Genomic DNA, 140,049 nt, shown 5'->3' on the forward strand with positions numbered 1-140,049 from the left:
GCCGCAGCCCGGAGCCGCCCGTCGGGGCCGCACTCACCATGATGGAGAAGACGAGGGCCACCACGTTGATGGGCCAAACGGGGCAGAAGCAGGAGAAGATGGCGAGCACCAGGTAGTCCCGCGGGCGGCCCTGGTCGGGAGCCGCCGTGCTGGTGGCGGTGGAGGAGGCTCTGCCCAGGCTGAGCCGGGACGGCGACAGCGGGGCCGCCTCCAGGTGCCCGACCGACACCGACTTGTAGGAGAGCCCGTGCCCGTTGCGCTCAGCCTCGCCGGCCAACGCGGCCGTGAAGGACTTGGAGCCCCGGAGGCCCTCCCCGGAGGCCGCCAGCAGCTTCTCGGTCTCCTGGAGGCGGCTGGGCAGCACCGTGCCCGAGCCCGAGCCGGAGCCCGAGCCCGCGGGCGGGGCGTCGCCGCTCGCCATGGCCCGGCGGAGCGGGCTCGGAGCTCGCCCCGCCGCCGCCGTTCTGCGCTCGGGGCTCGGCGCCCCGCGGGAGGCCGTGCCGGAGGAGGGGCCAACGGGGCTCTGCCCGCGGGGCAGGAGCAGGGCAGCGCGCCGCCCCCGGGTTGGCCCGGTTCCTCCCGAGGAGGGGATGCTCGCCGGGATGCGGAGGGCTGAGACGGGAGGGGAATCCCCCGTGGGATCCTCCCACCCACCCCCACCCGCGCTGTTCCGTCCCGCCCCGCGGAGCTCCCCTCGCTCGGATCCCCGGACACAGCGACGGGTGCGAGGGGCGGGAGGGAGGATGGTGGCAGCCCACCCAGCCTCCTTCCAACGGCGGCTCTTCGTCACCGGCTCCGAATTCCTCTCCGTTTTGCCGGGGGATTCCCGGCTGCGGAGTGACACCTGCGGGCCCGCCCCGCCCCCGCTGTCACTGCGGGGACCCAAAGAGCCGCTGTCCCCCGGCCCCTCCCCAGCACCCCCCACTCCGCAGCCTCCCGACAGAAAAGGGATCTACATTTTGTAACCGTGAAGCTGAGAGCCTCGATGGTCTCAAGCCTTTCCCCGGCTCTCATCTCTCCGAGCATCTATTTCCATCCGTTTTGCTTTAACACCAAAATGTGGGGTAAAAACTGAAAATAGAATTGTGATGGAGAGGCTAGGGTGGGCGTGGGCTCGATTTGGTTTTCACATCTCTGGCTCCTGGTGTTTCTGAGCTCACATCCCGCTGTATGAGCGTTGGACACAGGCAGAGCCTCGCCCTGTAGCAGGGGATGCTGATGGAAGACATAGGATTTCTCCAGCAGCTATAGCTGCAGTCCTCCTGGAAAGGGGAACATCTGCTGGAGATGAAAGCCAAGATGTCTCACACCGGCAGCGCTTGGAGGAGGATCCTTTGCTAGGCAGAGAGCTCTCCCTCCTGGCTGCTGCGGGCTTTCCTCTACCAGGTTCATCTCCCAGGTCCCCCACCCCACGCTGGGACCAAGGGAGGAGGAGGACTGGCACGCGAGGAGCTGAGGGCTGAGTTCCCCCCACCCCATCCCCAGCCATGAGCTCGGTGCCAGACCATCCCAGAGAGCCACTTTACAGTCACCAGGAGGAAGCGCGGACTTTCCAAAGGCAGACATCTGTCTCTCTTTCCTCCTGGTCCAGGCTTACAAATCTGAATGGGCACCAATATGTTCACCAGTGGGCTTAGCATTAAAAGTACAACCGAGTTAACCTTTCCCAGCCCCTGCTCCCCTAATTCATCAGCTGGAACCAGAGCCAGGGGCTTTAGTGTGATCCACACACACCATCTGTCCACCTCGCACACATTAACAACCAGTGCCCCAATGCTGGGTTTTTAAGTCATGTTTTCTCACAAAGCAAGCAAAAGAGAATAAATAATTGTCACAATTTCCAGCAGAGAAACCTCACAAGAAAAGAAACTGCAGAGCTGGCCCTTCCTTGAACAGAAAGCAACCTCCTCCACGCTTCCCAGCTCTGAGTTTCCAGGCTTTACTTGGCTCCCATCCCATCCCACAGAGTCCCATCCCACTCCCCACTTTGTTACCTTCCCGGCACTGCCTCACCCTCCCTGCTCCGTGGCTCAGTGGATGGGGAAGCACTGGAAACCAGTGCCTTGCAACCCCCCCAGCTGCCAGGGAAGCGGTGCAAGCGGGAGGGCTTGCGGGTTGCTTGTGTGCTTCTGCTGGCTCCACGCGGGGTAGAACACAGAGCTGGCTGCTGGGCGATCCTCCTGCAGGCTCTCATAGCACTGGAGTTGGCTCTCGGGGGGATAGCAGCCATAACCCACAGCACTGGGGGGCACAAGGCGGCCATCCCGCACGCCCTGCCTGCGGCACTCGGAGTGTGTGCAGGGCCAGCAGTGCAAGGACAGGGACAGAGCGGCGATGCGGTGGATGGCTCTCCGCAGGGTGGCGATTTTGGAGAGCCTCTTGCCACCAAGGTCGTGCTTGAGTGCCAGCCGCAGGGCGTTGAAGGCTTGGTTGTAGTCCAGGATCCTCTTGCGTTCCCGCACATTGGCTGCCATCCTCCTGGCCTTGGAGCGCACCGGCCTGCTCCTCTTCCTCACCTTCATCTCCTCGGTGTCCCCCAGGCAGGCGGTTGCATTCCTCCCCTTAGGAATCCACATCTCCTGCCTGCAGCATGCTTGCGGTGCAGCCCCCTGCTCCAGCTCCTCATCTGAACCTTCGGGCTCTCCCAGCCGTGCTGCAGTTTCTTGGGACATGGATATAGTGGGCAGGACAGGACGAGGTGCTGTTGTGGTCCTGCCTCCCCCAGGGCTGCCACACACTGCTCTGGGGTCAGGCAGCCAGCCCTAAAAACCCCACTGCCGTCACGTGGCTCCATCCCAGCCCCCAGGTGCTGGCCCTGCCCAGGGGTTGCTCACAGTTAGAGACCTCTCAGATCCTCAAGTCCAGCCCCAGCCCACCCCCACCATGCCCACTAACCTCTTCCCTCAGTGCCACATCACTGGGCAGGTGGCAAAGGGGCTGAAGCGCTGTCTGCCTCCTGCTTTCCTGCTTGCTGGGCCAGCCCCACATTTGCTCTTGGTGGAGAAGATGATGCTCCTCATGCCCCAAATCTCCTTGTTCCCCACAGATTGTTTTCTAAATCTCCTTGTTCCCCATGGGTCTCCCAGCCATGGGATGTAGGGTCACCAGGAGGGCCGGGCAGCTTGTAGTTGCATTCCCTGCCCCTTTGCCCACCTTTTCATTAGAGAGCAGCTGCTAAATGCCCTCCTGCACACGGGGTAACGATGCTTTGAAAAATGGATCTGGAGAGTCATTGTGACAAATTGTTGGGACTACTGGTGCAGAAGCCGAGCCCTGGGAGAACATGGTCCCCTTTATCCATCCCTTCTTATCTGATCATCCCACAGTGGGGTTGATCAATGGCCACAATTAGCTGGGCTATTTGTCTATTGCCCTTCTCCTCTCTTGGCTCTTTGAAGTGGGAGCTAATTTAGGTGCCTCTGCTTCAGGAACCCCATAAATCAGGAGCCAGGGCCTCAGGGAGCAGGGAGGATGAAGCAGTGGGACTTCAAAGGGAAACGAAGCTTGCAAATAGCTCTGAGCACTCACCTGTGCTCACCGTGACCCTCTTGTTCTCTCAATGGCCTTCTGGTCTCCCAGTCCCTGCAAGCTGCAAGTCCAGCTCAGGAATCAAAAACTACTTAATTTTCTGGGGAGTGATTTGATGCCAGAGACTTAGGGAAATACCACTCTGTGATGCCATAGGGACGCTTTGTTGGTGCAGGTGGTTGTAGAGCTGACACAGGGCTGAGCACATAGATGCGCCCCTGGCCCCTGTCATACCCACATCCTACCCAGAGCCCCAGGAGTAGCCATGAAGCTTTGCTGGCCCCAGACCTGCAGGGACTCAGCCCCAGCTCTCAGAAGGACTGGACCATAAATCACAGCTCGTCGGATGCCACCTGCCGCCTGTAATTAGCACAGCCCGCCGGGTGTCCCCACCTCATCCTGAACATTTCCTATCTACGTGCCCATTACTGGGTGGGCAGGTGGGGAAGGACACCTGCCTGGGGCTGCTCTCTCAGTCCCCCCTGATTTATTGCTTTGCACTGGGTAGATTTATGGGTTGGGATGGGCAGCCAGAAATGTGGTGTAAAGCTCTGCTGGGCCGTCTGCATGGCAGGTGATGGAAGGGCTGTAATTATCTGTCGCCACATATAAATCATGTGGGTGCTCATGGCACCCCCTCCTCCTCCATCTGCTGTAAAGGGTCTCAGCACTGAGAGGCTGTCTGTCTAGAATAGGACAGGGCATTGCTGGGCACTGTCCTCACCTGGGCACCAGTGTCACTTCTGTCACTGGCCCCACAGCTAAGAGGGGTGTTTTGGGAGTCTCTGCCCCACAGTCCCCAAGGGGAGGCCGTGCCAGGAGGATCCCCAAAGCCCACTTGGGTGACATGGGAGCAGCCACCATGGGGACAGGAGCAGCCACTCCAGGGATGGAGGAGGCGGCTGTTGCGACACTTCCTGGGATCCTGCGTCAATGAATAGGGTGCTTCCTTTCTTCCTGCTGGGCTACAGCCAGGTGGCAACAAAGGACACTGGCTGTGAATCACCGTCCTGAGTCACCCACACCTCCCTCCCGTGGCAAAAGGGAAATGCCATTCCTGTGTGGGGCGTGGGGAGCAAAGCACTGTGCACCAAGCCAGGTGCCACTGTCAGCAATAACAAGCCAGGTGACACCATCAGAGTGTTATCATGCCAGGTGTTATCATCAGAGCATCACCAGCCTTGAGATGCTGATGGCCACAAGCCCAGCACATGGGCTGGAACAGAGCAGCTCCATGGCACGGGCACTACTCAGTGCCATTGAGGTTCGCTTCTTGCTGGCTGAGAAGCAGCTCTTTGCAGCGCGTGGGATGGTTTGTGCCACTTGGTTCGTTGCTCTGATGCTGCTGGCAGCAGGCATTGCCACATCTTAGCACTCTGCATGTCAGGAGCTCCAAGGTGGACCCTCATCAGGAGGGGCTCAGACCAGCTGTGGGTACACGACCCTCTCAGTATCCTCGTAAAACATGTCAGGAGCTCCTGTGGAGACCCCGGGTTGCACCCTGAGCAGGAAGGGCTGCTGGTACAGCAGTGGGCCTCCTTCAGCCCGGGGGCGCCTTCCTCCGATATTCCAGGAGCGGACGCCGAGCTCCGGCCGCAGAGAGCCGCGCTGGGCCGGGCCAGGAGATGCCGGAGGGCGGTGGCAGCGCTACTCCCGCCCCGTCGGGGCCGTGCCGAGGAGGAGCGGCCGGGGGCGGGCTGGAGGGGCCGGGCGGGAGCCGACGTCAGGGCCCGCGGCGGTGGTGGGGGGCGGAAGGAGGAGGAGGAGGAGGAAGGCGGCGGGGAAGCCCGGGGATGGCAGCGGGCGAGGAGGCGGCGGCCGTGGCTCGGGCGGACTTTGCCCGACACTGGCAGGAGGAATTCCCGGGGGAGCCGGCTCCCCGCATGGAGCTGGGCTCGGTGCGGGCCATGGAGCGGGAGCTGGAGCGATGCCGCCGGCACCTGCGGCGCCTGCAGCGAGCTTTGGCCGAGGAGCGCTTCAAGGTGCTGTACCTGGAGGCGGCCCTCGCCCGCGCCCCCCCGCGCCCCCCGGCCCTGCCGCGCCGCCGCCCGCCCCCCGCCGTCCCCCGCGGCAGTTCCCCGGAGGGAGGCAGCGACGGCAGCTCCGGAGCGGAGGACGCGTCCTCGGCAGGTGGGTGGCGAGAGGGGCCGGGCAGCGGGGTTGGCCCCCCCCCGGTACGGCAGAGGGGTCGTGCTGCCCCGCAGCCCCAGCGCCAGCTCCTCACCGGGCTGTCCCCGTTTGCACGGTCAGGGGTGTCCCGTGCCGTCCACCCGGGCAACCCTCATGTGCCACATCCGAGGACGTCACGCTCGTGTCCCCCCACCCTGTGCCGTTCCCTGTGCCATCCCTGCACGTGGTCGTTCGACCGGTGCCACGGCACAGCAGCGGATCCGACAGTCTATCCAGGATGTTCCCATCGCACCGCCAGGAGCACCGCGTGCCCTTGTGCCTCAGTTAACGTCACCCCCGGCCCCGTGCTGTCCTGCTCTCAAGGGCATCCTGTGCCAAAGCTCCGTCCTTGGGCTGACCCCACGTGGCCGCTTCTTGATGAGGTGCCACCAGCCCAGCAGCCACCTCTGGGGCTGGGATGCTGCACAAAAGCCACTTCCTCCAGGTGTGTCTTAGCTCATGGGTGTGAAGTCCTGCAGCCTCTAAGGCTGACATGTGAGGTGTCCAGGCATCCTGAGGACACGCTATTTTGCAAGCTTCTGCATGCTTCGTGGCACTGAGGGCACAAGCAGCCAGCACTGTCACATTGTCCTACTTCCAGTGGCCTGGAAGTTGTTATTGCATCATCCTGTGTGCTTTCATCCCGATTCAAACACGGCCCTGACAGCCAGAAGATGGCACTTATGTCGCTGACTCTGCGACTGACTTACATTAGTTTTTGCTCCTGCTCAGTTGGTTGGGGTTGGTTTGTTCCCTGCCCCAAACAAACTGAGCCCAAACAGTCAGCTCCCAGAGCTGGGGGCTGAGTGGGGTGATGGTGATGGTGACAGTGATGGGCTCTTCCCAGCATGTTCTGTGCCATTGCTTGGCATCAGCACTGCTTTGTTGTGCATTATAAGGGACTCAGTGTGTGCTGACATTTCACAGCAGAGTCTGAGCATACAATAAGCAGCGTGTGGCCGATGATTGGATCCCCCTTTCTAGTTACGTGTGGCTCATTTATTGCTCTTGCCTTTTCTTCTCACTTCTCTTTATTGTTCAGCTGTAACAACCAATTCCTGGTTGCAGTGATGCTTCCCAGCTGTGCTGTGCTGTGGTTGGTAATTTGGTGCATGCTGTCTGCTTTGGGGTCCCCTGGTATTTTGATGAAGTTTGGGACTCTCCTTTTGTAGGCGGCTGAGCTCACAGTAACGTAATGCAGCAGCGCTGGGTATTGTCTCTGTAGGAATTACCATGGGAAACACAGTGGTTTCCGTTAAGTAGCTTGTGATTAATCTGATTTAAAGCGAGGATATCTGCAAGATGCCTCCGTCTGCAGCTATTGCGTGAGAGGAGGGTGTGTGACAGCCAGATATGTTGATGCTGGCATTGGAGATAACGCCTGTGCCAGCTTGCTCAGGACTGGCCCAATCAGTGTCAGCAAACAGATGGCTGAGAGGAAGTGTGCAAAGGGCTGGCATTCCCTTCATCTGACCATCACCTGTCCCTGTGCTGGGGGCTGAGAAGGGGGCTGGGGGGATGCTCTGAGCTCAGTGTTTGGGCTGCAGTCAGAGGAAGAACACCTCCATGCTCGGTTTCATTGCTGGAAAGTTTAGGAAGAGGTCTGCTTTGCATGAAGCTGCTTTGCTGCATGAACTCCTCTTGAGGACACGCCGCAGCCCAGCAGGATGAGGGCAGAATGTTTGGTGTCAGGTGCAGCACAGCAGGATGCTGTGAGTAAAACCCACATTCCTCCATTACCTGTAATCACATCTCGTGGTCTCTTCCATGAGCGCAACCACCCCATGTTTGCTGTGACCTTGGGAAGTGTGACCCAGATCCTGGTGGCAGCAGTGGGGTCCCTATGGCACAGTGGTAGTGAGCACAGCCCCAATGGAGCTGAGGCTCATCTCCACTCCATGCACCTGTGTGCCCTGCTTCATCCCTGTCTTGTAAGGTCCCCAAAAGCCCCAACAAAAAGGAGAACAGGAAACAGCACGTGGTCCGAGGTTTGCCTCCATGCATCTCTTTCTGTCCGGAGCAGCTCGTGGTGTGCAGGAGGTGATGGAAAGTGAAATGTTTTGCCGTCACTTTGCAGCTTCTCTGTACTTCCATTTCCCTCCCTTTACAGCAAGGAGGGGCTTCAGGCAGGAGCTGAAGCTGTAGGTGTGTGGGTGGCCCCAAGCCTGGCCATGACATCTGCGTCCTCTTTATTTTTTAACTTTGTAGTGTTTTCCACTGTTGGAAGAGTGTTTGTTTGGCTTTGAGTGTGCTGCGAGTTCCTCTTCTGGTCTGGGAAGGACACGCAGAGCGGCAGTGTTTAATTTTAACTGCTCAGGAGGGAACAAAACCCCAGCGTGTGTGTGTGTGAGCCCTGCCTGGGACCTTTGAACCGTCCCCATCTGCTGTGGGGCCCAGCACTGTGCTGGGAGGTGCAGGACACAGTGCTTTTCCAAGCACCAAGCTGCCTGGAGATGGGGGGGGGCAGGGGCTGAGGAGGTGACATTGGGGCAGGTTGGCACCATTAATGAAAACTGTAAAGAAGTGCCCTGCAGGGCCTGAATACATTTGCATTGTAAATCCTACCATGGCTGTGAAATGTGTTTTGCTTTTCTTTTCTTTTTTTTTTTTTTTTCCTTTCTTTTTTTTTTTGGCTGGAAAGGCACTTCTGTGCAGTGCAGTGAGGTCTTTGATGGTGAGATTTCCCCCCCTGTCAGCTGCAGGAAAACTCTTTTTCCCGTTCTCTGCTGGTGGGGGAGGTGTTCCCTTGGGTCCAAACAGGGAGCCCAGGTTAGCCAAGGGCTAAAATGTGCATCTGTCCAGGAAAAATGGTACATTTACCCCCAGCATCTCCACGTTCCTCCTTCAGACCTTCTGACAGTGTCCACGGGAGCAGCAGCTGCTGGACATGGGTGCTGCTGTTGGGGTGCACTCAGATTTCCCCTTCTCGCCTCTAAAAAGCATCTTAAAATAGGCTTGGCTTTTCCATCCCTCCTGTCTTTATCGGTGTTTGCTAAGCAAGAGGATTTGCATATGTAGATGAGCAGCAGCGACGCCTCTCGGCTCCCTTGGATGTGTTTCAGGAGCAGAGCCTGGCCTGGGGCTGGGCGGGTCTGCCCTGCGCTGAGCCCCAGCCGGGAGCTTTGGGATGGTGCAGAGCTCTGGCAGATGGAGACCTTTGTGCTCGGGGCGGGCGCTTTCTTCCCGAGTTGCCAACCACCACCTCTTTCTTCTCCTCTGCATCCCCCCGCCTTGGTGCTGGAGCTCCCCCAGCCCCTCTCGCCCTGCTTTTGGTTGAATGTTCTCCACTGATTCCTCCTCCCCCTCTCTGTCCCCTCGCTGCTTGTCCCCAGGGCCGCGTGGCTGTGGTTGGAGCATCCTCTTGTGCAAGAGCCCAGAAATAGCAGTGCGTGGGCTGCCCGGCTGCGGCCAGCGGATGCCGGGCTGGTGGTGAGACACCCAACAGGGCGCAGGGCTGCAGCGTGGGGGCAGCAAGCCTGGGCTCTGTCATAAGAATGTGCCCAGTAACACAAGCTGTTGTGCCCAGAGCCACGGGCAGAGGCTGTTGGTGTGTGTTGGAGTGTGTGGTTCCCACTGTGGGAGCCACCAGCTGCTGGGTGTCCACGCTGTGGCACTGCTGCTGGGAGTTGGGTGTGCTCCATGTGCAGGAGTAGGGTTGTGTTTGTTTGTTTTGGTGTGGGTGTTTGTTTGTTTGCAAAGGCAAATAGAGTGGAGTAACCAAAATAAAGCACAGGTGTTTGGCGCAGCTGGTTGGCCCACAGGATATGTGTTGGCTACGTGTAGCCATTGATGGTGGCATGGGGATGGCACTGCTTTGGGCATCTTGGTGCATACTGAGCATTTCCTTCACCTCAAATTCATGGGCTGTTTCCACATGGCTCCAAATGGCTCCTAACTCCATGGAGCAGAGTTGGGCTGTGTCCTTTGCTCCCTCCCTGAGCATCTCTGGGCTGCAACGCTTGCTGCTGTCGCTGCTGGCTCTCTTTGTAGGGTCTTTGCACTTTGGGGAGATTCCCTTGGCTTCCCCCCAGTGCTGCTCAGGGGAGCTGATGCACAAGGGGAGTGATGTAGGCATACCATGCACAGATGCTCAGCTGCACAGGAGATGCTGAGAGCTGCCTGCCCTCATTCATTGTGGGGCTGTGCTGATGCTGCATCCCCAAAGTGGTGCTGCTGCTGCTCCTGCACGCAACATCTTCCGCTCTTGGGGAGGATGTGTGTGCTCAGCTCTGCACCTCGCCATTGTGGGGGCCTGGTTCAGCTGTGCCTATGCGTGCATGCCTGCTCCCTGCTGCAGCCCAAGCAGCTGCTGCCACCTCCTCCTCCTCCATCTCCTCCGTCCCTATCTGCAGCCCTGGCTTGTGCTGCGTGGGCTTGGACAGCGCTGACAAAGCGCAGGGGTTGGGAGGATGGAAGTGGTTTTGTATCAGGACTGGTAGTGTCTTGCAGTCGTTCAGGTGGGGGCTCTGGAGATAGGAGAGCAGTGGATGTACTCGCTGTGTGGGGTGGTGTGTCACCACACTGCTAGTCTCCCCCAGGCACCATATGTGGCTTGGGAAGGGGAGCTGTGGCACCAAGCAGTGTCAGGGTACAGAGTGAGGCACAGGGGTCCTCAGGTCACCCAGAAACATGAGGGCTGGGAAATGGCAGCACCTCCAACACTGACTCAGCCCGTGGGGGCTGGATGCGGCCCTCTGGGGATGTAGGGCTGCGCCTGGGCGGCACTGTGTGCTGTTGACTGCACCAAGCTGCGCTCCCCAAAATGCATCCACGTGTCCTGCACAGCAACATCCCTCCCGCACAGCTCCCAGCTGTCCCCATCACCTGGTCCGAGTCCATCCCCATGCAGGGCAGGATGTGGCTGAGGGCAGTGGCTTGGGATGCCACCCGCACCAGTGGGATGAGGGCAGTGGTGCGGGTGCGAGCGGGAGGAGGGCAGGCTGAACGCTTGGCTGGCGTGGTGACATATTGGGGTTGATGACTCTGGCACTTTGTATTTCCTTTGGCTACATGCAGATGGGGAGGGCAGTTTAACCCCTGCCTGCCCATGCCAAGCTGTGTCAACCCTTTGTGGGGGCAGTGGAGGGGTCCCTAGTTGCTGGCTCCTCCTGGAGAGAGGGACCAGGAGGGGTCTGGGAGCTGGGCATCCTTCAGCTTGTGAGGTTTGTCTGGGATTGGGGCATCCCTGGAGCGTGGGGGTGAGAGTGAGGTTGGGGCAGAGGTGGGTGCTCCCGTGTCCCCCCATTGACTCTGGGGTTGCCTGGTGCTCTGCATGGAGCCTCGCACCATCCCCACCTCCTGTCCCCAGGCACCGCGGGGGGCTGGCTTGGCTGCGTGCGGGGGACGCAGGGCTCGGCTCCCCCCGGCGAGGCAGAGGCGGGAGGCGGGACGCACTGCCATCGCCAGCCAGCACCTCCTTCCCTGGGCTCCCTTGGCAGAAGAAGAACCGCTGTGCGGCCGGGCAGGCAGCATTGCCCTGCTCCCAGCCAGCCCCCGCCTGGGCCTGCAGCCCCCCGCCTCCCGCCCTCGCTGCCTTTGTTGTGAGATGAGAGCCGGCTGGCGGGGCTGAACGCCGAGCATGGAGCCGCTGAGCCACCGTGGCCTGCCGCGACTGTCCTGGATCGACACCCTCTACAGCAGTACGTGCTTGGGGCGGGGGGCCGGGAGGGCTCGGGGGGGGCGGGTACCCCCACTATCTGTTGGGTGATGGATGGATGCTGTGCTTGTGATGCTGAGCTGAGGGTGGGCAGCGGGCAGGTGATGCTGGTGGGGGCAGAACTCCCCCATCCCTCGGCATCCCCTACACCATGGCAGCATTTGCTGGGGTTGGAAGTGGGGACCTGTGTCCATTGCAAGGGGTGGTAGTGGTACTGGTTTGGTGAGGCTCACTGGTGCCGGAGCAATGTGACAGCGCGCTCTGCCCATGGGGTGCCTGGGGACAGGGGTGTTGCTTCAGTCCCTGTCTCTCAGTGTCTCTGGGTCGTCTCCTCTCCCCCAGCAGTGATTTTAGCAGGAGGGTGCAGTGTAAATGCAGCCTCGTGGTAGTGGAACCTGAGGGTTGGCAGCAGGGAGTCCCCTACAGCAGCACTGGGGCTGTGAATCCTTCCTGGCCCCATGGATGGGCAGCCAGGACCTGGTGTGGGAGGAATAAGCTGGTACTGGGACACCTGGTGCAGACATCGGCATCCCAGGGAGTCTGGGATAGAGCTGGGAGATGGGGGGCTTGGGTCTCTGCCATATGTTCTGGGGAGCACTGAGCCTGCGCGCACTGCTGGGTGATTTTTGGGGTGTGAGTTATCTGTGGATGTTAGCTGGGAAGTGGCTGAGCATAGAGCTTGGTACTTGTGGGGCAGGTTTGGGTGGGGAAGCAGGATGGGGATCAAGTGGTAATTGCATATTTGAACTTGCAATTCATGTGCCCGTGAACTCAGAGCTGGGGTTGATCAGGGGGGCACAGTGTGTGGGGCTGAGTCCTCTGAAGTTCTCCATCCCGAATCCCTCAAGGCAGACCCTTGCAGTCAAAAGCATCCCTCTGTTCCAGCTTGTGCAGTCCTCCAGACCCAGCCTCCCTGCAGCTGCCTCCCTGCAGAGCCCACAGTGCCAGGGACTGTCAGGATGCCCAGGGATGGTGGCACTTGGGAGCGGTGAGCGCTCAGCACTTGGGCTTGTGAGCATCCTGGGATGCTGTGCTGGCAGGGAGGATGCAGCGTGGGTGCAGAGGAGATGCTGTTTGTGTCGAGGAGGCCTGTTGGAGGCAGGTCTGAGGCCAGCTCACGCATCCTGTTGTCATGGTGAATTTTCACCCAGTAAAAACGTGGCATTTTCCCAAACCTTGCAATCTGGGAATGGCGGAATTTGCTTCCCCCCCCACCATAAGGATGTTGAACTGTGGGAATGGGATAGGGCAGGTGAACGTTGAGCTGTGCAGAGCCTTGGATGCGGTATGTGCCCAACTGGGAAAGCAAAGGAAATGCCACACTGTGCTGCTGTGACAGTGCTGTCACCTGCCCGCTTTGGGAGGAGCCAGTAGCCACCCTTGGCCACGCTCACTCACTGGCATCATTTCACTGGCATCAGCTTGGGTGGCAGAGCTGAGATGTGATTTTCCACACGGGGACATATTCCTGACCCCACCAATGGGATGCCAATGGTGCAGGTGTCCCTCAGGCAGGGGGCTGCAGCACTGCTGAGGGAACCCAGACCATGACTGACTTGGGTGAGGGGCTCTGGAGTGGGCTCTGATTCCTCTGTCCCCACATCTTGGGTGGAGCAGGAGGGCTTCCACTGCTGCTGGAGCAAAAATAGCTCTGGGTTTGGCATGGGCACAAGAACAGGCTGCAGGGGCAATGCAGCTGCAGGAGGAGGAGGGAGCAGTGTGATTTGGACTTGCTGGGCTCTGCAGGCAGGGCTGTGCAGAGGACAGGCCCTCAGTATCCCCTATGCGTGGCAAGGTCCCCTTCCCATGATGGCATTAGGCACTGATCTGTGTGCCAAGTGATGGCACATCCCTTTGGATCCCTGCTTGCAGCGCATCCTGACTTGTGCCCATCTGTCCTCACAGTGAGTGTAGTGATGGAGCTCTCGTGCTCCATGGACATGGGGGGATTTGCCTTCAGAGAGCCCATGAAGGTTGGGATGCCAAGAGGCACCTCCTGCTGTCCCACAGTCCTGGTGCACGTGGAGACACAGCACTGGCAGTGTCCCCTGGGTGCCCAGGCACCCTCCCCTCAGTGTGTTCTGGGCTCCTGAGTGGGGTACAGGACTCTGCCAAGGTTCCCTCTCTTTCCATATTTCTTTGGCCACTGTCTGCAGCTTATCTCCAGGTCAGACCTGGGGCTGAAATCTGCTCAGGCTGGGGGCAAGCAGTGGGTGCTTGAGGTCTGGGGCCATTCTTGCATCTCCATGGACTGGTCCCTTCCCCTTCTGTGCCTCTGTGCCTTTGTCACTACCTCCACTGCCGGAGGCAGTTGGCAAGGTCCCCAGCTGCCTCATTAAAACGGTGTTCCTCGTTACCCGAGCTGCTCCCAAGGCTGGCAATGGGGTGGGGAGGTGGTGACTTGCAGTCTCAGTGCTGCTGCTCGGCTCAGTGTGGGCTCCTGCTGCTGCCAGCTGCTGCTGTTGCCCTGGCATAGATGTGGCTTTGTCAGGACTGGCATGGACTCAGTTGTCCCCATGTCACCATTTTTGGGTGCTGGGATGGGGTGGGCTGGGGTGTTGTGCTTCAGCCTGAAGCTGCAGAGCTTGGCCAACAGGAGTGTGGGGGTGACAGTTTTCAGGGAGGAACCTTCAGCTTTGTCCCATCCCTGCTCCCCTCGTTAGACCCTGGCCAGTGAAGGGCCCCTGTGTGAGGGGCTTTGGGCTTCCCCATGGTGGGTGGTGAGAGGTGGCAGCATCAGGCCTCTAGAGGTTGCTCATTAGCAGCTAATTGCTAATGAAGAGAGGTCTGAGAGCAGCTGTACTTCCCTGGCAGAATGGGGATGTTCTGTGCCATGTTGGGGATCCTATCCTGACCTGGGATGTAGGACAGTCCTGGTCCCTCCCTTCCAGCACTGCACGGCTCCTGGCCCTGCACTCTTTGATTTAAACACTTATCTGCTTTAAATATTGAGCTGAATGCAATATTAATGGGACAAGCGATGCTAGTGGGAGCCAGGGGACTCCCCAGCTGAAGCAGTGAGGTGGTGAAGCAACAACAGCGCAGGGTTTGGCTGGGGATGGATGTGTGCATCCCAGTGCCCTTCTGAGCGGGGATCTCAGCCATGGGGACACCTGAGGGGGTCAGGGTGAGGGGCCGACTGTCTTCATCCTCTTTGCAAGGTGCTGAGGGGTCCCTGTGTTGCAGCCGGGCTCCCTTCCCCCTCCCCTTTGTCAGCATCTCGGGGCTGCTGCAGCCGCCTCTTCCCGCCGAGCGCTGCTGTTGCCATGGGAACCGGTTCGGATGTACCCCGGGCCCCCGCTGCGCCCTGGGCCCTCCCTGCATCCTCCCAGGCCTCACACTGCTGCTCGGCCGCTCTCAGCTCCCACCGAGGGCTGAGGGTCCCCAGAACGACTCTGTGTGTGTGGGGACGGGGGGCATGGCTGCATACAAAGGGTGGTGGCATGGCCTGGTGGCAGCATGAGGGTGGGCTGAGCCCTTCTGCCGTGGCCCACACCGCCGTGTTGGCATCGCTCCTACATCCCCCATGTTGCCATTGTTCCCATTCTTCCAGGTGGGGTGGCCGTGTCCCCCTCAGTGGCATGCAGTGAGGATGAGGAGGGTTGGATGCCAGCCCGGTTCCATCGCTTGCTGGCGCTGAGGGCAGGGCTGCTGGCACAGGGCCGGGCTGTCTGGAGGAGCAGCTGCCCCCACACAGACTCGGCTTGCGGCTTCCCGGCAGCATGAATTATGTAAATGTAGGGAAAAAGAGCTGCTGGTCGGCAGGTGGGCAGCAGCAGCCCTGTGGAGTGAGTGTCCTTGTCCCTGTGTGGCCCCGGGGGTTGGGAACAGGATTATGAACCCCTAAGTTGCTATGGGGTGAAACAGAGACCAGGAATGCTTGTTTGTCCCTGTCCCCACATCACCCACCTCCTTCCTGGATGCTCACCGCCATCTTCTCTTCTTCTGGCAGATTTCAACTATGGTACAGAAGACTATGATGCCGAGGGCAATGAGGAGCCCAAAACACTGCCAGAAGGCTCGGAAGCCATGCCCTACATCGACGAGTCACCCACCATGTCCCCCCAGCTCAGTGCTCGGGGCCAGGAGAGCGGGGACGGCGTCTCACCCACACCCACGGATGGGCTCAGCACAGGGGTAGGTGCTCTGGGCAGTAGGACCTGTGCAAATTGGTGCTGGGATGTGCCTTCTTTCCTGGTGATGGTTTGATTCTGCTGTGACGTGTGTGATGTCTACTCGGCTTCCCAAACCCATAGCTGGGGATGGTGAGGTGTCCATGGGTCACGTTGGGAGCTGGAGTCTAACTGGGAGATGCTTGGGTGCACTGCTGTGTCCCCTGCCCCTCTGCAAGGGGACAAGAAGCAGCCGTGCTGCAGGCTCCATCTAGTGGCACTTGGGGACAGCCTGACAGCTGCATTGGGACACCGTGTCCACCCCTTTCTCTTTAAAAGGAAACTCAGATTTAACTCATTGAGCTCTTGACATCGTTGCAGAACTGCTGGGTTTTTATCCATTGCCTTTTCCAGGAGAGAAATTTGGAAAGCTTTGGAGTGGGGAACTGAAAATGGAGGGTGGTTTTATCCAGAATGAGGGTTTCTCTATAACTCAGGAGGTGCTGTGCTGCCCCAGAGACCTGGAAGCTGCTGTCCCCTGGGCAGGGCACTGGCTACCTCTGTACCCTGTGTATAGGGACTGCCTTGTGGGGGGTGGGAGGCAGGGATGTGGGAGGAGGCAGTGTGGAAAATGTGGAGGTTTTTGTCATGGAGGGAGTTCAGGCCCTAACCCGGATGTTGAGGCGGAGGAGCACAGAGGTGTGGCTTCCTCCCCAGGGTATGGGTGCTGCACAGCATCCTCTGTGTCCAGTCCCATGTGGATCCCACATGCCTCGTTGAGCTGCTGTGTCCCCAGGCATGGCCCTCTGGCTCCCCAACGTGGGACTGAGTCAGCCCCCACCCTGGTACCCCACTTGCAAGGGGGTCTCATCCCCTGGCAGGGTGGTCCTGGGGAAGCAGTGGGGCTCTGGGTAGCCCAGGGGATGTTGCCTTCTGCTCTCAGGCAGTGATGTCATCTCCAGTGGCCGTCTCAACTCAGTGCTGGCCCAGCACTAACAGGATTGGGGGCTTTAGAGCTCAGTGCCAGCTCTGCCTCTGATCCCTTTATCTGCAGCTGCTTGGGCTGGGGCTTAGGGGGAGTGCCTTTGGGTGCCAGCAGCTGTGGTCTTGGAGTGCCTCTGGGTGGGCACACGTGTAAGCTGCAGCCCTGTTGTGTGGGTGGCATAGGGTGCCTGGCTCAGCCTGACATCCCATATCCATCTAGTGTTGGAGGCGGCATCTCCAGCTTGGCAGGTTTCTGGCAGGGTCTTATCTTATGAGCTCCTGGGGTGACTGCAGCTGAGCCCGGGACTCCTCCAGCTGCATGTGGACCAGCCCATCCCACCTGCAGCCACCAGCATCCTGGCAGAGGCTGTGGCCACATCACAGGATGCTGCTGGTTTGGTATTGAAGATGGCTTTCCCCACCCTGGTGACCTGATGGCTGTGTCACGGGGTCCTCAGGAAGAGCCCTTTTACCAAATGTGCGGAGCCTGAGGTGCAGTGTGGATGCAGATAAGGGCTCCAGAAAGTCCTTCCTCCCTTTTTTTCATGCACCAGTGGTTTGTTTCAGGTTTTGACAGGAGTAGGGAGGCGAGAAGCTTGTGGGGGCTGAGCATCCGCAGCTACTGGTTCCCCTTTTTTTTTTCCTTGCGGAGGAGAGTGGGAAAACGGCTGAAACGGCTCTCTTGCATTAGATCCTGCAGATATCTGCGTCTCCAGTCCCTTCTTGCCCCACTCGGTGGGGCCAGTGAGGCCCCACAGAATTGCTAGATGTAGGCTGGGTGCTCCGGGAAGCACCATGCATCTGCACCATTTCCCTGCTGAGGTTTCTTCTGGAGTAGAAAGGGGCCCAGGAGCCTTTACCTGTGAGGGGGGGAGTCGGATACCCTAATGGGACATGATCCCTTCTGCTGCCCTCAGGGGTCACTGCAGAATCCCGTGGCCCAGCTCTCCCCCTGCTTGGGGATACCCATGGCTGATAGCCCCCATCCTGCCTGCTCTGTTGCTTCTCCGGCTGGCGAGGCTGGGGAGGGTACATGGGGGGGGGTGTAGATGGAGGGTTGGCGACCCCTCCCCGTGGAGTTCCCCCTAGCTGTCTGTCTTCCCCAGCGCTGTAACTCCGAAGAAGCATTTGGTGAGCTGCCTTGACCATAGTGCGAGCAGCCCCACCTCCACACCAGACGTGCATTTCCTGTAGCGAGAGCGCAGGGCGGAGCGGTAGCTCTGGCTGCAAGCGGAGCGGAGCGGCACGGCGGGCAGCGGCCCTGCGCTGCTGGCGGAGCACCTGGGGGAAGCCTTGGCCAAGGCAGAGCCCAGCAGCTCCTCCGTCCCCGCTCGGCTGACCTCGCCGTCCCCGCTGCCGTCACGCGCGGGTGGCTGTGCCGCTGCCTGGGGAGAGCCCCGCAGCGGGGCCGACGGCCTGAGCCGGGACAGGCGGGAGCACCGGGGATCCCATAATGGCTCCTTTCATCCAGAGGCTGTGGCCGGCATCCAGGGCTGAGTCAGGCCCGGCTGGCTTGGCTGCGTAAGTCCTCACGTCTGAAGCCTTGTGGGGTCCCCGCGGCCCCCCTGGTGCCCAGCAGGCCATGGAGGAGGAAGAGGAAGCCATAGGGTACCTGGATAAAGTCCTGGAGGATGAAGATGACTCTGAGCCAGGAACCCCCACCAGCCCCGGGTCTCCATTCTCGGCCAGTGAGAAGGTGGGCACCCATGGGGCACCCTGCTTCAGTGCTGGATGGGGTGGGGATGGAAATGGGCACCCTGCTGCTGCTAGCATGGGCCTAGGGGCTTGGATGTGAGATTTCCCAGGGCAGGGGTGGGGAGGGAAGCTAATGCCAAGAGTTCAGCCAGTGTCTGTGTGTGCCTGCTGGGGTGGGCTGCTGTGCTGGCAGAGCTGGGATGCTTGGGATGAGGCTGGACTGCTGTGTGCCACTGACTCACTGCACAGCCATGAGCAAACTCCCTAAATTGCTCCCAGCCCTGGTACTTTGGCCCGGGAGGTGTCCTGGTACCCCTAGCTACAGACCTTTGCCTTCTAGCCCACCTAGCATGGTTGCTTCATGGCAGAGGTGGAGGAGGTCTCCATCTCTGTTCTCCTTGGGGTCTCCTTCGCAGGGTGGCTGCTGGTCCCTGTGTAAAGGTGGGCTTTCTGCCCCTTGGGGCCATGAGGGTCCCACTGGAACCATCCCCAGGGGCATCACGGGCCTTGGGTGCAAATGTGCCCCCTTATCTTCTCAGCTCTCACGCACGGCCCAGCCTTAGGGGAAGCAGGAAGAGCCTGTGACTAATGGTGGCAGCAAGCCTGCCAGTACCAAGCAGGCTCCATGTGCTCCCCCCACACAGCTCCCTGTAGCCTGGCCTTAACGGTACTGCTGGGCAGGGAGCACTAGGCTCTGAGCTGGTGATGGGACAGGACCAAGTGGTGCTCGCATGGAGTGGGACAGGAGTATTGTGTGCTTCCTGGCTGTGCTTCCATCCGGGGGGGGGGGCTGCTCATGCTGCTTATGACACCCAAGTGAGGCTGCTGTTGTTGTACCCTTGGTGTGATGCCCATGGCTGGCAGAGAGAGAAGACTGTGGTTCTGCTTAACCATCCCAAATTGCTTGGAGCAAAAAGCTGGTAGTTGTGATCCTTGCTCTCCAGATTGGGTTGTAACAGCTGGGTTAAGGCAGTGTTGTGTCTCTGCCTGGTGCTGCTTTGGTTTGCAAAGCCTGGCTCCTGAGAGTGAGTTGTTGTGCTGGGATGGGAATTTTGGGCACGGTGTGTGTTTGAGGCAGTCCAAAGCCCAAGAAAGACATTCAGGGTCATGCCTGTGCCTGATGTCATGGGTGGGATGTGCATCACTTCTAAGCAGAGCAGAAGCTTCTGGTGTGCCTGGATGGGGGCTGTGCCCTCAGAACCGGACCTGCCCTGGTGCCGCCAAGCAGTTACACGAGGGCTGGCAGTGACTGCAGGGGTGGCACTTTCCCAGAGAAAACCCCAGCTGGGAAAAGGGTGGTGCTGGCTCACAAAGCCAGCCTTAGGACATGGTTTCTTTGGGCGCCTGTGGACTCTGCCCTTGGGAGGGTTTTACCTCACTGTGCCTCCCTGGAGCGCTGCCTGCAGTGCTGGGCTCGGGGCCAAGCAAAGTCGGTGCCGCCCCAACTTCCCAGCTGGCTCCAGCCTGGCCATGCTGTCCTGCAGGCACATACCCGGCCCTTGCTGCAGTGTGTCTATGCTGGAAGGGATATGTCCTTGTGGGGATGCCGGGGCCATGGGATGAGGGGCTCTGTGCCATGCTGACTGCTGGCTGAGCTGGGCTCCTTGCTGTGTTGCACAGGGCGAGCGAGATGCTGGCAAAGGGCTGGAGATGCGGAAGCTGGTGCTCTCCGGCTTCCTGGCCAGCGAGGAGATCTACATCAACCAGCTGGAGGCGCTCTTGTTGGTGAGCACAGCCGGGCCCCCTCCCCAGGGGGGTCACCAGAAGGGATGGGGGTTGGGGTCCCTCTTCCCTGGGCAGCCCCTACAAGCCTGCCCAGCACAGAAGTTTCTGTAGCCCTGTTTCCTCCCATAGTCACGTTGGCTTTTGTGGTGGAGATGCAGTTGCATAACATGAGGGTCACTGCTGCTGGGATGGGCAAGTCTGAGGGTGCGGGAGCAGGGAGCAGACCCTGCAGTGACTGCCCCTTGTGCTGGGGGCTGGGGCTGTCCCAGAGCTGTCTCCTTTGTTGGGCCGGAGGAGTCCTTGGGGCCCCGCTCTCAGACGCTCTCCCTTCTCCTTCGGCAGCCCATGAAGCCGCTGAAGGCCACAGCCACTACATCGCAGCCTGTCCTCACCCTGCAGCAGATTGAAACCATTTTCTACAAGATCCAGGACATCTATGAAATCCACAAGGAGTTCTATGACAGCCTGTGCCCCAAGGTGCAGCAGTGGGACAGCAACATCACCATGGGTCACCTCTTCCAGAAGCTGGTATGCACCTTTCTCAGCTGGGCCATCCACATCCCCTTCTGCTTGAGGGACAGACTGAGGTGGTTTATGTCTGTGCCTGGCCTTTGGGGGTGCAGGGGGCACCGTGGGCACCTGACTGATCCCACTCCCCCCTTGCCCACAGGCCAGCCAGCTCGGGGTGTACAAGGCCTTTGTGGATAACTACAAAATTGCTCTGGAAACAGCTGAGAAGTGCAGCCAGAGCAACTACCAGTTCCAGAAGATCTCTGAGGTGAGTGGGGCTGGGGTTGTGCCATGGGGTTAGAGCATGTGTCATGGAGTGGGGAAGGGGACTTTGTTCCCACATTTGAGTGGACCACATGCACCCTATAGAGGGGTTCCCCCTGCCCTGGAACTTTTGGGTACTATCTGTAGAACAGAACCACCTACAGCTGTGTGAGGTGGTGTTGCTCATTGGGTGTTGTGCTGAATCTCCTGCAGGTTTTGCCCCCCAATTTTGGGACCCCTCAGTGGCCCTATGATACTGCTTCAGGGAGACCTGGGGGAATGGCTGGATCCACCCCTAGCTAGTACCACCCCTGCTCATGGCGAGGTCCCACAGGGCTGGGGGAGAGTCTCGGAGCAGAGCCTCCCAACCTTGAGGAATGCCCTGCCCCAGCCCCACTTTGCTGCCCTTTCCCTCCCTAGGAGCTGAAGGTGAAAGGCCCCAAGGACTCGAAGGAGAGCCACACGTCCGTCACCATGGAGGGTACGGCATGCAAAGGGGCGGGCGTGGGGAGGGGGCTGCAGCCTTTTGTCTGCGGGTGCATTACCAAGCAGCTCCCGGCAGTGGAGCCCTTTTGCGTTCCCATGCGCGGCGCTGGCACTGAGTAGGGGGGGACGCCCCTCGTGAGGATGCTGGGGGCGTGCAGCAGCCCCCCACCCCCTGCCCACCCCTTCCTCCTGCACTGGGAGCTGTGCTGAGGGCCGATGCTGTGGCGCAGCAGCTGGGTTGAGCAGCCGAGGGGAGGCAGGGATGGCTGCGCGGAGAAGGGGCTGCCATGGAAATCCTCGTTATCATCCGGCTTTGCTGTAACTGCACTTACGGTGAGGGCTGGCGGGGGCTGTGGTGCGGGGGGAGCATTTCACCTGTTGTGGGGCCGACGTCTTTGCAGGACGGTGGTGGCTTTGTGCTCTGCAGCCTGAAGTTGTGCGCTTCTTTGTTCTGGGCTCTGTCGAACCGCCTGGCTCTGGCAGCGTGGCCATGCGCTCACCTGGCCCATGGGGCTCGTGTTGGTAGTGGAGATGGGGAGAGAGCTGCTCAGTGGGGCTCTGCGCGAAGGTTGCAATGGGGAAGGGTTCTCCTTTTGCTCGCTGGATGCTGTGAGCATCTCGAGGTTGTGACGCCCTTCTTGGCTCCGTGCCTCTCTGCCTGCCGTCATCCAGCCCCTGGGGACCGCGGTGATGGGGATGGTGCTGGAGGGGGGGTTGGTGATGTGCCGGATCAGCCCCTCCTGGGGACCCGTTGGGCTCCCAGGTGCTTTGTGTGTGCTTGTAGCGATGGCAGCAGGAGGCTGTGTCCTCCCCGTGCACAAGGCGGGGCGGCATCCCAAGCATCTCCTCCCTCCTGGCTCTCACCGAGCGCTGCAGGAGCTCCAGCTTTCCATGCTGCCACTGAGGTGTGGGGAAGTGGTTGCAGTCAGGGACAGTCCCATGTCCTCTCACAGACAGAGGGGTCCTTCCCTTGTCACCCGGGGCTGTCAGACAGCACCCTTCTCCAGGATCCTTGGGAGCTTCTCCATGACTCAGTGTGGTGTGGGGTCAGCACGTTTTCCTCTTCCTCTCCTGGTTGCAGTGCTTCCCCACTGGGGCTCTGCAATTTGAGGAAGTGATCCAAATGGCCGGGAAAATCCAGATGCCTCAGTCTGGGTATAAATAGCCTAGAGGGATGTGCAAGCAACCAGCTGTGGGGTGTTGGGACCTAGCACTGCAAGGGGATGATGGGGCTGAGGGGAGCCCCAGAGCTTCTCATTGGGTGGATGAGCAGGGCTGGGGTGGGAGTTGCATGGAACCCAGCATGAAACAGAAAGGGAAACTGAGAAAGATTCTGGCTGTGAGGGGCTGAGCTCCCACAGGCAGTGCCAACTGGCACCTTGTGTCTCCCACAGCGCTGCTGTACAAACCCATTGACCGTGTCACCCGGAGCACCCTTGTTCTGCACGTGAGTGTGATGCCAGTACTGGGGTGGGATGGGGTCACTGAGGTGTAATAGGGTGAGGTGACTTGTGGTGGTTGTGTCCCCTGGCTGGACTGGCCATGTCCTGCTGTTGGGGTCCCACAGCCTGGGGAGCACTGTGGGGGGCACCCCAGTGTGGGTGCTGCTGGATAGGTGGTACCCTTGGGTTGCTCACTCCATGCTCACTCACATCCAGGACCTCCTCAAGCACACCCCATCTGACCACCCCGACTACCCACTGCTGCAGGATGCCCTCCGCATCTCACAGAACTTCCTCTCCAGCATCAATGAGGACATCGATCCCCGGAGGACAGCAGTCACCACTCCCAAGGGGGAGGTGAGCCAGGCAGGGTGGCATAGGGGGATGGTCGAGCCCTGGTCTTTGCTGCTTGCTGGCACCCTCCTGACGTTCAGGGAGACAAAATGGTACCCAGGGGATGTGGACCTGTGGGATGAGACATGGGGAGGGACAGGGGTGTCTGTGTGTGCCACCCTGTGCTCTTTTCCCTCTCTGACACCCACCCTGCTCCCTGCAGACCCGGCAGCTCATCAAGGATGGCTTCTTGGTGGAGCTGTCAGAAGGCTCGCGGAAGTTGCGGCATGTCTTCCTATTCACTGATGTACTGCTCTGTGCCAAGCTGAAGAAGACAGCAGTGGGGTAAGAAGAGCACTGGGTTTGTGGGGGATGAGCAGAATGCCTCACCCCCCAGTGGGGTCCAGTAGGGCTGGGTAGCATCTCAGTGCTTGCACCTCGGCTGCAGGAAACACCAGCAGTACGACTGTAAGTGGTACGTGCCTCTGGCCGACCTGGTGTTCCCCTCGCCGGAGGAGTCGGAGCACTGCCCACAGGTGCACGTCATCCCTGACCATGAGCTGGAGGACATGAAAATGAAGATCTCAGCCATCAAGAGTGAGGTGCAGAAGGAGGTGAGAGGAGAGCATGGGATGCCTATGAAGGGCCAGGATATCCCCAACCTGGGATGGGACACCAATGTAATCTTGCCTGTCTGTCCTTGGCCAACTCAGCCTTTGTGTCCTCTCCCTGCCTGCAGAAAGCCAACAAAGGGCAGAGCCGTGCCATTGAACGCCTCAAGAAGAAAATGTTTGAGAATGAGTTCTGGCTGCTCCTCAACTCACCTGCCATTCCCTTCCGCATCCACAACCGCAACGGGAAGGTAAGTAGGGCTGCAGGTGAGAGGACAGGGCTGTGCTAGCCAAGGAGTGACAAGTCTCAGCCCTGCAGCATTGCTTTCTCTTTTCCAGAGCTATTTGTTCCTGCTGTCCTCTGACTATGAGAGGTCTGAGTGGAGGGAGGCCATTCAGAAACTGCAGAAAAAAGGTAATACTTGGCTTGTTGAGAAGACCCCGTGGATCTTCTTTTCCCCAGAGTGCTGGGATGGGTTGGTCCCGTGGGATTGCAACCACTGCCATCCAGTCCCTGGAGCCAGTGCTGGCCATGTCTCTCTGAAGCTCCTCTGCTGTCCTTTCACAGACCTCCAGGCCTTTGTGCTGAGCTCGGTGGAGCTGCAGGTGCTGACAGGGTCCTGCTTCAAGCTACGCACTGTCCACAACATCCCAGTCACCAGCAATAAGGATGGTGAGTGACAACCAGGCTGGTGGCCCCACTCTGCTCGGGGGTGTCCATGGGGAGGACATGCTGTGTCCCTGGCCTGGTCTGGCATCCCTGCTGCAGTGGCCCTGGCTGTGCATGGGGACATGTCCCCAGCAGGTGGCACTGCGGGAGCACAGCTGGGCTCCCAGGCGCAGTGCTCCCAGCTGTGACATGGGACTGGCTTTGGAGTGGGAGCATCCCCTCAGCATCGGGATGCCCAGTGGGGCTGTTGGGCAGGGGAGGATGCTTGGCCTTCCCTAGACCTCTGGGACAGCTCTGCAGAGGACTGGAGACACTGGGGGCTGTGCTGAAGGGTAAAAACCAGAGCCCTAACACATCCCCCTGTCTTGCAGACGATGAGTCCCCCGGGCTCTATGGCTTCCTGCACGTCATTGTCCACTCTGCCAAGGGCTTCAAGCAATCGGCCAGTAAGTGCGGGCACCTGTCCTCATGTGCAGGGTCTGGGGAGGGAGCTCAGTCTTGCATGTGGCCCTGCTGTGCCCCAGTGTCCCGTGGCTTGGCAGTGAATACACATTTCTGGATGCTCAGCAGTGTCTCCTCCCCCAGATCTGTACTGCACACTGGAGGTGGATTCCTTCGGCTATTTTGTCAGCAAAGCCAAGACCAGGGTTTTTCGGGATACGACAGAGCCGCAGTGGAATGAGGTGAGATGAGGCTGTGGGATGTGGGGAAGGGATCGTGCTCACCTTCCAGCCCAGGCTTTGAAGCTGATTCAGATGCTGGTGCTGAGCCGTCCTCACTCCCCAGGAGTTTGAGATTGAGCTGGAAGGTTCCCAGTCCCTGCGTATCCTCTGCTACGAGAAGTGCTACGACAAGACCAAACTCAACAAGGACAACAATGAAATCGTAGACAAGATCATGGGCAAGGGGCAGATCCAGGTATGTGCTGGGGCATTCGGGTGTCTTTTCACCCTCCTGGGGCTGGTCTGCTGGGCTGGGAGATGGTGTGTATCCAGCCTTTGGGCATTGATTTCAGTATACAATGGCTTCAGCAGAGGCACAGAGCGCAAAGGGATCCTGGGAAGGTGGCAAAGCCCATGGCCACCACCATGGCATCCAAACCTTGCCCCCGTAGCAGAGGGGCTGCAGGAATGCAGCTGCTCTGCCCAAGATGGGGCTGTGAGTTTAGTGTCTGCTTGCCCCAGGGAGGGCTCTGAGCGTGCTGCCCCACATATCCCACGCCAGCACGGCCGTCCCACTCTGCTGGCCATGGCTGTCCCCCTCTGCCACCATCTGCCTCGCCTGCGCCTCCATCAGCTGCTGTTATGGCAACGGGTGTTTCCAAGGCAACAGCTGAGCTGCCTCTGATTGGAGGTTACCAGGCAGGGAGGATGGAGGCCTTGGCTGCCCTGAGATGCTCCCAGGTGAGTGGCAGGAGGACAATAGGGGATGCCCATCCAGTTTCTTGGCAGGACCCCTGGTCTGGCTGCCTTCCCTGCTGTGCTGGGGACAGTGTCAGTCTGGGGACACATCCCTCCAACCTGAGCGTGCTTTTAAGTGTCCGTCATGGCTGTCTGCTCCATGGGAAAGTAGCTGAGGGCAGGTCTCAGGGGAGGGAGGAAGGAGAATGAAAACACTGCTGAGATGGAGACACCAAGTGGGGTCAGCGCCAGAATGGGTACAAGATGGGAGATGGGGTTTGGCTGGGCTCATTCGTACCCCAAATTGCCATCTGTTGCCCTCCTTGGCACAGGGTAGGGGTGATGTGGGGTCAAGCAGAATACAAGAGGCCAGGGAAGGGGCGCAGAGCCTCGTGGGGCTCAGCCCAGCTGCACTCTCGGAAATAGCCCATGTCAACAAACATGAGTCACACTGAGAGACGCAGGGATCAGGATGGGGACAGCACAGCTTGTCTCTGCTATGCAGAAGTCCTGGAGGAAGAAAGGGAGAGACAGGAGGCCTGCTTGCCCCAAGGAGGACCTGGCTGGATGCAGTGGTGTCTCTGACATTGGGACAGGGGTGTCCAGCTACCAGCCAGCCCCTCTGCTCTGGACAGGGCTGGCTGCAGAAGGACCAGCACAGTGGCAGACAGGGAATGGGATGGAGCAGGCACTGCTGTTTGCGGGTACCTGCATTGTCGCATCCTTACTCTGCTCTGAGCTGCTAAGGCAGAGATGCTGCCCAGGATAGCTCTTATTTGGTCCTTGAGATGGTGCTGGTTCAAGTTAGCAGTGAGGGCACTGGGCTGAGGTTGGCAATGGGCTGGGAAGTGGATGTATCAGGAGGGTTCAGAGCCCTGGGGGTCATCCAGGGCTCGTGGGGCAGGAGGGGGCAGCCACTTCTTGGCTGTATGCTGGGGCAAGGGGAGGAGGTACAGCTTTGGAAGCGGAGGCTGTGTTGTCATGGGCACAGTGCCTGCAGTTCTTGCAGGGAATCACCCCTTGGCTAGCCCCCCTGCTGCAGAGCTGGCAGAGGCTCCACAGGGGGAGATCTGTGGTGTTGGGGCTCTCTTGGATCTGCATGGACTCATGGGATGCTCCATGCAGACCTGAGGGCTCGATCCTTCCTGGTGCTGAGCCCCATGGAGACAGGGGACTGTTCAAGTCCCCAAACTGTCACTTTGCTCTGTCCCTGTGTGCAGTGAGGATCTGTAGTGATGCTCCAGGGCAGTGCACCCCATCTCCATACTCTGCCCCATTCTGTCTCCTCCTCGCTCCCTCAGCAGTGGAGGTGACAAAGACCAGGGAGGGATGTGGAGGTGCGGGGGGATTCCTGTTTCCCAGAGCTTGGCAGGGCAGTCCCCAGAGCAGTAACCCCGTGCCTCTTGCCAGGCCCAGCCTGGCTGCTCAGAGGGCTGGGAATGCTCTGATGCCGTGTCAGTCAGGGCTGCGCAACCCTCCTGAGCAGCACAGCGGGCGGCAGGGCGGGAGTTAACGCGTGGGGGACGCCGGGGGGGCTGCTTTGAGTCACTTCCTCGCAGTGGGAGGGAGGCTTTGGGGCTGCCGAGCTGCTTCTCGCCAGCCTGGCTCACACCCTGAAGATGAGCCCAGCCTGCTGCTGCCCGAGCCGGGCTGTCCCCGGCCACCGCTGAGCTCCGTGCCCCAGCAGCCGGAATGCCAGTGCTATCCTGACCCCCCTCCCCGGGCTGCCCTCGGGTCCTCCAACCTCTCCTCTCACGTCCCCGGAGCTGAAGCGCTGGTGATGACCGACGTGTTGGTGCAGCCGGACAGTGGCCCCACTCCTGGAGGGGAGCACCTGGAGCCGGGTGCAGAGGAGCCTGATGGCAAACGACCCCCCACCACCGGCGCCCGCCTCTGGGGCCGGGTGCGCAGCAAGCTGCTGCGACAGAAGGTGCGGGGGGACCGGGAGGAGGTGAGGGGCACCCGGATGGCTTTCCCATGCTGTGGCTTCTGGCTAGTGGCTTTGTTGAGGGGGGTTGTGGCTGTGGGGGTGCCTCACTACCCGCTTGCTTTGGGGAGAGGGCTCTGCATGCTCTGTTCGGGTGCTTTGGGAGCTTTTAGAAATAGCTGCCTTCTCGGTGTTTGTTTTCTTCTTTCCCTTCTTCCCTGGGGGATGCTGAGCTGCTTTGTGCTGTGCTTGTTGGGATTTGCTTGGGGTGCAGCACTCCATGAGTGACTGGGAGGAGACGGGACCGCAGTGTGCTGTGCTCCCCCATAGGTGGTAGGTGCTGCTTGACTTGCAGCCCCCCTGACCCTAGCCCTCACTCTGCTGCTGTGCTGCAGCTTTGTTGCGGCCCCATCAGCGCTGTCTGTCTTTGGGGTATGTTGAGGTACAGGGGGGACAGCACCATCTCAGGCTGTCCTGTGTGACACCAGGGGCTTTCTTCCCATGCTGGCTCAGAGCAGTGGTGGACAGGAGCTGCCCTGGCACATGTGGGTTCAGTTTGTCAACAGCGGGGAAGGGGGGGGGGGGGCTTGGTGGCAGCAGGGCTGGCTGTGACGCAGCAGCATTAACCTCGATTTTGTGCAGCTGCCACTCCCGGGGATTAAGGGGCAGCAGGGGCTGTGCAGGAGGCTGCTGGGGGCTGTTGCTGGGTCAAAAGCCGAGTGGGTTGTGCTTCCCGCTACTGCTCCTGGATGCGTGGCAGATGGGCAAGCAGAGGGGATGTGTCGCCATGAGCTGTCCTGCTAAGGAGTTCGGCCGCAGCGAGTCCATGTGCAGGGTCCTGGTGTGCAGAGAGCACGTCCTACATCCTGCTGGATGGGGCTGTGAATTGCTGCTTTGGGCTATGCTTTGCTTTGGGCTGGTGCAGGGGCTGCTGTGTTCCAATGGCACAGCTCCGGCACTGCCAGCTCTGTGGGCAAGGAGCTGGATGGGGAATCTAGAGCATCCTCTGCTCACTGGGCTGCTCCTGGAGGCCAGGCTGGGTGCCCTCAGGTGCCAAAATGATGTGGAATGGCCCCAACTGCAGCAACTATGCTGGGATCTCACTCCCGGGGTGACACAGGGTGACGCCACGCTGGTGAGTCACTGCAGTGCTCAGAATGGCTTCACCCCAGGCTTGAGGCATCGAGTGACCTCATGGATGAGGCACCAGAAGGGATGTGCCCAGCAGCAGCTCAGCTCTTGGGGCAACTGCATGGGTCTCCCTGCCACCAGCAGTGAGCATAGCCTTTGTGCTGGCCTCAGCATGGGTGTGTCACAGCGTTGTCCTTGTGGGCAGGAAGGAGTTGTCCCACAGAGGCACCTGTGACCTGTTTGCTCGGCTGTAGGGCGATGCATGAATCCAGCTCAGCACAAAGCTCATGCACAGCACCTGGCATCTGGGACTGCAGCGTGTCACCTGCACCATCCTATCTACCAGCCTGCGGACATTACTGGGTCATGCTGAAGTAAGGCAGCTCCTTTTGGTGCTGGTGAAGGAGGTGGTGATGGTGATGGTTGCTGAGGCTGGCTGTTTTGCCAGTACTGCATGGGCAGATGTTCACATCCATCCTCCCATGTGTGGGGGGACAAGGCTGGTCAAGGCATTGAGCCCTATGGGGACACGGACAGGGCTTGGGGAGCACTGGGGCCAGCCCTGAGCCCACAGCCCCACAGTGCACAGGGACCAGTCCTAGATGCAGGGCAGCTCTGTGACTCCAGCTGAGCCATCTCCATTTTGGGTCAGTGATGGAAGCAGGAGGGGCCGTGGTGTGGCAGGAGGCCTCAGGAACGTGGCATGCTCATGGTAAGGTCTGCAGTGCTAGCAGCATCCAACCTGGCTTTTATTATGGCTCTGTTCAGAGCCTGCTAAAGCCCTTCCAGATGTGCACTGCCAGGGCCATCAGAGCCAGGGGGACCCACGGGATGGGGCCGGGGCAGATGTGTGTGTTGTTTTCAATTAATCTTGTGCTGCAGAATGTGGAGGCCCACGGCTCCTGACCTGGCTAGGCAGTGAATGGCTTCACTCGTCACTGCTGGGGCTGCAGTGGCAAGCCAGCCCCTGTGCTGTTGCCACGCAGGAGACATGGGAAAGGGGTGAAAGCCCCTTGCATCCATCCAAATGTCCCTGGCCAGAATTGTGGTGCTGCTGTGCAAGGATCTGTGGTAGGCATGCCATGGCACTGTGGTGGAGAGGGCATAAGGGAGGTGGAGCTGCAGGGCTGGGGCTGACCACAGTCCAGCTGAAGTCTCATGATTCTTGTGTCCAAACCTACTGTGGAGCCCCATGGGAGTCCAGGGTAGCTGCAGCCTTCCTTCTCCTCCTCCTCCTCTTCCTCACCGTTCCCAGCAGTCGCAGTGCTGGGTCTGAGTAGGGAGCCAGGGCAACTTAGCATCTTGTTGTGCAAGAGGGAACATTAGGTACCCCAGCATCCCCCAGCACAATGTGCGCTGGCTTCATTAGCAGCCAGAAGCTGTGGCAGGGGAATGGCAGCTCGGTGGCTGAAGCTCTGGACATCTTGATGCTTGCCTTGAGAATCTCCCAAGCTAGCAGATGCCAGAGGAAACTCCTGTGTCCTTGAGGAGTGACCTCACATGAGTGGCATGAGCCTCGCCTGGCAGCTGCACACACACAGCCCTGGGACCCCCGCCAAGTCCATGTCCCATCCCCTTCCCTGAGGGGCCATTAGTGCTGGGTGCTGCCCCGCTGCCTGCCCTGTGCATTACAGGGATCGATGGGGACAGATCGATGCTACCAGCTGGAGACCAAAAAGCCTCAAAAGGTCACTGGATTGAGAGCTGTCTGCTGCAGCAGAGCCCCATGCCCTGGGGTGGGAGCAGACCCCCTGATCCCAGTCCCCATCCTTGTGGGAAGGTGAGCTGGTGGCGGCCTTCCTTACCCCTGCTGTTGTGTCTACAGGGATGAGATCCCTGATTTCCATGCTCTCTTGGGTTCAGAATCACCACTGTCACCTGTACTCCAGTCCCATATCACTGGGGATTGGGGACAGCTCTGTGCCATCTTGCTGCCACCCGTGTTGGGGCCTTGGGAACACCAGAACCTCGCTGTGGCCCAGGGGAAGCATCACCAAGTCCCCTGCTAGCCCGAAAGCCTGAAATAGCAGAGCCTGTCATTCCCAGGGGTTATAAATAGCCTTGGCTATTGGGAGATGTTGTTTTTTTCTGCATGGAAAATGCTGCCCTAGTTCTGTTCCATCAATCTGCCTCCAGAAATAGTCCTGATTCTTGGAAATTTCTTGCCTCTGGGGTGTGTGTTCAGCTGGGGGCTCAGGGGGGACCGATCCCATGTGGGTTCAGCACCCAACCCAAGGGACCCCTGATTGTCCCCTTTGGTGTCCAACACCACCTGTGTTTTCAGGGGGGTGGCAGCAGGTGGGGGCTCAAAGACCCTGATGTGCTGTATCTCTCCACAGCTGGACCCGCAGGCTGTGCAGACCAAGAACTGGCACATGGACGTGATTGAGATGAATGGGGTAAGCAGAGCCCAAAGCCTCTTCCTTGGGATGGGGTTGTTGGTTCCTCCCCAAGGGGAGCTGCCAGCTGGGGTCCGGGCTGTGAGGCCGTGTGACACAGAGATGACAACCAGGTCATTTCTCCCACAGATCAAGGTGGAGTTCTCCATGAAGTTCACGAGCAGAGACATGAGCCTGAAGAGGACCCCGTCCAAAAAGCAAACCGGAGTCTTTGGGGTCAAAATCAGTGTTGTGACAAAGTACGTGCAGGGCTGTGGGTGGCTGCTGTCCCACTCCTTGTGGGATCTGGGAACATGGGGCTGGTGGGGTCCAGCGATTACTGCTTACACCTCTGCTTTCTGAGCCAGGCGTGAGCGCTCCAAGGTGCCTTACATTGTGCGCCAGTGCATCGAGGAGGTGGAGAAGAGAGGCATTGAGGAGGTCGGCATCTACAGGATCTCCGGCGTTGCCACGGACATCCAGGCACTGAAGGCTGTCTTTGATGCGAGTGAGTGACTGCCACTGTCCATCTGCAGGCATCAGGCACCCTTCCAGCCCACACTCCTGAGGGCTCAGGGTCTGCCTGTTGCATTGCAAGAGGTGCAAATTGGGTGGGTGGGTGCATGGGGTCTGAGCCCCTAGAATGGAGCCCTGCAGCCCCTGACCTATTTTTGGTGGTGTTTGTGTTATGGTTGTGCTCTGCCTCCACGCCTGGCCGGCTCCCAGGGAGACACTGAGTCAGGGCAAGGTTTGCAGATGGATTTGCAAATTGTTCCGCGTTCCATTGCCCAGCAGGCGGGGACTGCTCAGCTGTGCCCAGCCGCAGCATGACCAAACAATCCGCTCCCAACAGCAGCAGGAGGGTCAGGAGTTGGATTAATGCTCACGCTGGTGCACATCCTCTCCATGGGGTGGTCACATCCACGGGGACCCATGCTGTCTCTTGGGGTGCCACAGGGCTGGGGATGCAGCTGTGCTGCCCTCTCCTTGGGCATCAGGGAGATACAGGTGCTGGCAAACAGGAAACGTCACACATGGCTCTGCTCTCTGGCCAGATAACAAGGACATCCTGGTGATGCTGAGTGATATGGACATCAACGCCATCGCTGGCACACTCAAGTTGTATTTCCGGGAGCTGCCTGAGCCCCTCCTCACTGACAGACTGTACCCCGCCTTTATGGAGGGCATCGGTAAGGCCTTGGGGATGAGAAGGGGTCTGGCCGTGCTGCTCCTCCCCACCATCCTGCACATGCAAGGCTGGCTGCCCCATCCTGAGCTCTCTCTCCTTGCCCCCAGCCCTCTCGGATCCTGCTGCCAAGGAGAACTGCATGATGCACCTTCTCCGTTCACTGCCTGACCCCAACCTCATCACTTTCCTCTTCCTGCTGGAGCACTTGAAAAGGTAACAGCTTGGCGGCGCAGGGCAGGGAGGGCAGCACAGCCCTTGGTGTGAGGCAGCTCTTGGCTGCCTCAGCCTGCATGCAGCTGCTGGGATGAGCTCTCCGTGGCCTCAGTAGAGGGTGGGGAATCAATTTGAGACCATGCAGTGCCCTCTTAAAAAACAGCACTGCATCCCTTCCCACCAGTCCAGGAGCAAAGCGCATTGTGCTAATCTCCATAACATGTCTGCAGGGGTGTTTGGCTGTGCAGAGCCATCCTGAAGCTGTATGCAGCACCTTATGCTGCTCTAGAGTTGCACCTCAGCATTGCAGAGGCTGGAGCTCCTGTGCCGGATCTATCTGGGGCAGGGAGAGCCCATCTGAGACTGGGGAAGGGCAACACTGGAGCCCTTTGGTGGACACAGGGCTGTCAGCAAGGCCTGGACACAGCACACTGTGAGCTTGAGAATGGGACTGGCAGCTCGTGTTACTCACATCAGGAACTGTTTTTCTCTGGTTTGGCTAAAAGCAAACAGAAAAAGTGATTGCTGCTGGGGGTGGGGAAGGAAAATCCATTTCTATCCTGAGAATTGGGCACAGGCAGTTCCTACATCTGCTCTCCTGGCCGGGGCTCAGCTGAGGAGCGTGGCCACCTGCTGACATGGCAGTGCAGTCCCCCAAGGTGGGCTAGCTGGGGTCAGGGGCCAGTGTGCAGTCCCCGTGCCCTGCAGGAGCTGGGGCAGGGCGGAGGCTCTGTAGATCAGAAGCAGGCCAGGGCTACGTCGCTGCCACATCACACTTGGGGCTCCCAGCCAGGCCTGGCGGCTCCTGCAGAGGCCATGAAGGGGGCTGAGCTCTCTGCCCTGCCCCTGGGTCTGAATGGCCAATGCTGGGGCTGCAGGGTGGGAGGGAGGTTTGGTGTTTGTTTCCCCACGTTACCCCATGGCTGTGCTGCTCTGGGGGTGAAGCTTTGGGGGCTCACACTTGTGCTCTTTCCCCCTTCCCTACAGGGTAGCGGAAAAGGAGCCCATCAACAAAATGTCCCTCCACAACTTGGCCACAGTCTTCGGGCCAACACTGCTGAGACCTTCAGAGGGGGAGAGCAAAGGACACCTCACCCTGGCATCTGACATCTGGTCCCATGATGTGATGGCCCAGGTGAGAGCTGAGTTGGCAGTGCAGGGGCTGTAAAGGGCTTCCCCTGTCCGTCCTCACTGGGAATTGCTGCAAGAGAGCTTGCTGGCAGCACTCCTCCTTTTGGCCTAACATCCCCTATTTGCCCACTGTAGGTCCAGGTCCTTCTCTACTACCTGCAGCATCCTCCCATCTCCTTCACGGAGCTGAAACGCAACACACTTTACTTCTCCACGGACGTGTAGCCCGCAGGGAGGAGGCACTGGCTGCAAACACTCCCAGCTCCCTGCCAGGGCCATGGACCGGATCGCGGCCCCCGGGGACATCAGCCTGGACCCGGGATGTGCCCCCTGCAGCTCCTGTACAATCGTGTACTGATGGCCCGGTGCCGCCCCAGCGCCGCGCCGCTCTGTAAAGTAGTCGTGTCTTATGTCCCTTCTTGTGTTCAAGAATTGTTTTTATGTATATTTGTTCAACGGATTGAGGTAGTGACTGACAAGGGCTGTGGACACAGGCTCCTCCTTTGGCTTACTTTCTCCTGGACTCTTTCCTACCTGCTGACTCCTGCCCAGCAGCCCTCATCTCACCCTGCTCAAAGCCTGCAGCACCCACCAGTGCCTGGCTGCTGCTTGGCTCCAGCTCTGCTCTGCCTCGCTGCCCACACCGTTGGACCCCACACTCGGATCCGGCTCTGCATCCATGAGAACACAGAGCAGGGCGCTGCTGCCTCCTCACCACATCCCTGCTGGGTGCTTCAGGCCAGTCTCCTTGCTCCCCACACTCTGCCTTCAGGGCTGCAGCATGGTGTTACCTCCCTTGGTGTTCTGCAGGTCTCACAATTTCCCCCTCACAGGGTCTAGGGTCTAGGCCTTGTTCTTGCCAAGCAAGAGTATTTCCCTGCCATTTCTGTATCCCCGCCTTAGCTCTGCATGTGCCCCTTCCAGCCAAGCACTGCCACTGGGTTACCAACCCCTGGGCTGCAATGCACTGCAGCTCTGCATCCCACAACAAAACTGGCTGAGGCCCCAGCAAGGAAGGGGAGGTTTTGTTTCCTTCTGTGGCCCAGGGAAGGAAGGAGGAAGACCCTTGTGGGCTCTGTTGGTTCTCACTCCTGAAGGCAGCAGTGCTTCTCCCTGCCCTTACAGGTGGGTGCTGGTGTCTGCTGGGACACAAAACCTTGGCTCTGTGAGCCCACTCTGTGTTATCACGGGGAAAGCCCCTTCCTCGATTGCAGTGGCCCCAAGCACTCCTGTGCCAAAGGAGATGGATGAGAGGTGACCATGCGTGTCCCCATTACCAGCCTTGCCTTTACCCACCTGACTATCAGACTGTTCCAGGTAGAGCCCGGCCAATGCTCCAGGTATGTCCCAAGCCCATCTCCCCAGGGAAGGCAGCACCTGCCGCCCCCCCACCAGCAAAGCAACTACAGGAGGGGAGGTCTTTTGTTCTCCCTCTAAAGGGCTCACACTCCAGCCCCTGCTCCTCTTGACTACCAGCTAAACAGAAGGGAAACAGCATAGCAGAAAATAACCAGGCGTCTGTCTTGGCCCTGGACCCAGGAAGGAGGCCGAGCGTTAGATCTGACTGCACAACGGATCCCTGTGCGTGTCTGATTTGTTACATGTGTCCAAGTCTCTGTCCACCACAGTGTCATTCCAGATGGAGGCTCTGTGCAGCCAAATCCCCCCTGCCTGACGGTGGCCAGGGACCGCTCTGCACAGCCCTGGCACAGCAGGCAGCGGCCATCCCTGTGATGGGCTTTGTTGGTCCCCACAGGAGGGGAAGGCAGGGGGGTGAACTTTTGCAGCTACAGGTAGAATAGAACTGTTAATTAATATTTGACTTTCAGAAGTTGTTAAGGATATATTTTTTGTTTGTGTTCTGTTTCAATTTCTGTAGATTATAAACTTTAAATGGCTGTAAACCATGTGAAGAGAGGAAAAAAAAAAAAAAACAACAAAAAAACCTGTTAATAAAAATGCAAAGCCCCGACGTTTGCACAAAAGGAGCCTTGTGGTGTTGCTGTTTGCATGAGCTGATCATCACCTTGGCTTCACAACTGCTCCTCTTTCAGTCATGGAAATGTTGCTCGTTGTGTTTCAAGGCAGTGGTATAAGCGCAGGCGTTGTGCCAGGCAATCTTCTAAGAGACATCTTATGGTTTGGGCTACATCCTCGCATTTTAGTACATTCTGGAGGAAAAAAAAACCTGGACTGTCTGGAGCCAACTTGTTTAATCAGCCCAGAATTACTCAAGCTTCAAATTCAGCTGACTTGCACAGCTTCTGGCCTGAGGATACTGAACAGGCACAGCGAGGGAGATCAGGCGATCAGGAAACCTCAGCTGATAGATCACATGGAACTGTCTCCCCACTTCTTTCCATGTAGGCATGGGAGACAACAAGCCTCTAAAGCGACCGCTTTCTCACTGAGCACCCAGCTGGTGTTGCTCTTCCAGGTAAGCAAACACTGTGCTGCTATGGGATGTCAAACCCTGAATGCAGAGGGGAAGCAGGTGGGAGAACCCCCCCCCCCCCCATTAGATGTTCACGCTGCCCTTTAAATCCTGCTGTCTCGTTGTAAGGGTGGGTGTTTTTCCCTTGCACAGTGGCTCAAAGAAGGTTAAAACAGAGTCTAAACTATTTTGAATATAAAAATTATCCCCTGAGGTCTGCAAACAGAATTTGGTTAGAAAAACAAGACAGCTAATAAGAATGCAAATCCAAAAGGGAGCAGCCAGCCAAGCTCCTGAGCAGGTGCTCTGACTTCAGAACCAATGTTCTGCAGAAGTGATGCTTCACTTTCTCCCAGTTTAACACTGGGGAGCTCAGAGGTGGTGCAGGGAAAGGACGGGAAGCAGACAGCGTGCTAAGTGAACGCCTGCTTATGTGTCTTTATTCTCACAACTCTGCTTTAAAGTCCAGCCATCAAACTGCTGGAACTGAGGGTGTGAGCCCGTGGCAGTACAAAGCAGTAGCAAAACTGCTTGTACTCCCAGGGTGAGGTTAAATCAGGCGAGCCAAGAGGCTACAGAGAATTATACATCTGCAACAACCTCTTTTTTACCCTTAAACTGTTTTGTTCATCTGCCAGGAACCACATGGTTCTAAGGCACAGGATTCCTTTTTGCTTTCTCCTTTAAGAAATGGTAAAGAAATCTGGCACTCGTTCTGCGCTTGAAATAAGACAAGTTGTACAGATGGTGGTTTGTGTTCAGTTGGTATTTTAAGAAAAGCCTGGAACAAACTATTTCTCCACAGCATCTTACCTCTCCCCAACAGAGCAGCAAGCTGCAAACCAGGAGCTGCTAAACACTTGCAGCGTATTCAAACACTCGGTAACATAAACCACTGCAGTTCTTTATGAAGATTGTCCTCCTGCCTCTTTTGATGCTAACAACAGACTTAATCAAAATCAGACCCAAAGGATCCAGAAAGCTCAGAGTCCAGGCTTGTTTCCTGGAAACTGACAGTCAGCTGATCCGTGCTGGTGATTACTGCTCGCTGCGCCTGGCTCCATCCTTGCACATTCCTGCAGGCCTGCATGAAGCAGCACGCCAAGGCTCCCAGCCAGATTAGTGTTAGTCATTCAGGAAAAGCAGCCAGCACCATCCAGCTTGCACTGATCAGGACTCGGAGGCAGCGGAAAGGTAAGCCTGATGGTTCTTCTGCCGTGATGCAGGCTCTGAGCAGCAGCAGTGGAACGTAAGGAGAACTTGCTCCCAAGGGATCCCGCTGTTACCGCAGATAGTAATCAATTGCTGCGGAAAAAGCAGCAAATCCACCACAGCCGATCACTCCTGCCTTCATACCAGCTGCAATGCAAAAGGGTGGGAAAGAATGAGACAAAACAGGGGGGAAAAAAGAGTTCCTCGCAGCAATCAGCCTACGCTGCACTGGCTTGAAAAGCTGACACCTGCAGGAACCTGGCGGTCCTCCACCAGGGAATGCTGCCACTGCCCAAGGGAAGGGGGTAACCTGGCACAGATGGGACTTCAGCTCAGACATCTGGACTAGTATAACATAGTGACTGTGTGCTGTGCTGCTAAGTCTCCCTACGCAGGCTAGGAGAGAAAACAGCAGTGGCCACTGGTGATTTCAGATCTAAAACAAGTGATTCTACTGTTGGACAAGGATGAACGACAGCAAAAGCAGCTGCTACCTTGAATGCTCTAAGAGGATTAGGTCCAGGACTTGACACAACTTAACAAGTTCAATTAGAAGCTCTTTTGAGAGCACTTTCATTTCTTCTATGCTCTGGAAATTGTTTTTGTCTGTTTGATTTTGTTTTCTTAAAGACAAGTCAATGAAGGTTGATATTTCTGCTGAGCAGCAGCACTGCTCTCTTCCTGCCTGGGGCTCCTCTCCAGATGTTAACAGTCAAAGCTTCCCAAGAAGTCCCCTCTAGGTCCCTCTGCACTAAAATCTCAGTGTTCCTGCTCTTGTACAGCTACATAGAATTGCCTCTTTGAGACAGGAGAAAGCAGGGAGGCATTGTACAAGCTGTGCAAGTTAACAGAGTTCCTGCCAGTGAAACAATATATCTAAGCAGAGCTCTATTAACACAAGAGCTGTAACTTCAGCGAGTTTCTGAGAACATATTTTTGGCTCCCTCTCCACGACACCCCAGAAGCACGTGGAGAGCTACCAGCACCATTTCCTCATTTGCTTTCAAGTCACTTCTGTTCATTTCTCCCCGATCTCCCTGTCCTGTACAACCAGCCTTCCCTACCCACACATATCTTTCAAGATGACAGGAAAGCGACAGAGATGGCAGCTCTGCCAACTTCAAGCACATTCTCATGCTGACATCAACATAACCCCATACAGAGAGATTTGCAGCGTGTGTTGCCTTAAAAATGCTGCTTGTTACCATACCAAATTGCTATCTTATCGCAGCAGTTGCTAGCAGGCATCACCAACCTCTGAAGCCGATCGCTCCTCCTGTGATGCAGCCACTAATAACACTGTTCCTCCAGTCTGACTTTCCACGATACTGTGGAGTTAAAATGAGAGACAACAAGTAAACATGGAATAACAACTCGACATCCGTACTAACACCAAGGGAGGTGAAGCGACCTTCCAGCCCTGTTTCAGATGAGGATGCTTTTCCTTCTGCTCTCAGCAGATGGCCCCCCTGCACAGTAAAAGATTCTATGCAGCCAGGAGGAGAAGGAGCAGGTCAGCAGGTAAGACACATCCGCATGGTGCAATGCAGTGCTACAGCACACTCTCAGATGAGCCCATAGAGCCCCCAGAAGGCAGCACTGTGCACCATCTCACAGACAATTTAAAGGCACTGTGAGCACAGCATGGCCATGCAGCCATGAGAGCAAACAGCAGCCCGAGGGCAAACATCAGCTATGGAAATAGTGTGAGCATGCTAGTTTTTCACCAGTGCAACATGTTTGTTTTGCTTTGTTGTGCAAACAGATATGCTTTTCTTTTACACGAATTAAGAACCCATTGTGTTTTTCGATGAAAGGACAGTACTGACGTTCATAACAGGCTCATCTTCCTATTGAAGCAAATGGATGATAGCTTTACCACTGAGCAGCACGAGGTTGGTTCGTGCTGTAGGGGCAAGATGAAAACAGGCCTGTTGCTTCAGAACAGATCAAAGGATCCCTTTCTCCACATGTACTTTTTAGAGGCTCAAATGGCCACGTTGCAACTCCCAGTTTAGTGTTTTAGCACAACTACAAGTTGTTTGGAGCTAAGGTTTCAAACAGCAATGCCAAAATGCAGGACTTGAATGGGAAAGCTCTTCACTGTTGCACGCGGCTCTGCTTATTCCATCAGAGAACACTTCTGAAAACCTTTAGAACTGAAAAGCTTAAATGATCAAGAAGCAAAAGGAAACGAGCCAATCCCTCACCACAGTGGGTTGGACTCATGAAAGGCGCTCACTAGTGTATAATAAAAGCTGCCATAGTAACGTTAAGGGTCGTTACTCACCGATTCCACCACGCACTCGGTGCAGGAGAACATGGCGCCCACGATGGCGAAGTTCTTGGCGTAGGAAATGCCCCGCTGCCCCATGTCCTTCAGCACCTCCTTGGCTGTCGGGGTGCGATAGGGGTCCTTGGGGTCGAAGCCCACGTTGGTGTCAATGCCGGCAGTGAAGATCCCGAACGCTCCTCCCAGAACAAACCCTGGGAAAGACAACAGGTATGAGATGAAGCTGCGGGTGGGAGCGGGGTCTCCTCGCAGCTCAGTGCTGCTCTGGGCCAGCACGAGGGGCTGTCAGTCCGCGCTGCAGACGCTGATCCCCGTTACTGCGGGCACACAGCACGGAGCGATCTACCTTCAACCAGGGTGGGAAGGAGGGAGACCCGGCTCCACGGGCCGGAACCGGCCTTGACAGCGGACAGAACCGCAGCCTCCCCCCGGCCCGAACCCCTCCCGGTCCCGTGGGACCCCCCGGCCCCGCCGCACCCCCCACGCAGGCCAAGGCCGCTTTGAAGGCGCAGCTCTCCATGGCTCTTTCCACCATCTTCTGCTCGTCGCTTTTGTGCGGGCAGGGGACGCCCCCGAAGCTGTTGGGGTCCCACACTCGGGGCCGCCGCTGCTCGCCCACCAGGTGCTGCAGCACAGCGCTGTACTGCAGCGGCGGCTGCGAACCGCCCGGCGTGGAAGGTGGCGGTGCTGCCGCCATGACTGTCCTCCGCTCCGCCACCCGCAGCGCGGCTTCCGTAGCGCGGAGGGAGCGGCGCGCGGGGGCCGATGGGTGTCGTAGTTTCACTGAGGGAAACTCCCGCTGTGCGGCGCGGCGCCGCGACTCCATTTCCCAGCGTGCCCCGCGGCCGCGCCGGTACAAGCAACTACAGCTCCCGGCACGCTCCGCGGCGAGACACGTGATTGGCCGCGCTGAGGGCGGGGCGCTCCGTTACCCGGCGTGCTGCCGCCCCCTGGCGGCCGTTGCTGTCGGTGCAGCTGAGGTGAGAGCTCCGGCTGCACGAGCATCCTCCGGGGCGGCAGCGAGAGGCGGCGGGAGGTGAGCGCGGCTCCGGGCGGGATGGGGCAGGGCTGGGAGCGGGCCGGGGGCGGCCGAGTGCCGGGGAGAACAGCAGGTCGGCCTCGCCCCGGGGCCGGGAGCTGCGGGTCCTGCCGTGACGTTCCTGCACAGCCCCGGGCCGAGCCCTGCGGCTGGGTGTCCCCCGCAGCCCTCGCGGCTCTCCCGAGGTGTGCGGCTGAAGGTGCGCGGTGCTGGGGATCTGCGGCCCGTCCGAGCGGCCCCGGGCTGCCCCTGTCACACCGAGGCACGGAGGGGCAGCTTGACTTCGAAGGTGCTTAGAGAGCGAACGAAAGTCTGTCTGTCATGAAATGCAAACTGAGCTGACGGCAAGTCATATAGAAACCTCAGCCCTTCCGCGCTTACTCTGTTTGGTAATGGGGTGGGAAGCTTTTCTTCTGTGCCCCCCTCAGCAAACTAGGAGGAGTTGCCGAGGTTTAAAGCCTTCAGCCACACGCTCTGTGCTTCATCTCACTTGGTTCGTGTTCCTGTTCTGTGGAGCAGAGCAGGTATATGGGAGGTAAAGCTTCGCTCAGCCCAGCACGCTGCAGGTGGGTCTGCTTGGAAGAAACAGCCTTGTTGACTTCAGTGTTGTCTTGGTTTAACTTTAGAAGCTGCCCACAGGTTTTGAAGCCCTGGGATGGTTTCAGCAGGATGCTTCAGATCGACGTGCTGAGAAATGAAAATGATATCAAAGATCTGTTGGTTGTTCTTAAGTGATGTATTAAGCATGAAACCTTCCTGATGCCACGCAGTGCTCTGAAAGGTGACTGCTTAGAAATCCAAAGGATCCACAATCCGTTTTTCTATTTCATTGTTAAAATGTCTTGCCCTGTATCTTGTCTGTGCTGGGTATGTAGGTTCAAATAACAACCTGCTTTGATGGTTGTACATCTTCAAATGAAGTGATGATGTTATTGGAAAATAACTTTCCTCTTTTCCTATTAAATTCCACTGCCCTCTGCTGGCTGGACCATCAGACCTGCCCAGAGCTCTTCCCCCTCTGTTCTTTTTAAGGCTTTTGATATTTTAAGGTCAGAAGCTGTTGCAAAGCAAGCTGTTAATGTCTACTACAATGGGATCCTTATACAGAAGAGGAGGTTGGTGGCAGGTTGAACTCCCTAAGGAGCCCTGAACTGTAGATCTCAATCTTCTCTTTGATCCACGTTAACCTAGTTGGGCTGATCTTGAAGTCACACTGCAAAGCCTATTTTCCCAAGGCATAAAGAGAGGAAAGATATGTTGGAGCTGGCATTCGATGCTGTGAGTTTACATGTGAAACTACTTTTATTTTCCTGTGTTTCCAAACCCAAAATCATGAGTTTCTTTGCTTGTGAATATAACAATATTTCACAAGTAGTTTCACCTGTGTTTATATGAAATAAATATATTGAAGCCTATATACATATCCATAAATAAATATATCTATTTCTCCTTTAGGTATTTTCCACTTCAGGCTGGTTCTGTGTTCCACCTATGAACAAATAGATGTGCTTGAAAAGTCCTGATGAGGTTATCCAAATGGTCACATGAGGGAAGTCAGTTGGAACATATTAAGGCTTGGAGAGGGAACCTGAGAGCCTGAGACATCTCCAATAAGTTCTTCATAGGAAATTCTAAGTTGTTTCTTCCTGGTCCTGGGTGAAATGTCTTCATTTTGTGCATCTCCTCCCTGCTGTGATGGCAGGATCAGGTGCAGCTGATGGTGGCTTTGCTCAGGCCTGTGATGGACCCACTGTGCTCAGCACTTCAGCAGAGGGGCAGCATGCAGGAATATGAAATGATTGTATTTCACTTGGCCTGCGCAGTGACTCAGTTGTTATCCCACATTGCAATGTACTCCAGACAGGGTTCTGAAGGGCAGATTATTCAGACCTTGGAAGTAATGGTTTTGCTTGAAATCCTGGTTTTGTGTGTTCCTCCAAGATTTTGAATAGGCTTCAGCTGTCGTTTTTGGCACTGCTGTTTGAAAACAAAACCCAAAGGTTTTCATAGCTCAACTTTATTTGGTAACACATTGTCAGTTCCTGAGTCCTTGCTGAAGCAGGAAGAGCCTGAAGATGGAAGCTGAAAGTAGTGAGATTAATCTATTCTTTTTCCTTCTTATGCCTGCCCCTTTTTCCCTTCCCAGAACTGCAGCAGCCCAGAGAACTGAGAGGAAGAGGTTTCCCTCCTCTGAGAACGAAACCTTTCCATTGTACCATGAGCAGAAGAAAGCACAGCAGGTTTGCATGCTGGTAACAGGTTACTCTGCAGCCCTTGCCTCTCCTGGAGCCCTTAAATTCCCAGGACTACAGAGGGCTGTGCTGGTGCTGGGCTCCATTCCAGCATTACCACCAAACATTCCCACTCTGTAGTACTCACATCCATGAACTGAGACTGCAGCTTTCCTACCTCTCATCCAGGTTCTGAATGTAATGATTTCTTACCAATGAGATTTTAAGTTCTTGGCTTTGAAAGGACATTACAGCAGTAAACTGCCTAAATCCAGTGGATTTAGTTGCTTTAACATCTATGCTTCCCTTGGCTTATGGATTTAACCAATTTTATGTTTGAGAGTGCAGTTATATATATATATAATATATTATATATATATTATATATATATATATTCTTGCCTCAGCTGATTAATCAGAGGTTCAGGCTGTGATTACCAATCTCCCATACAGAGGTAAAACTGCAAAGGCAGCCTGACTTGCTGGTTTTCTTTGGGTCAATGTCAGATAGACTGCAGTGATACAGACACAGATTTAAACAAGATTTCCTTTTAGGATCAGCAGGCTTCTTCCTTGTGCCTCTCATTTGTAGCTCGGGGAGAAGGAGCAGGATGTGGTTTTTGAGCTGTTTGATCCTCTCTTTCTTCTCTTTAACATTTTATATCTCAAAGTGCACATCCTTTTTGACCATAGTTCCTTCAGTTTTGTCCCACTTTAGTGAGCGACTGGTTTCCTCCTTCCCAGTTTCCCCAGTACTCGGCATGCTTTTGCTTTGATCTATGAAATTTAAAGTGTACTCGTGTTGTAACTCGTGGGCTAAAAAAAGATCTGTGTAAAGTTTCAGACATCACCGTCTCCCAGGGATTTCAGCCGTTGCTATAGGAGCCCAAACTCTCGTTTGAGAGACCTTTCCGATGCGAAGAAGTTGATACCGGGGAAAGTTGTCATGGAAATATGTAGCAGAAAGGGAATCTCGATGTGATAATTGTTACCTTGCTTAGCCAGCTTGATGTGACTCTGTGGCTGGAGATCTGGCCCTGCAGATTCTTTGTTGCATTCCACCAGTCTGGAAGGCTACAGATTCAAACCTCAAGCAATACATTGTTTGACATTTATATCTCTAGTTCTCCTAGGATAGCTCATCATGGAAGTGAGCTTCTTATGTACCTACATCCACGTTTCCCCTTGCATACAGGTAGCAGGGTGACAGTGGGGCTGCCCAGCCACTGTTGGATGGTTCTGCACTGCTGGGGCCTGCATTGTCACTGATGTCCCCTGCAGGAAGGAAGGCCCTCTGGGTGCCACGGGTACCACAGTCCAGCCCTGATGTGGGAGTGAGCCACGGCACAGCCTCCTATTGCACTTCTGGAGGGGTTCATGGAGCTGTTACTGCTAAAATGTGGCAGTAGAACAAATTTTTTTAATGGCTATAAATAGCTTATTCTGACCAACTTCAGAGCTGCCTCAGGTTTGAATGGAACGAGTGCTTTGTGTGCAGCCAGGTGATGGTAAGAGCAGATCTCTCACCGAGTGTTCCTTGTCCACTTACCCCATTATACCAGACCTGGCTCTCTGCTTTCAAGCTTTTCCTGCTTTTTTTTGTAATAAAGCTTCTTGATCCCTAATAGAGGTGATTATGGGAGAGCTGCCTTTGAATGTCTTGTACCAGAGTTGCCATGGTAACTGCTGCAGGGGTTTCTTGCTGGGAGAAGGCTTCCAGCTCCATGAGATACAGCGGGACAGCTCAGGCTGTGTGCAAGCTCTGAATGAGATTACCCACAATATCAAAGAGGAAATACATTATTTCTTATCCTTAATGGTGAATGGTAATGGAAGGCTGTGAGATTGGTTTTTCTCATGTTAGATGTCCTCAGGTGAGAGGATGGAGGTCAGTTATGTGGGCAGTGAGAGCTCAAACTTTCCCCTGGAGTGTGGCTTCCTCAGCAGCTCCTGCAGCAACAGGGGAGTGTGGCTCTCCTTGATAGATCCAGCACTTGACCTTTCCATTGATACTGCCAACAAGTGAACTAATTAATCTTAATGAAGGATATAGAACTGTGGTACTCGCTACCAGAACAGGCATTCCTATTCAGGTTTATTCAGTCTGTAGTAGGAAAAAAAATGATCTGCCTTTTATGTTCTCTTTTCTCTGTATTCCCAAACTGTGGCTGGGCACTATCAGGGTGATTCTGCCCTCCTGAACTTCCTAATCTTCCCCTCTTTCCCAGACAGTGGCTTTCTTTGCAAAGTTCCTGTGTGTTTGGCCAATCAGTTCTCTTTTGTTCTCGACCAGCAGTAGTTCCTATTGCCTTCTCCAAGTGATGGGTTCACAGATGTTCCTCACGTTTCTTTCTGTGTGTTTCTTAACAGTTATGCTGTACCATGACCATTAATGCTGGGGGAGATGGATCTCCATGTTTGAGTGCTTCAGCTTTCAGGCAGCAGCAAGCACAGTCACTTACGCAAGTTGTCTGGAAGCAGCCAATCAGTTGCTGAATGTTAATTTAGATTTCCCCCTTTTCCTGCATTTGGTTAGACCACCAAAGCCAAATCTTTATGCCTCAGTTCTGGGTGCTTGTCTATAACAGCAGGCCCAGCTTCTGCAAAGCTGCTGACTTCTTATTGGCTGCGGGCTGAAATCAAGGGATGCCATAGATCCCTACTAGTTCTTGCTATCTTGTCAGTACATTAGGTGCCTTTGTTTCACTGTCTTTAAAACGGATAAGGTTTACTGAGCTGCTGATGCTGTTTAAGCAATCTATAAAAAAATAATAAATGCAGAGAGTAAGAATAATTCTGAAGCTTTAGGATATTACTGTATAGAGAATGAAACCTTGCAAGTACAAGTACCTTTTTTTTCCTTTTCCTTTTTCTGAAATCCTGATCTTCATTAGAGGGCATGTTAATCTTCTGGGGTTTGAGTTCCTTCTGCTTTATCATTTTTTCTCAGTTAATTTGTCCTACTTCTTGCTGCTGCTGCTCACTTTGCATCCAGGCATGCCCTACAGTTCTGGTTCCATTTGGGGTCTGTCAGCACTTCCAAGTCCCTCTAAAACAAAGCTGGCACCTCAGCTCTTTTATTTCCATCTCCCTGAAATGCATCACAAAGTTCAAAGCAGTGGGATGGGGCATTCCTACATCATCCCATCAGGGTTTCTGCTTCAAGGCAGCCTCCAGCACATATCTCCTTCAGTCCTTAATTGTCAGTGATCAGCAAAAACTTAATGAAGTGATTTTCTGTTGAAAGCTCATTAGTCTTTCTAATGGATACCTGTTCTAATTCCTCTCCTATAAGGTGATCAAATGCTGGCTTCTCCAGCATGAGGTTTGTTCCGGCCAATAAGGAGAGGGAGCAAATCGGGTTGTGCAGTATTTTGCCTGTGTAGGTAGTAGGAACTTGCTGTGCAACTTCAATATGGTAATTCTGTGCTGTTAATGCTATGTTAGAGCCTAAGCATCGGAAAATTAACAGTGAAAAATAATAAGGAACAGGGGTGTTGTTCTTCTAAGTCTTTTTTAATCTCATTATTGAAATAATAAAAAATCAGTTAAGTGAGAAAGAACACTGAAAGTCCCATCTCCCCTTTCAGGGAAGAGAACTGAGCATTGCATTTTTCACATACTGAGAAGTACAGTGTTCTGAACAGGAGAGTAACTGTAGTAACACCGTCTTTGCTTTATTGATGTGCTTCTTATGGCTGGGAATTTTTCTCTGCAATTTTCAGATTTCCCTGCCCCAATTTCTCTGGATACACATGTGAAAAAAAGCAACAAGAGGCTTGTATTTTATATGTATGAATTGCAGTGAGTTTGCGACTATTTCTTTGCCATGTAGATTTCCTTCCTCATTCTGTCGTGCTCTGTGGGTTGGATATTTTTTTGGTGAATAGATGTCTATTAACTCTTCAGTGATTTGGATGGAAATGACAGAAATACTGAAAGATGCTGGCTTCTCTCACAGACTCTTCCTTTTGAATCAGGCATTTTCCTCATTCTATTTTTGATGTACTTGGTGGCTGTTCCCTTGGAAATTTTCAAGTTGTTGTCTGGTCTTCTGAAATTTTGGCAATAGGCAACAAAGGAAGCTGCTTTCAAGCTGCTTTTTCTGTCTCCTGTAGCACTCTGTGTTCCATAAATCGTATCTGCTTTCCTCCTGCTTTAATGATTCTAGTTTCTTCCAGCAGAAATGTTTGCTCTGGTTGCAGGTCAAAGCTGGTAGCTGTGCCACAGGGTCTGTGCTGCAGGTATACACATAGGAAAGTGACGTTGCAGGAGAAAATCTGAGTTCCCCAAGTGAATGTACAGAGCTTTCTTGTACTGGTGGAGCCTTTCTAGCAGCAGTTCCAGGAGTTCACTTTTTATATCCACCCATTTGATCAGCAGCATCGTCTTGTTAGCTGAACAGCAGTTGTTTTTGTCAAAATGGAAAGTGGTGCCCCATGATTCATTCTGCACATGTCTGCTGGCCGCTTGAACTTCCTGACATCTGTGGTGGAACTGAGAAAATAAAGAAGTTTGTCTCAGTTATGGAGGAGGAGAAGGGACCAAAGCCATGGCCTCACTCCACTTATACCCGCTGTCTGGTGCAGACTTTCCCTTGTAATTACTCTTGGCACATTACTGTCTGGAGTTATAAAACCAAGTCTTACAGCTGAATTACAGGCTTGCTTTAAAAAGATGTTGTTATTGACATAATAGCCTTGCTTACGGAATCTCTGTCTCTGTAATTAAGGTTGTTGCATGCACAAAAGCAGTTAAAAATAGCATAAATATCTGTAAAAGCAAAGATATTTTTCATCTTGTTCCTTGTATGAGCCTTTATTATTTTCCCCACACAGCATGTACACTTGAATCTCAAATGAGCTGTGCCAGTTCTGCCCTTTGCCCATTCCTTTAAGTTACGTGCTATCCAATTTGTTCCTGTCAAACTACACCAGCAATGCAGGTTGCACCATAAAGCACCTGCAGTCCTCACACACAGGGTTATGAGGGTGCACTGGTGAGTAAGCTTCAGTCTGACTAGTGCCCTGTGTTGCAGTTAGGAGAGCTAGTGTGTTTGACCAGCATGCAACCATGTGCCATCTGTTCATGTGTTTGTCTGTTGACCAGACTTACTGGTTGGGTGAGAACCTGGCAGTTTCTTTTAAAAAGAAATAAATAAATTCATATTGCTGTTTGAAATTGTTTTCTCATCCTGGCTGTGTTGAAGTAATTACGGTTAATGCCCTGGATAGGCCACAGGCTTTCTTTATGACCATAGCCAGCTCATTTTAGCTGTCTGTTTCTGGGCTCTTTGTTCATTAAACAGAAATACAGTTTTTCAGTTCAGAAGGTTTTGTGTTGAATAATTCTTTGGTCTAAGTGAAGAGATCAGATGAATGTAAGTGCAACTGAAAAACCTCAAAATAAACAAATATTCTGTCTGGTCTTGCTGGGTCTGGGGAAATTGTAGGGCACTATTCTAACCTGTCTACCAAAGCTGAAGCATGTAAATGCTGTCAGTATTTTTCATCTCTGTTCAGCTCTGAAGGCTGTCCACTGCCAAAGCAGAGGTTCTTGCTGCCTACCTTACTGTCTATGCCTGTGTCACTGAATGCAGTGTTGCTTCCTCAGGGAGGAGAAACACCATTTGTGTAGATCGCAGTACCTGTCATAGCTTGGTTAATACGCATGACAGAAAGTACTTCTCTCTTATCTGAGCTGTGAATAATCTCAGACTCAAAATATCAGATGTATAAAAATATGGCGTAGGTAAGTTCTTCTGTCTGTGATGACCCAGTCTGTCCTCAAGTACTGAAGTAAGTGGCAAAGCAGGCTGGGTCGGGTTGGTACTGCAGATATCTGAGCTCCCAGTATCAACTGGCTTGGTTGGGTGAGTGCTTAGGGGTTTAAAGCTGATTATAGGTGCCTGACACCCACCAGATATTGACCACTGATACTCTCAGTGCCTGATCTGTCATAGCCTCTGGCACTTTCCTTCCTATTTTCAGACTGTGTTTTCTTCAGAAAGATTAAGCAAGTGGATTGTTGATCCTTGCTTGTTCTAGTCCCTAAATAGAGACCTGGCTGATACTTCTTGGTTAGCTCAAGAAAAGTCACTCAGGACTGACTCCAGCTATTTCTGCTGTGTGTCTGCCCAGGGTCCAGTCCTGCTGTTAAGGATGATGAGATATTGAAAGAAACTTTGTTCTACTTTAATCCATGAAGCATCTCCGTGCTTTTGAAATGGCTTTCTTGCATAAATCTGCCTTGCTTTGATGAAAATATAATATTTCTCTTTCCCCTGAGTAAGCAAGTGTGTGTGTGTGTGTGTGTGTGTGTGTGTTTGCTGAATGCCAAAGTGCTGGTGAAGCCAGCTTGCTTCCGTATGTGAATCATTTCTCAAGCAGCTCTGTCTCGCTGCTATGTGGTTTTCCTCTCAGGGAAGCGCTCAAGCCCTGAATGTTCAGTCTGGCTTGCACATGCTGTCAGAAGCTAGTGGAGAGTTTTCTTCTTAATGCGGAGAAGAGGACAAGCTTTCACTGTAAGTATTTTACTTTTTAAGCTGGGAATATCTGTATCAGGATTGTAGGAATATCAGTGTGTCTTAGAGTGAATGATGTAATGCTCAGCAGTACTTTTTTTGTATTTCACTCTAATTAAACCTAAATTGAAAGAAATGCAAAAAAAAAAAAAAAAATGTGGAGTGCAAACAATTCTGTGTTACAGAAAATAGGCTGAGGGTGATCTAGAAGTCATTACAGCCACAAAAAAATTGAGCCTGGAGAGCTGGCAACCGTGTTTTCTCCTGCTTGGCTTCATAGAGCTGGGAGACAGAAAGGCTGAAGCTATTTCTGTGCCTTCTTTTTCTTTTATCTCTGGGAGCCCAGTGTTGTGTTCCAGCAGTTAAACCAAGCAGGAGCACAGGCAGACTTTCTTCTGCTACTGCATGTTCATGCAGTCCAGTGAAGAAAGGGCAGAAAGGAACAAGCTGCTAAGCAAATAGCTTTGGCAGCTCGCTTCTCCACAGGGGACTGGTGACAGCACTGCAGAGCCTGCCAGACAGTACCATCCCATAACACCAAAGCATAGAGCTGCTCTAGGTCTTTGCAGGGCCCTTGAACTGTACCACTTTGACAGGTGGCCTTAAGAGTATACTCTGGGCTGAAGCATGTTCATAATAATCATGGTGTTTATATAGCATGTAACATAGCTTTGCAAAGTTGTGGAGATGTTAATTAATGTTCTGTATGTGCAGCAGTAAGGGATCACTGGTAAAACTGGTTTGAAAACAGGGATTCTCTACCACCTTCTCTTGTGTGCTGTCTTAAGTTCTTATGAGAGTCCCCTACTAATTCTTCGTTTCAGCTCTGAGATGCTGTTCCTCTTCTACCCTTTCTAAACTGTGATGTACTTTCTGTCCCTGTAAGCTTAGCTGAGGAGAGGATGTCTGAGTTGCAGAAATATGCTGGGATTTGTTCACAGAATGTGGCAGATGACTAATGCAGGAATACCTCATCCTAACATGCACACATGTACTACCTCTTCACTTTCCTCTGTTTTAAAACAATTTCATTTTGTTCTGTTCTGTTCCTGCTCAGTATGACTGCTTTTTAAATTCAAAAGTCTTCTAGCTTCTCCTTCAGGTTTAGTATTTACTACTGTTGCCTTCCCAAAGTGACCTTTCAGCTAGAAGTTTACAACATCACTCGTAGAAGTCCAGAAGTTCCCCATTTACTAACTTCAATAAACGGCCTTCTCAGCACTTTGACGGAGGATAAATATCTCCTTAAGGGGTGACTTCCAGATCTCAATTATTTCTCTGTGTTGTGATGGGTGGAAAAGAGGAATCAGGGAAACATCCCAGCATGTGGCAGTATTTGGGGCCGATCACTTGTACTCCATGTGACAGATGATGATTTCCCACTTTCATTTTGTTTGTTGTTTTTTTTTTCCTTAGAGTTTCTTTCCAAGGCACGTGAATGATGTTCATTCATGTGTTTATCCTCATAAATTTGCTGTATAGTGAATGGTTACAATTCTGCTCTCATAAATGGAAGAGGGCTGAGATGATCCAGGAAATCTGTGTTGGAGCTGAGGGCAGAATCAGGAGGAATCCCAAGGCAATGCACTGACTGTGGTGCCACCCATCTGTGCATCACATAGACAGGGAACTTGCCAGTCTGCATTCATGTACCAGTCAGTTGTTCTGTGCAACGAGCTGCTGTATATCTCTGCCATTCTAAAAGCGGGCTTATTCCTTCCATTTCTTGTACCTCTATCTATCCTCCTGTGCTGCAGAAAAATGTAATGGCAGGTAATTACCCAGAAAACCACTTATAATTATTCTTCATTTCTCTAGCAATTATATAGCTCTCGCTCTACATAAAATGAAACCTTTTCCTTCTCCTCATGAGTTGACAAAACATGAAGTGTTAACTGTATGTGTCACTTGCTTTGTGCTGTATTCACTGGGGCAGCAGTTCAAAGAACCTGGGTTAATGAGCAGTAGCTACCTTGAAATGGTTCTGAAGCATTTTGTTCTCAATGTGCAATAATATGCTGAACGTAAATTAAACCCTTGTATTCAAGACAGGGACTTGGTGGGAAAAGCCCCAAGTGACCTAATTCTTTGTGGTGATGGCATGATTGCAACTCCAGAAGCTAGGGAATTCAGGATCATGGCATCATTTTCACCCTTCTGGGGAAGGTTGTCATCTATTGTGCAATCTGTACATATGTGTTCCATGCTTTTTGTGCTTTCCCAGTTGGAGGAGATGCTGCCTGTGCCCACTTCTTGCAGTGTTTCTACCCTATCCTACATCTTTCCATCCTACCCTGTATATTTTCTTCCTAGTGTGCAATCGCTGTAACACAGTGCATATGGATTCAGAATTGCCGCATTCAAGTCCATATTTCTGTCCCACAGTTAGTGGAAGACCCTACCTGCCTTTTGTCCTGTCAGCCTTACTGACACAGCATCCACTGCAACCAGAGAAGCACAGCAAACTGCTTCCTGCAGGTCAGCACATGGCTCTGCTTCATCACTTCAGGTCTCGTGCCATCCAGCTGGTAGCTGCTGCTGTTGTCTGGAGGACTTGTGAGCAAAACATTGACAAATCAGCTTGTATCTTTGCTTCGCTATCCCTGTATTTTCTGTATGGTGGAAGGTCACTGGGAGGTAGCACAGCTTCTCTTCTGAGATGCGTGGTGGTGGCTGGTTAGATAATCAGCGTGAGGAAGGAGGGGGCGGAGAAGATTGAATATCCATGGACAAACAGAAGATGGTTCTCAGCCATTTCAGAGCACAGCTTTAGCTCTGTGGGTTTTTTGTATGATTTTCATTTTATTATTATTATTTCTATTATTTTTTGTCCTGTTTTATAAATGGCCAGTGATGTAGAACAAGGAGAAGAGAAATACAGCTAAATAAGTCCTATGTCCATACACACACGTGAGGGTTGTGCTGTAATTTCTGTCTTCTCTATGGGAGTCTAAGTAAGCATAAGAAAGTCACAAATCATAAACTCCAGGGAAGACTGTATGTGGGGGTGGGAGGGTGGGCAGAAGGCTGTGTGCTGCTCTGTCTGTGCCTGGAAAAATCATCAGTGACACTAATGGCTGGTGTGGGAAGAGAGAATTTAGTTTTGAGCAATGCTGAGAAGTGGAGCTGTGCTATTGCTGACCTGGAGCCTGTCAGTCACGTTGGGATGGGTCAGGAGGTTGAGTCGATGGCCGGAAACTTGTCCTTTGTGGCTACCTGGAACTGCTGTCACTTGGACCATTTCTGCTGTTATTTACATGACTTCATAACCATCTGGTGTATTTATACACTGATTAATATGTTTCTATTTTAGAGAATTACAAATGCTGGGGAAATAAGCAAGAAACACTTTAAACAATACAAACAGAGTTTGTCCTACCTTGGTAACCAATGGTACAGAAACTGTCTCTGAGAGGTAAAGGGGGGTTTCCATAGGCTGTGAGCTTCTAACTGGTGCTGTGAAGGGAAAGGAACTGGCTCTGCTGTAGTTCCTCACGCTATGGAGGAAGGGAGCCTTGTGCTCTATGAAGAACATTCTTATCTGAGGCTGTACTGAAGGCATTCTTATGAGGTGTTTAGGAGTCCCACAGAAAAGCTGGTTTTGTTTTGCTAGTTGCATGTTTGTATCCTTGAAAAAGGCCTTAGAAAGACAACAATCTTCAGACAACAGCAAAGATATTGGAGGTGTGACCCTCCAGCTGCATCTGAACTACTGATGGTTACATTCTTGGAATGCTGCTTTGTTTTATTTTCTTCTAGTGACCTTGGCATGTTTCTTCATTTGTGCATGTTTTCTATCTAAAATATAGGTAGATTTTAACTCCTTGAAAAACTGCTTGGATTTTTTAACTGCCTGGCTGTGTAACTATACTTCTATTTTTTTTTGAGCTACTGAAATTTAAAAACAAATAACCACAAAAACATCTTTGCTTGAGGCATGCATAAAATCACCCATTTTTTTCCCTGCTGTAGCATGCAGTCTGGACATGAAAATTTCAAGGTGTTGTCTTTACATCTCTTGATGTTCTTTACCACCAAGACATGAAAATTCAACTGAAAATGCAATGGGAAAGCATGTCTACTGAGGTAGACCAGGTGAAACAGCTGCCCAAGTGATTGGGGTCAGGTTTAAAATTGATTCTCTGTTTTTATGGCCAACAAGAGCATCAGGGGTGATATGCTGGCACACCTTACCTATTCCTCTGGCTTATTTTTGAGTGGAAGCAGACAATCTGACTTGTGGTTCTGAGGGATTTTTAATGCAATTGCAAGGCAAGTTAAACTTTGCACTGAAAAAACTTCCAGCAAGTCTGTTTGGAAGAGTAACAGAGGATTGCTGCTCTGAGATAGCACGTTTTCCATTTCCACTTATTGAAACTAAATGAAAAGAGGATGTTGAACACAGAAATGTTACACACGGAGCTGAAAGGAACTGATACCTAAGGAAAGTTGCTAATGATGACCACAAGGGAGCAACAGATAGTTTTTAATTATTAGTCTGGTCTTCCTTGCAGGTCGTGCATACAAAAAGCAATCTCCACCCTGGCAATTCCTGTGTTAAGACTGTGGGCTTCCCTGGTGTGTAACCTGGTTGGGTTCTGGGTATCAGCCCAGAAACTAACATGACTCATTTGGGAGCATCTGTCAAGCCTGAAAGTTGTTGTTTCAAATGAATTTGTGTGAAAGGCAGAAAATCATCCTGCTTTAGCATAAAAGGCTGTCCTGCTATATAGCTTTCTGCAGGCCAGAAGGGAATGTCTTGCACTTTTTGGAACTTGCTGTCTATCTCAATGTTCCAGGTGATAGTTTGAAAACAGAGTTTGGTTAGGTTAGGAGGACAGCATTTTGCATGCTGAAAGCAACAACAACAGCAAGCAGGAGAGAATTGTTTTGTTTGCACAAGAATTTGTACTATAGGTCCTGGAACAGTCTGACATTTTAATATAATACAAGTAACTGAATTATGGGAAAATGATACTGGGCTGGGGCTCTAAAACAACCTGACTAACAGACATCTGTCCTTTGAGACTCTTCTCTTCAAAGATGGTCCTTTTGGCCTCATATTTCAGAAATGGACATTCATAGGTCTCATTGATCCTGCTATCATATATATTACTAGTTACAGATGAGTGTTGAATGCTGACAATCATTCTTCTCATTTGCTTGGCCAAAGAAAAGTGATCTTCAGTTGGGTTGTTCTGTAGAATAAGTAGCATTGCATGCAGAGATGAGCACTGAAACATAAACGATGTGAAATACACAGGGTACCAAACTCTATGCATGTCCTCCTTTCTTCTCTGGGAGTTTCTTATGGAAATTAATTTCTGCAAACGTCAGCGATTTCTGTGTACTTAATAGTGTAACTGCGAGGTTTCCTGACTATGTGATATTTGTTGCCATTCAGTTCAGTCTATTCTTATTTAGTTATTCAGAGGAAAGCAGCCTTTGACAGCCAGCAAAATGTTTACGAGAAGTTTGTTCTACAAGGTGGGTGGATTCCTTGTTTGATGGGTAGCCAAGCCTTGAGATCCAAGGGACCTGCTGCTGTTTCTACCGATGCTGACTACCTGTGAGACTTGGAATAAATTCTCTGTCCAGTTTTTCTAGCCATGAAATGGGAACCATTCTAGGCTGGTTCTAGAAACTTTTATTAGTAAATGCACGAAGACTGACTAATAAAGAATCATCTAGGTTTTCAATCTTTAATAAAACAATAACTTTGTAAGTAAAATGGACCATTTTTCCACTCAAAGCTTCCTCTGGCAACTGCCAAAATGGTCCATGTCGAGATTTTCCAAATTCCCTTTAAAAACCCATGGGTTAGGATGTACTGTACAGTATGGCCTGAATTGTTAGAGACTGATGCCTGCAGGGAATCCTGAGGATTACTGAGAGGAAAAGCTCTGCCAGGACTAGCTTTCCATTTTTATAAGCCCTCCTGTTATTTCGTTTGCAGCACCCATTTCCAGCAAGAGGAGCACTCAGACACCAGAGTTCTTTGAGTAGGAAATATTTAATATATATATATTTTTCAAAAGCATTTTCAATCTAATTCTGGAAATTACTGGTAATAGAATTGATTTTGCAATCTGACTAAGCAATACGTTCTTGGAATGAACCCCCACTTCAGCATGGGGTTGTTCCTTATCTTCAGTTTGTATGCATTTTCAGAGCACAGCTCCAAGCAGAGCATTCTGCTGGGCTGTAATTGCAGCCCACTCGTGAGCTGTGCTGGCTGACAGCAGAGAGAGGCAGGGCTGGATCTGTTTGCTTCCTAAGGAAAGCTCCCTGTAAAACATGAAGAAAGAAATGAAAATTGGAGAGATCTGGATGCTTCTAATAACGTGTGCTGCCTGCCTAAGAGCAAAACCTGCATAAGAGTTGTGAAACTTGTCTTTATTCTTTCAAGTATGTAAAAGGCTTGTGGAAAATACTGGATTTCCACATCACAGACAGAAACCTTTTTAGCTGCAGTAGAGGTTCAGGTTAGTCAGTTGTATCAGAAGCATCAGCTTCATGTTTTACGAATGCTGATACCCATATAGATTTGTGGAAGGCTAAGAAACATGAACAAATCCAAATATCCTCTTCTTAGTGTTAGTTTCCTCTCTTTGATGTGGTACATTATTATTAAATCCACATGGCACGACTCAGCTATCACTACACGATAAAACTGTTTTGCTGCAGGCTACTGGCTACATATGGCTTCAGGTTTGTTTTGCTGTTTAGTACCTCCTCCTTTTGCTTTCAGCGTTGTGTCCATGAGCGTATTTCTCTACTGCAACTTCAAAATGCAACGAGTGACTCTAAATTCTTTTGGGCATCAAGAAAGCATCTGTGCATCTTAAGGCAGGAAAGTATGAGGTAATTATGAAGAAATCCAGAGGGCATGTGCAACCACTGACTGTACAAAAACCCAAATCTGCATAATTTGGAGATTAATCAGGAAGATAGCTTGCATCTGTAATTGCTTGTTCACCCATATAAATACAGTGAGTGGTATGCTCATTATAAAGTAGTTCATTAAATACATGCAAGCACTGAAGCTCCTTAAGGTAGATCAGGGAGTCTGGAAATGCTAAATATTTTCTATTGTAAATAGCTTACATGTCTGTCCAGGCTTCAAAAAAGCAGCCAACTGATCAGCATATTTATCAACAAAGACAGTACTGCTTTCTCCTCTAATGAGATCAGTTGATGGCTCTATGCTGTGTGTGTTAAGAATTTTAATGGCGAATAGCTATAGTTAGTAATAATATCAGCCTGTAATGCAACTTCTTTATTTAGCAGCTGACAGGTTAGAGCTGCAGGGAAAGCAGGCAACCCTCCTTGCAGGAGGCACTGAGGATAAACAGAGCAACTGCCACTTGCTGGCTTTGCTCTGTCAGACAGCAGCACATCACCTGATGTTCCCTTTGCCTCTGTGCTGTGAAGCATTCCTTGGACAGGCCATGGTGGCACACGGAAGCTGCTGTGAGTGCTGACGGTGTCTTGTCCCCTAAGCGATTTGCTTTTTGTGTTCTCCATGCACTATTTGTGAGTGTGAAATCATGCAGAAAGTAAGTTATGAGATAAAAATGTGATCTAAGCCCTTCCACTGACTCAGCCAGGAGGAAATTGTTTTGGTATCTCTGTCACAGGGCTGCCATCCAAGGTCACACCTGCCCAGCTGGACTTCTGTGTGATAAAGAGCAGGCACTTACTGCTTACTTCGTGCTGACCCATTGCTAAGACTTGATCTCTTTGTAAATCTTTGGATATTACCTGTTTAATGTAGAAACAAGTTGGCTTCTGTCAACACAAGACCAATGTGCAATTGCATCCTGTGTTTATTTTAGGACTGAAGATGAAAAGTGCTGCTTATACTGAAGTGTGGAAGAGATAGCAGGCAGTCTCTTCTCCCTCCCACTCCCAGCCCTTCAGGCTCATGGGACTTCAGAAATATGGATATAGTTATTTTATTCTGCTCCTGGTTTGGATTGGGGAAACGAAGGGCTGAAAACGTATGGATTTAGATCTATAGGAGTTGAGCTCCTGAATTCTCTGCAGTATGCTTACTGAGAGGGGCAGAGTAGTTGTTCTTGCCGGCAGATCAGGTTTATTCAGCTATAATCCAAAAAAAGAAATTAACTTCTATTTCCCGATCCTGGCAGGATTTCTCTCTTGCATAAGCATATCTCTGAGGAATAGTGGATCTGCTTTTTGTTTTGTTATTTGCATGGAAGTTGTTATTTTTACCATGATTTGTAAATCTTGGTATTGTGAAACACATCTTTATCACCGGGGCAACATCAGCTGCTTCTGCAGAAGACTGGTAAGTTAAAGATATGATATTCCCTGTACAACTGAGGAAACTTACTTCTCACGTGGCTTTTTTTTTTTAAGAGTCATATTTCAGCTGAAGATATTCTAGATCTAACAGTAAGAAAGAGGTTTTTATGCCAAGGTTGTCTCAGTTGTTGTTGGTTTTCTCACAAGTGTCCTCAGTTGCTCTTTTGTTGAGCTTCAGCATTTGTGAGTTTTCTGCTGTGGTTGACAGAGATTTGCAGAGTCCCAACAAAAATCACTGTTCTGTGTTATTTCATGTTTCCAGTCATTGTTAACAGTGTAAATGGCTGCAGCCTGTACCGAAGGACTCTATAGGCTGAGGTCTTATGTTTATAAGAGAAGGAATAAACCTTGACCAATCTTTTTCAGCTCTTTAAACTCATGCCGTCTCTGCTTTGCTTTAAGATGAAAAGACACTTTTTAATACTTTTTTTTTTTTTTTTTAACATTATTTTTAGGGTCTGTAGACTGAATTACTTGGGGGGGAAAAAGATGAAGAGCACTGCCAGGCCTTGGAGTGCAGTGTCAAAGCAAGGAAGTCATGGGGTTGACAGAGGAAAGTCACTTTCCACTGCTTCAACGGGAATGAAGGCATCCAAGTCTTCAACTTCACTCGCTTTCGAATCTCGGCTCAGCAAGGTACTAAAACCAGTCAGGGATGTGTGAATGTTCCTGCTGTGTTCTGTGCACCTCTGAAGGACGCTGCTGAAGAGACTAGTCCAGACATTTGATATGATTGATTTGCATATATGTTAAATGCAGACGATTTTCCTCCTAATTTCTGCTAATATTTGCAGACTGTTGAACACCTGCAAATGCAAGATCACCAGTGTGTATAGCTCACTCTGAACGTAATGCCTCCTATTTACTTCCATGGAAAATACAGCTGCTTTGAAGAGCACAATAGCACTATTTGATAGAGCAAATTCTCAGCTACAAAATGCAATTTGTCACCATTAGCTGATTTTCACCAGTGAGGAACATGAGCCTGAATGCCACACTTGTTTAAAAATAAAAAGGTCTCCTCCTGCAAAGGGGACCCACTGACCATGTCATCACTGCTGAAATGCCTCTCTGTTCTCACATCCGCTGTTTGGCCTTCATCACCATTCAGCATGCATTGATGAATGCCAGTAGGTGCAATTTTCTCTGCATGGAGGAATTCAATTAGGCACCTTTGCTTCATGTGCTCTTTGGTGTCAGACTGCCTCTCTGCTGCCATCTGTTGCACGACAACAGAGGTCAGTGAGTATTGGTGGAAAAGTTCAGTCTCTACTGCTATACTTATCATCACCATCTGCCTCAACATCATGGACCAACATCATAAAATGGGAGGCATTACTTTCAGATCATCCTTGTAGTATATTTGAAGAAAATAGAGTTAGAAAAAAGGTAACAGTTGCTGCTGTAAAAGAGGATTCATTGACTAAGTTATGTAGAGAAATTGGTCTCTAAATGTCAGAACGCTCAGATTGTTCCTTTCTGCTGTGAAGGGGGAGCTGACAAAACTTTGCCAGAAGGTAACACGTTGTGTTTGGTTTCCGGAAGCAGATCAGCAGCAACTTTTGAAACTTGCATGCTCACGGGGTCCAGGAAGCCACAGACTGAGTCAGAGACTAAAAGGAGAAAGAACTGGAGTTGAGATAGATCTTATTTTGCTTTAAGATTATTTTACATTTAGAAACTGTTAAATAGATGAATGTACATCAACATGCACATTCCTTTTTAACCTGAGCAGTGGTTTTCAGCCTGTGGTTTGCAGACCCCCTGCATGGCATTTGGTTTTGATTTGTGAAAACAGCTTAGGTGTCCGCAGGCTGTGAAGGACAGAAAAATACCCTTCTAAGGAGACTTCTAAAATGCTTTACTTTCAAGAGAAATACATGCAGGTTTTTATTGGAAGTACATAGGCTGGTAGTGGTATATGAATGGGGAAGCAGCTGACCAAAAGTTCTGAGAAGGTTTGGTACTTGAATTTGCTGAATTAGAGTAAACATAAAAGCTTATCTCTGTCCCAAGAAAGACAGCACAGCAGCAACAGTTCCTTGCTTTCTCATGTACAATAAAGCTTGTGAATGAATTAGAGTGATATCATATAATATTTTATAAGATATACTGCAAAATAGCATGTTAGACAAATAGTTCTTCCATGAAATGGAATGTGTCGGCTGGCGCTGAAATGCAGGGACCTAAATATTTCAGTAAATGTAAACCAGTGAGGAAATCCAATGGCTGCTATTCAAGGCAGCATTTGAGAAGCTGGCAGCACCCAGTAGTCTACTACTGTGCCCTTGTTTTCTTCCATCATCTTAGTTACTTGCTAATTTAAACACTTGTTCCTGTTTCTCATCTTTACTCCTGAAACAATATTGTCTCTTAACCCACTTCTCAAAAAATCTCGAGTGCAGTACAAGAAATACAAAAATAAATTAAAAATACTATATCATTATTAGCAATATTTCCACTGGGTTACTTTATGGAAATGGTCCTTTTCTCCCATGAACCTGGCTTTTTTAATCACTGCACGGGAATAGTCAGTTTCTGAATCTTCTGGTTGCCCACAAAATCTCTTTTTTTGTAGCTGAAGCGGGCATGCAGTGATGATATGCTTACAAAACCGGGAGTGACAGCAGCTTCTGGAGTTTCTAGACTGAAGAAGACCATTACAACTGGAGCAATATCTGAGCTTGCTGAGAGTCGGCTGAAGCCCAGCCCAGGTAGGTACAAAGATACTGGAAGACAGTCTACTTAATGTGAAATGTGCTTGGTTTGCTGAAAACCTGCTTGAGTTTTCCCTCTTCTCACCCTGTAGCACAGTTATAATTTACCTGCTGTTATATGCAGCACAGTGGACAGGAGCCTGTTGTGCCTTACAGGCTCATCTTTTAGTGTATCCTGCTAGGTCAGTAACGTAGGGGAAGAAGAAGCTGAGCCCCGAGTGGCCACGCGGTGGCACTGCTGGCTGCCTTCTGGTAAGCTGGGCTGTCAGGGGAGACGCACAGCTCGCTGCTCGCGAAGGGACACGGCCGTTTGAAAGCTTGCTCTTTACTTTCCATTTAATTTCCACCCTATATGTATACAGCTCTCCCTTTTCCATATATCGATTGAGTAGAGAAGTTATCAGTCTGTCCTTGGGACACACCAGAGACACAGGAGCAAAGAGCCAACAATACAGTCTTCATGTGTAGGTTGTCCTCCCAGGCTACATTATGGCATGCTCCCTCCCTCGGTGTCATCCCCACCAGCTTGTTCCTATTGACTTCAGATCTAAGCCCATTTCTAAAGGCAGCGACACCATCTGCATACCAAGGGCTTCTGAGCAAATACTTTGTTTTCCCCTAGGAGCTCAGCAAATGCTTTCTTTTGTCTGCTCCCTGGTAGCATTTCCAGGGGAATGTGAGATGTTATTAAATTTGATCATGACCTCGCAATTTGTCACAGCCTCTGCAGGATTTGGCTGTGAAACAGAACAATGAAAGTAACCAGAAGGAGAATTCTTAACTCAAGCTTTTGTTGCATTATTTTTTTTTAATATATACAACCCTGTACCCTCTAATGGAAACGATGCATCTTAACAACCCAAACACAGATCCTGTTCTGCAGTTAATTGATGTGTAAATCCTCATCTTTAAATGTTTAGTTGCATCTAAAGACATCTGAGATTTTTCAGCTAGTAAAGAGGCATGGTGCTAGCTAAAGATGCTTGGGAGGAATAACAAGGAGAGAAGAAAACCTGCACAGGGAATGCAACATAGGATCCTGGGAATACAGCCAGGGAAACAGCACTGCAGGGAGCACAGAATGAAATACATATGTCAGATACAAAAATATTAGCACTGGGATAGAGAACCTCCTTTTGCATTTGAATAATAACTGGATTGGGGGAGGGGGGGGGAATGAGGTTTACAATGATGAATGCTTTAAATACATGATAAAAAGGGTTCAGATAAACTCTAAGAATATGTTCTTAGAGCCTAGAGATAAATGGATAAATGGCTCAGATCTTACAGGAGCTACGCACAGGGGTGTGTATGTTGTATGTCTTAATTTTCACAGTGGTTTCATAGTCCAAAAGATCGTTTGGAAATCTACCTCTATTCTGAGAATATTTGTCACTATCACGTCCACTAAAAGACACTAGTTATTAGTAAGCAAGGTTACAAGATCTAATTCTAGACAGTTGCACTGTGGAAAAAATACCAGAAGCATATTATAATACAGTAAATATCATTGCTTAGAGGAAAAAAATAAAGCAGTTATGACAGAGGACAGAATATGGTCCTGAGAACATTAAGTAGAAAGAATGTTAAGTTTCAGCGGCTGTCCTTCATTGAAATAGCATCACAAATAACCTCTGAATGTGATCAAGATGACTCTAAATGCTAGCTGACTGTGGAGCTGAGCCAAGAAATAATGTTCCTGTAGTTGGGAAATGCAGATGTTTGTGTACACAGCCAGCTGCTTAAATCTTGATATTCTGTTCTGAAGCCCCTTTCTTTGGCTCCCCTGTTTGCCTTCATCAGTTCTGCATTTCCCTTTCATTTCTTAAATGAAGACATTCTTTCTTTTCCCTGCCTTGTTTGTGCTTTTTAGGTTGGGTTTCCTTTGTTATTCAAGTGAGTGCTTTGATTATGTTACTGAAAGGATATTTGTATTAGGTCCAGGTACGTTTGGGTGACACTCATTTGGTATTTCAGTATTTTGTAACAGGAAAAAAAATAAGTAGTTTTCTTTCTTCTTTGGGTGTGACTGCCTGGTATTTGTGTCTTAACCTTGAGCAATAGCACATGTTCCAAATGCTGCAGATAATAAATAATTGACATCAAGATTGCGTGTTTAAATAGGGTTATTTGTATGCTGCCCTTGGTGCTGTTTAGGTTATTCATTCTTGCCTTTTGCTGACATACACTACCCTTGTCTGCCTTGTTGGAAGCTGACACAGTAAAGTGGCTTAAAGGAAGATGAAGCCAATTGCATGTTTCCAGTCTTGCCAAGTGGAGTTGAGCAAATGGAACAGAAGAAGAATTCTGGCGGGGAGTTCTCTGCTGTGATGTTTGGCTTTGTCTCTGCTTGGCAGTTTTAAAACCCCCAAGTAATGGGAAACGACACACAGGCAAAAAAGTCTTGGACTCTGCTTCCTTATCCGGTGTTATGTCCATCCATGTACTGCCCTGAAGTAGCAGTTTGGTTTTATGTTAAAAACCAAATTTACAGAGGTCTTACATTGTTTTTAATGCTTCAGCAGAAATAGAGCAGGAAAAACTGCAGAATGGGTAGAAGAAAATGGAGGGATCACTAATCTTAGGAAATGTTTATTTTAATGAATGCACTTGTAAAGCTCTCCAACCCGTAAAGCCATGAAGTAAATAAATTGCTTTAAAATGTTTAAATATAGAAAATTATTTCTTCTTCTCCTTCAGTTTCAGGACTGTAGGAAACTAGTGAGTTTTCAGATGCTGAACCTTCAAGGTTCAAGGCCATTTCACAGTGAGAAAATTCCAAAGCTTCTTGTATGGCCATTTGCTTTTTGTGAAGAGCTTTGCATGGTGATATTGACATGCAAATAGAGGTTTTGAGGTTCAGAAAGGTGAAATTGCCTGCTCAGTGGATCCTAGAAGTCATTCCAAACCCTGTCTCAGTTCTCGCACTCCCTACACATTCTCAGTTCCAACACTTTGTGAAAATTTCCCTCAAGGCTGTCTGGTTTAATCACGTTCATATGCTTCCTTGCTATTATTTCAGTGCCAGCAGTTACTATCTGTCAGGTTCAACAACAGAACAAAAGTCTTGTGCTATATATTTTGGACACTGGAAAAGAGAGAGACGGGGTGTGTGACTCGGCTGTGCTGTGAAAATGTAATCTGAAAGCATTCCTATTTCTCACAGATATATTGATTTTTGTATAAAGCTCTGCCAGCTAGAGTATTGGTTGTCTCTGAAATGGGAATAACAGATAGCTGTTCTTTTTGTGCCTGCCTGCTTCATCAGCTTATTTTTTTAAACCTAGGTAAAGTCTAAAATTACATATAGAACTATTGAATTTTACATAGAAATCAGTAGGAGATCATCAATACCAGTGTTATAATTGTCCTACTTAATATTTATAGATATCTTGAATGTTTTACAGCTGGAACAAAAAAGTGTGTTGTTTTCTGTGCAGGCTTTCAGAGTTGATGAACATGGATAGCTGGAGGCAGTAACGATGCAGAAATATAGCAGAGGCAAACTCAAAAGATATGAAGAGTTGAAATTATCTTCCAGGCTTCTAGTGTTGGGAATCTGAACTGCAGGTTACCTGGACAAAGCCCCCTAATCCTAAAAAGGAACGTTACCAGCATTAGAAATGAAGCTGTACAAAGTGTGCTGTTTTAATAATGCCAGCAATTTAAATAGTGAAAGAAAAATACCAAGAATTTTGGCCTAATTGGTAAAGGCTACAAAAGGAGACAGGTTATGGAACAGCTTGCTTGGTTTGAGCAATGTTCAGCTCCAATAAGGGAGGCCTCAGTTTTTGAGTTTTTTTGTCATCCATATTCCTGTAGGCTTGGCAGAGTTCATGTCTCAGTGGCTAAGTATGGTACCTGTATATCTTCAATTCCTTCCTAGTTCTTGCAGGGCAATTACAGCCCTTTTGTCCAATTTAGTCTGTTTGTCCATCGCTTACTTTTTGTCATGTAGTTTATGTGAAAAGGGAAAGTCCTGGTTTCCCTCACAGGCTTGTGGTGTGTAGCTTTTCTCTGTTGATAGTGCTGACACTTAGTTAATGAGGATAACTCTTTCCTGAATGAGGATAACTGGCCCCTGTTGGGTTTACTATGAATGCTGAGGGGATAAAAATATATATATCAAGAAAATAAGTTTTGTTAATAAAAGCTTTAAAAAAAAAATCACAGCAAAATCTGACAGTTTAATTCTTCTTACAATGCTAATAGACCCCAATTAAAACAGAGAAAAGGCAAATGATACCTTTTGAAGGACAGAGTTCTGACCTTGGGGCCCTTTTCCTTCCCTGTTCATCCATTATCTGACAGGGCCTGCTTTTTGTGATCTGTCACATCAAACGGCGCTGCAGGTTTGCAGAGGGTTGCTGTGCTTTGCATTCAGCTTCGTTACTGTTTCATTTTAGTGTAAGATACAGACAAGTGTGAGAGACACTAATGAGACTGGTGTGTTCTGTTCCACCAGACTCTGCTAGAAACCAAATGAATGAACTCATCTGGGCTTTCCCAAGGATAAAAAAAGGCTTTACAATTTCATCTGGAAGGCTGGTTGTGTTTTGCTACCCTTTCCATGTACAGAATATAGCCCTTGCATGACTCTTCTTATCAAGAAAAATAGATTTATTAATATGTATATATATATATATATATATATTATTTGAGAAATTATATAGAAAGAAAAGAGTCAAAAAAACCCATAAATATTTGGCTTTGTCAAGATGTCACTCAAACAGACAAATACTGCAGGACTTTAGCACTCAAAGCAACAAAAATGCTCATCTGCATTCACACCCATAGCTCCACATGTAGCTGGATGTATATATTGACACCCACATGCACTTAAACATCTGCGGGGTTGTTTGTAACATATTTGTGCAAATGTGAATGACTGAACCTTCACCTCTCTGACTTAACAGAATGATTTCCCTTGGAATGAAGTAATTTGACTAAATTTCAGCACCATTGGAGTTTTTAGCCTTTTCTCTTTTTGTTTGGAGCTGACATATGATGGCTGACCAGTATAATTATTCTTTTGTTCTGTTGCTGGATGTATTACATGAGCTGCCTTCTATAGCCAGGAATGGAATGAGAGCAATTCATTACAGTGGCTGTCTGTTGGGATTTCTGTTACCTGATTCTGTTATGGATAACAGCTTCTCTGCGAGGTATTCACAGGCTGTCTGCAGTCATCTTGCATTATTAAACAAGCAGAAATTAACTTCTGCTGACAACACTGTCTGCAGTACGTACCTTTCTCATTTTTGCTGCCATCTTAATGCACTGCACAACTTGCATCTACTGCACTGAGTCTGTATTAAAGCATTCTAATGTTTTGCATGCAGCTTTCTGTTAGAACAGAAATACAGTAGACCCTTTTCTCTCTTGTATATTCCTGAGAATGACTTTGTTGGCACGTGTTTACAAGCCTGGGACCTGAGCCAGCTGAGAGGATTTGGTGTGTGGTAGGGATACTGCAGAATCTTAGAGATTGTAATTACTTGACTCATTAAATTGTTGACAGTTAATTGGCTCAAGCTGGCACATATAGGGAAGTTCCATTACAGTTATAAGCAAACTGTGAAAATCAGAGAAGCTTTGCTAAGGATACCTAAGCAGATAGGGGGGCTTGCTTGGATAGTCCCAGAATAGTGCTCATCTATGATCTCTCAGTTTGTTATTTTCAGTCTTCTTTGCTAAAATTGTTCAGCAAAGTCAACACAACTTTGTGTTGCCTACCTACCGTAGGTTAATTATCAGCTTTCCTTCAGCTAGTTTGAAGAGAAATGATCCCTAACACTCTCTGGGCCTAAATGTATCACAGCCAGAACGCCTTGGCAGGATGCCATTCTCTTTGCACTTTGAGAATGGGAGGGAGGGAAAGAAAGGAATGCAAAGCTGGCCTGGTCTGACAAGTATGCATATCAATGCATATCAGGAGAGGGCTTGGCATTCCTTTTATTATTATTTTTCCACTGTTTGTTGTTGCTGTTTTTTTTCCCCAGCAGTTTATGGCTTGCATTAGATTTTCATGCTATAAGGTAAGAGGGATGGATTGACAGCTACATGTTGGGCGGGTTCGTGTGTAATACTTGGTGCTCAGAAAATCTTCAGCATTAATAGAATAAGCAAAGCATGGTGGTGTTAACACTGATACTGATGGTCAGCATCCACATGTAGGACATGTTCAGCTTAGTTCAGACTTGGCCAGAAGGTCTACTCTCATGGGTCACGTTCAGCAGTGACTTTGTTAGGCCTTCTCTTTTTGAAGAGCCTGACAATTATCCCATCACTGGAAACTTGAGAACATTCTGCAGCACTTTCAGCTTTCTTTCAGCCATGGATTGTAATTTAAAATTTCAGAAGTTATGCTAATTAATCTGCAGTGCAGTGAGAGCAGGACGCAAGGAGGACTATGCCTGATAAATAAGTCCTTTGACTTGTTATGTGAAAAAAAAAGTTGTCTGTTTCACACCTTGAGTAATTCATTCTCATTCTTATTACATAGAAAAGGGTGTTTATGGACTATTATCTTTTTAGGCAGTCCCACAAGTGCAATAGTGCAAAGGGATGAGTCAGTCAGTCTTCATGCCTAGGGAGAAACCAGCTAGGCTGCTTTATAGCAGATGATGAAATTGTTTAGTCATTCACCTTTACTACTGAGGAGGAAGGTGAAAAATGTGAAGTATTCATAAAATAAATAGTAGCCTATAGATTTAGCCAAGAATCTGTCATAATTTCATAGCCGTGTACTGTTCTAGAAGTCTCGTGCCATATCCTTTTTTCCCTCAGTTTAGCTTCATGCTCCATGAACACTAATCTTGATATCCACAGTCTCTTCTCAGGCTTAACTGTTTTTAAAACTTGAGTTCTACCTTTTACTGTGGGCTTGGTCGTTAAGTCTTTTGCCTGACTCGCCTTATTGTGGTGTTAGACTTTCTGACTTATGTTTCATGCTGTTGTCAAAAATAGCAGATTGGTTCTTCCAGTATTGACACTTGCACAGTGTTAAGATCTCAAGTGTGTTTGCTCTGGCTCTGAGGTTACATTTTGTAGTTACTTCAAAGCTGTACCCCCACACTTTACTGGGATTCTGAGACCCCCTCCATGTTACAGAAGTAGGAAGCTGGTGTTGAAATAATGGATAGTTGGTGTCAGAATTTATCAGCCCAAGAGACTGTATTGGCTAATGCGGTTCCTCTGAATCCCGCTGATGAAAAGCAGACATCGCTCTTTAATCTATAATAGAAGAAAATCTCTTTGTCCCAGAGATGTTTCAAGAGCAGTTGGAGGACGTTTGTATCCGTTCTTCTGAGAAAACTGACATGTTGAATACCAAAGCTTAAGAGACCATAAGATGACCTCTGGGAAAAGCATCATTGATAATGCACTATTTTTTATAGAGCTTACATCGTTTATTCATTAAACAAAGCATTTCATACTCAACAAGTCATAAAATAGACAGGAGTTTTGTTTATTGTCTTCCAAAACAGGCAGATATATGTAAGCTTTTAGCTTCATCCATGAAGTGTCAGAGCAAGAACAAGGAAGAATTACAGTTGACAGCTAACTCCTTGTTATGCTGAAGTTATAGAAAACTCTGTCCTATGGAACAATCTTTTTTAATTTGAAACAATAGATTCATAATTGGCTACCTTAATTTCTGTGATTTATTTTCAGCCTGTTTTGATCTGAAGACGCTTTTTAATGTGTTATTGTATTAATTCGTTTATAACCTTCTTGTTGAAACTGAGACTTGAAGAAGGTAACTGTGTTAATTGTCCATGTAGAGGAAACAGATTGCTGGAGCTGCTCAGAGTTCTTGTCTCTAATGTGCGACTCCATTAGTGAGAAGCATCTTGATTTATTTCAATGGAAGATCAGCCATCAGCCAGTCTGAAATGCCACATGCAGCTCTTCTTGAGCTACAAGGCGTGGTCAAAAAAAAATGCTGATGATAGAGATAAGGCATGTAGATCATATTTGCAATCTAATTTACTGGTGTGTGACGTAGCTCTATGGCCAGTCACCCCTCTGCTGCTACGGCTCCTCATCAGGTATAGTCGCACTGTGACGCAGAAGTCCTTTGGTTTCCAGGATGATTTCTTGTCTGTGGCGGAGCTGGTTTCATGCTTTAGGGGGCTTAAGCACAGTCAGTGCAGCTCAGCTGCCTGCAGTTCGCTGTTGCTGCCTCTGAGTGGCCACCACTGCTCGTTGAGTCGCTCTTTCTTTCTCTGCGAGCTCGCTCTCTCTTTTTCTGCCTCTCTTTCTCCCCTCCTTTTATTCCAGCAGTCAGGCAGCTAATTAACTGCACAGGACGGCCTTCAGTGCATAATATTGTAATGAGGTAGGAGGGAGAACCACAGCTGCTCCAGCATGAGCAGCAGGCTCTGTTCCTGGTGCCAGGAACTAGGAAGGAGCTGACTTTTTTTTCCTTTGTAAGTTGACCGAAGCGCAGACGTTACCAGCAGATAAAGGCAGGTCTGCCTCTGAGAGCATGGGGTCCTAGAGGAGCCTGGGGAAGAGCTGGCGGTGACTGAAGATGGGCAACCAGCCTGGGCGAGTGGAAGAGCACGACCAAGGTCTGTATGGCCGGGAGGCTGCCTGCCCAGCCCTGCGCTACGCCGGGGCTGCTGCCTGCAGCTTGCGGGGCTGTAACTGCAGGGTTGGGGTTTTGTTCTCGGAGAGCTTACCTGCAGCGTCCTACCGAGTGGAAAAAGAGGCTGTTGGTGTAGGTAATGCTGAAGGCTTTGAGCTTGCCAGTGAAATTAGGGCTGTTTACCGTGTAACTTGTACATGGTATTCATTACAGTTCCATACCTGAGCTCACAGCATCGTCCTCAGGGGAATTTCTGAAAGAAATCCTTCATTCAGAACAGAATGTCGGCAAGGGAGGGACCTCGGTGCCTGGCAGATATTATTTCGTGTAGTCTGCATGATGCAGCTAAAAAGTTACAAAGCTAATCTAGTGATGTAAATACAGTTTGTTAGGATCTGAAGCTTGGTGTCTTAGCCTTTGCAGTTGTTTGTGGCCTCCAGCCTGGTATTTTCCAGGCCTTAGAATTTAAAATGATGCCTTTGTGGACTGTCTTCCCACCATTGTCTTTCAGAAGTGCAACGCTTTGCATGTTAATCAGTAGCAGCTTTTATAGAAAGCCAAGAGTCAGGTATATCTACTTCCCTTTGTGCCAGATGTCTCTACCCTAAGCTTGGAGATAATAGTGATCTGTTCCTGATGCTGAAGTACTGCCCTTTGATTCATTTTGTTTGCTCCCCTAATACCGAATGAGAAAAAACAGTAGGCCCACACATTTCTGCTGTTAGTTCCTGTTCAGGCTTAGAACGCTCCAATGTACAGAATCCAGCACCAGTTGGGTTTCCTGGCACTGTGTCCTTTATTGTTGTGTGGGAATTCCATTCACAAAACTTAGTTGAAGCTGTTATTAGGTGGTCGGTGTTCCTTCATTGCTTTTGTTTCGACATGTAGTTATTGTTTTAGATGCAAATAAGTATACCTGAGCTCTGGTGTTGTGCAGAAGGCGATGCATTGCTGCTCTAGAATTGCTCATAATAGATCTACCAGTGAGTGCTAGAACAGCAACTAGGTGTAGTGGAGAACTCTCTAGCAGTATGCTGATCAGCAGGCTAATGAGGAACACAAAAGCTGCCAGTATCCAGTCACCAGAAGAAATGCTGCCCTAAGGGGAACTTAAACTTTAGGCTGGAAAGTACAGCTGTTCCAAACTGGGCTCTGAAATCATCCCACTGCAAGCTATGGAGGTATTGCTGAAACCAACTGTATTACTGTCATTTGAGGAGGATGCTGGATGATAAACTGTGGGGCAACGATAATGGCATGGGTAGCACCACTAACTTCTGGTCAGTTTGGGAAGACTGGCTGTGATTTTTCAGGGCCAACGGCAGAATTTGAACAGCTTATTACTATTAACTTAAATGACAAATGGATATGCAAAAACCCCCTGTGGGTTTTGAGAATCTCTTTCAACCTTTGTTTACTCTTGTCCTGTGAAATATTTCTTTGAAGGGGGGAGGGTTATATTTCTGTAGCAAATACCAATTTGTAAAACATTTCAGTTTTTAAATGTAGACCATACTAAGTCTCATTTTAGTATCATCTCATGGTTCGTAAGAGACAAACATGACTAAAACACAGATTTTACAGTGAACTTTGTGCTCAAAACTCAGTTTAATTATGAAACAAACATTCAGGAACATCAAAGCAGACAATAAATTGTGACAACATATTCCATGTGCGAGATCTTAGACACTAAAAGTTGGAGGATAATGTAAAGACATTGGAAGATGCATTTGTGTTCATTTTAGACAGGGCTCTTTATTGATGTAGTTAATGTTCCAGATTTAACTACAGAAATCAGTTCTTAACTTCTGTTTCCCTCATGATATCCAGTGTCATCTTGTTTGTTTTTCTTCTCAGGAAATCTTATAGACACTGCATATTTCATCTTCAGTCTTTCATCCCAGCACTTATTGTACCGGGTTGTCACAGACTTGTTTTAAAACACCTTCTATTCATCTCCCTTCTATCGATGTCACCAGACCACAGAAGTCTTTAAAAATCTGACTGTGAATGCCTCTGTTATGATGTATGTTGTAACCTAGAATAGGATACTTATTTCTATATATTAGAAGAGTGCAAAGTACTTTGGCAGGTTTTCTGTTGAGCGTGAATACAAAAAGCAGGACATGGGAATGCACAGCTTTTGGCCTAACATAGCTGTCGTTTTACAACAAAGATCAATTTTAGTTTAAAACTTATATATAAAATAATACAGGCCTAGAAGCAATGTTCTGGGGGGCTGACTGTGCCAGCTAACAGTCAACATGGAAGATGTATGGGCACAGCAGTGGTAAGCCCAAGTTCTGGGTGGGTTGGTCAGTGCTAATGAGGAACAAGAAGGAAGTTATTGGGCCTCAGTGGAGCAGTTTGAAGCTGACACCTTAGTATGTTGGACTCTGAACGAATTTTAGCTAGAAAATGTCAGAGAGGTGAAAACAGAAAGTGGATATTAGATACATCACATGATTTTTTGAAGTAAACCCCTGCTAATATCTAATTTGGAAAGAAAGATTTAAAGGACTGTAACAGCCAAGTATCAATTTAGATTACATGTTGCTAAGAGTGCAAGAGTGTTTCAAAAGGCATAGAGGAAATACTTGTTACACTCTACAGGTCTCTCCTGACTTTGAATTTCAAACCCTTCTGAAACCACTTTTACAATAATTTGTAAGAACGTTGTTTTGTGGTGTTGTGACCAAAGGCTGCTCCATGTTTGCCAAAACTCTTCTGCTTGCAAAGTGGGGGTAAGGAGTAACTATCTCCAAGTGCTCTGAATGTTCGAATTTAATGAACAGGTTGAGTTTCTAGAAGGAAAACACTTTGAAATAGTACCAAAAGTAAGCTGTAAAAACAGTGCTGAATATCACTATGGTTCATTAGTTTTCTGCCTCAAACAGAAGAAACCATTAGTGCATATGTAGGCCAGGGCACCTGTGAGATAGTTGGAACATTTCATGGGAACTGTATGGAAGAATAAATGCTATGCAGTGCAGAGGCATTTATTGAGAGAAGCCTTTCAAACATCAGTTTGCCTTGGAAACAGTAAGGCAGCCAATGTTTGTGAACAGGAGTGCTAAGATTCTTTGATACTGGTTGACTTGGTGATGGTGGGGTTTTATTTATCCTCTAAACATCTGCAGGTGATGTGGTGATTAATAATATCTTTGAGAAAGAGGTGGAAAAAGTGACTCAAAACATGCAAGAACTTTGCAGTTGAATGGGAAATGTTAACTTCTCTAGCTGGAACAAGGTAACAAGTGGGGTTATCCAAGGGTTAGACTTCTTTTTGGGATTGTGCTTATTTGTAAAGCATGCTTACATGGCTTGGATGAGGATATCAGATGTCAGTGCACACACTAAGGCAGCACTGATCTGTTTTCTTGTGCCTGTTCTGTCCTGACCTAGGGGTTGCTTTGTTTTGTGTTTCAGTGTAGGGGAGATAGTCCACAAAACATCAGACCCTGTCAAGATAAAGGGTAGAACTATTATTTCTAGTAATGTCTGGTTTTTCTTTTCAGGGAGTACATTCAGGTCTCTCTCTGGATGCTCCATTCAGTCTCTGTCTGCTTCTCTTCCTTTCTTTCAAACACGGGAACCACTCATTTTAACTGTTCTATGTCAGCACACCATTTCTGCCAAGCAAGAACTCCAGAGAACAGATGAGTTTAATGATGGTGTGGGGGGAAGGGAGGAAGGCAAGAGGGGCCAGCAGAGCTAATGAATCACATAACAGCTTTCATGGAAATACCGACAGCAAGTCATGCCCTCTTCGAGCCCAGGCAGTGAGCCGTAGACCTTTTGTTCCCAGTGGAGCCAGCAAACCACAGTTTGCTCTCCAGTGGATAGTTTAATTCCTTCATCACCTCTTCCTCCCACAAGTCACTTTTGCACGAGGGTTTTACAAATGCTTTCATTCTTCGGAGTAGTAACATGCTGCTGATTAAACTAGCATTGAAGGAGGTTATTTTCCCCCAGAGAGTAATTTTTACTTGACTTAAGCCTCTCTTCCAAGGCCAGTTAGGGCCAGCTCTGTTGATCAGCCCTGTGATGTGACTCAACTGGAGTGACACTATTAAATCACTTCAGAAATACTGACAAACAGATGTCAAATAGCAGTAGTGTGTTCTGCTCTGTAGGCCAGCGAAATGAGTACAGCCAAGAGACTATGTCATTATTTGGACAGACCTCTTAGAGGAATTTAGTCATGAGTATGAGTAACTAGCTGCCTCTGAAAATATCTGTTTGAGGCAGAGTTAAGTGATAATCAGAGGTCCCCTGATCCCAAATTGAGAGGCCAGTGAATGCTAAATTTGTAGAAGAGATCAGTAAAGTTCTGCTTAATGCAAGGGCCCTTACAACATTTGGTGTTGGCTGGGAGGATGTGCTGAGTGGGAGTACTTACTCTGGGGGCAGGACTGAAACTCTTACAGAAAGAACTTGTAGGGCACGGCAGGCAGCAGGATGTGGTTTATGGATTTTGTTTTGTGTTAAATTGTTTTGCTGATGAAAATTAAAACCATTCTTGGAAAAATAGCAGCGAACTTCTGCTGCAGTTGAGGAATCTTACTGGGTGAGGTAGTCAGTGGAGGCTTGTCCTGTGGATAGAGCTCTGCACACTGCTTCTTTCCAGCATTGGGGATGTTTTAGGAAGTAATAGTAGATCTGGTATAACAGTAAAGGTAAAAGTTAACCTTCACACATGTCCATGTCCTCTGAGAAGAAACACCCCTCTCTTGTTTTTGTTCCTCTCTGTACTCCGGTGCTGTCAAAGATGATCAGTGGAAGTAGGAATCCACTAGAGTAATTGGTAAAATTCTTACATGCTTCAGTAAAGTCCTGTTTATTAATGTATGGGAAAGGGGTGTTAGGGGCAGGGTGCAGTTAGTGGTTTGACATATGGTGCTTATATTGGCTGACTTTTCCTCCTTCTCCTACTGGACTGTAATTTATCCTTAACACTTATTTTGCATTGCTTTGCCATGTACTGTGGATAGTATTCAGAATAATTTGCTTTAGTCTTCAGTTTGCAATGAACTAGTAGTTGCACATATGATTTGATCAATGGCAGTTAGTCCTGTTTTAAGAAGTTGATTGCTTTCTATGACCTGTTCCATTTCTAAACAAAATAATAACTGGAAATACAATGGCTGCTTAAAAGCAAACAAACCAAGAATAAAACATGCAAAATATTTCTGAACAAACTTAATCGCTAAGGATGCTGCTTGTCTGCACAGCTTCTGCCTCAGAATGCAGTAGGCATCTTAAGTTCAGAGGATGTTCTGCTGTATTTTTGATGCCCTAAAGGTCTTCTGCAAATTTCATGTTGCAGCATTTATAATGAAGATGTAGAAATCCTTCTAATGCTGTGTAATTATGGCCCATGTAATCACTTTTGTAGGGATTGTTTCTACGAGGGTGTGAATAATGATAAATTTGTTGGCAGGAACCAAGTTCTCTGCAAGACAGGGAAGAGAAAGACCTTGAAAAGCATTTCTGACTCTTTACCTTCATAGACAGAAACACATCCATCTCCTAAGACAAAACAGAGGTAATTCCTCAGAACTGTGCAGGGAAGAGTCAGCTCAGAAGGTCAGTTGGTCACAATTAGCAACTGGTAACTGTGGATGAGACAGCTTTCATGAACACAGTCGTTGCAGGGCTGGGTGTTCTCCTCTCAGGGAAAGCATGGTGCCAGCCTGCTGAGTGTGAGAGCCCTGCTGTTTTCCTACCAGTGACATGATAAAATAGCTGGTAAGCAGCAGCCTGGAGAGGAAACGTTACTTTTACTGTGGGTGAAATTGTCAAAATCCTGTTTTCTTGGAAAACAAAATGACACACATCTGTTTGGTCATATACATTTATAATGCTTTTTCTAAGTCTTGTTCGCAGGAATACATAATGTCAGCAATAATGCTGGTAGTCTAGCACTAGGCAGGGATGACACACTGGTGTCTTATCCATCTTCACTGGCAAATGTCGTGTTGTGGGTAGGAGGAATGCTTCCAAAAATTGATGCAGTTTGTGTAAATCTTTAAACCTGTTTAAGCCCTCATATTACAGAAGGTTGTGTGCCTGGTTTCATCAGGCTAAAGCAGCATGCAAACATTCTGGCTTGTGTTTGCAGCCTCTTTAAGTACAATGCAATAGCTTTGTTTAACCCAAAGCTGTGTATCAGTGCTGGGCTTGCTGTCTGTTTGAAGGAGATAGGCACACAGCTCTGACAATATTTTTCCTCACTTCTCCTGAGCAAAAGCTGGTGGTGATCAGTCATCCGGAGGGAAGAGACAACACTCTTTGAGGAGCTGGAGATATTTCCATGATCCTTATCTATTTTTGAGAAATTCTGCTTTTACAAAACCTTGTTGACTTTGAAGAATGGGCTGATCAAGTTAGAAATTGGTCTTTCCCTCCTCCACTCACAATTTCTTTGAGGCTGCTTGACTGTGGAAAAGCTTTGACTGATCTTTTAATTAAAAGTGCTTTTTATTTTATTTATTTATTTATTTTTAACCAATGAGTTGAAGCACTTCCTGCTTTGAAGTGGGCAACTTCTTATAGATAAACATCTCATGATGTGATGAGATTTCTTCCTCTTTGTCCTTCTGCCTCATTCCTTGATGCACCTCATCCTTTGTTGATGGTGTTTTCATGATTTCAGCCCCATTCCCAGTGTCGGCTCTTCAGGACGGTGCTCTTTGGCTCCCTTCTTGCTCTGCTCAGCAGATCTAAGGCTCTAGATGAGCTGTGGAAACTAAACACAGTTCTGTCCCCACTCCCTCACTTCAACAATCTGGAAACAGCAATAAAACTGGGTTTATTATGCGGTCATCACATTTTAGTAAACAAAAAGCAGTTGTAATACCCGTGCAATGCATATTGGTATTAAGTATTAAGCAAACAATTAAAAATGTAAAGGTCCCTATTTTTTAAGTTTTGCCCTCTGTTCTGCACAAGAAGGAGGAACCTTTTCTCATATCTTAATTTTTGTTCCATTTCTTCCCACTCTATCTGGATTAGCAGGGTTTGAGAGTTCGTGAGGAGAGAAATTGTTTTGGCTCAGTCAGCCACGGCCTTTTGGCCAAGTGTGGGGCGGCATTCCTGAACTGGAGGATTCGGGTCATGGTTTCCTAATACAAAGCATTCGGCAGCAGCACTGACCAAAGGCATTTTCAGCTGCTTCATTCCTCTGTAGTGGCTTGCTGCTCCCTCAGTGGGATGAGCTCAAGTGTTTGTGGGAAGGACGGTGAATTAGATCAAGATCTGTCTTTAACAAAGAAAGGTAAAGGAACAAAAGTGTGTAGATAATTCTACGGCCGGTATAATCTCCTGAGTCAGCTCTCAGCCTGGCCTCCTGAGCATTTAAATAGACTGAATCCTACAAATGTTGATATCAAGAACTTTCCTACTTCATGTCACTTTCTGATTATCCTTTGTGCATGTAGATGCATCACTCGGGTCTTGTGGTTCAGGTGATACACAGCACTGATGTGTGTCCAGTTCTGTTCACTTCTCTTTCCTGTTGTATTCTTGGACAAGGAGGCCTTGGGCAACTGTTCTTTTTTGACCGCCAGACACAGCTCAGATGTTAACACACAGCTGTGACAGCCATTGTATATGCATTGTGTACATAGAAATGTGTCTACTTGCTACTCAGTGATGACCATTACTAACTGAATTTACATAGTTGGATTAAGGGTTTGTTTGTGTTTTAATTTCCTGTATTTCTTGAAACACTTAAAGCTGGTATTCTAATATAATTGTGTTTCCCAGAAATGGGGGAGTATAACTGTCACGTTACCACTGTTAATTCAGCAATGCCTGAGTGACAGACTGCTGGGCTTGATTAGTAAGGAAGTAATTTTCTGAGCTGAAGACAATTCTCTACTGGTTTGCAAACAAGAATAGAGGAACATCCTGGAATTCTTAATACAACTAATAGTCATTTATCTCAGGGAAAAACTCTATGTAGTTCAGCCATCTCGTTCTGAAATTAGCTGGATTTCTGTAAATTCCACCAGATTAATTTTGATATAATGCTATGTAAAACATTTTAGTCATCCTTCCTAGGGGGGAACAGGGGCTATAGTCAGCAGGTGACTGTGTTTTTGGCAGACCCACAGGTATTAACAGTTCCTAAATAAAGTAGACTTGAGTTTACAGGAGGGCATGCCAGTATGCATACAAGTGATATAGTGTTTCTCTCAACATTTGCTAGACCATTTGCTTTGGATGTCTGTTTGTCATGCCAGGTTGCTGGGTACTCTTAAATACAATGCAGTGCAGTGGTAGATGGCAATTACATTTCTTGTCTGCACCCAGATTGCCTGAGATGGTAAATTTTGGTTAGTTTGTGGGGTTTTGTATACTTCATTTTAAAGGTAATCTCTGTGGTATCCTCATGTATGTCATGGAGGCTTATGGCACAGTGAAGGCCCAAGTACAAAAGTGTATTATCTTCAAATTAAGTGTATCCAAGTTTGAGTTTTCATTTGAGACTTAACAAACCTTCAGAAAATCCAAGCAAATATTTAAAGGAATGCTCAGAGAATTTCTGCTTCACATGGACATTGATGCATCTGTCAGGGTTAAGAGATTTTAACTACTGCTATTATTCAGAGAGGAATTCTATGTGAACAGGCCAACACAGAGGAAAGTTAGTTCATGTTGTAATGACTCTTTAGTCTCTGGTTGATAGAGTGAACGTGTTATTTGAACAGATGCTTCTATACAGTTGGTGTTAGATTATCAAAACCACCTTTGTTATTCTGCAGCCATCCTCTTGTTTCTTTTAAAGTGGGGTGGAGTCCAGGTGAGCATTCCCAAGGATCTGCTGACCTGCAAAGGTGTTGGCTCTATGACTAATGTTCTGCAAACAGACTCATTCAGGAGAACCACAACTGGCCAAGCCTAGATCTGCTTTGTTTGCTGTTGCATAAAGACTGAGTAGCAGAGAGCATTGCCTTTCTGCAGGGAAGCTCTGAAAGAGATAAAAAACAGCATATTCTTTATTGTTACTGAGGAATATCCAAAGGGGTGTCTAGCAGTGTTGGTTACTGAGAACTGCTGGCAGGCCAACCCATTCGGCTTGTACCCTTGATCAAGCAGATCAAGCTGTAATTGTTTGTTGCTGTGCAATAATGTTGCTCTTTATCCTAACCCTTACCTAGATGGATGGTGGACCAGACATTTTAAACATTTTGCTCTATTCAATTCTAAACAACTTAAGCAATTTTTAAAATAACAGTAGGTGATGATCAGCCTCTTGACACCAAAAATCTGGCCTTCTGCATCCAGTCCTGCTCTCATTCTAAGCTACAAGAAGCACTTAAGAACTGATTCAGATCTTAAATTGATTCCATCACATGCATTCACTCATTATTCGTTATCAAACTGCCTTGCTGTCAGCATGCCCAAAGGATATGGGATACAAACATGAAATAATGTTTGTATGTACATGACTATGTATAGGGATCTGTCTCTGTTAGACTTCAGTCCAGTAGAGGATTACTGCTACGTCTATTCTCCTTTATAGCAGTTACGCTTTTTGTCTTTCCACCCTAAAACGTATGGGTGTTTTTCTCCTGTGGAAACTGTTTCCTGTTAATTAGGATATGGAAGATCTCTGGATAGCAGGGAAATTGTTTTTTTTAACTTTTTAATTTTCTTTAAGCAAAGCAATGTAACGACAGGGGAAAATGGGGCATTTTAATTACACAAACGCCTGTGCAAAACTCTGAAATCTTTCAGTGAAAAGAGTACTCAAGAGTCAATTGTGCACCAATCATTCTTCTGTGCTATACAACCAGTGTCTCCCAGGACACAGTCCTAGTTCACTCTTCATCAATCTCAGATAGGAACAGTGATGGAGAAAGGAAGGTGAAAGTAAATTGCAAAGTCACCCAGACTTTCCATTCAAATTTGAGCTCTCAACGGCTCATCCACTTTTGGGAAAAGTCATATTAAGCTCCAGGGTTAATCAGGATCTTGTCAACTCAGAATAACAGTAAGGGTGGGTCATCTCCTTTAACATGTACTACTTTACAGCAAGTAATCAACTAGGAATACAATGGCTCCAAGATAGCACCGTCTTTTTTGAGTTGGCAATTAATTAATTGCTATCATTGATGTCATGAAATCCTATATTAACTCACTACATTAAGCCATTGTTCATTTTGTGGCTGGAAATGACCTAAGTGGTACTTGAGTACTGAAATAATTTCAAAAACACATAAAAGCTGCTATTACCCATCTTGTAACATCAGCCTGTAATTCTGTTGTGATGTTATGACAGTTCAATTTGGTGTCTAGGACCATTTCAAATGTCTTCAGACATCACAGTTACTCTCTTGGTGCTTCTCTCCAGCAGAGTACATATCTCCCATAGGTGCTGTCAAATTGTTCAGGTCAGTGAAGGTGTCTTAAAAGTACCTAAAGAACATAAAAAGTGACACTAGACATCTGTATTTTGGCTTCCTACACTATGTCATAAACTGGGTGAGATTAAGGCATGTCTGTGGCCCATATTTGTCCAGTCTGGTTAAAAGTAGTAATAGAACATTACACAGGCAAGAATGAGCGCACATTATTACATGGTTGCATTATCTGTCCATTACTGTTTGTTACCAATCTGCTGTGGATCCTCAGCAATATCTTAGCATTGTTTGCACCTACCCAGGGTTTGCTCAGTTCAGGATCTACCTTGGAAGTCACAGTCAGAGGATAAGATGAAAGCCAAAGCTGATGAGCAGGACTATTTCAGCTAGGCCATGTGTAATAGAGCAAAGTAAAACTATATGGGGACATTCAATAACTCTTTTTATTTGCTGTGAAAACATGGGCTGTTAATAGCATTGTCTTAACTTAGCCATCACAGCACATACAATGATGTTCTTCCTCAAGGTTTCACAGTAGTTACTTTTCTGTGTGAGAGACAGAAACCTGTGAGCTCTGTGTAGGAAAATAGATTAAAAAATCATAGTGCCTGGGAATAGAGTTCCAGAACAACAAAAGAAGCAGTCTTCTTTGTTGGCAGAGAGGCTATGAATTTAGCCCATAATTTCTTGCTTCTTTGTCCTTTATTTCTTTATCCCTTTAAAGCCATTTTGAGATGGGAGGGATGGCAAGGAAACACATGAGACTGAAATTGTTTGTTTGTTGCAAATGTGGGTGAAAGAATGAAAGAGACGTGACGATCATTGAGCAGCAGATGATCACAAGAGTGCAAGTTTGTCTGCAGACAAGCCTGCCTTTCTTTGGAATATGACTTTTAACATTGCAGGGTGCTGTGAATAGTTTTATTTCTTGTTTTGCTGCCCTTGCAATTCGAATAAGGTATCCATTGTTCTAAAAAATCACACCCAAAAATGTGTCTGTCTTCATGGTTTAGTCTTACATGACTGAAGTGCTTTCTGAAATGAATCAGTGATCAGCAAGCTTAAATTTCATAGGTGAACTCTATTTCTGCTCAAGCTATGGAAGAATGAATCATTAACATGGATTTTTAAATATGCTAGAGAAGAAACTGCATGATTGTGTTGTTGTCAGTTTAAGAGTTGTCAGGACTGCAATTTAGGAACACCTTACAAATGGAACATTCCATGTTAGTTTATCCCTGGAAGAGCTGAAGTCCATGGCATTAACCTTTGGGTTATTAGTATGTTGATAGAGGGGAGGATTAAGAAAAGGGCAGGTTGTGGGACACGAGTGACACAAAGACTAGAGGCAAAATGATCTTGTAGTGACTCCAGTCCTAAAAAATAGATTCAGTAGAGAAATCAGAACTTACTGCAAGGTGATTCTGTGGTCAAATGAAGTCAGTTCCCAACTGAAATTCTTCATCTGCTCTGGAATCGGAGAAGCAAGTATTTGAACTAATTCTGCTTAAGAATCAAGTAAAATACATGTAAGTTCAAGGCTTTACTGAAGAGGCAGTGATACGTTATCATGGAGCACACAAAGCATGAGGACAGACGGTCTTGACAGAATCTTCATTCCTAAATGTCACACTTTACCCCACCGTGCCCGTGGTAAAATGTTTGCTACCTCCCCTGCCTTGCTGTGCTCGTACTGTAACTGTGTTACCCATCTTGCAGGAATCTGACTTCTGAACAGCAGTTGATGTGTTCCACCTTCTGGGTTAGGAAATGGTTTTTCACTGTTCTCTCCTTGTTATGGCTGCCCAAATGGAAGCTGATGCAACAGGTGCTGGGAGCTTAGATCCAATATAGATCAGAGGCGTTATGTGGAAAAATTGAAGAGCAATCCTGATCCTTCCTTCTGTGGAATACAATGTAGTTGTGCTGCAAATGGGATTAAAATGGCTAAAGATCATCATGAGGGGTCAACTTTTATCTCGTTAAAATTCCACTTTGTTTCTGACACCAACTGAAAGGCTGCGAGTGTCCCCTGGTGAGCAGTAAGGCAGCACAGCAGGCTGTGAGCTAGCAGCTCCAGGGGCCTAACCCTTACTGATGTACCATGACCTTGGGCAAGGCATTGCTGTGCATCTCTCTTCTGTAATCTAGAGGTCACAATTGTCTTTACCTGTAGATTTGAGCAATAAATTGTTGTTAATTTTAAGGTATTTGAAACTTAGAAGTACTACGTAAGTTTAATCCCTTGTGCCTGGATGGTAAATCTGGCAGATCATGAAAATGGGGGAGTTCAGAGGGCTCCTCCTGGGCACCAAAGTGAGGAACGTGACAGTAAGGTGGCTTCAGTTTGTCCAAAACAGGTTTTGAGGAAATAACTCCCAGTGGATTATTTGGGAATAATTCCTAGCTCCTTTGAAGTGGAGGAACACAAGCTGAGCCCATCAGCAAGCTGGTGCAGCCTTGGGAATGGGAGGTTAAGTATGCTGCAAAGGGAAAGTACATGGAACTGCACTGCTGGTCGAAGGTGATGGAGGTAGTATAAGTTTGGATGTACAGAGCAGTGGTATGGAGGCTGTGCTCAAATTTGTCAGGAGAATAGCTGAGCTAACAGGGCAGGCAGGGTAAATACATGGTGGAAAAGCAAATGAGATACCATAGCACCATTTGAACAAACAGAAAGATATTTAAGGGTTTGGGATTTTTTTCTAGATTGTCACCCTTGCGATGCAGGCCTGAATTCTTGCTTGTTTCTTTATATGTTTGTTTTCGTCCTGCTCAAAACAGCAAACTCTCCCTAGGAAGTGCAGTTCTATGAGATGGTGGTGACTTTAAAATCAAAACATGATTAAAAAAAACAACAACCCAGAAACAACATATTAATCAGCTCTAAAACAGGGTCTGCAGCTTGGCTGAATGCTCTGTCTGGAATATCCCTTAGACCTTAACCACACTGGGGCATAGAGCTGATGGTCACCAGGGAGACTGTGCAGCTCTAAGTTCAGTTCCTGCAGAGTGGGTGCCTCAGGCAGTGGGGCTGGCAGTTCCATTTATAGCTGCTACACTGCTCAATTTCAAGGACATTCAAGGGGGGAGTTGCCCATAAAATAGACTTGATATCCATGCTTATGCTTGCTTTGGTGCTTCCTGGGCAGCTTGTGCCTTAAGAGGTGACTCTTCTCTAAGTTCTTTTTGGCTTTTTAGTATTTTAGTGTGCTGTTTTGGAGGATGGAGAAAGGAAAATAGATAAGCACTTGTACATCAAGAAAAAGCACACAGGTTGGTAAATGGTTCTTCATAGATTGCAAATGCTTTATGATTGATGATGGAACAAGTCAGCAGAGTGTGGACTCTTACAAAACATGTGGGGCAGGCTGAGTAAGCTTGATGCCTGGACTGGTTGGCAGCCTGGTGAAGTACAGATAATCCCTGTTAAGTATGCTCGATAGTTATCCTTATGTATATATCTTCCATTGCTCAGGATCATGTTGCATTTGTAAGCAGGTGGCAATTAGAAGCATGCTGGCATTGCTACCAGAACTGCTACGTTTCCCTCAGGAAAAGGTTTTTTTCTCATAGTGCTGCAGAATTTGTACCAGTGTGTAGCAGAATTTTCTTGTCCTAATGTGTGTTACACTGCCTAGTCAATGTTACCCACTGCTTATATAACACTACCCTGTCATGTGCTGACCAGATGACAGTCATTCAGACAGGCATTACCTTCAGCATTGCAAGAAACAGATGAGTTTTTTTGGGCATTTGCTTTGTCATAAAATTGCATTATAACAGTAGGAAAACCTTTGGGATTGAATAAAAGAATGGGACAAAATGAAAGGCTTTAAAAGCACGCATTATGTTCCACTGAGAAACATTTCTGACCATGTGTATTGTATATTGTACATCTTTAATCTGTACTCCTGTACAAATGTCTGCTCAAGGGACAGATGCTCCCTGCTGTACTCCTGTGAATCTCCGTGTAAATGTTTGCTTCTGTGCTGAGCTGATGCTTCTCTGCTGGAAGTGACACATCACATCAGACCATTCATTTTTCCTCTTGTCCTTCGTCTTACAGCATTAGCTGCATCAGTACTGAAAGCTTTGTGTGGTGAGCTCACTGTGAGTACACATTACAGGTGCCAGATTGTGGCAGTTAGGAGCCCATGAGTTAGGAAACAGGACAAGCAGAGGGGCCAGGGCCTTCAATACCCCCAAGTGAAGGAGTTCTCTAGCCTGGGACTGCAGCAGCCACCATTTGAGTCAGAGCAGCAAATTCTTATCTCTGCTTGTGTTGCACTTCTTGCTGGGGAGCGCGGTGCTGCCTGGATCCATCAGTTCCTGCAGATGCAGATGACTAAATGAAGCTGTGTGGGCTGCTGGCTCTCCAGCCAGCCTGTCCCTGCTATCTCTTCCCATAAACACTGAACCCTTTGTCTCCGGCCTTATCGTGCCCCTGCCATCACAGAGCCCTTTCTGTGCTCTCCTCCCAGCACAGTCACTGTGTTCAGGGGTCTTTTCTTCAGCTGCTTTTTGTCTCTGGGTGTTTATTGTGCCTGCTGCAGAGTGTGTTTGTTGGGAAAGAGGAGGAGGGGCTCCTGTTTGTGTGGGTTTTATAAACCCAGTGCAGTCTTAAAAGAGATGCTGAGCAAACTGGGTGGTGGGAATATTAACCCATCAGTGTCCTACTTTACTGACTGCAAAACTGGGCTAAGGTTTCCTCAGTGTGTGGAAAATGTTCTGGGAGGCTTACAGAGTTGTATTGCTGTGGGAGGCAGTAGGCGTGCAGTTGTGCAGCAGGGGGTCTGCTCCCCTTTTGGTCTCAACAGACCTTTGATTTTCCGTGAATTTTGCACATGTATGTCAGCAAAGTGTGCCTTCCAAACCTGGGGAGATGGAGCTTATTGTAGTGTTTATGTCCAGTGTGCTTCTGGAACTTGTTTTTACTGCAAACGCTGGTTCGGTAACCCCTACTATTTGCTTAACTGACTTGTGCATCCTGTCTACGTCGCTGCATCAGACAATATCTCTTTGTTGTGTCCTGTTCCAAAACTTTATGGCTCTGTACTTTAAGGTTTTCCTTTTGAGGAAGGTCCTGAAAACAGAAACTTGAACATACTTCTTTTCTTTAATCAGTTTGTTAATACTTTCCAAGTTAGAATGGCTGTTATTGTTTATTCAGTACCTGTGACACCACATTCATTATTCAAGTCTTCTGGAATATCAGCTGCTCAGAACTTTGCCCTTGTAATCACATAATGCTTTGTAACTAGGTTTAAAAAAATGATACTAAATGACATTAAAAAGTAAAACATCATTTTCCAACCTCCTCTTGTTCTTCCATGATAGTGGAGAATGGAATTTATAACATGGTAAATGTTTTGTTCAGCTCTGTTTGAGACAGTTTTCTATTTGAGACTCCGTATTGCTGAAACTACAGACAGAATAAATGCTTCCAACCTTTTCATGATTCCGTTTTGCTTAAATTGAGCGTAATGCAAATATATTAGTTTAATGTGTGATAACATTAGTCGTGTTACTAAAAAATTACATATTTTATAATCGAGGATCATATTTTTTCCTACCTTATTGAAACTTCATCCAGAAACTAGTAGGAATAAACTTGTCTTTTCACAAGGTGTAACATAAAGCATGTTTTCATTTCCAAATAGTATCATGGTACGGGGGGGGGGGGGGGGAGTTGCAGTTTGTGCATCACAGCATTTGCATGTTCTGTTATTACATTGGGAAGAATTTCAGCAGATTGTGTTCCCTTTGCAGGAGGGGAGGAAATGCAAAATAGTACAAGCCTTTGTGAAACATGAATCCGCATTCATCATGACTAAACCTATTCAAATATTCAGGTGTTTTTTTCCAGGACCGCTCTAGGCTCCCGTGTTGTTGTCGTGTGATTTGTTTCTTTCACTAACTCCATCAATTTGCCTCCTCTTTTACTTTTCAAGGAACAGTTTCAACTGCAAAGCGCACAGGGATTCCAGCACCCCGAGAAATATCATCCTCTGTATCAAGGGAGAGAGCTGTACTGCGTGGCCAAGCCAATACAAGGAAAACTCAGCCCAGCCCCACCTCTTCTGGTACACCAACTCCTACCAAACATGTGCGCCCCACTAACAAGTCCAAGCAAGAGAGTGAAACTGGTGACAAAGCTGTTTTGGAATCTCAGGTTAAAGAACTCCTGGCAGAAGCCAAGACAAAAGATTCTGAAATAACCAAACTCCGTTGTGAACTGAAGAAATGCAAAGAGAAAGGGTCACATAACCCTGAAGGGATGGGTGCTTCAGACCAAAACATAGAAACCTTGTCACCTGTTGACATAGATCCACTAATACGGACCCTTCAGGAAAAAAACAGGACTTTTCAAAAAGAACTTGCTAGCCTGGGGGAAGAAAATCGTGTTTTGAAAGAGAAGTTGCTTTATCTAGAGAACTCTCCTCTGTCAGACACAACAACAAGCAGTGGTGGTGACAGCAGCCTCCCTACCCCAACTACCCAAGAATCCAGTTTTGGAAGCCCATCAAAAAATGTATTGAGAGGTGAAACAATTGAGCACAGGCAGAGAGTGAATGGGGGAACACTGCGCAATTCCGCTTCTTCCAGCAGCGATGTAACTAAAGCTTCCCTGTCACCTGATGCGTCTGATTTTGAACATATAGCAGATATACCTTCCAGGCCAGCGTCCTCCAACAGCAACCACTTCAAGGGTTCCAAATGCTCCACTACAGGAAGTTCTCCAAACAACATTAGCGACCTTTCTGTTGCATCTCTTACGGAGAAAATACAAAAAATGGAGGAGAATCACCATAGCACGGCAGAAGAATTACAAGCCACACTGCAGGAGCTGTCAGACCAGCAACAAATGGTGCAGGAGTTGACAGCAGAAAACGAGAAGCTGGTGGAAGAGAAAGCTCTCCTGGAGACTTCTTTTCGCCAACATAGAGACAGAGCAGAACAGCTGGGTCAAGAAAATGAAAAGCTAATGACTCTCCTCCAAGAGCGATCCAAGAGTGAAGAAAGCAGAGCTCAGGAGGGAAAAGTCCTCGAACTGGAACAGAAGTGTGCAGAAGTTCTTGAAAAAGCACAATTTGAAAGAGAGAAATTGCTCAACATTCAACAACAACTAACCAGCAGCCTACGAAGCTTGGAAAGGGAGCACCAAGATGCCCAGCAGGTGATTAAAGGCTTGAAAGATGAAAATGAGAAGCTGCTTAAACTTCTAGAAGTGGAACAGCAAAGCAACAGCACGGTGACAAAAACTCTGGAGGACTGTAAAATTGCATTGGAAGGTCTAAAAATTGAGAATGGGTCTCTAAAAACCCAGCTGGAGAGTGAGAAACAAAAGGCTGCAGAAATCAACGCCATGGGATGCACTACTGACAACTCTGAGGTGCAAGAGCTGCTGAAAGTAGCCCATGCAGAAAAGGATCAGTTGGAAGCGTCTTGCACTGAGCTTAAGCAAGAGCTGCTGAAAGCTAACAGTGAACTGAAGCACGTTCAGGGTCTGCTGACGAAGGTAAAGCAGTAGCAGCTGTACAGTGTAACAGTTGTTTATCTGCCTTCCCACAAGTAAGCAATTGTTGGTCTGTGAATTGCTATTGATCAGCTGATTTTATTACTAATTATTTCAGTTGCATTCATTACTGTTGAATGGAAGCTGGGATCATGACAATATTTTCTGTTTCTTTTGCTATGTGCGTGTTTTTCCTGGAATAACTGCTAGCAAAGCTGTGCTTGTAAGTTCATAATTTAGTTCATCTAGTATCTTCCGCAGAATATGCTGGTTTTGGTGAACAGAAATATACTCATCAACATTGAAGCATATTAGTGAAAGTTACTTTGTAGTCTGGGTAGAGAGAAGGACCTATCAGCAAATATTACACTTTTGATAAATCATAAAGGACAAGCAAATAAGTAGTGAATTATAGATGTCATTGAGTACAAAAACATGGGAGCGTGAGTTAATACTCAGAGAAGTAGGTATTTATAGTGACAGTGTACAGTCAAGCTCCAGATGAGGTTATTTTGGTAACATGTGTTTTTACAAGACTGAAAAGTACTCTGTTTGGAGATAGGTAAAGTAACGGCAAAAAGTCAGTGTATTTTGGAATAGTTTTCTCTTTGCCATTTGGTGGCTTGCAGCTTTGCTCCGAGCAAGCTTAAGTCAAACGTTGATTCTGTTTTCTGTCTGATCCTGGGTGTTCCAAAGAGAGTTGCAATGAAGGGTGTCACAGAACAAGCATTAGTGTAGTGCCAGCCAGTGATTAATGTCCCATCGCTGCAGAATGAGTGATAAGCAATGTGTGCAGCCTTTCCTGTATGGGAAAGGGGTCATGTTGAGTTGGCTAGCTGCAGAGGAAGAGAGAACTGCCAAAAAGCACCTCAATGGTTTGAGTGTGTTAGAAAATCCAGGTGTCATTTCAGCTTAAATAGGTGACCACAGCAAACAGAGTTGCAGAGGAAGTTCCCTAGTGCTTTTGAGTGCTTGCTAGTGCTGGAGTGTGTGGAGAATAAATGAAAAACTGCTGAGTTCTCAGACTCTGCACTGAACTTTTATTGCTTGGTTTTGAAACCACAGATTTCCTCCTTTTTTACTTTTCCCTTGAATTAAGCTGTTTTGAATCAATGGCTATTTGTCACACCCAAGCAAGACCACAGGCTTCTGTAAGCCTGCCCTTCAGTCAGCCTGTGCCAGTGCTGCTTGCAGAGTTGGCAGCCTACATCTTACTTTTGTATAGGTTGTTCATACTCAGAGATCTCCCCCAACCCTGGAAGCATTGATCTGTGGGCCTGAGCCAACAAACTGAAGTACAGCATATTCCCCCTTCAGTAATTCCAGCTGTCCTATATCCAGAAAATATACTTATCTGTAGTAGCTAGCTCTCCCACATGTGTTTTCACAATCCATCAGAAATGCGTGTGGTAAAAGCAGCAGAACTGCTAATATGGACAAACTGATTACTCTTGTCCCTAAGGCAGCTCTATCATTCTCATAATGTAATACATGATTAGATTTGGAGCTTTCCAGGAATATCATTCCTCTGTTCATTACCTGCAGAGAGTGGTTTGGAATCAGAATCACCCAACAGAAAACTTCATTTCCTTCCTAGTATCTTCTTTGTTATCTTTATTTCAGGGAAAGAACACTGACATTCATAGCTCATGTTTGTTTCCTGAAACTGTCTTGTTAGCATTGAAACTGAGTTTTTGCAAAGCAGGGAATGCAGGTTCAATTCTTAAGTTCACGGCATAGTGAAATGCCAAACAAGTTATATCCCTTAAGAAATAAGGACAGTCAAGCAGTTTTCTTTCCTTATTTCTAGGCTGAGAATGAGTGCGGTCAGCTGAAGGAGGTGTGTGAGCGGCAGGCTGAGCAACTGAGCAGAACCAGCCAGAAGCTGCAGGAAAAAACATCAGAGAATGAAGCAGATGTAAAGAACCTCAAGGAGACCATTTTCGAGCTGGAGGACCAGGTGGAACAACATCGTGCTATCAAACTTCACAACAACCAGATCATCAGTGACTTAGAAAGTAGGTGGAGCTGAAAAAAAGGGTTTAAGTGAATTTATTCTGGAGGCTCAGATGTGGCCAGAGCCAGAAGGAGGAGGAGGCAGCATGTCCTGATGTGTGACTAGAGCCTCACTTCAGGATTAATTGTATTTCAACCAATCCTTTCTGTTCGTGTGCGAGTTGCTGTTTTAACAGTTAGTGCTATGGAAATAATATTACAGGCATTTTCCAGACTTGTTTAGTGACGGATGTATCACCCATTCCAGAACCTGCAGCCACTGGCCTTTCGAGGAGCTTTCGGATAAAATTGCTAGTAGGAACCGGGAAATCGAGTTTGCCGTTATTGTGCGGTAGAGGGGCTGCCACCTGGTGGAATGAGTTGCTCATTTCACTCACTATTAAGCTGCTTCCTGGGTGTGCATACTGACAAGTCATCCCGTACTTGCAGTTCTGTACATTTAAAAGCCTGCTTTAACATCACAAAATAATGAACTGGTTTTGGAGATATTTGAATAACAAACCTGTTGTTGATTCTGTTGCTGATCTGTAGCTAGAGTATCTTATTTTCCGTTTAATCTCTATTAGTGACATTACCAGAGACAAAATCAAATAGGCTTTTCTTTTTTTAAACTGTACCTAGGTAAAACTATGAAGCTGGAAGAGCAAAAACAAGATATAGAGAGGCAGCTGAAGGCTCTGACTAAGCAAATGAAGGTAAGGCTGAGATGCCATGAAAAGCTGGGCTGAGCTTTTATTGTAATACTGGATTGCATTTAGGCGTTGTAATTTTTAGAGCAATTATAGAAAGTAGTACCTCCTTTCATTCTCTGTTCCTTGTTTGCAGCTGATTCTTTGCCAGTGAAGTAAATAATAATATTTTATAATAATAAAATATAATATTCTTTGCAAATTCTAATTTTTCTACCAGTGAACTTGTGCTACTTTGGAGCATGTTCCTACTTCCTGAATGATGAACAGCAGAGAGCTCTTCTCAGCAACAGTCCTTGTGGTAGTATCACAATTCTGAATGATCAGTAGCTGTAGGAAGGACTTGATTCTACTTTTTGAATTGGAATGAAGAGCTTAGCATCAGTTATCAATTTCTTCTTTGGCCATCTAGTCAAAACTGTAAAGACACTTGAAATTGTGTTAAAATCCTGTTCTCTTTTGATCACTGAAAGAGAGATCAAAAATTAAGTGCTCAAGTGGCATTTTTACAGCAGTTTGCGGTTGCATTTATTCTTTCTAGGAAGATACGGAAGAATGGAAGCGTTTTCAAGCTGATCTACAGACAGCAGTGGTTGTAGCCAATGATATTAAGTGTGAAGCCCAGCAGGAGCTCCGTGTGGTAAAGAGAAAGCTTCAGGAGGAAGAGGAGAAGAGTGCCAGGCTGCAGAAGGAGCTTGATGAAGTGAAGGGCAACAACAGGTTGGTTACTTACAAAAGCCAAGATCTGATCTCTGTGGCTGCTAACATGCATGCGAACAGTGCTTTGTCAATAACTATTCATTGGCTTGGATGCGTATGTTGTCTGTTTTTAACTCTTCTGATAGATTGTGTTGTCTTTTATTCTAAGATGTTCTCTTCTCTTTTTGATAATCTAGTTCTGTCACCTAGGCCATGAAGGTTGTAGCAAGCAAATATGAAGTAATAACAATTGCAAATATCTTTTCGTAACTTTCTTCTCACTACTGTATTCTGCTGTTTTATTGCCTTCATAACTCTGCACAGCTGCATTAAACCATCTGTGAAAAGCTTGGCTGGCTACATATGGGACATCCAGAAGAGAACTCATTTCAAACTGAAGTGAGGATTAGCTGAACTCTTTGTTCTGCAAGTCTGATAAGTGTTGATTGAATGATCAATGCAAGTACTAGGATTCCTTACCTCACATCTCCCGTCCTTAAGTCAAAACCTGTTGTGTGATTAAATGATCTGGACTGTGGCCTGGGTTAACATCCCAGAAGTGATTTTTGTTGTGCAGTAGACCCTCTTGAAAATCAATGTCTGTAGTTTGGACAGGAAGCAGTAAATATGAGCTATTTAGAGACGTACCCCGGCATGGTGAGGTTTTGTTGAAGTGTGGTAGGATCAAGTGACTTCACAATTGAAATTGGAATCAGCACAGCTGCCTTACAGTGTGGCTTTTATTCCATGCAGGATGTTTTATGTATGACACTTTATTCCAAAAGTCATACTGCAATTGAAGTACTAAATAATAAGGAACAAAAGGTATATTAAGAGGGGAAACTAAAATTTATGAAGGAGGCAGTGCTATACTTCTTTTTTATTGCATTGGCACAAGCAGAACTAGAGCTACAGGAATGAAAATTTATACAGGGGGAAGGAAGAAAAGCAACACACACAGTGATACTGCTTACCATAAACGTGCTAAATGAGCTCTGCTCCTCTAGGTTTTCCCAGTTAGTCTTTCTGCTGCCAGTTTCAAGGTCATTGTTAGAATAGCCACAGGAATGCAGCAAACACTCTCCTTTCTTTCAGGTAGAGTAGCAGTCCAGATGAACACTGCTTGCATTTCTTCACTATTTTCCATTCAGGAGCTTCCACAGCAGCTGTACAGTAGATAGGTGTACAAAAATGGGATGCCTTTTGTGTGATATATGGTTCAGAATTGATGGATAGAACAGAAATCCTTTTTTTCAGGAGAAGAAAATGTGTTTTAATTTCCTGTTTTGTTATTGGTGTGTCCAGTGGATGTAATCAAAAACTCTTACGTGCAGTGCATTAAGACAAAGTGATTACCAGGCTGTACTTAATTTCCAAGCTCTCAATTTGTTCTTAATCAAATTTCTCTTGTGTGGAGTAGGGCAATGTTAATCTGTACGTAAAGTATCAGTATTCAGACATTAATTCTTACGAAGATGTGCTTAGTATTCAAACTGAATAGAAGATGACCTGCTAATTTGCAGACTGGGCTATTTATCTTACACGTATAGGGAACTTGCCTGCGTTGTTGTTTTTTTGGCATAAGAAGACTCAGCTGAAAATACTGTTTTGAAATTAGTCCGTGGGAATCTACATCCATACGTAGCTTCAGAAGAAGGCATTCCAGACCTGTATTTCAGTCAGTTTTGACATTTGTCTCGCTTTTTCTCATATGTACAGAAAGATATGTCTGTCTTTTGCATTGCTTTGGTTGTCTGTATAGCTGGCTTTGAATATTACATTGTTCTTGGAGCCAGACATGCTGTCTGCAGTGGATAATGTATTTTCTCTTTCAAAGACAGGTGTAGAGATTTTGCATCTGTTAATTTAGGTTTAACAAACTTGACTGTGAGTATCAGTGTCCGTGCAGAGAGTACTCAGGCATAGCTTCAGTACTGAGTGGTATGGAGGAATTAATGAAGTCTATGTAAGTCATTACTCAACACACTGACCAGCAGAAAAGCAGTGAAATCTTAAAACTGGCCTAAAAAACAAAGCTTTGACACTGACAAAGCTACTGCTGAGAGTCAGTTCTACACTTCCCTACATGGTTGGTTTTGGATTCCTGAGGTTACTGTCTTACCTCGCACCTCAACTTCTTTTTATGTGGAAAGTTCTGGGACGTTCTCATCATTTCTGTTAGTGAACATTTACAAATGCTTCTGCTCAGGATCAGCAGTAGATTCTGGTGCCTGTGGTGATTTTTAATGTGTGCTCAGCGCTGGTGAAAACAGTTTGTAGCACAACACCTGAACACATTCTGTAAACCGTCCCTCCCATTCATTAATTCTGAGCAGCTGTGCACTCAGCTGAATGTCTGAGTCCCCACTGAAAGTTTCCTGTCTGATTTTTGAGCTCCGATTGGAAAACATACCTTCCAAATAATGTTGCTGCTCAAAGGTTTTTTGGCAAAACCTCATCCATCTCTTGAGGGTCAGTAGACTCCACCTCATAAACTGATCTTGAAGCCAGTTTTCTCCTATGACATCCTGCCATTTTAATGTTTGCCTGTGGCTGCCTGAATTCCTGCCTCCAACACTGATTTCACCATTACATTCTTCTAATCAGACAAAAAGTCACTTTTGGTTCAGGAACAGCCAAAGAACTTGCAGAAAAAATCCTGATGAGGTCATCAGAGTTCATCTGAACGAAGGTAAGAGCCTCCCAAAGGCGACTTTAACACAGATTAAATGTCTAATTCTATGACTAAGAATGTTGGGGGGAGGTTGGACCACCATCAAACAAGTGGAATAAAGAAGAGAGGAGTTCACTTGTCCCAAATTAGCACTGATTAAAACCTACAAATTGATTAACACATTTCAAACAGACCTACGATACATTGTAATTAATGTTATTTCTCTGCAGTTATATGCAGAAGTTTAGCATCCACTGTTGCATAACTGTTTTCTCAGACACGGTGGAAACTGAGATAAATTGTCTCCATCCTTGGAGGTTTTCAAGACCAGACTAGATAAGGCCCTGGGTAACCTGGTCTGACCTCATAGCTGATCCTGCTTTGAACAGGCGGTTGGAAAAGGTGTCTTCCTGAGGTCCCTTCCAGTCTAAATTATCCCGTCATCCTGTAGCAAGTCTTATTTTTTTCAGAAAACTCACCTTTGAAATTAACCCACATTTTGCAGCTATTTTCAGATCAAATATTTAACTGGAGGTAGAAGTACTACACTGGGTTTGTAACACAACAAATAAATTTCTCTCTGAGCGCATCCAAATTTTGAGTGGCCCTTTATGGCTTCATGCATATACATTTTGAAGCCCTTCTAGTGGTACAGTGTTTAGCTAGAGAATAGGTGTGCCTTCGACTCTCACTCCCCTCCCTTCACAAAATTATGTTGGAACTATAATATTAAAGTACCTTAAATCAAGAGCATGGTGGGAAAATAGTTGGGCTGGGAGCAGTTTTCAGAAGACAGAGAAATTATAGCTGGAATTAAATGAGCTACTTCCCTATAATAATAATAAAATCTAACCAAGTCCTCAAAAGAAAGCCTGAAATGAAGCCTGTGATGTATACCACTAATTTGCTTCTGTTCTTCCTCCTAAAGTCTCAAATGCTGCGGCATGGCAGTGTTACATGCTTTTTCTCCTGGAAATAAGCTTGTACTCTATGTGTATTAAACCCTAATGTCAGTCTTTATGTGCTGATGTGCTGCTCATTTGTGCCTGTGTTTTGCAGCTGTTCTGTCTTTTAGAGGTTTGATAGTTCATTCTGCTCTCATTTAAAGAAAGTATAGTAGGATTTTAGAGCAGGGCCCTTAGAGTGTTGTTTGCTCTAATCAGTTGCTCTTTAGAGTTTTTGGTACCCAACAGAGATTGCTCTGGGCCCTTCAGTGGAAGGACCCTGACTAAACTTGGACTGAGGTGGTGCATTTCTAATTAAGTGAGCAGATTCACATATCCAATTTGGATGAATAGCCCTAACTGAATATAGGCAAAGGAAGCCAGGTATGCAACCATCCTAGTCTTTTGAAACTTGTTTCTTGGCTCTAAGTATTTTATTCTTTCTTATTTGAGCAATAGAGATTTACTTTATTGATGGTTGCTCACTGTGTCCCAAAGCAGAGTTAGTGGAGTGTTAAGGCACTCCCGTAAGACTGGCCTTGCACCTGTATATCATTCTTTCCCCTTTATTTAGTGATGATGGGATGATTAACTGTATAATACAGAGAGCTGTACCTCAGAGTGGGCATTGTACCGCTTCTTTTAACTTCTCCCATTGTTGTCTGTATCTCCTTAGGTGCCTGATCTCTACCAGCTAACACAGCCCTGGATGGATGCATAACCAGGTCTGTGAGACACTTCAGGACATGTCTTCAACTTGCAGCTGAAAAAGGGAAGTTTCAACTGGAGAAAAGCACCCCCGGTTTTTAATTACCCTGCAAAACTCGAGTGTATCACCAAGTGTGAATGCTGTTCAGGTCCACCTTCTTCCCCTGAGCAAGAGCTGATTTCTTTGTTTCAAAATGTTTCTCTCTTCAGAAGATTCCATGAGGCTGGAAAAAGTTCTGAATTGATTTAAAACCAACTAGAAGTAATTGCAAAGATCTGGGAGACTGAAATAAGTGAATGCCCCTTTAAAGTGATGGGGCTGTTTGCCCTTGAACAGAAGTTCAAATGCTCTATTTCAAGCTTAAACAAAAATAAAACTGTGTGTATGTCTAATTTCTAAAATTTAATGTGCATACACATTCATTCTCCATATAATATTACCACAAATCTGTGTCTAAAAACATATGCATACAGATCTGTATGTATAAATGCACACAGACTCTAGTGATTCCCATCTTTGCCGCTGGGATGAGTTGGTTGTGGAAATTCAGTTACTGAAATCCAACAGGAAAATTAAATAGAAATATTATGCTATTTGATTGGTATCAGCTGCTTTGTTGGTTTTCAGTCTTTTAGTATTGTGTTGACAATGCACTCACCACTTGGTGGCATGTCTGACTCAGTGTGTGCTAGGAAGCAGGGTGAATGCTCAAGGAGCACGATGTCCTGATCCGACTTTCACAGGCTGTGTCCCACAGAGGGGATATTTGTCCTTGCTATGAGAATTGCAGGTGAAGAGATCCAGAAGGAAAAGCAACGAATATGTCAAGCTCTAATCGTTATCCTCTCAGAAGGAGTTTTTCTCATGCCCTTAACTCAGGTGAAGTGTATAATCAGGGAGAACTTTGTTTTGCTACTGGAGAAACCTGAAGAGAGCTTTACTTGGATGCTGATGCGAAACTGGAAAGTCACAGTCTCTACCAGGATATCATCAGTATGTGTTACAGAGCTGGAATTCCATATTTTGGCTATGGGATTCCATCCTTTTCTCCTGGATGTGAAGACCCAGCAGGGGCCTGATCTCAGAGGAGGCTGAGCTAGAGAATTCTGCAGGATTCTGGCACCGCCTTCACCTACGTGCCATTCTACTGGAGTATATGCATATATGCACACTTGTGTTGCCTTTCTTTAATGTGCTGGCAGCTGTTAAATGTTGGTTTTTATGTTTAAGAAATTATATATATTGAAGTGCCAAATAAATGTTTGTGTTTGGAATTGTCTGCTGCCTACTCTTGGCTTCTCTTCTGTTCTGTGCATCAGCAGCTATGTGTCTTCTTTGTGTCACTTGGGGTTCGGAAGGGTTCACAACAATGAGTAGTAATGGAGACTGGATTACAGAGGAATTATTTCTGAAAACATGGTTCTGAAGTCCTGGGCCACTTGTAATGAAGAGATCATCAGAGCAGTTCAGCAACCTTCAAAAGCATGAAGGCTGCTCTTGCAAAGAATCTATATATTAAGCACAGAAAGATTTGTGCCCTGATGGCTATTGTCCATATTTTCCAAACCCAGAAAACAAGCAGAATTACTTGCCTTTAGAGAAAAGCTCATGACATCCATTTCTCTCATCAGTGAATGAAACTAAGCAGTGGTTCTGTGAAAAGGACTCTGTACGTTTGAATTTCTTTGTGGCTAAAATGCTCTGCCTCCTGCTGTAGCTGCTTCACTTAAGCCAGCTGCACTTGCAGCTTTTATCTGTGCAAACCATTCATTCCTGTTTCAAGGTAAGCATATAGCAGATGCTGATATTTTGCTTAACTCCATCCTCTTAGTAGCAGGACTTAGTCTTCTTGGCTGGCCTAGTCTGTGAAGCGTGAGCTTTTCTCAGAGTTAAATCCTGCTCAGTGATTCTAGTCTGGCTGAGACAGGTAGTTAATACTTGCAGCCATCAGTCCTTTCTGGTGTTTCGTGTTACCATTTGGATGGCTCCTCTCTGACTAAATAAAATCTGGGCCCAGCTTCCACTTTTCTGCTGAAATGATGGCTGTCCACCAACCTTGTGCTTTATTGTTCTTACCTGGTAAACCAGACAGAACTCCTCATGCAATGGCCTTTTTATTTCTTGGAAACAAAACGGATTGCACTGGTTGACTTAATGTCCTGAGGCAGAAATCTGATTGCTCTTGTGTTTTCTTGCAATGAATTGCAGATACTGTCACCTGATGATTTGTTATTTATATCTTACAAAGCTATGAAAGAAAAAGTGAAGGACTGAAGTTAAAATTAGCCAGTAAAACACTGGTTCCCTCAGAGCTCTGTGGATCTTATCCAGTTTGCCTTTCCTCCTTATTGGATTAAATGGAGAATGGAACTGAAATGGCTTTTTCTCTAGCCATCTGCCCCTGTGGTCCCTTCTGGCATACAAGGAGCTTGAATGAATTAGCAAAGAAATGCCTACTTAAAGACAGCACCTCCTTAAGCTCTGCCAAAAATAGAAGCATTAGTCACTCTTATTCTCTTATTCATTGACACCCTTTAGCCCTGTGCATTTTGTAGACTGTGATGCCAAAAGGGAAATAAGAAGGCTCCAAGTTCTATTTTTAACTAACAGAAGTTGTTCAGTCTCGTGGGTGCTTGCCTGGTGGAGCCTTCCAGGCACCCTGTGAAATCTTTTCTGTTTTTCTATGCACGTAGCCCTTGGTGCCCACCCTACTGCAGAACAGGGCAATGGTGATGCTTCAGCTTCTGTAGATCGACATGCATTTCTTAAGCTACTAGGAGATTGGGAAAACAATGTAATAAAGATTCTCTTTTTATGTCACTAGTCTTTGTTGTCTAATTACAGCTTTCCTAAACTAAAGCTAGGTAATTACACTCGAAGTCTGCCTGAGTGCTACTAGGTAAGTACAATGTCAGTGCTAAGCCATTTCATCCAGATCCACAAAATACATGACTAGAAACGTCAGTTACACTTATGATTATGTTTGCATTTTTTATGTAACATGGACTTTTCTGTATTAATTTCTTTCAAGTTCACCGCCTTATTCTTGCCAATGGAGCAACTGAATGATCCTTACTGTTAAAATAGGGGTCTTGCTTCTATTTTGAGTCTGTCCATCTTTGTTACAGCCGCTGAATTTTGGTATTCCCATGTCTGTTAGGGTGAAGCACTTCTAAGTTTTATTCCCCATGTAACTACTTATAGGTGGCAATTGAGGGTTCACTGGTTCAGCTGATGTTATTGTTAAGTTGTAAGAGTTGAATTTCAGTGTTTTTCATTATGAAGTGTGTTTTCTGGATTAACTTTCATGGTTCTTATCTGAACACTGTCTGGCTAATTATTTTTTTTCCAGTTATGAGATTTTAACCGATAATGATGACGCCAGCAGAAGTCACATCAATTAAAAACATAGAACATAAAGTAACATCTTTCTGTTTAGATATTTTCCTCATTATATACTGAGTACCACATTATCCCACTGGTCCCAGTGCTGTATTGAATGTCAGTCTTCAGGTAGTGATTTGTGATGACGTGAATTTCATGAAATTCTTTTTTTCCCCATGATAAACCTCTGTCCTGTGAGAAGATGAGAAATGGGGATGATACAGCTAACAGCAGAAAGAACTGTTAATACACGATGACTTCATGTTTGTTAGGCACGCCAAAAAATGAGTGTGAGCATTATAACAGTGGTTCTATATTTGAGTATTACAATATAAGATAAGCATTGCTAGATTCGCCTCACATACGAAACCCTTCAGTTTCTGCCTGTGTTTCCTGTTGCTGCTGACTTTACTCTGGTTTCTGCTTTGCAGGCTGACAGCTGAAGAAGTAGAATCTATAGAGGCAGATACAGCCAATCGCTGGCAAGGAGTTTGCATTAGCAGGGCATCTCCCACACCATCAGAATCTGCAGCCACTGTGAAGTCACTAATAAAATCATTTGACTTAGGATGCTCAGGTATGCTGTATACTGTAGTTGTTTTGTTTGCTTGTTTGTTTCCTTTTTCGGTGATAAATACGTATTTCTTGACATTTTGTGTTGCTGCTTGGTGCAATTTTTCTGTCAGTGCTTGGTTCAGATTGGTGGGAAGTCACTATGTCATTGGTTCTCTGTTCTGCTGAGAGGAAGATGGCTGGTTTTGAAACGCAACTGTTTCCATGTGTTTGCTTTAAAGGTAGCACTGGACAAAACATCACAGTTCAAAAGGTCCCTAGGAGTCCCCTAAGTGGAATTCCAGTGAGGACAGCCCCTGCAGCTGCTGTTTCCCCCATGCAGGTATGAGGAACTCTTTCAGTCACTGGAGTGTTTGAATGGATAGATGCCATGTTTGAATGACACATCTTCAGCATGCCAACATACGTACATTGACAAGAGGAAAGGGAAACTCATCTGTTTATTTGCTGTGAAACATCAAATGCTTAGTACTAACAAAAAGGATCAAAGTAAGTTTGCCTTTGACTTCAGTTTAGAGGTCTCAGTGGACGGATGTGAGCTCCTTGGAATACAGTTCTGAACTTGAATCACAGTTATCCAGGAATTAGGTCTTAGTTACTGGTAGTGAGGATAAGGAACATCAGCATGAGCACGATGACGAGTATTTTTTAATTCTCTTTTATACATTTGTTTGTTTCACAGAGACATTCTGTTTATAATAACACAAAACCAGCCAGCAAAGGTGTTGTCAAGCACACAGATCTTTCAGACCTTCCACTTGCAGGTAAAGTGCAGTAAATGTACAAATATTGCTTCTTTGCTAGCGTTGTCATTAACTGTTAGTCCTTCTGGGCTCTTCTTCACATACGGTCAAAGAAAACATGAAAGTATGTCTTCAGAGTCTCTGTTTTAAGGAGTTTATAAATTTTTCTCATGTATCCATTCCCATCTTGATTGTAGCCTTAGAAAAAGAAAAACAACAACAGAAAAAACCCAACTGATGCACTGGGGTTTGCCAACACAAACTTGCCCTCTCTATTTCAAAATATCCATGGCACCTCTTTAATCCATGCTGTGGAACTGGAGAGGGTAGAATTTTGTTCAGTATACGTGTGTTTGGAACAAGTCCAAAACACTGTCTTTTGGGGGCCCGATTACTTTTGAATTCAGCTTCATTTGAAATACATCAAACATTTCAGATACAGATGGGACTGTTTTAGGAGCAGTCATGTTTGGGCTTGAAAGAGTTTGTTTTGAGAGTTCTCAAGAGATGCATTTGTTTTCATTTCACACTTTGCTTTTGTTCTCTTGTCATTTAATATTCTTTCCTACTAGTGTTTGTTTCCCCTTTTCTCTGGGGCCCTTTATTTTGCTTATCTAGTCTTGAATTTAGTTATTGCACTGGAATTGAAGTTGGTACCAATAGATGACCGAATCTGCAAGGGCAGATGAAATATTATATTCGTGTAGTCAAATTAAAACTACAGGGAGAGAAAAAAGGATCAGTCACAACTTCTTCAGTGGTAGATTGAATTTTCTGCAGTAAGTTAACTAACATGGGGGAAACTGGAACCCACCTTCATTTTTAAACTCTTCAGATAATTTGGTAAATTGCCCTTTTCTCCGTTCAAAAATGAAGAGATACTGGATCTGAATGGCAAGACAGTTTATAGGGATGCCAACATAAATAACATCTTGTCTGTGCTACCAGCTTCTGTATGAGTAAATGACAATCAAACAGAGGTTATTAGTGGAACAGATAGTTTACTTATAGGTATCAAATGATTTCCAGAAGATACCTTGCATGAAAATATGCTCTGACCCTACATAGAATATAAGACTCTTAAAATCTCTATCATTTTATTCCATGGTGAAGCAATTTGTCAACTGTGATGTATTTCGTGTCCTTGATAATAAATATCCCAGTTCAGGATGTGGATAATTGCTGTTATCACCTATAAACAATTGTTCTATGAAGATCTGTTGAAATCAACAGACATTTTATTAACTATTGTGTGTTAAAATTTATGGTCACTTACTTTAATGAGTTCCTATGTCTATCACTTCTCTTTGTACCTGGATTTGATTTAGCCCCAGTAATTCATTGCAAATGCTTTCTCACTATAAAGTTGTAATAGCTCTGGTTCCAATCTAAATAATCCTAGAAGGCAGTTGATCCAAGTCCTATTCAAACAAGGCTGAATTAAAAAATATCCCCAAGGAAATTCAGAGTTGAAGTAGTCTCCATAATAATCTTCTGGCTGATTCTATCTGACTGATATTACAGCAGTGTCCTGTGATGTCCTTAATCTGACCCAAATGTTATATGGTTGAAGTGGAGAGTAGATTACTTTGCAGAGAGAGATGATCTATGAGTATGATCTTTGCAGTTAGAATCAGAAGTAGACTGATTCTGTCCTGGAGTTTCTAGCAGCACGAAGCAAGTAAGAGGAAGTTTATTATTCATACAAGTGAGACACAAAGTACAGAGCTGGATAGCATTGCCTGCCCCACTTCAGGCACTGCTGTATAATTTAAGCCAGTAACCACAAAGTTTGTTTTAATTCGTGCAAACTGATCATGCTAACAGGATGTGATATTTTTCCATAATCATATTGCATATTTTTCATACGATTATTATCACATTTATTTTTCCAAATTGCTCCTTATATGCCCTCATCTTTCCCTTCTTTTCTTTGTAGCTTTGTGCTTCCAATAGCTTTTATTCCTGTCTGGGAGCCATCCTTTTCTTGCACTATGCTTGAATGCATCCTGAATGGTTGGCTCAGCACTTCCTATTTGGATCATGCCATTAGCCAAGCTCAATTATGCTAATGACAGTTTAACAGTGCACTTCCTTGCGGGCTAGTGAGAAACCTTCATTCCTCCTCATAATATTTGGGTTTTATTTATCGATATGCCCTTTGTTGTAGATCTGTTTCTCTAAACAGAATATTCTAAAGTTTAAAAAGGTTTCAGAGCCATCTGGAACAATGTGCTTGTCTGGCAAATGCTGTAATACTTCTGCTGAAAATAAATTTCGGACTGATGCAGTGATAATACACTGAAAGTAACTGAAAAGGAAGAGAGAACATTAAATGATCTGCATTCACTTAACTTTTGATAACAACTCAAAATGTGCTGCTCACAGGTCCTGGCTTGTTGACAGTTTGTCTGCAGAAAAGAAAACGTCAGTTTTTTCCAATATTATCCATCACTCTACTTGATGATTGAGAGGCATGGAGATAACTTGATTTCAGTGATCTCCTTGGGTTCTGTTTGAAAACGTATCGACTTTGGATTCCATGTCTACTAATTTTGTTAATTAATACATATATAGGCATATCATTAAAAATATATATATAATATGTAGAAATGCACAAAATATGTGAATAATAATAATACAGGTGCATTTTCTTTGAACACATTCAGAGCTCTCAAACTCACATTACGTAGGATGGCAAGCATCGTGTGCTAATAAATGCCGTTTACTGCTGCCTTGAGCTGGTTGCATTCAGGAGGCAAGAGGCTTTCATGTTACATGTCCGCTAGTGGCAGGGAAAAGCAAGTATTATACTAGGGCTTGTCAGACCTCTGGTGAAGATATGTGGTAATCAGCTTTTGAACCCTTCAGTTTGTAGATTTTGGTATTTCCCCTCATTCACCTGAGGCCCCTACCCCCCAGCAGGAGTATCAATCACAGGAAACCAGGCAGTCCGTATTGTTGAAGTCATCAAAGCCGTTCCTTGTTATGATCACCTCTAATCTGCTCAAGGTTTCCTAGCCCCATGTGTGTTTAATGAACAAATGAGTACATTTGTTTAGAATCAAAACAACAGACTGCATATTGTGTGCTGGGTGGCAGGACAGTGATTAATCAAATTCCTCAGACTGCGAGCTGGCAGCTTCTTTTTTTTCCTCTTTTTTTAATTCCCACAGACCTTCTGAAGGGGAGAAATGAAGAGCTGAAACCAGACCATTACCTCCGTAAAAGCCCCTCCCTGGAATCCCTGAGCAAACCTCCTATGGCCTTCAGCAGCAGAATGCTTCACTCTACCCCCAGCAGCTTGAAACCCCAGAGCAAACTCAGGTACCAGCTAATTCTCCTGGGAAAAACAGCACGCTGGAAAGATCTGACATATTATCTGGAACCAAGATTGATATTTTAATTAATAGACTCTTGTCTCCAGCAGAAAGCCTGCTGGCTACTCTGTCTAGTTCTGAATTACCAGACTGTATAAACTATACCAGATTCAAATTTCAGAGTTCAGACTATAGTAATAACAATTATCTGTAAGATGAGCAATCATGACAAAATGAGGATAACAAGTTTTCAGGAGCCATTTAGTTGTACGCCAGAATACCATCATTATCTTACTGTAGCTTTGCACATTATAGTGAGTTAAAAGCTAAAAGCTTTGAGGCCTACGGGAGAACCAAACATCATTTTCCTCTGATCTCCACCATTATTCCCAAAAGTAAAACAGTAGGATAGAGACTATGAAGATTTTGATTGTTGGCCTGTAACAATCCTCTAAGCCTTGACAGCAATAAGGATTGCAGATATTTCATTTTAATTGTTTGTTCTGTAGCACCTCAATTGGATGCAAATTGGCTGTTACAGATTCTTTAAGTGGAATGTATGCTCTGAAGGCTATTACAGTTTGGTTTCTGTTTAGGTTCTGTGCTGCCATCCTATTTTATCATACGGGTGTTATTTTCAGTAGCACTGAATCACACAAGTCACCAATTAGTTTTTAGGTGCAGGGGTACGAGATTCACATGGGGAAGAGCAAACAATCCTCCTTCCACATGTTCAAGGTCAAGTTCGATGGAGCCATGTACAACCTGACTGAGAGGGTGGTAACCCCTGACCCCAGCCATTTTGTCATCAAGCCTCCCCCATTTTTACCTCGAACCCAAGTTGGTGGGTTGAGTTTATGTGCAGGAAGACCCTGAGCTGAGATCTAGCTAGAGAATCATCAGACCCCTTGGGGATCTTCTAGACCCACTTTGGCACTTTTCTTCTCAGCCTAATGTAGGGAACCTGCTTTTAGCAGGGAAGTTGGACTCAATAATCTCCTGAGGTCCCTTCCAATCCCTATGATTCTATTTATACACCGGCGGGGAAAAAAAAAAAAGAGAGACTTAAAACATATTTGTCTTCTTTTCCCGTACGCTCCCTTGGATTAGTGTGGAGAGAAAGGACCCATTGGCAGCCCTAGCCCGGGAGTATGGTGGTTCAAAGAGGAATGCTCTATTGAAATGGTGCCAGAAGAAGACCGAGGGCTACCAGGTACATTTGTACTTCTCTCTGGAAAGTAGTTTGTGATTTTTTTGTTGTTGTCTGCGTGAAGTAAATAACGTCATTTCAAAGAAACATATGCATTTCAGTCTGATGATTGTCACGTGGTTATCTCTGCTGGAGGTTTCTGTCCTTTTCCTTCAGATTTCTTTAACATTGCAGTCCCTAGTATTACACTGTTGTAAGTTGTTCAAGGCGAAATGATTCCTGCATCAAAGATAAGTGATGTTCAGAATTAGAGCAGATGAGCAGCAGCTTCAATTTGATACCAGTTTTTGAAATGGCACTTTAATACATTGTTGTGTGTTACAAAGTGTATGTACTTAGTTGTGAGGCCTTGACAAAATTGCACTTTCAAACGCCACTCTTTCTCATCTGCTGCAATTCAACAGAATTCTGCAAAGCGAGTTTTGACTGCTTGAGAATGTGTAATTTCTTTGTGGAGTGATTTTTCACTGCAAAATAGGTATTAATTTTGTCCAGTTCTCGTATAGCCTTTGCTGTGCTCAGGTCCATGTTTGTATACAGATGACTTAGACTTTTGACTGCTTGCAACTGAGCTGGAGAAGGCAGTTTTAGACAACAGTTCACCCTGTGCTATATGCTGGCTGTGCAGGACAGTCTCGGTTTGATATAATGTTGAGATTTATTATTTTTTTCCTTAAGAAAAATATTGTTTGTGACTTAGAACAGAAGACAAAAGCGGTTTTCACCACATGATACGCACCCTGGAGCACGTCTTTAATAAAAGCAGAGTCCAACTTTTAAAGTCAATAATAAAGTATTTTTTTTTTCTTCACAACATCTCTTTATGAAGCATTAGCTACAGGGGGCACAGGATTGGAAGAAAAGATGGTAGCTTTCCCTTTAATACACCGATCTATAAAAGTTCAAGTTGTTCTTAGCACTGCATCTGATTTGCATGAGCTTCATAGAAGGACAATCATCAGAGAAAGCTCTTGACGTCAGACACACCTTACAAGCATTAAAGCCAGGGTTAGAGTAGCCTCCAATCATGTGAATCTGCCTGGAAGGCCTTAGCACTGTCCTGCAATGTTGCATCCTCTGCTCTGTTGAATTTGTACTCATTTGTATCTCATCTCCTGAAATTCTCCTGGTCTTTGATTAGAACATACTGGGGGAATGTTTCCATCCAGTATTCAGAAAATGATTGGAGAAATGCAACTTTTCCAAGTCTAGCTTGTATTAAGCTAGAAAAGACCATCTCTCGGGTTAGACTCTCTCCTGATGGTGTTGTCTTTGTTTTTGTTTTGTTTTGAATGTCAGACATAGTGAGCTTCCTCTACTTATAACAATCAAACTCAACAGAGAGAGGCAGTCTGTAGTTTCCTTTGTATAGTTACACCCAGGTTGGACTAAAGGCAATACTTTTAGAAATTATTGCGTGGCTTTGTGAATACACAGGCCTGGTGCTGTAGGTACCGGTCTGGTAAGCAGGGTGACAAGTATTCCCTCTGTGACAAAGTAGAAAAGGAGTTTTGTTTTTCTGTGCTGAACCCAAGCAGTGGAGCTAACTGTGTATCAGATAGCAGGCCACACAGGAGGTATGCAAGGCAGTCTGTTTGTTTTTCCTTTTGGTATTAGCCTCTGGAGGAAAGTATGTCCATGGTTCAGAGGACAATGCATGCCTTTGCTTTATGTGTAGCTGCTCGATGTCCAAATGACATTTCAGGAAGAAAAAAACTTTGTCATTTTGACTCCTGCTCTGATGAAACTCTTCTTGTGTCAGTGCCTGTCCTGCGTCATTGCCTTTTCTCATGCAGCAGAGTGAGACTTCAGCAGTTTTCAGAGCGGGTATGGTGCTGGCAAACACTGTAAGCCGGGAGAGCCTGAGAAGTTCAGCTTGTGATGCAGGGGGTGGCCTTATTGCTCAGAGCATAACGTTTCAGAGTAGAAACTGAAATCAAATGAACCAAAGGATAAACAGTTCAGTGATTTATGGTGAGAGTCTTGCCCCTCTATCCTTACTGCTTCATTTTGAAGCATTATCTCTTGGACATTCTTCCTCAGATTTTTGTTTCCATCGTGACCTCTGTGGTGTATTCGCTGACTTTTCCTGAACTGGTTTTTCCCTGACCCTTGCACTCATATGATAAGTCTGATATTAAGCTCCACAGGGAGGTTTTTTTTCATTCTTGAGTGTAAAGCACCGGAGCGGAGTAAAGAACATCATCCTGCTTCCTGCCTTAGCTGCAGCACTGATGGGAATGAAGTAATGAACTCTAGCAAGCAGAACCCTGATGACATGCACGACTCTTTGTGCATAATATCCTCATCTATGAGGTATCATCTGTGCAAGTTCCTGTATATTCTGTCCTGTTCTTTCTCACATGAATCCCAGAACCACGAGTCATTTTTGGATGCAAGCTATTTTCACCTTGGTTATACAGTGGAAGGAGCAAAAATGAGACTTGATGCTTATCTGCCTAACTTCTTTTTTCCATTGACAGTGTGGACTGCCTTCCAAGATCTAATATTGACAATTATAATGTGAGCTGGTGAGGAGAGGGAGAATTCCTTTCTGTTTATATTATGGAGACACCAGATTTCATTAAATGACACAAGTAAAATGAATTAGAATATCTAATATGCTCAGTAGCTTCTACTACCCGTGTCCCAGATTCCTGGAGGAAAGCTGGATTAGTGACCTAGGAGAGTATTTGGGGATAAGACCTAGGGACCAGTGCGGGAGGCTCCACTTTTAAATGCTTTAATCCATACAAAGCTTATACTATAGATAGAAATTTACATCCTGCTGCTGGCATATATCCTTACACTGACTACAGCGGAACATTCCTTGGCTTTTAGCTTCAGTATGTTGTTCCCCTGGAGGCAATCTCATAAAACAAGAGTGGAACACTGGAGGGGGTTGAGTGAAGTGCAACATAAATGAATGTTGGCCTGGAGAGTTTGATTTGTTTTTGAAAAAGAAAAAGAAAAAACAAAATTGCATGAGTTTCCAGTAACTGAGAGAAAACATGAAAGCATCCATGACTCTAATCTGCTGTCATTCCTAAGATCATTATTCAAACAGTGATTTGATATCAAAAATATATGAACACTAAGGAGAAAGAGGAATTATTTAGAAAGTGAAGAAGCTCTAGAATGAAAATAAAGTTGAAGTTCAGCTTAATGGCTGAAAAAAAAATACATGAGATCACAAGCACTATGGTATGTCCTACCATATGATTTCAGTAGTCATATTTCAGTGCCTGGCTGAATATCTTCTGGCATTTTGGGCATTGATTTTTGAATAACTGTGCAGGAGAAGTGCTAAAAAAAACAAATGGCAGCATCAAAAAGAATTGCAGTGAAATAAAGCTTTGGGCTCAGCAGCTTTTTGCAAAACCTCCCTGGGGGAAATTTCAGCTTGGAAAAAACCAAACACCCTTAATCTAAAGCATGGTTCCCTGTAAGAATTATGCACTGGCACATCTCTTTGGCTAGACAGATGTGGACTGCTCCTTCTTACTCTGTGAACTGGCTGATATCATGGTGTATAATGTAGGGTGATGAGATGGCCACACTTGAGTACAGCTTTTGTGGTTCTGAAGCTCAATTACCACAAGTCCTTTCAATCACAAAGCCTGCTGAGAGTAAGTCATTTATGTTAAAATAGCTTCTGTTCTGTTGACTAGTGTTTTTTCTTTCTCATTTGTTTTAAAGTTATACATCATAGCAGCAATGTGAAGCAGAAGTTGGGTTCCTCTTTTCTAATAGGCTCCGTTCCCATGAGCCGTAACTCCTGGAAGCTGCTGAAAGTCATTCTTGTTGCATTATCACCTCCCATAATCATATCATTAGTGACTGTGGTGTTATTTAAGTGCTCAAGTTCTATTTGCTTTCTATGGAGACCATTTGTCAAGGGTCCAAACCTCTCTAGATTAAGTCTGTTGCTATCCACAGATGTATTGTGAACACATGGAACATCAAGAGGCACTTAACCCACAGTCATTAGAGTTCAGGATTATTGTTTCTGCCACATATTTTCCTTAGACTGGGGAGGCAACTGCTGCCATGTTAATAAATATGGTTTGCTTAGAAGAACTGTTGTCACGGTTTTTTTTCCAGCAACTATGCATCCATCCTATGGCACAGAGGCAAAGAGAATCTGAGACTTTTCTCCATGAGTACCATCGTGGTAATTAGTCTTAGCAATATTAAACTGAGTTTAATGGGACCCATTCAGGAGCCGCTTCTTGAAGAACTACCATCCTTTATAATGAAACCATCTGTGTGGTTGTCTTAAGTAGAGGTATGTGAAATAGGAGGTGGTAAGGAATGCTCTAGAATAGGCAGGGGAATGTAGCAGCTATACCTCTGAAAATGTTTTTATTTCATAATTTCCCTACCTGTGCATTCAAGCCATTGCTTTTTAACTTATGGCAGCATACAGGGCAGTGCTACCTGTGCCTCTGGAAGAATCACACCAGCATGCAGAAAGTCTTTAGTAGCACAATATTTACCTAACTTTCATAGCTGCTTCTGAAGAAAGTAATTCCTTCCCATTTTTCTGCACAAAATGTGCTAGCAACTACAAGCAAAGCTAGAAGAAAATGATTTATTTGTTTCCTTGCTTTATTTGGAGTCACTTAACGTTGCAGTAAGTTCCAAGAACACTGTGATGTTTCAAAAAGAATTCTTAGGAGTATGTAGAAACTATTTTTAGGGCAATTCTCTCTGACATTTTATTGTTTGGTCTGAATTAGCAAAGTACTAAAATCTGTGCCCCCAGCACCCCGAATATTTGTCTGGAAAGTTATGAATTGTTTTCTGAAGCTTTAATTTCATCAGACAAAGGGAGTTTTAGGGCTCTTGTGAAATATCCCAAGGGGTACCTGTGTTCTTCTAGAAATACAGAATGGCATATGGAGAAGAGTCTGAGTACTTAAGCCTTAGTCTTTGCTTTATGTATTAATAGGAGTGCTTTTCGGATGTGCTTCAGCTTGCTATTCAAAAAGAAGAAAGAAGCATATCCTGAAGTATTCCTGCTATTACAACTATCCCAGCCTTGAGAGACAGAAATTGGAAACAAATTTCTTCCAAGCGTAACCTAAAAGTCACTAAGTGTAATTCTGAGTGCCCTTACTGCATGAAGCTGGTATGTCAGACCATGTAAGAGTTGTAGTGTCTGCACTGTATTACATTCTTCATGTAGCAAGGATGCAAAAGCATGGGGAGAAAAACAAAGGCTGTGTCAGTGATTGCAAGTAATTGTCAAGTAATTGTAGCAAGAGACTGATTGACTGGTGACTTGGCAACAGTTACAAAGCTTTTTGATCCTTTATATTCGTTTTAAACTCAGACTAATGCTACTTTTTTTTCCTTTTCTTTCCTTTATAATGAGTTTCTGGCTTTGTTTTTCTCTAAGGAATTTGCATTCCTTTTCTTTTTTCTACCAGAGAAAAGAATTATTTCCTCTGTATCATCTTAGTTCTCAGGTGCTATTAACCCATTGTATTATCCCTGCTTCTTCCCATGTTTTCTTTTTATTAATTTACTGGCTAGATGAAGTCAAGCACATATGAAGTATCACTCAAAAGATGTACAAATGCACATAGGCTGATGAGGGTATGAAGTTCACTTTGGTCTGGTGGTCAGAGGGCCAGTGCTTTTGCATTAGGGAGATGGATGCTGGACCAAGCAGACAAGATGCTTATTTCTCATCTGCTGGTACAGCATGCAGTTGTATTCAGGGACTGTGTGTTGTGGGGAAGAGAATCAAAATGCTCCTTCATGGCCAGTTGTACATGAACGTGGCTGAAGAAGAACTCTGAACAAAACACCTCCAGATTTAAATGACAGCCATCTATTAATTCCAAACAGTATGGAGCTCTTCCATAAATTCCTATTTATTTTCCTTCCACCACACCAAGTTACGTACTTTGGATTAGAGGCATAGGAGCAGAGCCTGCTGAGTAAACAGAGAAAGCTATCTGTCTTAGCATTTACCATGCCATTGATGCATCAGAGTTCTTCTCTGCTGTACAGTGGTATTTGTTCTTACGCTAGCAGATCTGTTGTGGTATGAGAGGGTGCACGTGTTTGTAATAGTACTGCACCCACAGTGCTTAACGCATTCTGACATTTAGAAGTGGAATGGTTCACAGGAAGTCGTGTACGTGGTGTATTTCTGAGAACTGCTTAAAACTTCTGCCTGAGTTTCTTTAGTTATTGCAGAAAATATTTTAGTTCTGTGGAGAGGTTGTTGGCTTCGGAGAGACTTTTTCTATCTATGCAGTAATTGAAGAGAGTCTTGGGTAAAGCCATTGAGATAGAAGGGGCTACCCCATGTTTAAAAGAAAATTGATAATAGGGTTATAGGAGTTTTGCTCCTGAGTCTTTTGGGCCACATCTGTGATCATGGCAGTCCTGCATAATACTGCCATGATTTCCCAGGCTGCTAAAACACAGATCATCTTATCCCAGTGGATGATGATGAGTTTCAATCATGCCTGGAAAGGTGCTTTGATAACAGGGCAATACTGAAGGATTTTAATCACGGAAAGTGAGTTTGAATTTTCAAGATATTCCTGATTCTTTTCCAGAATAATTCATTTCTTGTTCTATGTAAGAACACTTAAATAGACACTGGGTCTATGCAGTTTCTCTTTATGTCCCAGCTGAAGTGGGGCTGGGTCTGGAAAATGTGTGTAGCACCCAGATCTTCACATGTTGGGAATAATCCACTTCATTACTCATCTGCAAGCCCCTTTTGCAGTGGTGCCATTTCCTAAACGTGCTTCTCCAGTGTAGACAACTAACTGAGGTGAGTTCTACATTTCCTTTTTCCTTTTTCCACACAAGGGGCTCTATCCTGTAAGCAAATAAAAGTCTTTTGATTGGAAGGATAAAGCAGATGCCCATGCAGCGCTCTCACGAGTAATTTTCTATCCTGCTGAGTAATTTTAAAAATAGCATTTACATTCTATCCATCCCAAAGTCCAAGACATTTTCCTTGCGTTGCCTGGATGCAGAGACAAGCAGTGGAAACACTGAACTGACTGCTCACCAGCTGGATCAACTCCAAACTGTGTATTTAAGTGGGCGAGCTGAGCCCTGTTGCTTCTTCCATCAATATTCTGTGCTGTTGCCACCTCTTCCTACCTCGTTTCCATCCTTTTCCATCAGCTTATCATAGTCTGCAGCCTACCCCTCTGCCCAGGAATTGCAGGATGTAGCTAATGGCTGAACTGTCCATACAGATAATTATCAATAACTGTGGAGCAGTCACTGTGCTCCTTAGCAATTCTGTGCCAGGCTGCCGGCAGGAAGTAGCTAAGCTGCTGCCTTGGACACAGAGGGCAGTGTGTACCTCCCCCGCACCCTCCCTTCCTCCCCAGAATGTCTGTGTGACCATCAGAGCTGTGCTGCTGCATCTTCACTCTTGCAGCCTTGGCACTGAAGGAAAGCAGCTCAGCCTGTTTCATCTCTGCAGTTTGCAGCTGTGTAATGTCCTTTATATGAGATGTGAGAAAAGTGATGCTAGTGTTAGCTTTGCAGCAGGAAAGAAGTTGGCTTTCAGCAGGTGAGCGTAACAAATAGAATTTATATTGAAGAGCAGAGAAGAGGCGCATGAGAAGAACTAATTAGTTCCTGGCCTTGCTGTGTAATCCACCTCTGCCTGTCCTGACTCAGCTAATACCTCTGTCTCTGCCCTCCTCTCCCAAAGCTGGGGTGCAAAGAGATAGTTAAGACCCACAATGAGGGGGCATGTAGGAAGAACTGTAGCTTTACTAGCCTCTAGAGAGTTCTTTGAAGTAGGTGACCTTCGTAATGAGAATGTTTTCATAGGGGTAATTGGTATTCAGAGCAGCTCGTGTTATTTGCTAGGAAAAGCTCACACGCATTGTGTGTTATGTGCTCTGTGCCAGCAATGTGTCTCAAGCTTTTCCTTGATTTACCAGAATTTACTTTCTTTCTAAAAAGTTGATCTCAATATATTGCAATGAAAAGAAAACCTAAAAGCACATTATAGTGAAATGTTTTCCAGTCCACACAGTGCTGGGAGCAATACAGTCAATGAGCATGAGCAGATGATGCTTGGCTCATTAAGGTGATTATTTGTATTTACCATTACAGTGATGATATCCATGTCAGTTACAGCTGTATTTCACCTTCCAAGCCAAGGAAGTGGGAGGTTACATAGTTATGTTATCACTTATTACTGTAAGTATCTCCCATTTGGTGCCACTTTCTCTTTTATTCTTATGACAACTTCAGTTACAGCAGCAGCACATCTCTTACAACCAGAATGACAGAGTGAAGCTGCCTTGCAGAGGTCACAGACCTCCTCAATACTTCACAAAGGAAGATCTGAGCTTGAAGAATACACAGATTATTTTATGGCACCTTTACAGTCTACTCTGAAAGGTATCTCTAAGACAATTTATGTCAGATTAGATTGTGCAGAGGTAATGAAGAACATGAGACATGCTTGACTTTCTGCTATCTTCTTAGAAATCTCATTTTAGAGAGACTTGCAGTTATTAGGAGCTAAAAAAAAATCTGTGCTTAGTGCATGATGATAAGCTTGTTAATGTTTTGCTTTTTAATCATCTCTGCTCCCTGTGGCTATTCTAGTCATCTGATGTAAGTAAGCTGGGCGCTCCTGGGGACAGCAAAAAGTCGCAAGCTCATTTTCAAACATACTAGATGGAATAGCCCTTAAAGAGCTGACACCTCTTCCTTACATTGTTTCATACAATCAGCAGTAAGGTGCACGACTTTCTGATGTGTCCCACAGAAGAGTTAGAAATACAGATGGTGGGGATGGAAACACTGGCTTTCAAAGAGGTTAAAGCAATTCTCATTTGAGACTGCAGCTGCCCAAACAGCTTGAACTGGGGATATTAATATAGCCTGGAGGACAGAAGGTCATTTGGTCTCCCTTCCAATCTTGGCTAGCAAATTAATCTCTATACAGTAAATAACATTGCTGTTCCACAAGTTATTCTTGATTGATTTTTTTATTATTATTATTATTTTAAATCAAGAGGCATTATTTTGTATATCCCATTTATGAGTAAAAGATTCGTAAGAGGATTCAAGAAGTTTCCTGGTAATAGATTGACATTTAAAATATGTGATAGGTAAATCACTTTGGATTTGCAGCCACCCGTTTGAAATAGTTGTGTGCAATTGTCCAAGCCTTCTGGGTGCATCCTGTAGTTATAGAAGAATCCATGCAGTCTTTAATTTTAGTTTAATTTTTGTGCCTTCCATCCATGTTAACTGTCCCTGACCATGCTTCCAATTCACCCATATTTCCAGTGGACTGCCCAGATGTTTCATTGATTTGGAGCATTTCAGCTGAACTGGAGAATTCTGTTTGCTCAGATTAGGTCATGTGAAAAGGATCCCTTCTTGCATTACAGTTTAGGTCATGTTTAGCACTCACCTAATCAGGGCTTGGAGTTTACATGCTTTCTTTGGTAGAACCACTTTGGCTGAAGACCACTAACGTGTCCCCCACCAGTTTAGGGTGAAATGACTCCAAATTAGATTTGCAGTTTCATACGGCTGTTGTTGAGGATGGATGAGTAGAGGTGGTCTCTGGGAGTTGTCTTTCAAGGTACCTCAACCAGGTGTTGTATTGGAAAGGTCAGCATGCAGATTAGCTGGGATGGAGCCCATGGAAGGGAGGATCTTATTCAGGCAAACATGTAGTTAAATATAATGACTTCAACACACCAAACATTAAGAATTTTGGTTTGTGAGTGTGATGTGTGTCTTTGATTATTGATAGGGAGGAAGAACTCCAGAAAGCAGAGCTGATTAAGAGGGAGCTGCTCTTGAAAACAAAGCATTTCCCTTTGGCTTATTCTATACATTTAACTAGGTCTGTCTTCAGTATTGAAGTGTGTGTCCTCTTTGGACTGTAATCAGTGATTAGCCACTCTGGCACATTCCCAGTGTGCTGTTCTGAGAGGCAGGAGGGCGACTTGCTTGCTGGGGGTGGGTGGGAAGAAGGATGCTAAGGATGCATTTATTGCAGGCTTCCTTCCTCAGAGTTCTAGTTTAGCTTCAAGCTGATTCATGTTTATTATTCATAATTCCGGGTCCTACAGAGAAAATTATGACTCAGAGAGCCATTGCTGCAGGCACAGGTTCTGCATGGCAGGAATATCTTGGGTCAGTGTTTAACATACTGAGGCTGTAATGAGGAGCATGTGATGTCATTGTTGCTTTTTGCTGAAGACTCAAAGATCCAGTGAAATCCTATGGGGTGGTTGTTTTTTTCCTCAGACAAACAAGGAATTGTTTTTAGTGAGAAGAGATCACACAGATTTCCCTGTGGGTCCTCAGGTGGCTTTTGCAGAGCTCTGTTATCTGCAAGCAAAGGTCCTGGTCCTGGAGTGGGGGGCTGAGGTTAATGACTTGCAGGTGTTCAATGCCTTTTGGACTTGGCATGTCACTAATGCTATAGATAATACACATGATCTCTAAACAACATTGCCTGGACTTGTTCTTATTTATTTATTTATTTATTGCTTTGCCTTATGTCAGGTACATTAATATACATAGAAATGAACCATGCTGAGTACTTTCAAACAATCAGGCTCCCTGTGTGCTTCTAGATCCATCTTGTATTGTTCCCACTGCACGTATGAGCTTTCCTTTGAAGTGAGTGGAGTGTTTTCTCTGACAAGAAACCTGGCTGCTACCCTGGAAATAGCTTTGTCTGGGTTACCCTTACGCTATTAGCAGTTCTCTACTACTGCCCCAGCAAACTTCACACTCAGGTCTTTCTGTGCTCCTGTTTTGCCACTTCATTGGGCATGTAAAGATTCTCATGTCATACTCTTGTGGCCTATCTTGGTGTTGAGCTGTCTGCTGATACAATGTACTGGCCTCAGTAAATTTAACACTTCAGTAATTTGGAGGTCAATTCTTTCCCACTAACTCCAGATTGATAAATAATATGTACTTTTTCTATCAGAAACTTTACTTCCTGTTGCAACTTTATGGCTTAGGCAAAGCCAGGTTAGTTCTCAGACTAAAATATTTTTTCTTGCAATGGTATTCAACTACTATGTCTCTTTTATCTCCATTGACAGATGTGTTTAGCCCAAAATGCAATCTGGTGGCTAGTTCAGTGCAGTAATGACTGCTGATGATAACCTGTTTGCTCAGTTCATTACATTTGCAGATTTATTACTGCCAGAGTATTTTAACCTGAAATATTCTGTACTCTTGAGTCATATTTTATTGTAGACATTTATTTCTAATCTGAGATCCTGACTGGACAAAGTCCAGGTTGGGCAACTAATCAATGAGGTATAAGTGAAAAGCATATGCTGAAACACTTCCCAGCTGGGTTTTAGTGCTCCTGCATGAGGTTTTGTGTGAGAAATGCAGTAAAAGCTTCGATTTGGGGGGAATCTTCAAAGAAGGTGGAAAATAGCTAAATAAATAAAGTTAAGTAGCAGAGAGTGAGAGCTGACATTCAGTGCACTGAAGATGTGGCTGAAAGGGAGTTTCAGGGTAGCTGAGCAGATGAGAGATGATGCAGTACTGTTGTATCCTGGAGCATTCCATGCTTTGAAGTGAACATTTGGAACTTTTCTAACCACTGTCCCTATTATATTTTTAGCTTGTAGTTAGAACTACAGCAATAAAACCTAGCCGTGAGGATTCCTGGGCACACTGGTATGGCTCCATCAGTGAATATAAGAAAGTTAGAAAGGTCACTTTGTTCACAGAATCAGGTGGGGCCACAAGTGCATGTTTAACTGTCGCCCTGCTCACAAGAGAATCCGTGTGAAGAGCCCTGAGTGTGCTCTGTGTCCCCAGTAATGGTTTTATTTTAAAGGTGTTCTTAAGGGTGGCTGATTTTAAAGCATCTGTTTCTGCAATTGCTTATTTGAGCAAACTCAGGATTGTTGTCATGTTAGGAAACACGTGTCAATAATGTTTAAATATTTGTTTATTTCTCTTCCGTCGGGACCTTGTACTTGTTACCAGGGACTCTGCCACCTTTATTTGTCAGCAGCTATAGAGGTAGGATAGTAAGCACCAGAAAACTTGTTCTATCCTCAACCCTACTTAGGGATCCTTTTGTGAATCTGGATAGCTGATCAAATTCTCTATCTCTGACTTCCCGTTTTTTATCTGCCTCTTGTTCAGTTCTCTGTGACGTGCAAATGAAAGCTGCTGCATTGACAGAGAATATCAGAACGCAGACATGCCTTCATGCAAACAACTCTGCAAATCAGGCACATCTGCCCAGCTCCTGGAAAGCTGCCCACTCAGCTGCTGGTGTTGCCAATTTGGAGCCCCTCTCTCAAACAAATAAGCACATTCTTTCTTTAGGGCTTGAGAACTAGGTTATATATTACCAGTCTGATATGGCTTTTGATAAGGAACTGAGTCTTATTAATTACACATTCTTATTAAAGCATCTATCTCTGTGAAGGTAACGTGAGGACAAGTAGACAGAATCACAAAATGGTTGAGGTTGAAAGGGACATCTGGAGGTCAGCTGATCCAAACTCCCTGTTCAAGCATAAAAACAGTTGTTTGTAGATTCAATTTTTATTTGTAATGTGGCACTGTTAAGGAATGGTTTGTTTCCTCTTACAGAATATTGATATTACCAACTTCAGCAGCAGCTGGAGTGATGGACTGGCCTTCTGTGCTCTGCTGCACACGTATTTGCCTGCACATATTCCTTACCAAGAGCTCAACGGCCAGGATAAAGTAAGTTTTGTTGTTCTTAATCCTAAACAATCTGCTGAATGTACAGTGAACACCATCCATTTTGATGGAGATGCAGCGCTCCAAGACCTTGGTATTAATTCATACAAAATAAAAAGGTGGGATCATCAGTAAGAGGCAGTAAGTGTCATTTAAGAAACCAGCAAGATAGACTGTAGCTTTTTTTAACTGGGACCTGATCTGGCTGCTTTGTCTGTGAAAATACCAAACCTGGTGTTTTCCACTTTCCAGGTGTACCTGTTTTATTAAACTTACTGTTTGTCCCAGACACAAAGTAGAATTCCAGAATCATACTTTGATAATCCTTTTGAACCTTCATTTTATTTTTACAGAAGAGAAATCTGCTGTTAGCATTTCAAGCTGCCGAAAGTGTGGGCATCAAACCCAGCCTGGTGAGTAATCTGCTTTTAGCAAGGGAAGAATTGCTGCCTACATCATTCCAAAGCTTCTGTTGTCATGTAGCTGGTCAGTCAGCTTGCACTGAAAATGCTCATAGTGTGCCAGGGAAGGCTGCACCACCATCTATGAAAGTTTGTGTTGTTTTGAGAAGTCCCAGCAACCAAATCTATAGCGTCATTGAATTAATACAATTTAAAGTAATTTCTGGAGGTCATCTGGTGTTAAAATTGAGAGTATTGATTATGTCTTCCTCTCAGAAGCTTATTCTAGAAGATGATTCCTGTTTTCATGGGCAGAGCCCTATATCTGCCCGCTAGATCATTTTCTTTCCTTCTGTTTTAGAGTTTGAAGAAACAGAAGGATATTTTTCTTGTTAAACTGTTTAAAAAGCCTTTGCTTAAATCAACAATATGATGGCAAGAAAGATAAGATTAATATGAAGGAGGAAATATTATGGGCTCATAAGCTAAATTACAGAACCAAGGACATGCAAAGAAGCAGTAATTTAAATAAAATGAAATTACATAGAGAATTAATCTTTGACTGCAGATGGAAGAGACCTTTTCAGGATGTTTCAATAGTTTCTTCTTTGGCTGGAGTTGTACAATTGCACTCAGCCAGTAGATTGTTCCCATGGACTTTTTATACAGTAATGTGGCTTTAACATGCTCTGGAATGGAAGTGGTAGTGGTCAGTAACAACAGCTACTCAGAGGACCCAGGGATGCTCCCAGTGGAGGTGCTTGACTAAATGTTGGCAATATGTCCTATGCAGGAACTCAGTGAGATGATGTACACAGACCGGCCAGACTGGCAGAGTGTGATGCAGTACGTCGCCCAGATTTACAAGTACTTTGAGACCTGAGATGCAGAGCAAGAGGTGGACACAAGTGGGGAAGAGAACAAAGAATGCCACAGATGCACTCGATCACTTTAAAAATCCCTTTGCTCCTCTTCCACAACAACCTATGCTCTTAGTTTGAAAGAAAGCTCTTCCATAGTTTCGATTACATCTGGGGTAAAACCAAATAAACAACCATTGTCCATCTATTCAAACCAAATTCATCTTCAGTTTTGTTTCTGAAGAGGATTCCTTGTGCTAAACAATGTTTACCACAAACCAATCTCTACCAACAGGAGACCTGCCACGGAATGAAGTTTTAAATCAGTGTGGACTATGCTGGTACTCAAAGGAAGCTGGGAGATTAATCCTAATACAAAATCTCACAAAAATGCTCTTCTTGCCCGAATATATTTAACTCATCCCAAATCCATTTTGTTTTCTTCCCTTCGTGTATTTGATGAGATGCCATGATAAGTGCATGTGTGTAGAACTTTAACCTGAGTTATTCTCACACATCTGAGCCTATCAGTCTGCTAGTTGTTTTTGCCATAGCTTATCCACTAGGATAACACCACCATCATTTGTAACTTGGAAACCATGCTTTGTTCCACCAGCAGTTCGTGAGAGATCTCTAGAAGATACTGTTACTTGCTGGGGCTCCATTTCAGATCAAACAGGTGTAGTCTCAGAGGAAAACAGCTTTATTACAACAGTTTCATTACTATAGCTTGACTGTTAAAGGAAGATGGAGCCTTGTTTCACAGCTGTCTATACAGACACTGTAAGCATAGGAATACTGCAAATGCAAGTTACTAGCTTTAGCTTACGAGGTGCCAGTAATCAGGTGGTGACTCTAAGCAGTATATTGACTTCTCAATAGTTCATGTTTTTGTGAACTGAGTGCAGCAACTTCTCTTTTCTGCAAATGATCTTTAATAATCAGCACTAATAAGTAAATTCTGTGTAGAAGCATAAATCTTGACACAACTTATGCCCTTTGGGATGAAATGTAGTCCACAGGGCACTGTTAGATGCTTAGAAGTTATGTTACCCTGTAAAGGACCACAGTAATGTATTGATAACAATAGCAGTTAGAATTTCACTCTGCAAATCGCAGTACATTACTGTGTTCCCCTCTTGGTTTCTTGAATATCTTTAAGGCGCCAGAAAATAACCTTTCAGCTCAGTAATACTATTAGCAAGATGTCCAAAGTATGCTGTTTAATTTACTGTTTCTCTTATTTCAGCCCACGAAGTTTAATTTTATGTCATCTCCAATGGTGAAAGGATCAAACTCAATTAAAGGCTGCTTAATTTGTTCTAGGAGCAGATCTTAGAGAGCGTGCTGTGCAGGATCTCACAGAAGGCTGCTAGCCGCTTTAGATTATGCTGCAAGAAGAAAGGAGTTGTTTAGTTAGTGCATTTAACCCTGTGACCCAGACCTGATGCTTCATGAATGTTAATCATAGGCAGCTAGGGATCATTTTTCTCTTACAAAAGTTACCAGCGTATGCTTGCTGCTCTCAGCACTTGAAAAGAGCTCATGAAATGGAAATAGATGATTTCACAGAAGAAACATGATTTTTCTGGGGCTCTGCAGGTGCCAGATCTCAGCCTCTGGCTTCCCCATAGTACTTCATCGGGTTTGTTTATTTGTTGTTTTCCTTTTCATATTACTCAATTAGTAAATAAGCTATTTCAGACTTTGGTTTTCTCACAGCAAAATCAAGATTTAGAGGATAGATGACAGCAGCCAAGGGCAGTGAGTGCCTTGAACAGAAAGGAAGCTGGAAGAATACAGAGTATGGCTGTTTCACAGGAGGAGGAAAGCAGCACTTGCTCTGAGTTCCAGTTTGACACTTATTCTAATCCATCACCCTCAGGAAATTCTGATTCCAGTCTTTCGAGTGTCTGCATGATAAAAAGTGGCAACACTTACAGTGCCCTTGAACTCTTTGGTGTCACACTATACTGTGAGAAAGTGATTGTGAGTGCTTGGGCAGAGTTCCTTCCTTGCAAGAGAGTGCTTTCTAGATTAAATTAAGACTGCAGTAATTTTCAGCATACTCTCTGACATCCCTAGAGAGCAGAGGATGCATTGCTCTAAATGTTCTCAAATATAAGTTTCCTGTTATGCGATAAGATAGAAGAGAAAAATAGTTGCTAAGCAGATTTTGTTGAGGAAGGGAGCCACGCTGCACAGCTCCTTTGCCTTGTGGACGCAGCAGGCTCTTTTCCCTTGAGGTATCCATTGGCAGAGATCCCAACTCACCAACAGGCTGTAGTTCAAAGCATAGTGAAGTCAACACAGAAAATTCCATATTCCTCAGTGGGCTTTGGATCAGGCACTTGGAGAGATGACAAAAACTGTTTTCATTCCCAGAGTCTGGAAAACATTTCAAAGTCAGGGGGCTCCACGTGATCCAGAAAAGAAAGATCATCTTAACCCTCTGATCACTGGAAGTGCATGAGTTCTGCGTGGCTGTCCAGATGTAAGCTACATACATGTGTTATCTAATATGTCAGTTTCGTTTGCTTCAAGCACTGTTCTGACACTTATTCTAACCCGTTTCCCCAGGACTTACCAGCTTTATGAAGCATTCTGCTGCTTGATCTGGTGGCTTTCGATTTTTAAATCAATTTCACAAAACACTGTTTCTGTCTCTTTGCAGCTTATTTTCTTGTGCCTCCCCCAACAGCATAGTCCAAACTCTACTTCCACCTATTTCTAATGGTGTATTCATAAAAGCACGTTGCCTTACCTGGGAGTTGGAACAAGGAGGTGTCTATCTGTAAAGAGCAAGATATTAGTTTTCCCATTTGCTTTATGTTACTTTCCAGCCTTCAAACCTGCAAAACATCTCCCTTTGAAGTGCTGACAATTGAGATACTCTTCCGGGTTATTTTCTGAGGTGAGGAATAGGGTTTATAGGTTTAATTAAGCTACTACGTTGTGTATTTTTTTCCTTTGTAACATTGCACCATTACATCTGCAGACCGAGATTTTTAGAAAAGACCATTTTGAGGCTGCCTGAAAGTTTGAATAGAAATTTAAGTTTGCCCCATATAATGTGCTGCAGAGCAGTGTGGTGTTCAGGAGGTACAAAATGTCTGCGGGTTCTTCTAAGGATCTCAAATTGGAATTGAACAATTAAAGTTCTAGCTGCCATTAACATTGCAGGGCTTATTAAAATAAGCTACAGTGAATAGGAATATCTCTGAATATTGCTGAATTGGAACAGATGATGATGTGAAATGAATGGTATCAGCAGCACCTTGCCTACCTAAATCCTCTCTGGTTTTGGCTCTTAGGAGTAATAGATGGAATTTCTTTACTATGTGCTCCTTAAATGTACAGTCGTTCTAAAACATAACTGCATTTATTTGTGTCCTTGGGTAGTCGGTCAGACTCCAAGAAATTGTAAAGCTGATTTTGGTTGAGCATGTGAGAAAAAACGTTTAGGATGGGGATTTCAGTGGAGTTCCAAGGAGGGATATGGAGTTGTGTGATTGTTTCACTACAGCTGCTAGAGGAATTTGAGGTGATTTGTAGAAGGTAGAGAGTAAATCATGATTGGGGAAAGTACAGAGGAGATGAGAAGAGAGTCACGAGTCAGCTCTTGTCTCAGTCGGTTTTCTAGAAGGGCTGACAAGCTGTTTCTGAAAGCAAGCAATGAAACTGTCTGGAGTGAAAGTCCAGTATGTGAGGAGAGGGAATAAGATGGAAAATAAATACCTGCGCCTGTATGGACAGCAAAGGATGAGGATGTTTGTAGGATTTCAGCTTGAGAGTCCTGACTGACTGCCATCTTGAGTGGCGTTTCCTTTAAGAGTGCAGCCTGGGATGGCCCTCAGAAGATGAAGAGGGAAGAGAACCCAGAGCTCACTGCATTTGCCAGGTTTTCCTTCCTGTGACTGTGATATTCATGGGAATGTCTAAGAGCCAAAGATTCACTGTTTTCCTTGTGCTGCAGTAAGGCAGATAGATGAAGCAGACTCATTTTTGACTTTAGCAGGTTTCCACTCAGTATGATACATTCTGCTTCTTGAGTTTTGGCAGGTTTCTTTTTTCTTTTCTTTTTCTTTTTCTTTTCTTTTCTTTTTCTTTTCTTTTCTTTTCTTTTCTTTTCTTTTCTTTTCTTTTCTTTTCTTTTCTTTTCTTTTCTTTTCTTTTCTTTTCTTTTCTTTTCTTTTCTTTTCTTTTCTTTTCTTTTCTTTTCTTTTCTTTTCTTTTCTTTTCTTTTCTTTTCTTTTCTTTTCTTTTCTTTTCTCTTCTCTTCTCTTCTCTTCTCTTCTCTTCTCTTCTCTTCTCTTCTCTTCTCTTCTCTTCTCTTCTCTTCTCTTCTCTTCTCTTCTCTTCTCTTCTCTTCTCTTCTCTTCTCTTCTCTTCTCTTCTCTTCTCTTCTCTTCTCTTCTCTTCTCTTCTCTTCTCTTCTCTTCTCTTCTCTTCTCTTCTCTTCTCTTCTCTTTTTCAGGCTTTCTGTATGATTTTTCTTGTTCTTTCTGTGCAACCAGTATTTGTGAGCTTTCTATCCAAAACAAATAGGTGCGTGCTGGCAGAAGAACTGGTTCTACCCTACTTGATTCCTGACCAGGAGCTCTTCAAAGTCCAGCTTCTGGCTTCACTTCCTTAGCAATGACAAGAAGAGCATGTTGGCTCATCTGGTTGTAAGTTGTCTGCACCTCCCTCATCTTTCTCTGCTTATGGTACCAGGGCTTCCATTCAGAAGTATCTGACGGGACCAGCTGTTTGCAAAGCTGCACCTTGTGTATCTGATTACATGCAGAGTCTGTATGGGATGAGATTATGCATTTTCCTGTCAGAAGAGGGCTTTTGCCTAAGAAGACTCAGGGCACCGAGCATTAAGATGCATTTTTAAACCCAGCAATAACTTCTACTATGCTAGACTCTGTTGTTTTTTTATCAACTCCAGTGCCATTTGGACTCACCCACAAATGCTGTGTAGGAACAAGTTTATAACTTAATTCCCATTTTTCACAATGGATGGTCTCTACATTTTTAACTTGCACGTGTGCCAAGTTCCATTGGGTGGTGCTGGACACAATGTTTTTATTGATTATTGGTCCAGACTTGAGTCTGTCATGTGGCATAATCATCTCTAACAGTCAAGTACTTTTAGCTTTCTCTATTGGATACAGATGTTACATCGTGATCTAATTTATACAAAGAGCACATTAGAATGTATATACTAGGCATTGCCAGATTCGGACATGCTAATATTTAAAGATTAACATTATTGAAATGTATGATGAAAAAAAAAAAAAAAAAAGTAATATTTCTAATAAATCTTTTTCTGTTTCTGATGTTTTTGTAATGTTTCAAATATCTACGTACAAATCTGATTCATCTGCAGACTGCTGGGAAGTAGAGCTCCCAGGAGAGGTTTTAAAACATCCTCATGGTTCATTATTTCTCCTACACTGGTAGCAGAGAAAATTTGATCAGAAGATTCATTTCATAAATACGTCAATTTCCATTTTTTAAGTAGATGCATTTGGATGCCTTTCAGAAGATTGTCTTTGGGGATAAAGGAGTGTCAGATTCTGAAACAGATTGTATTGAAGACACAGTAAGAAACCATCCTAATGCAAAGGAAAGGAAGGAACACAGGAGACACCAGTATGTTTCTGCATCAGGAGAGCTTTAAATGACTTAGAGGATTTAGGAAGCAGTTAAAAATTGAAAACCAAGGACTAGTGACTGGAATAAACATAAAGTACAAGTAAGTCACCAGTAAGGTGGCAAAATGAGTTACAGCTTGCAAAGAGCACTTCACCTGGTGATGTTACACGTGATGCTGAGGAGCAGCACAGTATGTGTGTAGTGCTAGAAAGATGCATTCCTCTGCTGGTCCATGAACCAAGCAATACAAACGTGAGAGACTGAAGTCCTGCTGGCATGCCAGTGGTCAGACCTATCGCTGTTCTTTTTCCCACAACAGAGAGGACCAGCAGATGCTGATCTTTTGAAAAGAAGCCACATCTTGTAGAACAAACATCACCATCCAATGAGTGACTCTGTGGGGGAGAATAAAGTTTGTGTTGGAATTGCAGGTAGGGCTGAATTATGGAAAAGGGGACCAAATTAATGGTTTCCCATCAGAACCAGAACACCAAGCAGTGATGCTCATGGTGACATTTATTATAAACATTCCATGGAGTAAAGAAGAGCTTCCTGAATTCTAGACATTCCCCCTGGATAGAATTCCTTTTTCCAGCCTGCACAAACAAAGAGGGCTGTGGAGATCTGCTGAGGAGGTCAACCCCATGGATGCTGTGTTCCAGGATAATATTCAGACTACATGCTTTCAAGGATGCTGGGATCTGGCTTGTTACAAACACGTCTGAGAATGCCTTGGTATGTATGTTATTCATATTCATTTGAGAAACAGAAATCTGTACCCAGTACTTTCAAATTCCAGAATCCTTTTCAAAGAAGCTGGACTTTATCTCATGATGACAATGCTAGAAAAAATGGGAATTGATTCAGCAAAGAAAACAAGGAAAGAAATGACTGAAAATTTAAATCTCTTCCAGCCTCTCAGGCACATTTGTGTCCAGTGTCAATGAAAGCTTGTGAGAAAGGTTCTCATTTGCGTAATCCAAACTACTTTGCCTTTCCCCACCTAAATATCATGCTTCAGCCACGGATTTTCAACACAGGGTTGGTCCCTCCTTGTGGCAATGTCACAGGGAATGCATTGTTGTTTTGATGATTTCTCCAATTCAGACAGCTTTGCCTCCTGGACAAAGCATGACCAAGTGAAATGGGAAAGTAGAGTTCCTAATTTTTTCAGGCTGCTGTTTTTATATAGAAATCTTGCAATAGCTCCCTTAGAAAGCACCAGACTCGGTATTTCTATCTCTGTGGTCTTCTGCAAAGAACTTCTCAGAACCAGCCCTGTCTTACCCTCTGTCTCATCATCATCAGGAATGTGTTATGCACAAAGAGCAGGACTTGGCATTCACCAATTGGATGATCATGGAATGAAGCAGTTCACGTTTGTCTATCTAAAGTTCCAGTCCATCATTGGTCTATTTTATCCTTTTGTCTGCCCTCATTTTTCAGCCATTAATTCTTTAGAGCAATGACTGTTTTTGCTAGAAGTTTATTTGGCCTCTAACCGCAATCTGGACTCAATATGCAGTATTGTAATATGACTAATTAATAATCAGGTCAGACTGATTTTGTGATGTTTCATCTTGGGGGTGTGAAATCCTCTTGGTCTGCCTCACGTACCGGAGAGCAAAAATTGCACCTACCAAAGCCTCTGTTCCATTCCCTGTCTATAAAGCAATATGAATCCCTTATAGCTTGTTGTCAGAGTTGATCCATTCTTTGTACAGTATGGAGATACCAATGGCTAGCAAGATACCTATTATTGCAGCTACTTTAGTTCATGTTTGTTTTGGTTTTGAACAAGTGATCAAGCAAGCTATGTCTATTTGCCGGCTCTTTAAAATCTGTCACTATATTCCTTGCTTGAACTGTAATTGCTACAAAACACAAAGCCATGCTATTGCAGACTGTCTCAAAGCTTAAGCCAAACAAGCACTCATAAAAAGATATTAATGTTGAAATTGAGATGTTGCTCTACCACTTGTCTTCAGAACGTTGACTAAACTGATGGCAATGCCTTTGCCATGATAAGTGTACACTGAGAATCCTGCAAAAATCAATAGTCTTTCCATCAAATTCTACAGGCTGTAAGATCATTCTTTTTCTATCAGAATTTACTACATTCAGCCGTGTATTATTTGCAAGTACTAATGGCTTCAAATTCCCTTGTTATCTTTCAGAAAATAGATCCTACGTAGGATCAGTTGGTGATGTCTCTGCTGCCAGACTTGGTATTTCTATTACTGAGGGAAGCTGTGAGATGCTTGCAGGCTCTGCTGCCTCAGCTGTTTTCACAATGTACTCCAGTTGCTTTGATTTATTTGTTGGAAAAAGCTGGATTCTCTGTGGAAAATGTCTGTGAGTAATCCATGCTGATATGTTTGCAAGTGGTTCAGCAAGAGACTGGAAATGAAAGCTCCGGCTTTCCCAGGATTGTTTGTGGCTGGTTGTGGATGAGTGAAATGAGAAGATTTAGGGCTGCTTTTGCTGCTAAGCTTGGTTTCACTGCCAAGTGTCTCCTAATGCTTAGAGAGAGTAAATTGGACTGGAAAGAAAAATTCCTTTCCTGAGTGGTGCACGTTCATCTATCTGAGATGGCGAGGTCTTCGTTTTGTTTGTATCATGCCCATGTCATGAACCTCTCTGAGAGCTCACAGACCTGCTCCAAACATAGATTCCAGCACTTGGAGGTTCATACCCAGCTGGAGCCCTGGCAGAGGCAGATAAAAGCATAGTGCCGTGACCTGATCTATATTTGAAGCTGAAGAAAGCACAGTGGATGCAGTAAAGCTCAGAGCCCAGCATGAGCCCTGGGAGTCTTGGTTTGCATTCCCAAAATGGTCACAGACCCTCCCTGGGAACTGAGGCAGGTGTGCTAATCACAACCATGGTTTGAACCTATGGGAACTTGCTTGTGGTTCCCCCAGATATGATGAAAAGGAAACTCTTGGTTTCAGGAAAAGCTTATTATGTTTTTCAGTCGCCCCCACCTCTGAGCCAACCCTTTCATGTCTCCCCTTAGTCATTAATAATGCTAATTTTGTCCAATATTCCCAGGCTTCTGCTAACTAAATGGACAGGACCTCAGATCCTGGTTCTTTTACAACACCTGAAGAGTAGCTCAGAAGGAAAGACAAAAGAAGTGAGGTACAGTGTAGAGGAAGCAGTTTCTTGTTGAATCACATAATGAACATCTTCCAGAGCCAGGCAAGTTTCATACTGCATTGTCTTGGGCTGCCCAGCCACCACTGGGTGTAAAATAATTACTCTGTATGTCCTCTTTTTAGGCTACAACAGGTGTAGTGATGCTTGAACAAGAGATCAATGCAAGTGAGCATTAGTTAAGGACCTGAATGGGCTTGAGAGTCATGGATCATAATAGATGGCAGAGAAACATAAGCAATACTAATGGTATGAGAAGAAAGTCTTCCAGATGGAGAGTCTGCAAGGGTCAGAACCAGCTGGCTGAATTCTCACAGGTGAAGTTTTGCATTATTTGATGCTGAAACGGTACTGGCACAAACTGTGTGGTGCAGGACTCCGAATTAAATGTCACTCAGAAAGGATGGCATTAGGATTATGGGGGCAATCAGTGTTTTTTATTGAGCATAGCAGGAAGAAAATGAAAGCTGTAAAATGCCAATGTGGGTAAATATTATTCACATATCTGGAATATGAACTTCTGTCCCTTCTTAAGTACATAGCAGCGACCGAGGTTTTATCCTTACCCGCACATCATGAGCTTAAACTGGTTAAAGAGAAACTAACAAGACAAGAGAATTAAAACGAGAGCAAGTGCTTTTCCAAACCTGCTTTGTAGCAAACAGCCCAGCACAGAGGAACCTGCTGTAATGCCACTGTGACTGGAAAAGGACAATTGCTGATATGAGCTGCAGGGAGTGGAATCCAGCAGAAAACACCTCCTAGGGATGGGGCTCCTTTGGGACACTGCCGCCCAACCCCCTGCAAAGGAACCTGCAAAGATCTGAATTTCTGCTTACAGTTTCCTTCCCTGGAGGGCAGTTACAGTGAAAGCAGTGTGCACAGTCTATTCCTATTTGTAATGCAGCTTCTGGTGTTCGGTTCCCACAGCCCCGTGTCTGAATAGCGCAGCAATATCATATGCATAGCTTAGCCCTTGAGAGCAGTTGTACTGCTGAGACCCTGGAGAGCCATTCAGGGCTGGAAGAGTTCATTTTGAAGCTTTGCAAAGGGACTCATAATGCCGGTAATAAATAACACGCTGGTCCACGTTTCAGGTTCTCCCCTTCACCTGGGATTAAGACAGCACTTGCTGAGCAATTAAATGAGGGTCTGAAAAGTCATGCAGGGGCAGACACTAAGTCACTGTGTTCTGAAGGTGTTTAGCAGCAGGTTTATGTAGTGCTTTTGCGAATGGACAAACAGGGTCTCGAGGATGGCAGGTTTCTTCATACCAGTGCCCAGCCTCTGAAGACAGGTGGCATTTGGTGTGTCACCATCCATCCAAGGGCTGGACCCTCCCATGCTGGGCACATTCTTGTTGTGATGGAGGAGCACAACAGGGGCTGTGTTAAAGATACTTGGAGTCAAACAGGTTTTGAGCACAAACTCAGTGTTTGCCATGTTGAAACAGTGAGACAGGAAGGTTGTGGTACTTCCTCCACGTTTCCTGACCTGATTTTTTGTGCCTATCCTGCAGGTTTCACTGTGTCGCAGCTAAGGCACCCTTTAACTCCTTAGAGGCTGCATGGGTCTGCCTATGAAAGGAGAGTGGGAATTAGAGGCTGAGGATGGCTCCAAGGTCTCATGGGACTTGGAGCATGATGGGCTTCTATACTCAGGACGGCTGCGTTGCATTAATTCAAGTCTCCTCAGCCTGTTCAGCTGGAACTCAAATGTCCCATTTTTGCATAAAGCTGAACAGCTTTGATCTCTGGCGTAAGAGCGAATTTCTGTGCCCTGTCAGAGTTCGGCAAGGAGCAGAATCACTTCTCCTTATCATTACCCTGTTGATGGAAAGCAAACTTCTGAGTTACACTCATGGGGCAAACCTTTAGCAAGGTTGTGTTGTCAGGGGCAAGAAGCCTTGAATGCTTTGCCCAGGAAGCGCTGGCTGTGAATGAGGCAATCTCGGGTTGTTTGAATTGCAAACGGCGTCGCTGCCTGTCCTGCTTCACCCTGGGCTTTCCACTGCTGCTGTTGGCCTGGAAACAAAACGACACTTCCTATGGATTTCTCTGGGGAAGTTGCTGTACCCTCAGCACAAGTGAGGCAACCTGAACCCTATGAGCCTCGTGAGGCTTCATACACTAATAGAAAAGCTGCAGCTTTCAGTTAGAACCACTGCTGGGAAGGGTGCTTGGCTTTGCATCATACAAGGCGCTTAGTAAGTAAAATGGAACACAGGGATGAATGAAAAAATACTTCAAAACGCTGTCCTGGCTGCCTGGCCCCCGCTCAGCCAAACTCCTTCCTTTTTAACTTCTCTGCTCTTAATAGTTTATTTATGTTTTCCAGTCTTGTGGTGACTTCTTTTGTTTCCTAATGAAAGGGGTAAGAAATAACTCACCATTTATGGAGAACTCGCACACCTGCGCTGTTGTGTGGATGCAGGTAATTTAGGCACTGGTTTTATATTCCAGAATAATTTCCATGTATTATCTGGCAGCGACCCCAGATCTTGGAAAACCCAGCTTTGTTGATCTGCGCTTTACGATCTTGCCATAGTTTTATGTTTTATTTCCCAAGCACTTTGCAGACTTACTGAGGTCTCCAACATGGAAATAGTTTTCTCCAGAGTTTCGTTCCTTGCTTTACTTTCCCTACCGGAAAAACACCCACAGCAATACAAGGGAAACCTCATCTTGCACCATGCGCCTCCAGAACTTCAGAGCTCATATGGATCTTCGACGTGCACAGAGATGAATATTCTGGCAGAGCAACACTTCACCTGCTGCACACCATATTGCCCTCACAAATGGTGTTTCCTTCACCCAGCTCATGCAGGCAGCGTGCAGCTCACACTGTCAGTGGAAGCTCCACTTTGAAGAGGACTCCTGTACCAGCCGTGTGGTTTGCAGGTTATATTATGCCTTGGGAACCCCTCCTTGGAGCCAAGACCAAGGCAAGCTGTGTCTTGTCCTGCAGAGCAGTTCAGAAGTGCCAGTGGAGACTTGAGAAGCAATGGGGCCTCAATTCAGAGGGCTGTGCCAGTTCTGCCGGGCTGACGGCTCACACCAAACAGTCAGACACAGCCTCACAGGATCATTAAGGTTCAAAAAGACCTCTAAGGTTCATCTAGTCCAACCATCTGCCTAAAGCCAATTTTGCTCACTAGTCCGTGTCCCTAAGCAGTGCATCTGCACAGATCTGTCACTGGGCATTCCCCCTGGCCAGTGCAAGCAAGTCAAAGGAATGTCTCTCCCCAGGAGGTGTGGGCATGTTTGGAGATCTGTGCTTGAAGGCTGGAGGGAGAGAGAACCTCTAGGCCTTCGTGGTCATCAAACTTACATGCTCAGCAAGGGACAAGGGGCTGTGGGCTGTCATCCAGCTGTGCTAATGTGGCCATCAGCAGCACCTCAGCCTATCTGGCTCACTGCCTACAGGTCTGAGGGCCCACTAAGCCACAATGCAGGGCTCTGACCAGGCTGAGCGCCCCAAGGGTGTCAAAAGAGAGACAGCCCCTCAGCCCAAGCCTTGCACAAAAGATCACAGGAAGCTGCCTCCAGCATGGCGGCTCTGCTCCCATGGGAGCGCAGCGACAGAGAAACGGCACGTAGGAGCTGCAATCCCCTGCCAAGCCATAGCGCAGCAGGGTGCTGGGTTTGTCTCCCACTGTATCACACTCGGCACGTGTTTAAAGCCGCTTCCCTCCTGAACAAAGGAGCCCGAGTCGTGCTGGCACTTGAAAGGAGCAGCTTTCCGCTGGTGTCGCTTCCTATGGGAGCACTGAGCAGCCAGTCCCTGGAGATGAATAAATCCAGGAACATTAATGGTGGTGATGATTTACTTGTCACTCAGGGACAGCTTTGTGCCAAACAGTGCTCTGTTCTTACTGTGCTCCAGCTCTTGAATGGATTCTGTAGCCTGTGGGCTGCCTTTACCTATCTGGCTGCGTAGAATCACGGAGTATACTGAGTTGGAAGGAACCTATAAGGATCACTTTCAGACTCCTGTAAACAAACACATGCTGCACGTGTTTTCATCTAAAGATCATCATCCTCACGGCCACGGGAATGAGTTTCACAGTGCCTGCTCGGCTGGTTGCTTTACAAGGCCAGCATGCCCCAGTGGTGTTTGATGGTAGGTTGTATGGTGTTATACCTCTTAAAACATGGCTCAAAGAATGCGGCCAGAGGGCAGGGGCAGGGAGCTGCCTGTCTCTGGCTGGGAAGGGGCTCGTCCTGCTCTGCAGCCTGCAGGTTTAACTGCATTTGCACAGCAGAGCTCAGCACTCTTTGGCCACGCTTGCAGCAAAGTTGTGTTCGGAGTGTGCTCAGCTGCATCAGTTAACACCAAAAGAAACCACTGGGCCTTGGCAGAGGCTTCTGTGCGTTGCAGGGCCGTGAATCTCAGCATAATGCATAATCCACAGTGTTCATAGTGCCTTGTTACCTGCCTTGCAGACCGCCTTGTCCAGAACAGCCCATTCATCACAGTCTGTGATGGATCGCTGCTCCGTTCACTTCTGACTTGATAAACCCAGATTTCCGTGGGATCAGCCCATAAAAAGTGCTTTGTGGTCACCACAGCAGATTCTTCTCTAATGAAAGGCAAAGAAGTCCCTTCCCCTTGCACTGAAGTGCTATAAAGCAGCAACAGGCTTCTGTTGGCACATGTCTTAGAGCTAGGAAAACAGCGTATAAAAACCCTGATGTAGATCCATTGCTTTGGGGTAAAAAGTGCTTTTCCATGACTGTTAACCTCTGTTTACATGATTATAACAGCCTCCCCACGAGCAGAGCTCCACTTATCCCCAAATAACAAATAAACCAAACCAGTGCAGGCAGGTTCAGGACCCAGGCAGGGCTGGGGAGGACCTGAAACACATGGGAGTATTTCTATTCACTCCACAAACTAAGCAGTTATACAGTATTTTTCCCATGTGTTTTTCCTCTCCTTCAGCTTTGGATCCCCAGAAAGCTTTTCCTCCCACAGCTTTTACTTCCAAAGTTTGCTTTAAAAAAGCAACTGCAGCTTCTTTTACTTTCTGTTTGCTATGGCTGGACCTGAGTTTGAACATCACCTCAGTGCTGCAGCATCCAGTAGTGCTCAGCCAACAGGAAGGACAGAGATGACGACCCCAGCAATTCAGATTGCTCAGCCCCAGCTCTGGCTGAGTTTCGATGGCAAACACGGCATACAGAAGGTGCGGTGGAAAGGTGTTATTGGACAGGTGCCGTATTTCAGCCCCACTGCTGCAGACAGCCCCTTTGCTTTGGCGATTGCCTCCAGGTTTTGGTGCGCTCCGCACTCTGCAGCCCCACACTCAGCCCCCGCAGCCCTGTGAGTAACAGTCGGCTTTGGTAACCGTTATGTCTTGCCACTTCTTACATCAGGGAACGTTGGGTTGAGTGATAACCACGAATGACGAAGTGCCGTCATCATTTATGAAATAGTTCTCGGTTTGTTTGTTTTTCCCCCCAGCTCATCGTGCCGTTCGTGGGGATTTTTCTCCGTGTGGCAACACGGCGCGGCAGTGTCCCAACGCGCTTAGCAATGCGGTGCGAGAGAAGCTGAACGTCGGGGGGCAACTTTGTGCTCGGGGCACCTGCGGGGCGGGCGGGGGCAGCGGCCGGGGCCGGGCGGAGCGGTGCGGAGCGGTGCGGTTCGGTGCGGGGGTGCCGGTCCGGGTCCCGCCCGCCTCGGCCAATCGTGGCCGCTCCGCACACTCCCCGCCCCGCTCCGCTCGCCCCATGTGCAGAAATAGCCGCGGCGGCGGTTTCCGCAAGGAGCGGGTGAGCGGGCGGCGGCGGAGCATCCCCGGGCGGAGCGGAGGGACCGTCCCGTCTCGTCCCAATCCATCCCGTCCCAACCGGCCCCGATGGCCCCGTGGCGGCCGGGCCCCGCGGTGCAGGGCGGGCGGTGATCGCTGCCGGCGAAGCTCGGATGCCCCCCGGGGGACTGGGGCTGCGGGCAGCGGGGGGCCGAGGCGCGGGGCTCGGCGCGCCCCTCCGGCCCCCCACGGCCCCATCGGTGGGGCCGGACATGGGAATTGGGCTCTGGGAGCCGCTGCCCCGTGGCCTGCCCGTACCTGCGGCGGAAAGTCCCTTCTGCTCGTGAACTGCTGGAGCTCCTCGCCCTGGGCTCTCGCCATGAACACTATGAAAACCACCTACATCGTGCTGGAGCTCATCATCGCCGTGCTGTCCATCGCTGGCAACGTCCTGGTGTGCTGGGCCGTGGCCATCAACAGCACCTTGAAGAACGCGACCAACTATTTCTTGGTGTCTCTGGCGGTGGCCGATATCGCCGTGGGTTTGCTGGCCATCCCTTTTGCCATCACCATCAGCATCGGCTTCCAGGTGGATTTTCACAGCTGCCTCTTCTTCGCCTGCTTCGTGCTGGTGCTGACCCAAAGCTCCATCTTCAGCCTGCTGGCGGTGGCCATCGACCGGTACTTGGCCATCAAGATCCCCCTGAGGTAAGAGATCCCACACCTGGCAGTTGCCCCATCCCACCTCTCCCATGGGAACTTCCTGCCTCTCACCTTACCGTGATGTCTGATGATGGTGAAGGTGTCGGTGATTTGCCATCACTTGCTCTGGGCTCGGGTTGTCAGTGTCCCATCTCTTGCTCAGAGATATAATTGTGAGCTTGGTTGCTGGAAGTTATTTGCCTTGGGTGGGTCGGCGGTGGCTCTGCAGTAGTGCAGCAGTGAGGGACAGCTCCAGCTCCTCTATGGAGGTATTTGTACAGCCCCCATTCCTGTGGTATCCAGGCTTCTCTGGCTCATTAAGCACAAGAGCAGCCGCTCTTTCTGCCACTTCCCAGCCTGATAGAGAGCAGCTGTGCAGGCTGCTCCCAGCTGGGGTCATGATACCTTCAGCAGGGATGAAATTCAGCCCTAGGATCTGGTATGACACTGCATGCTTCACGTCGTTAACTTGGACTGGATCTAATGAGGCTCTTTCCACTTAGAAAGTGCAGTTTGTTGCAGCAGGCGCTGGGTGCTGTAAGTGTGTTTCTGCACTCACACATGGGCCTGTTCCTTCCAAGTGTGCACACCAGGGACTATCAGGAGCTGTCAGCTCTGCTGTGAGGAGGAGAGCAGCAGGGGGGTCACATTGTGGTTTTCAGACACACAAAGTTCATGTTTTTATCCAAGCGTTGTGTCAAAGACAGGAATAGGTTTCCTTCTAGTTCGTGGGACGTTGCAGTGCACTGGGAGAGTGTGGGAGAGATATATTTTACAGGTGCTTTCCCTAAGTGCACCAAAACCCCAGAGTCTGTAGCACAACTGGCCAGAGTCTGTAGCACAACTGACCGGAGCCTGTAGCACAACTGGCCAGGGTCTGTCAGCCTGCCCTCCTGTCCCCCTCCCCCAGAATCAGACATTGATGCAGCCCCGTGAGCCCCTGGACCACAGTGTTGCTGTGCTCAGGGCAGCTCCAGCACAGGGACCTCAGCTGAACCACACCAGCTGCAGCTTCCCTGGGCTCTGCTTTCCTCTGGCTCCTCTGCACCAGTGATGAATTCATCCTAAAGCGACTTAGGGGACCCCACCCTCCCACCCTCTTCTGGCACCTTGCAGCACACAACTCCCATGTGTGGGGCAAATCTTAGTTAGTCATTGGGCAGATGACAAAACTGGGTGATGGAACTGCATGTACCCCGAGTGTCTGTGTGTCACCAGAGCCTGGAAATTCCATGGGATGCGGAGTGTTGCACAGGGGCAGCAGGGCTCAGCTCTTGCACACCACTGGCTCTGGCTGCTGAGCTCCCAGCCTCCAGAATGGGGCTCTGTCTGGGCAATGCTTCGGTGCCCGATCCATCTGTTGGCACCGGGGCTCTTAGAGGGGGCTTTGACAGCGCAGAGCCCCTCTGGGTAGGGTGAGAATGGTAAAACCCCATTACAAGGATGGGAACAGGGCAGTGCCTCAGCAGCAGCAGGTTTAGGGGCTGTGCTGAAAAGCTGTATTTGTGCAGCACAGGTTGGTGCCCAGCTGCAGGCTGCGTCACCTGAGCTCAGCACACCACATTCCCTCTGGAAACCTGTGCAGGGACACTGAGGACGGAGCCTGCCCATAACTCAGTATTATTTAAGGGATGTTTCAGCCCACAGAGGCCAGGCAGGGCTGCAGGCAGGGCCGTGCATTGCAGCCAGGCTTGTAATGGATTTTTCAGTTCTGAACCGAGAAATCCCATGGGGGAAAAGGCAAATTGCTTCAGTGCGACTGAAGCAGCAGCGGTTGGGGGTGGCAGTGAAGCTGAGGGTCCCAACCCACCGTGCAGGTCACATTTGGGCTGCTTGGTCCTTCTGCTGCAGCTTTCTGAAATGGAGGCACATGAGAAGGAGCTGATGAGCCCCCACCTGGAGTGCAGCAAAACAACTGTTTTGTTGAATCTCAAAGTGGTGTTTTGGAACCCTCCCTTGTCTGGCTAAAAATATTTGCTGGATTTGGCCACAAAGTCCTGAATTCTTTCTGTCCCTTGAAACTCTATTTTTTATTTGTTTGTTTCTCAAATTTACTATTTCCCGAGGAGCCCCCTGCACCGTTCCAACATGTGTGGCCACAGCCCTGAGCTCCTTCCCAGCTCCTTTCTCCCCAGGATACAGCTTGTGGCTGCATCTTGTCCTGTTGTCCCTGTGCCCATCAGGGCTGCCCTGGGGCACACAGCAGCGCCTCTGAGTCCTGGAGTGCTTGCTTCCCCCAAGCAGAATATCCAAAGCTGGTGGCTAGTGTGGGCCAGCAGCAGCAGATCTGCCCTGCAGAGCCTTGGGCATAGAGCAGAGCCCGGCTTTGCTCTAAGGGCTGCATTTCACCCTGGGATGACATTGACCCCCATGTTTCCAGCAGCCCAGAGGAGACTGCAGAGAGGAACCTGTGGCCAGAGCATGGTGTCCTTGGCTGAACTGTGGTCGCCTCGTGGCACCATCCTGCTCCTGGATCCCAGGCCCCGAGCAGCGCTGCATACAGTGCTCATATGGGGCAGTGGCAGCTCCTGCATCCCCTGCCCGTCCCGTTGGTGTTCAGACACCATTACTGCTGGTTTATAACCTCAGCGTGCAGCAGGCCTGGAGAATGTGCCCAGTGTAAGGGGGAAATAGCAGCTATTTTTAGGTGTGAGCAGTCCGATTTCCTAAAATATGTCCCAAACTTTTCTATTTTTCCTGCACCTCAGGGGTCACTTCCCTCCCTGGCAAAGAGCAAAATCCCAACAGGATGTGAATTGTCCCCGGGACCTCTGCACTCCTGGAGCAGCTGTGGGGGCAGCGGGGATGTCAGGGAGCACACAGCTGCTTCCAGGCTGCAGCTCAAGGCACAGAGCTGGGCTGAGCCAGGAACCAGAGCCTTGGGGTTGTTCAGGGCTTCTTTCAGCTGGGCTCAGCTCAATCTGTTATAAGAAAAACCCAAACAAAATAGTGTTAATTCCGATTCTGTTGATTTTTGTGCTGCTATATACTGTCTCTTAGGGCTGTGCTGCCCTGACCCTAGTGGCAGTCACCCTGCAGTGGGGTGTAAGGCTCCAGCGGAGCTTCATGCAGGGTCAGTGCTGCCAGCTGTGCCATCCCCATCTGCTCTCAGAGCGTGCTGAAGGCTGGCGGGGCTCAGGGAATTTACACGCGCCCAAGAGCGGATTATCCCCCCGTAATCCCACTGCTGCCTTCGGGCCTGCAATGAGCCACAAATAACCCTCGTCCTGCGTTGTGTCCCTGGGGTATGGCTGTGCCCTGCGAGCACCGTCTGGTGCTGGGGAAGCACTCAGGGGCTGAGAGCAGGGGAGCTGCTGTACCCCCGTTCTGTAGGGGACAAGGGACAGCGATGGCCACATCCTCACCCCCCAGTGCAGAAAGCCCTGCTCCCTGCTGTGTTACACAAGAAGCCATCTCACTGCCCTCCACCACCTTGCCCTTATCTGCTATCTGCGTGTGCAGGGCTCCCATGCATGGGAGGGGTTGCACTGCTGCCCTATATACGGGTTTGCACTGACACAGGAACCACAGCTCCTATCTCCCTTCTGCACCGCAAGGCGTTCCTGGGGGCTGGCAAGGAGAGAAATCCTCAGCCCCAGGCACGGAGGGGCCGATAGCAACACCCCCAGGACGGCCGGGAGGGTGCTGCAGCCGGGCCCGGGGGATGCTGCAATGCCAGCTGCCACCTGCGGGCACGTCCTCAGCACAGCGCTCACTGTTGGCTGCCCTCACCGTGCCCCCCCCCAGCCCCATACCCCCGGCAGGAAGGCCGAGAGCACGAGCGGGGGACGCTGCTGCCTTCCCATGTGCACAATGGGGACAGATGCAGGAGGAAGTGATTTGTCTGCCGCTGGATGCGGACGCGCGCAGATGTCCGGCTTCCTCGGCTGATGCTGTAACTCTGATCCGATTTCTCATCCTCGCCGCCAACTCCTTCCTGGTTGGACAGCACCGCTTTCTCCTTTGCTTTTTTAGTTTCTTCCCTCTCAAGTTCAGTTTATGGTTCATTTAAAACGTCCTGCCAGGCTGTGCTGCCTGCTGGGTCATCTCCAGCAGCACCGCTGCTTCTTTGGTGCTGAGAACAAAATCATAAGGGAGCGTGATGCAAAGTACAGCTGCGAGTGGCTGATGGGGACACAATGCTTGGCAGCCAGGCGGCCCTCAGCGTTGTGAATGGAGGTGTCTGCGTGTTTTTCTTCACACTTAAAATAGAAACATGTAAATTATCACCGTGTGTTTGTATCGGAGCACCTGCATGGGATGAGTGCTGCAGCTCCCAGCTGCTCGTGTCCTGGGCACGCAGCACAGCACTGCAGGCACGGCCCCATCCAGGGACCCAAAGGGCAGGACAGGGGCTGGGATGCTCCTGGCTCTGCTCTGCAAAAGGCAGCAATGTCCCCATTGAGCTGCTTGGAGCAGCAGCAGCCCCATGGCACTCTGTCATTAGAGGAATTCCTCCTGATGGGAAAGGTAAAGCTGCAACGTCAGCGGTGTGTTCCATACACAAGAGGAGCATTTAAACACTCAGTGGCTCCACGTGGCTTTCAGATCTCAGGTGTTCAGTGCAACTATTTGAGAGCAGGTACCAGTGGTGGGGTGGCACTGGAGCTCCTGCAGTGTGCAATGGGCAGCAGCGGGCAGGAGCTGAGTGATTAGCAGTCTGACACTGATTAGGCCAGGAAAGAGACTGTGCCTGCCCGTGTGAAGGGAACTAATGCATCGCTGGGTTATTTAATCTCAATAAATCATTTTAAAATATTCCGCTGTTATTTACATTAAAGCAGCACTTGATGCCTTTTGGCAGAAGCATAGAGGAGATTCAATATTTGTTGTCCATTAATTGAGCAGACTTCAGCGAGTAAATTTACTTTAATCGTTTCTTACCTGATAATATTAAGCCTAAAAGAGCAAAGGAGGGATTTAGTGTGGAAACGCTTTGGCCCCCCACTGCCTGCTCACATTCAGTGTGCCCGGGGATGAGCTCGGCCTTGCAGTTGCCACTGCCGCTGCTGCTGTTGCCACTGGTCTATGGCGGCTCAAGGCTCTGACCCTGCCAAAACTTCCAGGGTTTTGCCTCAGATCAAACCAGGTTTCAGAGCAGGTTGAGCTCCTGAAAGCAAGAGCGGGGCTTTAAAAACAAAGGGCTTGTCCTCACAGCTGTCTGCTCTGGTAACTGCCCAGCTATAAGGAGAGGGAAGTGCAGGGGCACCCAGGGGCACCCAGAGCTGCCCTGTGAGCTCCATCGTGTTGTGTGCAGCCCTGTGCTGCCTGCGGCCGTGGCTCCCAGCAGGGAATGGCCGCGCGTGCACGGAGGCGACGGCAGCGTGATTCAGATGCACAGCTGTGGGTCTGTGGGAATCCAGCCCCCCCCGCCTCACGGGCCGGAAGAAAATGAGAACAAGCGTTCTTAGGAAAGGAGGAGCAGAGTAATGGAGCCAGAGTAAACAAGCACTGAGAAGGGGGTGTGGGAAGGGGGGACATGTATGTCGGCCATTGGATGCTAGCTGGCAGTGGACAGGACAATAATGGGTTTCTCATGTTGTCTTTCTGGCACTTACTGAGCTCTTTGTATCCCCCAAAAGAGAACTGAGCAGCGCTTTGATGCTGCTGTCTGTTCTAATTGCACCCAACCAGCCTGTCCTTCCTGCTATTCTACTGCTCTGTGCACCTGGGCTTGGGGGAGCACTTGGCTTTCCTAACCCAGGGTTTGGGGTAAGGAGGTGTAGGGCAGCACACGGCTCTGTGCCCCTCAGCACCGCACCAGCTGAGCCCTCTGCCATGGCTGAAATTTCTTCTAACTCATGAGAGCCCAAGGAAAGCATCTGCTTAGAGATCCAGCTCTGTGCAACCACACAGGAGCAGCCCTGGTGGCCAGGGGAAGCTGCCCACACTGATGAGGGGGGCAGGAGGAGGGAGAAGAGCCCAGTGTTCCTGGCTCCCTGCTCCGTGCCTGGATGCAAGTCTCAGAATAGAGACACAACTTCTAAATCTGAGCAATCCATCATTAGCAGATGCTGGCTCAGAGCAGTCTCCCAGGGTGTTTGTTATCCAGCCGCAACAGGCTTGTGTGGGCTGCAGCCTGGCATGCGTAAGCCAGCAATCGCCCTGTTTGGGAAGCTAATAGGATCCGTGGTTTCCAGAGACACAGATACTTCCCACGTTACTGTATGAGGCAGCACGGGGACGGACATCACACTACTGACCCGTGGCAATCTCCAGTCAGCCAGCATCGCTGCAGGCCTAAGAACAGCCCAAGCTGAAGCAAGCTGCCTGTGATACAGATGCTTTGAGACCATGTGGTGATGCTGGTTGGATTTTAGCTGCCCAGTACAGAGTGCAAGTGAGAGCTCAGGTAGCCCATAGCCCAGCAGCAGGCTGGGACGTGCCTGTGCTGGGCACTGGGAGCCAGGTGCTGCCTGCAGTGCTTTGTAGCCTCCTGGTGGGTTAGGCTCACACAACGACAAAGCTTTTTTCACTACTCTCAGTCCTTACCTCCTGCTGAAGGTCGTGCTGGGCACCCCTTGGGAGCAGTACGTGACTCAGCTCCACACATCATCACCTCACGTTGGGATAGAGGTGAGATTTTGTACCCCGGGGCCATCACAGAGGTGAGGTTCCTGAGGGTACAGGTGGGGCTGTTGTGGCCTCTCCCAAAATGTCCATGACTTGAAGTGCAGGGAAGTCACGAGTGCTCCTTTAGTTAATGGCTCTGTCCTGGTTCTGATGCTGCAGGTACAACAGCCTGGTGACTGGCAAGAGGGCGAGAGGACTCATCGCTGTGCTGTGGCTCCTGTCCTTTGTGATCGGGCTGACCCCGCTGATGGGCTGGAACAAAGCCATGAGTGGTTGTCCCAACTCCACCAACGAGACAGGGGCTGAGCGCGGGGCAGGGCACCACGGCTGCTTCGTCTCGTGTCTCTTTGAGAACGTGGTGACTATGAGCTACATGGTGTACTTCAACTTCTTCGGCTGCGTGCTGCTGCCGCTCATCATCATGCTGGGAATCTACATC

At 47.3% G+C, this 140,049-nt stretch overlaps 6 protein-coding genes across 18 annotated transcripts in view; 3 read left to right on the forward strand and 3 right to left on the reverse strand.

The window, feature by feature from the left end:
* TRARG1 (trafficking regulator of GLUT4 (SLC2A4) 1) overlaps window positions 1-799 on the reverse strand; it is a 7,873-nt gene extending 7,074 nt beyond the window's left edge. The window contains exon 1 of the mRNA XM_072353450.1: window positions 38-799. Coding sequence (XP_072209551.1) covers window positions 38-421 — 384 coding nt within the window. The 5' untranslated portion in view covers window positions 422-799. The remainder of the gene's footprint in view (window positions 1-37) is intronic.
* Window positions 800-2,030: 1,231 nt separating this feature from the next.
* Window positions 2,031-2,699, reverse strand: BHLHA9 (basic helix-loop-helix family member a9). Its single transcript, XM_072353964.1, has one exon. The coding sequence runs from the start codon at window positions 2,670-2,672 to the stop codon at window positions 2,031-2,033; it is 642 nt and encodes a 213-aa protein (XP_072210065.1). The 5' UTR covers window positions 2,673-2,699.
* Window positions 2,700-5,286: 2,587 nt separating this feature from the next.
* On the forward strand, window positions 5,287-35,535 carry ABR (ABR activator of RhoGEF and GTPase). 4 transcript variants are annotated; one of them, XM_072353945.1, is made up of 23 exons: window positions 5,287-5,658; window positions 15,306-15,490; window positions 19,765-19,869; window positions 20,212-20,397; window positions 20,540-20,647; window positions 21,064-21,124; window positions 22,524-22,576; window positions 22,788-22,928; window positions 23,128-23,249; window positions 23,353-23,518; window positions 23,644-23,766; window positions 23,855-23,930; window positions 24,084-24,188; window positions 24,557-24,631; window positions 24,771-24,868; window positions 24,972-25,103; window positions 30,983-31,042; window positions 31,172-31,281; window positions 31,390-31,529; window positions 32,077-32,211; window positions 32,318-32,423; window positions 33,411-33,558; window positions 33,690-35,535. In XM_072353945.1, the coding sequence occupies exons 1-23, from the start codon at window positions 5,322-5,324 to the stop codon at window positions 33,777-33,779; spliced, it is 2,862 nt and encodes a 953-aa protein (XP_072210046.1). In that variant the 5' UTR covers window positions 5,287-5,321; the 3' UTR covers window positions 33,780-35,535. The 4 variants fall into 4 exon arrangements, with proteins under 4 accessions (XP_072210046.1, XP_072210047.1, XP_072210049.1 ...); XM_072353946.1 differs by lacking the exon at window positions 5,287-5,658 and adding an exon at window positions 11,121-11,336; XM_072353948.1 differs by lacking the exons at window positions 5,287-5,658; window positions 15,306-15,490 and adding an exon at window positions 17,909-18,145.
* Window positions 35,383-40,248, reverse strand: TIMM22 (translocase of inner mitochondrial membrane 22). The gene is made up of 4 exons (XM_072353950.1): window positions 39,971-40,248; window positions 39,491-39,687; window positions 38,456-38,528; window positions 35,383-37,347 (listed from the first exon to the last, which is right to left on the reverse strand). The coding sequence occupies exons 1-4, from the start codon at window positions 40,188-40,190 to the stop codon at window positions 37,271-37,273; spliced, it is 567 nt and encodes a 188-aa protein (XP_072210051.1). The 5' UTR covers window positions 40,191-40,248; the 3' UTR covers window positions 35,383-37,270.
* A 206-nt stretch (window positions 40,249-40,454) lies between these two features.
* On the forward strand, window positions 40,455-117,997 carry SPECC1 (sperm antigen with calponin homology and coiled-coil domains 1). 10 transcript variants are annotated; one of them, XM_072353319.1, is made up of 15 exons: window positions 40,455-40,529; window positions 58,072-58,252; window positions 60,195-60,330; window positions 85,257-86,824; window positions 88,632-88,839; window positions 89,459-89,532; window positions 90,068-90,246; window positions 98,368-98,513; window positions 98,731-98,831; window positions 99,192-99,273; window positions 102,429-102,579; window positions 103,683-103,785; window positions 116,401-116,517; window positions 116,868-116,927; window positions 117,709-117,997. In XM_072353319.1, the coding sequence occupies exons 2-15, from the start codon at window positions 58,106-58,108 to the stop codon at window positions 117,796-117,798; spliced, it is 3,162 nt and encodes a 1,053-aa protein (XP_072209420.1). In that variant the 5' UTR covers window positions 40,455-40,529; window positions 58,072-58,105; the 3' UTR covers window positions 117,799-117,997. The 10 variants fall into 10 exon arrangements, with proteins under 10 accessions (XP_072209420.1, XP_072209426.1, XP_072209427.1 ...); XM_072353322.1 differs by lacking the exon at window positions 40,455-40,529 and adding an exon at window positions 49,122-49,285; XM_072353321.1 differs by lacking the exon at window positions 40,455-40,529 and adding an exon at window positions 52,017-52,062.
* A 14,073-nt stretch (window positions 117,998-132,070) lies between these two features.
* The window catches only part of ADORA2B (adenosine A2b receptor), a 10,215-nt gene continuing 2,236 nt past the window's right edge, over window positions 132,071-140,049 (forward strand). The window contains exons 1-2 of the mRNA XM_072353332.1: window positions 132,071-133,043; window positions 139,770-140,049. The exon at window positions 139,770-140,049 is cut by the window's right edge and continues 2,236 nt beyond it. Of these exons, the coding sequence (XP_072209433.1) occupies window positions 132,316-133,043; window positions 139,770-140,049 (1,008 nt within the window). The 5' untranslated portion in view covers window positions 132,071-132,315. The remainder of the gene's footprint in view (window positions 133,044-139,769) is intronic.

This window comes from Excalfactoria chinensis, chromosome 19, assembly GCF_039878825.1.
Source record: "Excalfactoria chinensis isolate bCotChi1 chromosome 19, bCotChi1.hap2, whole genome shotgun sequence".
NCBI lineage: Eukaryota > Metazoa > Chordata > Aves > Galliformes > Phasianidae > Excalfactoria > Excalfactoria chinensis.

Excerpts from the sequence above, each read along its gene's own strand:
- ABR (XM_072353945.1), top strand. The coding sequence starts at position 5,322 with ATGGCAGCGGGCGAGGAGGCGGCGGCCGTGGCTCGGGCGGACTTTGCC. Across the intron at positions 20,648-21,063 it reads AGTTCCAGAAGATCTCTGAG|GAGCTGAAGGTGAAAGGCCC; the intron begins GTGAGTGGGGCT and ends TTCCCTCCCTAG. Across the intron at positions 23,519-23,643 it reads AGAGTGAGGTGCAGAAGGAG|AAAGCCAACAAAGGGCAGAG; the intron begins GTGAGAGGAGAG and ends CCCTGCCTGCAG.
- SPECC1 (XM_072353319.1), top strand. The coding sequence starts at position 58,106 with ATGAAGAGCACTGCCAGGCCTTGGAGTGCAGTGTCAAAGCAAGGAAGT. Across the intron at positions 89,533-90,067 it reads CTCTGACTAAGCAAATGAAG|GAAGATACGGAAGAATGGAA; the intron begins GTAAGGCTGAGA and ends TATTCTTTCTAG. Across the intron at positions 99,274-102,428 it reads TTCAGACCTTCCACTTGCAG|ACCTTCTGAAGGGGAGAAAT; the intron begins GTAAAGTGCAGT and ends TAATTCCCACAG.
- TIMM22 (XM_072353950.1), bottom strand. The coding sequence starts at position 40,190 with ATGGCGGCAGCACCGCCACCTTCCACGCCGGGCGGTTCGCAGCCGCCG. Across the intron at positions 39,688-39,970 it reads GGCCTTGGCCTGCGTGGGGG|GGTTTGTTCTGGGAGGAGCG; the intron begins GTGCGGCGGGGC and ends TGTCTTTCCCAG. Across the intron at positions 38,529-39,490 it reads CCGAGTGCGTGGTGGAATCG|TATCGTGGAAAGTCAGACTG; the intron begins GTGAGTAACGAC and ends TTAACTCCACAG.
- BHLHA9 (XM_072353964.1), bottom strand. The coding sequence starts at position 2,672 with ATGTCCCAAGAAACTGCAGCACGGCTGGGAGAGCCCGAAGGTTCAGAT.